The sequence below is a fragment of the Eulemur rufifrons genome, chromosome 17 (assembly GCF_041146395.1).
Source record: "Eulemur rufifrons isolate Redbay chromosome 17, OSU_ERuf_1, whole genome shotgun sequence".
Lineage (NCBI taxonomy): Eukaryota > Metazoa > Chordata > Mammalia > Primates > Lemuridae > Eulemur > Eulemur rufifrons.
Genome location: NC_090999.1, coordinates 21,873,935 through 22,018,113, shown reverse-complemented (window position 1 = coordinate 22,018,113; position 144,179 = coordinate 21,873,935). Strand labels below are relative to the sequence as shown.

At 41.5% G+C, this 144,179-nt stretch overlaps 1 protein-coding gene across 2 annotated transcripts; it reads right to left on the bottom strand.

Moving 5' to 3' along the window:
• Positions 1-63,954: 63,954 nt before the first annotated feature.
• On the bottom strand, positions 63,955-127,515 carry NPR3 (natriuretic peptide receptor 3). Of its 2 annotated transcripts, none has more exons than XM_069492355.1 (8): positions 126,628-127,515; positions 117,076-117,198; positions 105,883-106,049; positions 74,533-74,668; positions 69,072-69,166; positions 66,604-66,739; positions 65,089-65,176; positions 63,955-64,066 (listed from the first exon to the last, which is right to left on the bottom strand). In XM_069492355.1, exons 1-8 carry the CDS (start codon positions 127,385-127,387, stop codon positions 63,955-63,957), a joined length of 1,617 nt encoding a protein of 538 aa, XP_069348456.1. In that variant the 5' UTR covers positions 127,388-127,515. The 2 variants fall into 2 exon arrangements, with proteins under 2 accessions (XP_069348456.1, XP_069348457.1); XM_069492356.1 differs by having other exon boundaries at positions 65,089-65,173.
• Between the last annotated feature and the right edge of the window lie 16,664 nt (positions 127,516-144,179).

Sequence of the window (144,179 nt, the reverse complement as noted above, 5' to 3'; positions counted from 1 at the left end):
GCACAATTCACAATCACAAAGATGTGGAAACAACACAAATGCCCATCAATTCATGAATGGATTAGTAAATTGTGGTATATGTATACCATGGAGTATTACTCAGCTATAAGAAAAAATGGTGATACGACATCTCTTTGGTTCTCCTGGAGAGAGTTGGAACCCATTATATTAAATGAAGTATCCCAAGAATGGAAAAACAAGCATCACATGTACTCACCAGAAAATTGGTTTCCCTGATCATCACCTAAATGCACATTTGGGAATGATACCAATTGGATATCAGACTGAGGTGGGGGTTGGGGGAGAGGATGGGTGTATGCCTACATGATGAGTGCAATGCGCACTGTCTGAGGAATGGGCACGCTTGGAGCTCTGACTCGGAGGGATAGGCGGTACATGGGCAACGTATGTAACCTGAACTTTTGTACCCCTATAATAAGCTGAAATTAAAAAAAAAAAGGGAAAAAAAAAAGCAGACACATAGACCAATGGAACAGAATAGAGAACCTGAAATTAACCCACATATCTACAGCCAACTGATTTTTTGATACAGGTACTAAGAACACTCACTGGGGAAAGGAGAGTCTCTTCAATAAATGGTGCTGGAAAAATTAGATATCCATAGGCAGAAAAATAAAACTGGACTCCCACCTTTCACCCTATACAAAAAATCAACTCAAAATAGTTGTAGGACCTAAACGTAAGTCCTGAAACTATAAAACTACTATAAGAAAACATAGGAGAAATGCTTCAGTACATTGGTCTGGGAAAAGATGTTTTATGAATAAAACCTCAAAAGCACAAGCAATGAAAGTAAAAGTATATAAATGGGATTTTATCAGACTAACTTCTGAACAGCAAAAGAAACAATCAACAGAGTAAAAAGACAACCTACAGAATGGGAGAAAATATTTGCAGACTATTCATCCAACAGAAGATTAATGTACAAAACATACAAGGAGCTCAAACATCTCAAAAGCAAAAAAACAAACAATCCAATTTAAAAATGGGCAAATGATATGAACAGATATTTCTCAAAAGCAGACATGCATATAGCCAACAAATATATGAAAAAATGCTCAACATCACTAATTACCATGGAAATGCTAATCAAAACCACAATGAGGTATTGTCATCTCACACCAGTTAGGATGTCTATCATCTAAAAGACAAAAATAATAAATGCTAGTGAGGATGTGGAGATAAGGGAACTCTTATACATTGCTGGTGGGAATGTGAACTAATACAGCCACTATGGAGAACATTATGGAGGTTCCTCAAAAAACTACAAACAGAACTATCATATGATCCAGCAATCTTACTACTGGGCATTTATCCAAATGGAAGGAAATCAGTACATAGAAGGAACATCTGCACTCCCATGTTTATTGCAGCACTGTTCACAATAGCCAAGATATAGAATCAACCTAGATATCTAACATGGTTAAAGAAAATGTGCTATATGTAGACAATGGAATCCTATTCAGCTATAAAAAAAAAAGAATGAAATTCCATCATTCACAGCAATGTGGAAGGAACTGGAGGATATCATGTTAAGTGAAATAAGCCAGGAACAGAAAGTTAACACCACATGTTCTCACTCATATGTGGAAACTAAAAAAAGTGAATCCCATTGAAGTAAAAAAGTATAACAGAAGGTACTAGCGGCTGAGAAGAGTAGGGGAAGGGAGAGTTAGGGTGAGAGTTGTTAAAGTTTACAAAATTACAGCTAGATAGGGGAATAAGTTCTAGTGTTCTATACCAGTGGTCCCCAACCTTTCTGGCATCAGGGACCAGTTTCAAGGAAGACAATTTTTCCACAGACCAGGGGATGGGGGGATGGTTTGGGGATGATTCAAGTGCATTACATTTATTGTGCAGTGAAACCTCTCTGCTAATGGTAATCTGTATTTGCAGCTGCTCTCCAGCACTAGCATCACTGCCTCAGCTCCACCTCACATCATTAGGCATTAGAATCTCATAAGGAGCACGCACCCTAAATCCCTCACATGCGCAGTTTATGGTAGGGTTTGTGCTCCTATGAGAATCTAATGCCGTCGCTGATCTGACAGGAGGCAGAGCTTATGCAGTGATGAGAGCAATGGGGAGGGGCCAGAAATACACGTGAAGCTTCGCTCACTCCCTACTGACCTCCTGCTGTGTGGCCCGGTTCCTAACAGGCCACAGACTGGTACCAGTCTGCGGCCCAGGGGTTGGGAACCACAGTTCTAGATCACTGTAGTAAAACTATAGCTAACAATAATATATTATACCGTTTCAAATACCTAGAAGGAGGATATTGAATGTTACCAACACAAAGAAATGATGTTTGAAATGATGGATATGCTAATTACCCTAATCTGATCACTATACAGTGTATGTATCAAAATATTACCACATAGTCCATACATACGTACAGTTATTATGTGTCAATTTTTAAAACAAAATTTAAAAGTATTAAAGACAAAATTTAAAAATATTTAAAAGTAAAATAAAATAAATACAAAGGATAGAAAAAAATGTGTAAATCATATATTTGATAAGGGTATGGTATCCAGAATTCGTAAAGTATGAATTCTCTAATGAGTTTAGTTTTCCTGCATATACCATCTTCCCACTACATCTTCTATAATTCCAGTTTCAGCTTCTTTAATGTAGAAATACAAGTGTGGATTTCTTACACATTTTTATAGTCTTTTCCAATCTTTTGCAAGTTGTCTTGCCCATATTGATTTAATAGCATTTTTCTTAAAAATTCATTTTCATCTCATTTTTCTAAGTATTCCATTTAGTCATTCTCCTTTCACCCTCCTATTTAATCAATTTATAGAGTATTTAACTTGTGTAATGCCAATAATATTTACATTCAACCTAAGAAAGATGCTTGGCAGGCATCAGCTCAGCCAGTGAGAGGAGTCGCTTGCATGCTAAAGTGCAGCCATCCAGTCTTGGGCATTCTGAGCTATGGCCTCAGACAATATGCCTCCCCAAGGGAATGGGAAGAGGTGGAGGCTAATGCAGTGGGGCAGAGACATGGATGTGTTAACAGAGTTTCTACTACATATGTGTGTGTATATATATATCTTTTACTTGCTTATAAATATTTTAAGAAATGTCGAATTACCTAACTTTTTGACAAATTAAACTTTGACAAATCAAATCACAGAGGTAGCAGTGTAAACCAATGTGATTTGGCAACCTTGTGTAGGATGACTCAGAGCATCTAGGACACAAGAAGTAGTCGTGGGACTCAACAGACTTTGACAGTCATTGGGGAGATGCTAAAGTACCAACAGGATTAGATTTGGGAGATTCAGAGACAGATGTCACCTGAGAAAAGGAGACAGGTTCTATGGCTCAGGGGCAGAAGGCCATATTTAGTAGCTTAAGAGTTGCAGCAAGGATCAATTTGGTGAGTCAGACTGAGACTCGGTAGAAAACACAGGGTACTTGATGGACTTCAGAGGCTGTTTTCAAGGGTATCTGAGAAGAGGAAGTTTCTGTAGTTTAAGAAGACAAGATTCAAGACCAAGATCCCTTAGTGGCCTCAGCAGGTTCGATTTTAGAGATTCTGCATCCCAGGTTCCATACTCCTGTCAAGATTTAACTTGGCCTAAAATATTCAGGTTTCTTAGATATATCTTTCTTCAGATAGGAATTAGTAAGACTCTTCACCTTTCTTGAAAAGAGAGAGAAATACTCTCAAGCTCTCTCAAAGGGAAAACCACACAGAACGAGAAAGACTTGGCACTTGGCACTCAAAGCATTCTGCTAAGAATTTTATGGCTATGTGGATGTTACCATTTATCGGGCCTAAATAGCTGCTGGTATGACATACTTGATTTAATATTTTATTTTAAGTACTTAGCTTCTCCCACTTCTAGGAACATGTAGTAAAACAAAAATTTAGGGTTTTTATTTTGTTTTGTTTTTTGCCCCCTTCAATCATCTACTAGAGGGATAGCAAGATTCAACTCTGGTATATATGAAATCAAGATCCACTCAAGTTTTAATTGGCACGGCCTTTGAGGTCATTCTTTCTCCTTTTATGGATGAGCAAACTGAACATTGAAATGTTAAAGATCACACAATAGAATGACAGAATTGGATTTACTGCCTTTCCACCACACCATAACTTTTCTACACCCAGAGTTATTTTATGCCCAAATCAAGAAAAACATCATCAAAGTCCAATAATGCAAAAGTCTATGGTTGAGCTTTAGGGAGTCCATGAGCCTCCAAGAATTATCTGCAAAATGTAATAATATATATGTACATTTGTCTGCAAAAATATTCTCAAAGGTGTACCCCAAAAGGCTAAAACATACTGCAAACAATGTTTATTGTGGGGGAAAGGGTCTAATATGTCCAGCTGATCATTTTTCTCCTCCCCTCCACCACTTCTTGTCATCTAAATTTTTACTTGAACTATTTTCCGTTCTAGGAGCCTCCAAGAACAAAGATGTGAATTGGGCTATATATTTGACCACATTTAGCATGCAAAATTCAGACAATTTTTAATGATTTTGGGAAAATATCTTCATGCTCACATAAAACATAGGGTATCATAGATCCCAGGGAGGGAATGGGAAACTGCATCACTCTCTTGATCCCATTATATGGGGATTTTGTGTCAACAGTAATTCCCTTCCATGAGAAGTGGATACAATTCACCATATTCACTCGTGCCCAAGCTGCAACTGACCACTAAACAGCCAGAGGTTTGTCACTCATACTAAGGAGGAGAAATTTTTTAGCCATTCAGGGAGCAAGAGAAAAATCCCTAAACAATATTCAAGAAGCCGTGTGTTCTTATACAAAGACCACTAGGATTGTGTCGGGAAACCTGGTCCCAGTCTCAGCTCTGCCACTTACTGGCTGTATAACTTTAGACTTGTTATTTAACATTCCTGAGTTTCAAGATTCTCATCTGCAAAATAACCACAAAAAATACTATTTGACTTGCTAATACACAGTGTTGATTAATATGTCTGTTATAGATGAATTGTGTCCCACCCCCCCAAATTCATATGTTGAAGCTGTAATTCCCAGTACCCCAGAATGTGATTATATTTGGAAATAGGAGCTTGAACAAAGTCATTAAGTTAAAATGAGGCCATTAGGGTGGGCCTTAATCCATTCTGACTGGTGTCCTAATGAGAATTTTCTGTTGTTTAAGCCACCTAGTCTCCATTATCTTCTTGTGGTAGCCTTAGCAAACTAATACAATGTCAAAGCCCACTGTAAAAATTATTAATTACTAAAGATGTGTAAGAAATTGCTTTTGATAGCAAGGTAGATTTTTATCTACATTTGGAAAATGGTTTCAAAGTTATTTTCAGCGGTCCCCAACCTTTTTGACACCAGGGACCAGTTTCATGAAAGACAGTTTTCCCACAGACCTGAAGCAGGGGGGCAGACAGGGGAGATGGCAAGTGATGGGGAGCGGCTCTAAATAAAGATGAAACTTCGCTCACTTGCCCACTGCTCACCTCCTGCTGTGAGGCCCAGTTCCTAACAGGCCACGACCTAATACCGGTCCATGGCCTCCAGGGTTGGGGACTGCAGATTTAGATCACTCTTTTTTTTTCTGATTGATTCTTTCCAATATCCAGAAAGTAATTTGTTCATACTTTTCTGAAATTTAAACCCAGAATACAATAATTTATCAGCTAAATATCAGAACTGGAAGGTGTTTTTTAATCATTCTACTCCAACCCCTTATCTTATAGAAGAGAAATTGAATCTCCAATTCATACAATTAGCCATTTCTGTAAAATCATGGGCTGGAGGATAACCAAGTACCTTTGCCATAGGAGTATTGTGGAGAAAAACATGGGTAATGCCAGTAAAGCCCTTAGCACAATGCCTCGTAGGTAGCAAGTGCTCAGTATATTACAGCTTCCTAAGATAACATTGAGAGAGGGCAAATGCCTCGGTCTGGGTCACACTTCTAATTATTGCTAAATCTAGCTTTCCAATAATGTTTGGGGTATTGAAACTGTCAGATTTCCCCCAAATCCAAGCCCAGTAGCTTTTCCCAATAATAATAAACTCAATCTGATTTAGAATAAATTCACTGGGAGGCTGATGAGTTTTTAAATATTTGATTCAATTTGTCAACAGGAACCACAAAGAATGTGGGCAGCTGAAGGGTGCAGACCCTCTCACAAGCCTTTCACTTGGTCCTTGGACTCAGTCAAAGCCAGACTAAACTACTGAGCCTACGAGTCAACAGCCCGCTCCCCAGGCCCCTCCTCCTTTCCTTCTGGGAAGAGAGCAGAAGCATGAAGGGCGTCCAGGGAAGGTGGGCTGCCCACCAGCTCATTCCATGGGACCATCACCAGAGATAACCTGATCAGTAGCCGGGGGCCAGTGGGAACTAGTCCTCTAGGTTCACCACCCCCAGCCGGAGTCATTCCTAATTCTTAAAAAAGAAGAAAAATAGGCCCTTGATTTCCCCTTGGCCCTTGACCCTGGCTGTCTACATGGATCCTCCCCAGCTGTGTTGAATCACTCCTTTCTACCTTTCTATCTCTGTCCTCCCAGCACTGCCTTTGCTAAGTAACACAGGCGGATGCCCAGACTCGACACCTTTCCCGACTTGCAGTCTGGATCTCAGAGGAAGACTCTTTCATGTGAGGCTTTGGAGTCTATGGTAAAGATTGCATTAGGGACAGTTACCTGCCAGCTATTAACCATCGCCTCTGGTCTGACCTGAATTCACAGAGGGCATGGTCACCCGACAACTTAATCAATGAGCCCCTTTGGCTTTAGGGTAGCAGGGGCCAAGAGCTCCATCAAAGAAGCTTGTGTGCTTTCAGCAACTCAGAAGATTCCAGTTGTTTTCAGCAGGCCTGAGAGGTTAAAATAAACAAATAAGAAAATGCCAGGTTGCCCTCTCATTTCTTCTCATACCCCATGCCAGCCAGGGCCAGGGCTGGACAGGCTGCCCCCAAAAAGGCTGCGGTGGTGCCCACGGATGCCAAGCCACGCGACCAGAGCTTTCCCTGCACTAAGTGTCTGCCTTTCTCTCCCCCCTGCACTCTCCCTTTCTAAAAATGCACAAAATGCCCATTGCTGTGTAATTACCAAATGAATAAAAGGCCCTCCAACCCCTCTCTCCTGGCACAGAGTTCATCCAGGCTGAGGCCACAGTTGGCAGCCTTTGGGGACATTAACACTTTCAGCGGTGTTTGAAAACAAAGCCTGGCGCAGAAAAGCCAAGCAATCGCTTGCATTTGCAACTGTCATTGGTTGTGATTTTCCTGTCCTATGGTGGTGAGGCCTGGGACGTGAGTGAGATCTCCACGATGGCATCACAGGGTAAATACACATCCTCCCTTTTACCCTCAGCGTTTAGGCCCTTGCAGGGCTTTTTAAAAAGCTCATAAACATGTTTGGCTGCCAGACAGCTCACAGAAGAGAGGCTGCTCACTGAGCCATTGTCCAATCTGAGGGTCCTACTTCACGGCAACTTTGGCCCTGTACTTTGTGTCCTTCTTTCAGATGCATAGATCTTCTGAACTGGAATGGAACTGACATTCCAGTTATTGGTTAGTTTTGAATGCCAGCATTCAGTCTTTACACTCTGAATACGAGAGGGTTGTATGTCCTTCTTGCCTAAGATGAAAAGAAAAATTGTATAAAGCACTTGTGAATGTCTGTTGACCTTGAGCATTGATGTTGATCTTGTTGCATGTGTGCATTGAATTTGTTACATGAATGTACATGTATGTACACATGAGGGTGAAAGGTGGTCAAAGCCAGGGGCAATATTCAATTCAGCCTCTGCTGATACTGCTCTCAAAAGTCACCGGTGAGTTCCTAATTGCCAAATCCAGTGGCCACTTCTCAGTCCTCGAGCTCCTTGATGTCCTGGTAGTATACAAGACCATTGATCATCTGCCCCTCTTTCTCTTTCTCAAAGCTCTTTTCTGCAAAAGCATGTAAGACCCTGCACCATTGTGATTGTTTCCGATCTGTCTGACCACTGTTTCCCTGGTCTTCATCTTCTTTGGGCCCTGACACCTGCATTTCCCCATCAGTATGGTCATGTCCTCAGCCGTCTTCTCTTCTTTCTCCCAGTCTCTCTTGGGGCACTCTATGCCCTACCCAAAAGCAAAGGCTGCCACTATGTGAATGACTCCCGAGTAGACATCCCTGGCCCTGCCTCTACTCTAAAATCTTATTTCTTTCTCAGCTCAACCTAGATATCATACAGGTACCTCAAACTCAGCAAATGCAGACTAGAGTCTCACATGTGCACACCTCTCCCCCTCAGCCCCAGCTTCCAGACCTGCTCCTGCCCTTGCATTCCCTGTTTGTGTCTGGATCACCAGCCTCCGTCTAACCAGCCAATCTCAAAACTCCAGAATCATCTTCGATTTTTCCTTCTTCCACTTGCCCCTCACATGGAACAGTTAATCCACCTGGCGCCCTAAATATCTCAGGTAATTTTTCCTTCTCCATTCCCTCTGCCACCACACTGGTCAAGCCTCTTTTATTCTCACCAAGAGTATTACTAGAATCTCTAAGAATTTCATGGCTCCCTTCCCATCTTGCGCTCCGTCCTATGCATTACACTCAGATTAATCACCTCACAACACAGTTTTTATTATATTACTCCTCACCACAAAAATCAATGGCCCCACTGCTTGTAAAATAAAGTCCAAACTCTTTAGCCTAAAATTAAAATCACTTCAGGATCTGGCCATGGGCCATCCTGTGTTCAGCCAAATGTGACTTTCCAATATTCCCTATAAGTATTTGCCATTAACATTTATATCTTTATTCATGCTGTTCCTGCTGTCTGGAATCTCCACCCATCTCTTTGTCTTCAAATTTACAGACTTTTTGAGACTTGGCATAAAAGCCACCTTCTCCTGAAAGATTTTTCAGACATCTTCTTCCCTTAGCCCAGCACATCCCCGGGCCCAGTAATCACAGAGATGACTTACCTGGATTCTCAATGGCTTATCCATAGCTGTTTATGGCATGTTCTACCAAAGATTCAAACACACATACAAATGTAGTGTAATCTTCCTATCTACACTAAACATTGCTTTAGCGTAGGGTTCATATTTTATTCATTGTTATGGACTAAATGTTTGTGTCCTACTCCCAAATCCATATGTCAAAACCCTAACCTCCAATGTGATAGTTTTTATAATTGGGGCCTTTGGGAGATAATTGGGGTTAGACAAGATCATCAGGTTGGGGCCCTCAGAGATGGGATTAGTGCCCTGTAACAAGAGACACCAATGAGCTTCTCGCTCATGCTCACACTCTCTGTCTCTGTCTCTGTCTCATTCTCTTCCCAGCACATGCAAAGAAGATGCCATGTGAGCTCAGAGCCCTTTGCAAGCCAGGAAAAGAGCCCTCACCAGAACGAGACTATGCAGGCACCCAGAGAAGTAAATTTCTGTTGTTAAGGCAGTCTAAGCTGCCTAAGACACTCATTGTATGTTCCCATTGCTTAACACAGTGCCTGACAACATCATAAAAACTTCCAAATAAATATTTCGATAATGATTAAATATGTGTGTGGAATACGTGTCAAAAATTGTCTCTGATCAAATAAATTCAGTGAGCCCTATGATGACCAGCAGGGCCTGCCACTCTCGTTCCTCTGTATTCGGACTCCTCACCACTGCTCCAGCCACACCCCTGCCCTGGCTTCACTTCAGCCCAACCACTGCAAGCTCATCCCTCCTTCTAGCCAGAGGTGGCCAGCTGGCAGCCCAGAGGCCAGATGTTGCCTACAATCACTTGTTTGCCCAACATTATAATGTTTTTCAAATTTTGAGTTACTTGCCAGCATTTAAAAATTGGGAGATTTCACGTGAATATATGAACTGGGGCCATGGTGGACCCTCAGTAACAATAAGCTACCATTCATAGATGGGGCCTGTATTCTTCAAGACACAGCCCCAACTACTTTATGTGACTTTCGTGGCCCTTGTACAAGAGCCATGTCCTACATTTTTTCCCACTCTCTCAGCTCTGTAGCTAAATTCTATATCTCTAATTTTGCCCTTCTCATATCAGGAAGAATTCACCAGCTACCACAGCCCGAAATTGACTCCCCTCCCCTCTTTGTATTTCCATAGCTCAGCAGAGTTAGCATAAGTCTCCAGGAAATTAAAGTATACCAACATTGTACTCTTTCACTTTTCTCATTTCTTCAAGTAAAAGAGTTCAGAGTGAGGCTCCAGAAAAGTGGCCTGTGGTATTAATTCTCACAAGTGAGAACAGGTGTTCAAACCCTATGACTTCAGGTTTTGTTTTTTATCTTAATGATGAGTTCTTCCTTTACTGGTTTGTGCTGTTGTCTTCTACAATTAAATCCAACTTAATTTAGCAAATATTTAAGTACTGAAAAATGTACAGGAACTCACTCTATCCTGGATCAGTAAACATCCTCAATCTAATTATTGAAAATTGTCACTCTTTGACTGGATACCGTGCCTGTTGAGAGAGAATGGCCACTAAAGATACATTTTCTCCTTCACTTAATACTTAATGAGTATCTACTGTATTTAAGCACCATGCTAGATCCTAGGAATACAATGGTAAACAAAACCAATATCTCCTTTCCCTCATGGGGCTTAAAATATATTTTTCCTTAAATGTATGTTCTTTTTTTCTAACAAATTAAAATTCCCATAGGGCAGGACCTGAGTCTTAACTCTCTTTGAATGATACAATAGAATGAATTCAGTGGGTATTTAATTTTTGTTATTGGTGACAAATGTTCAGTTCCTTCCAGGTGGAAGCTGTGCTTGTCTCTGCCTTTTCTCCTGTGCTTCAAAGCTTCTCTCTGCCTCCTGACAGCTGGTTCTTATAGAACCATATTTCATAATCCTAAGGGCAAGAATATATCAAGCCAGTTCAGGGCATATGACCTGGACAGTCACACAGGGCCCTGTACTTGATTTAATGCTCTGCTATTACCATCCTGAAATTCTTAATTATTTCTGAACAAGGAGCCCCACCACTTTTGTAGTTGTTCTGAGAACAGAGTTGGGCATAGCAGCTGATACAATTTTAATGACAGCACTATGAGTTTATCATTAGGCTCATCTGTGGTATGTCTTTAGTCCTATTCAAATGCAGAAAAATAGTAGGGACATAGTTTGAAAGCCATCTCCATATTTGAAGTTATCTGTGGTGTATTCCATGGTGCCTCACAGAGTGCCCAGTTCTAAGACACAAAAGAAATAACGATGATGCTGAGATGACAATGTCCTGTCTGTTCACCTAGACTCCTGGCATCTCGAGGTTCAGTTTGCAGTGGTTCTTAAAGTGACAGCCCTGGGCCGGCAGCATCCACATCACCTGGGAACTTGTTAGAAACGTAAATCCCTGGTTCTTACCCCAGACTAACTGAATTAGAAACTCTAAAGGTGGGGCCCAGTTATCTGTGTTTTAACTAGCACTTCTGATGATTCTAGTATATGCTGAACATTGGCCACTGCTGGGCTATGGCACTGTCAGCCCCTTGAGAGCAGGGTCCATGTCTCCATGTCACTCTCAACCATCTAGTGTTTCTCAGCCAGGTGTGGATTATTTAATACTGACCCATTGCAGGACAGCTGGGGCATACACAGGGTTAAAAAACTTTTTTTGATGAGTTTGTATAAATAGAGGAGAAGAGAACAGAACTGGTTTTTTTCTTGGGCAACATATTTGTTTATTTTGCTCCTTTGAACTCAGAGCCAATAATGTAGAAGGCTTTGGTGGCTAAAGCTTGACATCTGAGTGAAATAGAAAAACCTCCTTTTAAATGCTCCCTTGCACTTACACATTTTGGGGATAATATCATAGAGTCCTATTGCTGAGAGTGACCTTAGATAATAAGGCTCCAGCCCCACATTTTACAAATGAGAAAAGCAAGGCCAAGAGAGATGAGCTGACTTACCTGACGTCGCCCAATCTTCCCTCGGCAGAGAAAGGTCTGTTAAGGTGAAAGTCGGAATCACTTGCTGATAGCTTTTTGCCTTTTATGACTGGGCAGCCATGAATGACATAAGTGGGAAGCAGTCACCCTATCTGAAGCTGTATCAATTGCTTCGCCATTGAGCAGTTCATTCATTTACTTGCTGTTTTCTCTTGGGTGGTTTGATTTCAGAACACATGTATTTTTAGAGACAGCCTTCACGTTCTCCTCCTCTTTCCATTGTTCGATTTTTCCTTTGCAGTTGGACATCTCGCCCCAGGAAGACAAGGTGGTGGCCAAGCTGTGTAGCTGATGGCCAACTCTCACTCCTTGGGAGGAAGATGAGTCCTGCTTCGAGGTGACCGTGCGCAGCTCCAAGCTGCTTATCTCCACACCTGGTTCTCGTTTGTAACACCAAAAGCATTTCATGCTTATTAAGTATCATCTGTTCTCAATTTTTAAACCACAAGTTTGGCTTGGTTTGTTTTTAATAAGTGGTTACAACAGAGTCCACCTTTTCAGTGTGATGATGTCTCTTAAACCCAGCTATTGGCATCTTTTAGATTTGGATTAATATGGCTATTATAGGAGGTTAAAAACATGAAAAACATAAATCCTGCAATTTCTTACTTTCTCCGGCCTAAGATACAAAACAGATTTATTTCCAAAACATGTATTTCAAGAAAAGAATGATCATGTTTAAAGGAATTGTGTAACAGTCTTTATCTTTCCATAGCAGTCTGTGTCTCCATTTTTCTTCTCCAATTATTCAAACTTAGTTTGGGGGGATAAAGTCAATAGAGCCCTTCATCATTGCTCAAGTTCTATTTCTTGGTATTTTGCAATTGGTATCGCTTGGTTTTTTGACAGCCAATAGTTCTTTCTGTGGTATTTTGTCACTGCACTTGGCCAGGAAAGTTAAGACATTCATCTTCTTTTAAGATGAGAGAGTCAGGAGTCTGTTAGTTCCAAGTTAAATATAATTGTAAAGTCAAAAGTTTTAAAAAAGATACGTAACTGATAGTTAAATTTTAACAGGATTTTCCAGGTTCCTTTATAATGCATTTTTAAATGCCTATTGCCTCGTATTAAACACACATAACCATTCATGTATTGGGCAGGGATATTTTAGTCCTGCTGCTGGGCAGGGATATTTTAATTTTAGCATATTAAATTCTTTGATGTTGGGTTAGTGTCACAGGTTTGGGCCAGCATGGCATAAGTCTGCAGCCATCTCAACTCTCTTCCTTTAAATTAAAGGCCAACCTGAATTGGTGAAAATGTTTACTTTTTCTTCTAAAATAAGTGTAATGGATGTTTCCAAGTTCTCCTACCTTCAGGAGAAACAGCCCTCCTATGAATGACCAATAACAGTCTAAACCTTCTTCCTGTGTGATTTCAAAAGCTAAGTCCTTCTCTCAAGTATTTCTAATGAGATGTCCTAGAACATGCTTGTATGTTTCACAGATATGCCCTATCATAGTCTTTAGTCTTTACTCCACCCTATTGTTCCGATTTAATTGTCTGTCCTCATTAGCTCTGAGCTACATGAGGTCAGAGCCCTTTCTACATCTTTTCCAGATGTCCTCAATACCTAGAACTGTGCCTTGCACGTAATAGATGTTGAATTAATCTCTTGAGTGTGGACTGAATGAGTGAACAGAGGACTAAATAAGTGAGTAAATACATTGGAAACATACCTATCATTATGATCCATCCTTAAAGTTCAAAACTTAGATTTTGTATAAGAATGAGAGAAAAGTAAGGAAATTACAAGAATACTAACTCAAGTCTCTATATTATTCCTACGGACTGTCTCAAAATTAATATTACTATTCAGTAATGATTAATCAAGCTTCTTAATTAGATTATACTCTCCAATTATCATTGCTGTAATTCTTATGGATTAGGGATATTTTTATTTAATGTTTATGAATTGCGATGTGATATTTTCATCACAGATGATCTAATATAGATCAAAATAGAAATTGTGTTTCTCTTTCCCAATACATGTGTGCAAATTAGTGAAAAGATATAAGAACTTTACAAATGTTTAATAGCATGTTTACATTTTTGTTCCTTTCGGAAATCTGGGTTAATGGCTAACAGAAATCACAAAGAAATTATTTTTTTATATCTGTTCATTCTTTTACATTTCAAAATTCCAAATCGGCAAATCAAAAAAAACAAAGAAAGATTATTAATATAAATGATCACACTTTGTGATAGACTGTTCTCTCAGTGCTGTCAATAAATTACCCTACAATAAGAGTCAAACTCCTGAACATTTGAATAAAATGTTTCTAGCACTCTCTCCTTTTACCTTGGGTCACTGGCATTGAACACCAAGGGTCTAGGATCATGGGAAACCTCCCTACATTCTCTCCACCACAGCCTTTATATGATATCAAATCTTTAGAATATGTTAAGGTTGTTCCCTATTTAGACTAGTAGTTAGACAATATTTTGTAAACATATCATGTGCATTTAAGATAATTTAAGATATGTAATTAAGTTAGCAATTCTATATGCAACTATCAGATCAAGTTGATGCAAATACTCTTTACCCTTACTCACCTTGTTTGTTCAGTCCTGTGAGTTTGTGAGAGGTTTTATAGCAGTGTCTACTAATTGCAAATTTACGAAGTTCTTATTGTAGTCTTTTTTCTCTTGATAAATATTTTGAAGTTATGTGGTCAGGTACATAATTTAGGATGATTATATCTTCGTGGTGGATTATTCCTTTTATCTGGAATCGCTTTCTTTTTTAATACTCTTTTAATACTCTACTTATTCTCTGGTGCCTGGTGTTAATATTACTATGCTAGATTTTTTTTAAATTCCTGAGTATAATTCAATTTTAGTTGTTTTACATCAAAGATATATTTGCATTTAATTTAAAGAACCAAATAGTTCCATAAGACTGATGGAAATTTGCAGTTCTTTCCCTAACTTTCCTGCTTTGCCCATACAATTTTACAATTCCAAGAGGCAACCACTTTTAAATACTTATTATTCGATGAATGGCATGTTCATAATGCTGTCCTTTTATTTTCCAATTTCAGTTTTAAATATGAAAATATTTCCCTGTTCACACACACACAAACACACCCCTCATCTCCACTCACTTGGATACACCCTTACTTCTTCTTTCAATATAGTTAAATCATAATATTGGTTAAATCAATATTTAATGTTTACATTATTCTGATTATGTAAATGCCACTCAAATCTGAGATTATATATTATGCTGTAATGCCCTTTCCTTATTTGTATTGCTTTTGATTTTTCCTGGAGCTAATAATTATTTTGTGTTTTCATGGTTATTTTTCCATTTACTTGTTATTTATCACCAATGTCTTCCCGAATTTGGTCAATTTCCTCTGAATACATTTATAGCCCTTTATTTGGTTTTTCTTCTTGAAAAATTCTTTCCAGAGCCTCTGACATGCTCCAGTCTGGATTTTTTGCACATTAAACCTATTGAAAGGCCATCCTCATAAAACGACTTCTTAGTGATACACCAGGATAATCCTTAAGATCGCCTTTGCTTTTCTCTCATGGAGGATTCCTATTCCCTGCATCACATTCTTCCTCTTTCTTAGTTACTCCCACATTATAGTGGAGCATGTCATCTTGTATCGTCTTACAAAAGGTGCCTAGGTAGTAAATTTTTTGAATTCTTCAGTGTCTGAAAAAGTTGAAGGGCGCAGTATAAGGCAATGTGTTAGTGAGAATGCTGGACTCAAGAGAGAAGCCTGCTCTCTGGACTGCAGTCACCATCTCTGTGATCTTGGGAAAGCCACAGCACTCTCTGAGCCTCAGTTTCTCTTTCTGAAATGCATAATATTCCAAGCTGTGCCTGCTCAGAGGTATTGCTAGGGATGTGTATGGAAAGAGGCTTTATATGGTGAAAGAATTGTGTAATGACCATGTGCTGCAGCCAACTCGTACTGGCTTGCAAGAGCCAATTGTTAAACCATTGGTAGCTTGAAGTTGGCCAGAGTGGAAGTATTTACACCACAGAAATGGGCAAATGCTACAGGGACTCTTTTTTCTTTTTTGAGGAGAGCCAGTTTATGAACATACCAATTACAAATGGAAGTGATTATTACAACTGTTGTTGTTGCTGTGCCCTCCTTGGTGTTCCCATGGCCTAATGTATAGCTCAGTTGTAGCACTGATCACATGTGATATTATTATACAATAAGTCATGAATTTCTTGAGCTGTGAGACCATGTCTTATTCATAGCGATATATCTTCCCTGCACTCTACTTCCCCCAGTACCTAGTACATTAACTGGCACTTAATTGATATTTAATTCCAAATTTGTTGAATGAATAAAAAAAATGTTGTTTATTTGTTTTTATGAGTTGAGGACAGTCATAGGGAGAGGGGAGGTGAGGGAAGGGGTTAGAAAAGGTGTGACACATGGAACACCTTTTGAGAGGGGTGTCCTGTTAGGCATATTAGAAATTACCCCAGGGATGACACATTACTCGTGGTCAAGAGGCTGAGCTATTGATTTAAAAGATTCTTAGAATATTCTGTTCAGTACCCCAGTGGGAGTTTTCTATTATGCAGGCACCATTCTAGATACTGTGCAGAAATTATCCCATATTATCCCCGTGACAACTTATGATGCAGGTGTTACTGTCCCCATTTCACAGATGAGAAAAAGATGTCAGAGTAAAGAAATGTGCCCTTCATCGCACGGGCTGAGGTTCACATCTAATGAATGCCTTTGCTTAATCATATCCCTGCACTGAAAAGTAGCAAACCACAGTATCTATGGGCAAATAGGTAAAAATAATAATAATTGAGTGAAACAGGTCCACTTAAAGTAAGAAGGAGTGAGGATCATAGCAAACTCAAGCCCAGACCCTATCTAAAGGGGATAGCTTTGTGACCCGAAGAAATGTGGTCTATTAAGCCTAGAACTTGGATTTTTTCCAAAGAACCTGGGAATCTGGAATTTTATCTCCTGAATTTCCTATGTCGGTAACTAGTTCTAATTAAAAACAAACGGTCTATCAGTTTGCAAACTTTGATATACTACGTTCCCCCAAAATAAATTTCGAGCAACTAGGGGGCAGCATAAGGGTGCGAAGTGTCCTTGGAGGAGGAGACAGATAAAACAAAAGGCAGGTTTAGTCCAGTTCACGGTTTTCCCGAGTGCAGATGCAGGGAGCACAGAGGTCCCGCTATCGCGTTGCAGAGCAAGGGCCAGCAGAGGCGGGAGGAGGACGAGATAAGCCTCCGCCGTTGGTGCACATTCCGTCTGCTCCAGGCATCCCCGGGGATGGCACATTCCTCGTGGTCAAGAGGCCGAGCTGTTGATTTAAAAGATTCTTAGAATATTCTGTTCAGTACCCCAGTGGGTTCTTCTTGCCTTGGAAACAGTATATCGAGGCCATGCCTGGGACTGTGGGACCTCCGTAAAAGTGAGTGGGGAAAATGTCATGACTCCAGGCCCCGCGGTAGAGTTTCTTGGGGCCTGGCAAGTCCCTTCAGGTCCCTTGTCCATTGATTTCTTCCTCCCCCCCAGGGAACAGTGCTGGTCACCCTGCTAAATCACAAGCTAATTGCTCATTCTTTCCCAGAAATTTTAGCTTCTGCAGAAAATTGGAAGATTGATTCATGCTATTTAATCTGCAGTTCTTTTTCATTGAAGTTTTTAAATAGTTGCAAAGTTCCTTACAATTACCTCTTGAAGATATAAATAGCTAAACTATAAACCCATTCTTCATGAAATAAAACTGACTCCCTGAGATTAATTAGGGAATTTAGATTTAGGACCTACAAGAGATGATGGGGACTCAAAGAGAAGGTTTCCACAAGTCCAGGTATAAGGTGAGGGGCATCTGATTCAGAGATGTGACGGCGAAGTGTGAAAAGGAAGTTTCAGCCCGAATGTGACGGACAGTTTATCTCAATGGGGGACCAGTTACGGAAGCCCATCCGGACAGGCATGTGTGTTTTGAAAAATTGTCTCTGCTATTTCTGATAGCCTTTCCCACCCCACCCCCTAAAAGCCCAATGAGAACCTCTGTGGTAAAAGAGAGATGAAAAAGCCACGCTGGAATAGCAGGCTGTGGATTGGCCAAGAGGGGCACAATGCAAATTCCTCCTAGGAAAGATGTGAAAAGGTCCTTACTGTTTCGCTGCAGCCTGGCTGTGACTCAGTTACGTTCTAATAGCCCCTGGGGAGTTGATAAATAGATGCAGTGCTTTCCAGAGCAAAGCTCCTATTGTTTCCCTACAGCACAAGGGTCTTCAGAGATGGTGACCAGGGCTCTAACCCTAATTTCTTTTTAACATTCACAACTCAATAGTGCTTGCAGATAAAAACCCCAGAGATATTGTGCTACTTTCTCAATAAAAAGAATTGAGGCTCTGCTGAGTTCCGCTGCTGAACCCAGCACAGCATAATACATTCCATTATGCTTTTATTCCCTCCACTGCAGGCATCTGATATGGGAATAGTGTATCCGTGCACACGCTCACCTCCCACCTTCCTGCTTTGGTGCATTCCAGAGAGTCGCCAGCCGATCCCTGCCCGTCCCTCCCCACTGGACACAGCAGCAGCGTCTCACTCATGCATTCCCCTGCTCTCTGCCTTGGCCGCATGCTCTCGCTCAATCCTCACACCAGTCTGAAGGAGGCAAAGGCTGTCCTTATTCTACAGATGAGAAGATTAAGACTGAGAAGTTTCAGTAATTTGTCCAAGATTCCAGAGCCAGATGCAAATTCAAGTCGAGTTGGACTTCAAAACAGCCCACTGGATACCCTAAAAGCCAGACTTGACTGCTACCCAATGTATGCATGTAACAAAATTGCACATGTACCCCATAAACTTGTACAAATTTAGTAAGTCCGGCTGAAGTTTGTAATAAATGCTTTAAAATAGATTAAAAAAAAAAAACAACAACAACTTTCCCATCAACTTCCCCTAGGTGACCCACACAGCCAACCTCCCCTCCTTTTCTGCATCTCTAGTTCACTGCCAAGTGCACTCTCTTTTTAACACAAGGTCACTCTTTCTCTAACTCTCTTTGCTTCTTCTTGCTCAGTTACCTGATAAATATCACTTTCCTATTTATTCTCATGGACTAGGATTTATGAGAACTGGGTCCAATTCTGTTTCAACAACATTTATGTGACCTCAGGCACCAAAATAGTTCTATAATTCAATGAATAAGATGCAGTTGCTTTCCTCACGAGGAACCCAGCACCATGGACTCGTATGTGTCCCAGCCTCTGCCCCCATAAAGCCACTTACACCTTATTCAATGTGACTAGGTGCACACACACAAAACAGAACAAGTCAATGCAAACTATAATCAAATTCTAAAAATTGTCCAGTATCTAAAACATGCTGTAGAAATTTAGAAAATGTGTGTCCCTGTGGAGTAACGTAGTTGGCAATGACAATAAAGGAAGAAAGATTCAAGGTAAGTCTAAGAGCACAGGTAGGTGTCTTAGTCAACTCAGGCTGCTGTAACCAAATACCACATACTACGTGGCTTAAACAATAGAAATTTGTTTTCTCACAATTTCGGAGGCTGGAAGACTCAGGTCAAGGTGCAGGCCAAGTTGGTTCCTGGCAAGGACTCTCTTCCTCACTCACACAGGGATCCCTTCTTGCTCTGTGTTCTTGTGGCCTTTCCTTGGTGCCTGCACATACAGAGAGAGAGGAGAGAGAGAGAGAGAGAGAGAAAGTCTTCTGGTGTCTCTTCTTAAAAGGACACTAATATTGTCAAATCGGGGCCCCATTCTTATGACTGCATTTAACCTTAATGACTTCCTTAGAAGCCCATCTCCAAATACAGTCACACTGGGGCTGCAGCCTACGAATTTTTGGGGAACACAAACATTCAGCTTGTAACAGTTGGATGTGACTAAAGAATGTGAAGAAAAGTGTTTCAGACCAAAGACAGCATGAGAGAAAATGAGGAGGTAGGAAAAGTGTATATGTGCATTTATGTGTCCCATGTGCACACACGGGAGGGCATTAATTATATCTAAACAGATATTTATTGAGCACCTACTCTGAGCCAGTCACTGTTCCAGGCACATGGACCCATCATTGAACAAAATAGACAGCCCGCACTGGTAGAGTTACCTTTCCAGCAGGCAGAGACACACATAAGCAGAATGGGTAAATCATGCAGTAAATGTCATCAGATGTGTAAAAGCGATGAGCACAGTGGAAATGACAAGAAAGTAGAGAGGGCTATGAGGGCCAGGGGTAGGGGAGGTTCAGGGCAGAGGCTGGAGGGTTTAATTAGGGTACCCAACAGGGGCCTCACAAGAAGGAGAGAACAACGGAGCAAGCCTTGAGGGAGTGGCTGAGGTGGGCAAATCAGGGAAAGCATCCCAGGCAGAGGGAAGGCATAGGACACAGGAAGACTCTTGACTTTCAAGAAAGAATAAAGAGGGCAATGTGGCCAGAGAGGAATGAGAGAGGGCAGGAGCTGCAGGAAAGGTCAGAGTGGACCTCCAAAGCCACTCTAATAAGGACGTGGCGGGTCCCCTACATGCATTGAGAGCCAGTGGGGGCAGGGGTTGAACAAAGGAGTGACCTGATCCAACCTCCGCAGGCTGGCTGTAGCTGACATGTGCATGGCAAGGAGCCAGGAGGCCAGTACGTGTTTGTTGCAATGATCCAGAGGGGACAGGATGGTGGTTCAGACCAAGGCAGTGGCGGGGGAAGCAGGGCAGGGGTGCGGGGTGCGATTCTAGATATATGTTGATGGTAGAGCCAAGAGAATTTACTGCAGACTAATAAAGGGTAGGAGGAGTCAAGAATGGCCCTGATCATCACCTGTGCACGTTACACTGACTAGGTCCTTTCACTGCAGTTAGGGCGCCTCTGTCTCCCTGCCCCAGCCCTGCTGTTGCTTAGAAGTAAGGAACGAAGGAGTCTCTCACTAAGTGGCCCAAAGTCTCTGTCTCTACGTGGCTAAAGGATTCAGAACTGAAATTGTTTCTATGTGTCATATGTAGTATAACTTCATTTTTAAGTTGGTTTAGTGCTATCTCTGCTGTTAAATCTGGGCATTCTCTGATCACTTTTTGAAAAATTGCAACCCTACTGTCCCTATTTCCCTGTCTTGGTTTATTTTTTGCCCAAGAAATTCCAATATCTAATATGATATATATTGTATTTATATATCTTGTTTATTGTCTGTATAATAATATAAGCAGCAGTTTTTCTCAGTTTGTTCACCACTGTATCTCTATTGCCTAGAAGAACGCTTGGTATGTAGTAGGTGTGCAGTAGATATGTATTAGCTGAATGTGTGAAAGAAAGGGGGAGGAAGGGAGGGAAGGGAGGGAGGAAAGGAGGAAGGGAAGGGGCTAGAGAAAAGAAAAGAGAGAAAGAGAAAGATAGATAGAAAGTTAAAACTCTCCAGTCTTTACTCCAGAAGACTTGAAATCCTGCCAATTTCCACTGAATGAGAGATAAAAGCTAAGGTAGGAGTTAGAGAAGCTATAATATACGTTTTTTTAAATGAATATTGAGCAAATAAATCTAATGACACCATTCTTTCAAATAATGTTGAACTGTATGTACCAGCAGTATTTAGTGGCTCATAACTCTGAAGCCCCTCACAGAAGAAAACGTGCTACATTTTTGTGTATAAACTGAAGAATTGAAATTTGGGGGCACAAGGTCAAGACTGAGCAAGCTGGCCTTTCCAACCCCTGGTGCCCATGAATCCAAAGGCAGTACAGCCAGCAGGCATGGAAGTGATGCCTCTTAGTGAATCGGTAACACCACTCGCTGCAGCTCTTCCCAGAATTGGAAAGCGGTTGGATTGAATGAAGACTCATCCTCAGAAATAAGGAGTGAATATTTCCAGTGTCACCATATGTAATACACATATTTCAGTTTGCAGTTTGCAATCCGTGTTTCCTGTATTTAGCGCATCCAGGGAGCTAGGTAGAGCTCCTTTCCCTGGGTAAGAGGCAGATCACTTAAATTCAAGTTTTTCATGGCCCCTGAGTTAGGTGTCTTCCATTTGCCACTCCAGATCCTTTCTCCTCTCTTCTCCTTCTCCCTGTTCTTTATCCTCCTCTGTGCCTAGGAAGCTGATTCCACTGCAGCAAGGATTCCCTGGGCTTCTGGCTTTCCACTGGGCTCATCCATGGGAGACACAGTGGAGAGTCAAGCCGGGCATTAATTTCCCCTGCTCCCTTCCTACCAGATCTCCAGGCCCCTGGGCAGGCCACAGCTCCTTTCTGGCAACACTTCTTGGTTCCAGACATGGCCCCCTTCCCTTGGCCCCTTCAGGCCTGGAGATGACAACATGTCAATGAGAGCCCCAAATATTGTACTGAACCCAGCCTTCACTTTGTACGTAGCTCCTCTATTAAACTTTCTTCAAGTCACCTGGCTTGAGTGTACCATCTGTTTCCTGCCGGAATCCAGCAATACACACATTTATAAGGGGAAGAACAGGACTCAAACCCACATCTGTTAACTCCAAGTCCAGGCCTCTTCCCCTATTTAACACTCAAGGCTATCAGATGACAACGCTATACACCTTCTAGAGGAAACCTCATTGTCCTCTTCATTTTTTTGAACAATGCCAAACACCTCTCCCACTTTGAATGCCGTATATTCAACCTCCCCACCAACATTTATTGAGAGCATACTCTGTGCTAGGCACTTTGCTGGGTGCTGAAAATACAGAGATGAATAAGTCACAGTCCCCATCTTCAAGTTGCTCAGGTCAGATGAAGGCAGATATCCCACATGGGACCTGTGGAAACTAATTCTAAGATGGACATCAGCATGCAGGAGATTTATCAAGGAGCTCTTGAAATCAGCACCCGTGGAAAGGCAGAAAGGAAGCAGGATTGGCCACAGGGAGAAGTTGAGCTGCGATGCAGTCTCAATGGACGCCTCAGCCAACCTGCAGAGCGCTCTGAAGCTCAGGTGACTTTCACACTTGAACCCACCTGGATTTAAGGGCTAACACTTTACATCTCTGTCTTGGTGAGTCATCAGATACTGACCATCCCAGAAAGGGGATGTGACTTGGCTCAGTCAGCCCTTTCAACAAAGGCAATCCCTTGAAGGGAGCTGACAGCAATAGCTCTCTCCAGTGGCACTTCCAGCATCTGCAGGAATATGTTCTTCATTCCTGAGGAGGATCAGTGTCCCTTGCAGTAGGGGAAGGAAGAAAGACAGATAATTATATAACAATGTCATTAGGTCAGCCATGGAGATAAGCACAGGGTGTTATGGGTGCCCAGAAAGGGAACCTAATCCAGTCTTGGAAGTCCTGAAAAAACATCCTGGACAAGGTGATGCTTGACTTGAATCTTAAAGGCTAAAGAAGACATTAGCCAGACTGAGAGGAGTGGCTTGCAAGGGCACTGCGGGCATTACAGACAAAGGCAGAGACTGAATATGGCATTGTGCATCCAAAAGAAGAAAGGGTGCTGGGGCATGCATGAGGTTTGAGGCTAGAAAGTAAAGAAATTAAGCCGGAAAAGTAAGTAAGACCACAGCAGGGAGACTTTGACTGCTGTGTCAAAGAACAGGGGCTTTAGACTTTAGGCAAACGGAAGCCATGGTGGAGAGAGAGAAAGCCCTCCCCCCACACGCAGCCCCCCTGCAACCCCGTGCAGGGCCATGTGTATACCGTGAGCACATGCAGCTTTTTCCCTTTTGCTTTGCTCCCTCTTCTCTGCCTTAGAGGAGATCCTCACTGAGAAGGTGTCTGCTCACTAAATCGCCCATCGCCAGAGGCAGATCTAGTTTCCACCCCGGGCAGAGGCAGGATGAGGCCCACACACGCGGAAGCTCAGAGGAATTGATCATCCTGGAGGGACCATCATTCCATTCTGTTCAGTTTCACAGGTATAAATCAGCACCCCCACCCAAGATGACTTCAGAAAGGATTCCTGATTCTCATTCTTTCTCTCCGCCACTACACTAGCCAAGCCCAACAAGTCCTACTCTTCTCTGTACCGTGCACACACCGCAGTAAGACAGTTTAATCTGCCTCTGAGGAGTCAAGGGCTGGTAGGACCCTTTAGAAGCAACTGCCAAACCAGGCGAACTGGTGTAAAAGCCCAGTCCTGTGCTATGATGAAATTAATCACAGCAGTGAAGGAGACAGCCAAACATGTCACACCTGCCACTAATTTCATTCCTCGATGTGTTCCTGTTGCATATGGTTGGCCCGGGGAAGAGCATCACTCTGGACAACCGCGTCTTCTCACAAGCAGAGAAATACTAAGACGTTTGACTATGACTTTTAGTTCTGGTTAACAGGCTTGATTATCGTTGCATTGTATAGAATTTATTTTTCAAAACATGATTTTTCCCAAGGTAGACAAAGGCTCCAAGTTCAGTTGGCTCAATTTAGATAATTAAAGTGTTAAATATATGACACTGAGAAAGAAGAGGCTGCCCAACTGGATCCTTCCACCTTCCCGAGATGAGTCTTTGGGCTCTTCACTGGCCACAGAAAGGTAGAGATAAAATTCCACGCAGAACACTCTGCTCTCTTCCAGGGAGTAAAATGAGAACACCAAGGGAAAGGAAAGCGGCTTTGGCCAGGGAGGAGCCCTGCCAGGGTCAGAGTTGAAAAAAAAAAACAAAAACAAAAAAACCCTCAATTTGTCCAAGCTGTTGCTGTAGATTTAAAATATATAGCCATGCAGTACTTTTGGCTGATTTCCCAGGGGCATATATGCTCCAAATTCCTAGCTCATCTATCAAGAGCTGTAAGTTAATGTTGCTTAAGACACTTTGGGTGTTGCCAATATATCCTTCCCTTCAGGGAGCATTTTTCCCCTTGAATGTTTTCATCTTGGCTTGTTTGAGGCAGAGGCCTTAAAAACACATCAAGCGCTTTGCTCGGGGTATCACCACACCCCGACGGCCCCTCTTCATTCTGCACCTCAGGACATATTGAAATGGGTCCTTTCACTCATTCTTTCATCCACCAAGCCTTGAAGGATTATATCTGTTCTACATATCAAGCTTAGAGGGCTTAGGCAAATGAGAGTGATCAACAAGTCAACACAAAACCATAATCCAAGCTGATTATTGCTGAGAGATTTGGAAGAAAGCGCTTTTGGAATACTTTCCAGCAATCTTGTCCTCAACAAAATTATGGGCTCATCTCAGTGATTTTGCTTTCTTCGAGTCTTCACTATACCAAATAGAAATCTCTCCTTTAGTTCAGTTCTTTTCAGAAGAGCATTACTCTTTATTCTTCCTAATGGATGGGCCCAGAAAGTCTGTTTTACATAATGCTACTAATTCTTTATTATAGTTGTATTACAGTCCCCATATCATAAATATCAGGAGGTGATTTCTCCAAAGTACCGAGCCATTCCAAATAGTAGCTAAGAGGCACCTGGGCTTTTGTGTGATGGATTCATTTGAGAGGAGGAGGACTTCCTCTTGAAGGATTTTATGCAAAACATTGGAGATGTGAACTCAGTCTTCAGTCTCCTAAACAGAGGGTTCTTGAAAAACAGGAAGGAGTGGCAGCTTAATGTTCTTTCAGTTAAATCATCTAAAAGCATAAACACAGGAATTCCACTTCCTTATCAATTTATTTATCTCTAACGCCTCTGATGGATAAAAGAGGCGATCTCACGTTGTTGATTTGGATAGGCAGCAAGGCATTATGTAGAACATGTTAGGCGAAAGAAAAGTAAGGCCAATTCTTTAGAACAATTATGGAGAAACTGCCAATAGAGCTGGCATTTCTTTATAAACAGTTGGCTTGGCACAGCCCAGAGATTAATTGACTGGAAGGAGGAATAGCCTCATCGGCTTTCACCTTGACGTCATGGAACTACCATTGCATGCTCTTCCCTCCGTCAAACAAAGCCACTCAGAGTCCTCACCTAGCCCATTTCCCTATTCCTATCACCAAAAGCCCTCACGCATTTAAATGTCAGTGCCTCTGTAAAGGGACCCCAGCCCTGCAGACCAGGAAGAGGGAGAGCAAACAGAGGCTTATCTACATGAGCAGAGGAACAAACTGCTCTGGTCTGAAGCTGAGCTGCAGCTGAGCGAGGCACCGCGAGGATACCGTCTGGCCGGAGGCCATGTGCGGCCCTCCGCGGAGGCCGGTCGCCCTGAAAGAGTTCATTCACTCCACATGGGTGAGCAATTTCCTCCCAAGTGGCTACTCACCAATGGCAGACCCAATTACAGACAAGATTGATGGGTCTGCCTGGCGTGCTGAACCTACCTTGGCTTTTTTTTCCCTTTGAATAAAATAACATTCACACACAAGAAACTCTGGTACAAATAATAGGAGGATTTCTTTAAACAGAGTTTAAAAGGAAAACAAAGAGGAAAGCCACAAGAAATATCCCAGAAAGTGACTCAGGAAGCACTGATTTCTATACCTCCCTCTCTCTCTCTCACACGCACACACACACACACCCCAAAGGGCAATAATTCTCAGGGCCAAGAGTTGAAGACACTTTCTTACTAGTGTGGGAAAAGCCATAGCTCTGCCCACGGGAACTCCATGGGCCTTGTGCATATTCTCCCCCTTCCTGCCTGGATTCCTGTGGCCAAGAGGATGACTTTGCGTTTGTCCCATTTTATCTAGAGTAACTTCTTGGTAAAGCTGTACTGGACCCCAAGGCCTCTGAATTTCACCTACTAGCATATTTCTTCCAGAGCCAACTACATAATTTATGGGGCCCAGTACAAAATAAAAATGTGGGCCCCTTGTTCACAATGGCAGGCAAAAAAAATGTTTTTTCTTCCTTCTGCGGTCTCACTTTTGGCCTGTCAAGGTGGTTTTTTATTTTCCATTTAAGGTTGCACTTTCTTGGATGCAACAGAGAACATCAAAGCAAATGGTAGAGACCCTCATGGGTGTCCAAGGCCCCACCCTGCAATGTAGGGGCACATGCACTTGGCCTCAAACCTCCCCCCACCCGTGCTCATGCCCCCAGCAGGGACGGAGGACAGCAGCAATAACTGGACCATCTCATAGGACAGAGACAGAGACAGAGACAGACACCCATCCAGTGGAGGCAGCAGAAGATATGAGCACAAGTGAATCTAGACTCCAAATGTCCCATGCACACTCCGTGGTCCCATCAGATATCACCCACAAAGCACAAATTCAAACAGAAAACTATAAAGAGTTTCAGGGCAGTAACCACAGAGCGTTAACCCCCAAGTAGGGTACCCCTTTCTGAGTATGGCACCCCATGCAATTGCACTGGGGGTTTACCCAGGAAGCCAGCCCTGTTTTCTTCTGATACAGGAAATATTATGTGGGGATAAAAATTACAAGAGTTTCCCCCCAAACATACAGATTTAGATAAACAGATAGATACGGGCAAATACATGCATTTACATTTGTACGTAACTGACTCTTCCCTTGTTTTCTTAGACTAGTTGCTCAGCTGCAGGACTACTGAGACAAAGAAATGCACATCATTGGGGCTCTTGATGGATACTGACAGATTGTTGAAGGGTGTGGTGACTTGCAGTGCCACCAACAAGTCCCAGCAGGACAGATTGACTACATCCCCTTAGGCACTAGATGGTACTATGTGCTGGCAAATAGTTTTGCTCATTTAATGTGAAAAAAGTTAATATAACAAATTTTATTTTAATTTAGGTTAAAATGTTATTTTATGTACTTTTTGTATGTTTGAAATATTTTGCAAAAATTTTTTTAAAATGTCACCTTTTGTGTTGATCTTAATGTAACAGTCTGCATCCAGCAGAAAAAGAGAGAAGAGGGAAGGAGAGGAGAAGAAAAAAAAGAAAAAGAAAGGAAAAATTAAATTTTGGTGGGAAAGTATCTTACCTTAAAGTCATTAATGTGGCAGTTGGATCTCACACTTGTCGTTATAACTGGACAGGCACATCTGGTCCCACAGCATATGTTATCAGTATTTGTCATAGGCCTTTATGATTTGCTGCACTGAACCACGGTTACTTGTCTGAATGTTTTATTCCCCATCTTTTCACCCCTACATAAATTGTAAGCCCCTTGGATTTTAGTCAGCTTTGCACATTCCACAATGTTTAGCATGGGATAGGAATAATCATCACCAGGCTTTCTGAAAGCACCAAAAAATTCAAATGGCTTATTCATGTTGAGGTCCCTCATTCTGTCCTCTAACCCTCATGTGTAGCTATTACTATATTGATGAGTTCCAGGTAGAATTATATAATAACCTTGGGTTAAAATATAAATGAATCCAGAAGAGTTTGTATTACATATATGTAGGTATAAATATAGACGATAGATTGATACAAAATGACATTGGGTTAAACTGCAATATCTGCTCTATTCAGAGTATGCGGTAGTTGTGTTTTTACTTAAATTATTTCCCAATTAATATCTAAATTCAGGAAATTTAGGGTGAATGGAGCAATACTTTCTAACTTTGCAGATATATATATTAAAAGTGTACAATACAGTATACATTAGAAGTTTACAAATATTTTGAAATAACTAACACTGAAATTGAACATATATATTTTCAAATATTTTTAAACTGAATGCAATACAGTTTCCTTTTCCATGAACCACAGTGAAACCAATAATCATAAATATAGATGACCTAATACAAAACACTCTACAAATGGAGAAACATATTTTGAAGAGATTCACCAGATAATGCAGTTACTAGATACGAGTGTGCTGGCCACTTAAATAACTCCTGACATATATTATACATATAGATAATAGGCATAGAGCATATATTTCCATAGATATAGATATATGGGGAGATATATAGACAAATAGATAATGTATAAGTCAAAGAATTGTCATCTCTGTGTTCTCTGCCATTATATAAAAAATACTAGCATAAAAATAGTTTATCAAGCATTTACCATGTGATAAATATTCTGGATTATTTTATTTCATTCTCACAACAATCCTAAGGAAATAGAGGCTGCTGTTGTCCACGATTTCACAGAGGGGATGGAGGCTCAGCCAGGTGCAGGAAGCTAGCAAGCAGTGCAACCAGAATGTGAACCCCAAGCAAGAGGGTGCAGCTTTATCCCCTACAGGGTTCTGCTTCCCACGGTGTTATTAGAGGACTCACTGTCCTTAAAGCTTGGGCCCAGCCACCAGTTGCTTCTTGCCTAGGAAGCCGACTCGTAGGGCTGCCAGATTTAGCCAGTAAAAATACAGGATGCCCAATTAAGACTGAATTTCAGATAAGCAGCGAGTCTTTTTTAGTATAAGTATGTCCCAATATTGAATGGGACATACTTATATTAAAAATTATTGTTCTATTCATCTTAAATTCAAATTTAACAGGGTGTCCTATATTTTATCTGGCAACTCTACCAGCTTACCATACCTCAGTCACTCTGAGTGACTGTCAGTTTCTGAAATGATAGTAATGTGGCTTTTTTGAGAAAGATAGAGCAGTAATTCTAGGTTGAAGCTGGCGTCAGAAACAAGGACAGACCCTGTTTCCACAGACAAAATTTCCACTTAATAGCAGCCAAAGTGAACATCCCTCTTAAGCCTGCAGGTTGAACCAAACAGCCCCATTAAACACCACCCCCCAATCCACCCCCGCCACTTTCCTAGGCTCTGTATGCCTTAATCAATATTTGCAGAATGAGCGCCCTCTGACCTTCAAGCTTCTCACCTTCTAAATAATGATAATATTTCACTGAGTTGTTTTGAAGTTCAAGTCAAGTTATGTATGTAAACATTTACTGTAAATGCTGTTTTCCATCTTGTGTTCTTAGACATACGAAATTAAGAAGTTACGTCATTTTTTTTCCCAAGAACCAAGAATAAATGTTGTTAATCCAGCCACTTTCAGTGAACATATAAATCAGGAAGTCTAATATTTAAACAGATTAAGATGAAAACTAATATATTTGAAAGCGTATTTTTTTAAAAGAACGATTTAAATTTTGAAATCAGCTGTAAAACTCACTTACCATCTTTTCAGGCAGTTATACACACGTAAAATTAGCCCTTTATGCATGTTACATGCATTCTTTACTTTCATTATGTGATGTCAGTGTTTTAAAAATGATATGAGTATATGAAAAGCAAGTAATATTATTAAAGATCATCCTTTTTTTTTAACTTAAAAGCTACCAACAACAATTAGATAGGACAAAGATTATATAAAAACAGGTAGTAGCTAAGAGTAGTATGGAAAGAGAAAAAGTAAGTATGTTATAGGCACACAGAGTGATAATGAAACATTAATTTTTGAAAGTATTTTAATTTATCAACATTTTTAAGATATTTCCTCAAGGTTTTTGGAAAAAGGAAGTCTTATTTTTGTTGTTTTTAGAAATATTCCCTGCCCCATAAATGGAAATTTCAGACTTTTCTCTGTTTAGAGGGAACCTTTTTCCTTTAAAATAAAAAAAAAAAGAAAGAAAGAAAACATCTCTAGGAAAAGTTAATTGAACAGAAATCTCAAATACTCAAGTTGAATTGATCAGCTAAAGAAATTTTTTCCCCATAATTCCTTTATAGACTTGCAGCCCTCAGACTGACCAGAGCCAGAGTACTTGAAATATAACTCTATTGCTGAAAACTTCTGAAAGCATTTGAAGAAATTCCAAGGGGTCTGAAGAGAAATGATGGAGTACAGAACAGAGAGAAATAGTTAAAGCTGGTGGAACAGAGTATAATCCTGAGGCTTCAGAAAGCAGGCAGTCAAGGAGGTGGGGGTTGTAAGGAAAAGGACATAGACTTATAAGTCAAGAAAGTCTGAATTCTTGTCCTGGCTCTACTGCCAACTTGCTGTGTGACACTGAGTAAATCACTCGACTCCTCTGAGTCTCTGTTCCTTCACCTTCAGAATGGAGATGATAATACCTCACAGGGATATTGTGAGGAGTAAATGAGATAATGTGGTCAAAATACATTTACTTAAAGTTAATAAATGGTTGTTATAAACAATATTCTTACAATATTTATAAGGGAGTAGAACCTAGGGGCTAGATGCTCAGGAAAGAGGGGAGTCAGACAGGAGATGCCATAGGCAGAACTCAAGAACTTTTTATAGTGGAGCAGGGAGAAGAAATTGGGGAGGGAAAGGTTGGTGTGGAGTCCAAAAAAAGAACTGTAGTTCCAGAAAGTTCTGATGCTAACTGGAACTAGATCTGGAAATTACTATAAAGGCTTCCACTGTCTGCGGACTCATCACACGCGTCACTGTATATGTAGCTCATCTTACAAAGTCACTCCACACAACAATAGCACCCTCGTTTGTGTTGTGCCTGAGTTTGTTGTATGGAGATGATGCAGGGTGGGAGCAATGACTCAGGAGAGTGTAAAAGAAAGGTCATGGGTTTAGAGGAGAAATCTATGATTGGATGTGACAGAGAATGGTTTCCCAAGAGTCAACCAAACCAGATAGATGTGTTCTGACTGGATGACTTCATGTTTTGCAATGGTTCCAAATTGGAAACTGTTGGCAAACAGTCAGAAGGGAAATCAAGTCAAATCAAATCAAATTATGAGTGTCATCTCACCTCTTCCCTCTGCTGCTTTGCAGGTGAGATCAGCCAGCTTGAGGAATGAATAAGGTACCAAGCATTGTACTGCCCAGGTTCCAGTGGATGCATATGAGGTCCTCTGGGAGATTTTCTTGAAGCCTGCTCCCCTACTTGGCTTAAGGTGAAAGATTAGTATTCCCTGTGACCACCCCCAGGACTGGGGTTAGCCCTACCATGCTAAAAATGTTCTTCAGATATGTGTTCCCACTGGTCTTGTCAACTTCTTCATGAATTCTTAGCATTTTCTAATATAACCTCTTCTATGAGCTAATAATACCAGACATAGTCCTGGATCACTAGCTGCAAATTCTTTGTAAATGGTCCCATAACCTCTCTAGAAAGTAGCTGCTGGCACCTATTGTTTTGTTCTTGGCTTTATGGGACTCTAGAAAAACTGAGACATCAAGAAAAATCTCAATTAATATCCCATTTCATTAGCATATTGATAGAAAAATCTGAGGGAATATATACAAAAGTATAATATATACAGTCATTTTCAAGAAAGTGGGGTGATCAAAAGGGACTTTGATTTTTCTACATGACAAAATTCTAAATTCAAATTCATATGTTTATTTCTTACTTTTGCCATCTGGAAAAACAAAATCATTAGTATGGATGTCCCCAGGATCCTAGGTTAAGGTATTTACATGGAATGTTAAATTGAATATGAAGTCCAATGAGAGAGATGACTCTGGCTTCAAGGCATGGTGACTCCATAGTTTCAAAAGATAATGTCAGCTCCCTGCTCCTCTCTCCCTCCAACACTTGGCATTGCTTTTCTCTGAGTTGGGTTTATTCCCAACCATAACGATTCCACTATGGAAGCAAATGCACCTCCTGAAATTTCAAGTTCATTTGGTTTCTTGATGTTCACAAAGTCAATAATAGGGAGAGTCTCTGCTTAATAGTTCATATTGCTCTCCTCCGCCCCTAAAGATCCTCAGTGGCCTGGCTAGGACCTCTGGAGCAATCACTGTGTCCAGGGAGTACAACCCTGTGATTGGTCAGTCTAGTTAAGTGGCTACTAAGTGGCAGATGAGGTAAGATCCACTTGAGAGTTCACGCCATCTAAAACACATGTAAAGGAGAAGAGGTAGGTGATTTAAGGCAGACAGAGGAAGGAAGGGAAGGAAGGAGGGGAGGGGAAGGAAGAAGGAAAGGAAGGAAGGAAAGAAGAAGGGAGAAGGAAGGAAGGAAGGTGGGAAAAGGAAGGAAGGAAGGGAGGCAAGGAGTTGTCTCCTACATCAGACACTCAGCATCTATAGGGAACATTTACTGATTGTCTGCTACATGCATGGTACTGAAGACCCTTAGAAATCTAGAATTTAACATTGAAAATTTTAGCTGCAAAGGACTTCATAGATCTATGACATGATGGTGTATAATAAATTCTATGGTGACAATGTGTCCTACACCAGTGGTTCCCAAACTTTAGTGTTCATTGGAATCACTTGGAGAGCTTGTTAAGGCACAGATTGCTGGCCCAGTAAGCCTGGGGTATGGCCGAAGGATGTACATTTCTTGTAAGTTCTCAAGTGTTGCTGATGCTGTGAGGACCAGAGTTTGAGAACCACTGCCCCACATCAAAAGGTTTCATGAAGACAAATTAGATAATACATGTAAAGCAGCTACTACTAATTTGAGTCTCTGGTTTAGCAAGAGTGATAAACTTCTTGGATGAACAAATCAGTTTGACTTCAGTATCTCAGTGGTGTTCTTGAGTTTAGGAGCACCCTAAAGTCTACTGATGTATTCTTCACAATTATCAAGAGTTTGGTGTCCAAAGATGTTTAACCAATGGTCCACCCTGAAGAACAAGGAGACTCAATGTCAGATGAGTTCTCTGACCAAAGCTAAAGCCTGAAGCAAATGGCCCATCCTGACCTGTCCTCAGAACTGCCCCATCCTCTGCAAAACAATGCAAGGCATGGCCAGGTCAAGGACACCACCAGAAAGAAACCAGAAAAACAGGCAGAAAAGACAGCAAGAGCTTTGAACTCAAAACGCTTTCATCTCCAAAACAACGTGTTCTTTCTCTCTGTTTCACTCGGTTTTTCTGACGGAACTGAAATTCTTCTCTGGTGTCCAAGGAAGATTTATGACTAAAAAAGAACAGATTTTATCTGGCAGTGGGTGCGTGCCGGGTTTGTCCTTCCATACTGGCCCCAATTGCTCTTTGTTTTGCAGACACTAATATTAGACCCCATTAATCATTGCATATTCCTTTTATTAGGTGAGGAGCTACATTCTTGAAACCACCCTCAATAAAACAATCCTTCACTTCCAGACCACCCTGAGTTGTAGACTTGGGGTTTCGGCAGTGGTGGAACCGTCGGACCATGTGGCAGACTTTTGGGCAGCCTGTAGACAGCTGCTCTTCAGCCTCAGCCCTTTGGAAGTGGTTCGGGAACTTCCTCTTTTCTTGTTCACTTGGCCCAAGGTTGCTCCTTCTACAAACATCATGAAGGTGTTAGCACCACCAGAATATTAAACTTTATTGCCTCTTCCCCTATGGGCAAAGCTGCCTGTGATGAGGGCAAGGCTGCCGGAATAGGATGTATTCAATAGACTCCATTTCAAGGCCCTAATTCAGACAGGTTAGAGCCATCTGAGTTCTGTCCAAAATCTGAAATACAAAGTTGTTAGACCATATTCAATGTTGTTAGTTCTAAGTGAATATGCCCTGACTCTAATAGTCTTTTCTAAGTTAATTATTGGCAAATTAGTAGCCAATTTGCCATAGAAACACTGTGGTCAGATTCTAAGCCAACCCCCAGATGCTTCCTTAACTCATCTGATGCCTGAATAGAGTATCTCACTACTGGCACCATGAAATCGTCACCACCTACAACAGTGCTTTCGGAATACAAACATCCCAACTTTCAACTTGGGACTTGAGGATGTGGTCCACAGAACTCCCAACACTGAGGTGGGGACCCAGAAAGCAGAAAGGGCTCCCAGGGGAGAGTTCTGGGGTGACGGCAGCCACAGAAGTGAACATGAACAAGCAGTAATAGCTGTCCACGTTTGACGTGGTGGTCACTGGTCCCATTCCCTGCTGAATGACAACAGTGAAGGAAACAGGGAGTGAGGAAGCAGGAGGAAAAGGTGGCCCCTCACAAGAGCGATGCCAGCAGGGAGGTAAGCCTTTGTCTTGGCCTCCAGGTCACAAGAAGAAAATAGTTAAGAGTCCTGAATGCATAAGTGGGCCATTTGGTGACCACGGTGGAACAAAAAAACGTTTCCAAGATCCCTATGGATCTGCCTCACTAAACAAATAAAGTGATTTTAATTAGCACATCAATTTGAAACCTAAATGCTCCCAATATGCTTTAAAATTATTTATTTTCTTAAGTCTTTCAGCACCTACTTTTCTGCCACCCCCAGACCCCATTATCAGAGCTCAGCCAGCAACTATATACTGAGTGCACACTCTGTGCCAAGACCAGTCTCATGTATCTACTATTAGTTTGCACAACCTGCAAAGCATGTGCTGTGTATACAGGAAATAAATGCACTTACCTGGTTCTTCCTCACATAATGCCTTCTGGGCCCCCCTTTCGCTCCTCATTTGCTCTTTCTGTTACCTTTCTAAGATCACCCCACCTGACCAGTCCCCCAAGGGGGCCCTCCAGGCACTGCTCATCCTAAAATCCCACTCCTGGTCATAACCCCAGAGCCCAGACAGACAAGACCTCCCCTGCCCCCAGAACAAGCAGACACTCCTCCTGGCCATAGCCAGGCTAGGAAGCAGGACAAGTGAAATGGCCTCTATTCCTGTCTGGGCTCTCATTGGAATTGTTTCTTTTTCTTTCTTTCCTTCCTTGCTTTCTTTTCCTTCTTTCCATTTCTTTTTATATCCTTTCCTATTCCGTCTCTTTAATTCTTCCTTCCTTCCTTCCCACATTTCTCTGCAGTGAGGAGCGTGGGGGAGACGTGACGTGTACACATGCCCGGCACACACAGATGCACACAGTAGGCTGCAAATGATGAAAACTGAAATCTAAAATTACATTTACAAAAGAATTCTACTTGGGAAGGACTCCTCACAGGCATTCATGGAAGGCTCCAGCCTCTTAAGCTTCGTTTACATTTTATAGCTTTTACTGAATTTTCTTCAACTGTCTCACCAAACATACTTCTCTGGTCCATAAACTGTTTCCAGTGAAACTTGGATCATACTTGTAGTGATTCCTGTAACTGCAAGAATCCAAGACAGGCCATTCATTTCTAGGCAAAGTGCTCTGTTGAAAGATCACGTTTGCCATTTCTCTGTCAGTGTCATCAGCAGCACCGGACTCCCTCCTGATAATCACGGTGGTCTGGGTCTTCCTGAAACAGCAGTGACTGGGACCCTGCTTGCTGCTTTTAATTTCATTGCTTCTTTATAGACCCTTATTTATTTACTGAACTATGAACAAGTCAACTCAAATTGCCCAGGGCCGAACGTGAGAGAAAGGTTGATAACATTTGGTATTCCCAGCCTTCCCCACTGACTCCTTCATAAGTAAAAATCTTTCACACCAAAATTTACATAGCAGATAAGGCTTAGACATGACTTCTTCCAGTATATCGTATTTTAGTCGGGGCTAAAGTAATGTGGACTTCCAGGGAGGGAGCATCGAGGGTTATGTTTTGAAGCTCTGGAAACATTATATTGTTAAGGTAGCCACTGACAACCAGGGGTCTGAGGGCTCCGAGAAATTAAAGGAATTGCTCACTGGCCCACTGCTTCCTGGAGTTTCACTTCTAAAATGCTCAGGATGTAATTAGAAGGCAGCAGGGCCCAGACAGACCACCTAAGGCAGGGAGCCTGACCAGCGGGAGAGGCACCAGCTCTGCCTTCACCTCCCTGAACACAGAGCACACACAAAAGCCTCTTTAAGCCACCTGGGAGAAACAGTCTTGCTTCTAGGCATCTAGCCAAGGCAAAGAACGTTTTGTTAATCATTAGCCATTATCAATTTGGCCAAAGAATTGTTGTGAGTTTTGGTGTGGTTTTGTTTTGTTTTATTTTTACATCTGGGTGGCACAGACTCTGGGCAAATTTCATCACATAAACAATCAGTTTACGATTCTGGGTGGTTTCCCTGGGGCAGAAACTCTCAAACCTGTCCTCAACTTCCACTGGGATCTAGTTCACCTTCGTCCTCTTGGCTTGGTGAGATGGAATTCTCTGTGCCTCTCTTCAGAGCGCAGGAGGCTTTTCTGGCGTACGGTGTTTCTCCGGGACTACCATTTTCATATGCTTTTGCCAGAAAATGGAATAATCAGTAACAATACTCCTGAGCATTCTTCAGTTCCCATCACCTGGTGCCTGGACTCAGGGCTCAGCTTGTCTTTGGGAACAGGATAATGCTTTGCAATACTGCTAGTGGCTCTTGCTTCTCTTCCTCAAGATAGTTCTTCAAACAGTGACCTTATTTTTTTAAATTATTTTATTTCAGAATATTACAAGGGTACAAACCCAAAGGTGACCTTATTTAATTTAAACAAACCACGTTGGTTATTCTGCCTTCAGCAATGGAAATGTCTAGCAGGAAATCCACAATTGCTATTGGGGATAGCAGATATGCATTAATTATTAATTACTCTAACCCTCATAAGTGCTTAGAAACCCTGAGTCAAGTTTTTATCTCCCATAATAGTCCCTGGGAAAAATTGTTTGCTTAGGTAGGTAGGAAACAATTGTTAGTACTTCATTTTGTTTGATTTCCTGAGAGGACTTGAAAAAACACCCTTCCACTCTTTTATATGGGACATAGAAGAAAATCAAAATATTCTCCTTAGAATCCACCACAGGGCAAGCTGGACTAGCCAAGACTCTCCAGATTCTAGGAAAAAGCCAACTCATTCAGGTCAAAATCAAATTATACTTTTTTCTAGAGGGCAAATTCAAGACAATTTTTCAAACTTTTTTTTTGAGGGGGACTACAATCCACAGCTAAAAACATACTTTACATCACGCCCCAGTGCACACTAGTGCACACACACACGGACTTACCTGAAATATGTTTCAGGAAACATAACTTACCCTTACTATATGCTATAAACTCGAAAATTTTTGTCGGTTCTATTCCATCCTATTCACTTCTATTCCATTCTACAAAAAATGCTAGTTGTGACCCACAAAATTGATTCCCTAAACCATGACCCACCATGTAAAAAACACTCTTGGGGGTGTGGGCTAGAGAAGTCAATCCTCACAAATTCTCCAAATTCTCCCTCTTCTACTGAAGATGGATGTCATTGTTTTGGTCAAAAATGCTGTCTTATTAAAATGGGAATGAACCCTGAATGGGTAACAGATTACACCTGGTCCATCATTTACATCTTTATGAAATTGAGTATATTTCATTCCACCTCACATCACGAACATCACATCACAGTAGAGGAAGGAGGCCAGCTGGATGAGAAAAGGGTTGGAAGTGAGAAGGCATGTGTCCAAGGCTCTTGCGGAAGAGGTTAGGGTGCCTCTGAGATCCTAGCCTTTGCCCCTCCCCATATATAGAGAGAACCCAGGCTGAAGGCCCCCTTGGCCCACCCAGGGTTCCCTGGCTGCCCCCTCTATTCCTGCACATAACTGGGCAGCAATAGGAAATTCAGTGTGGAAATGGAAGGGACAGAGCTATGGTACCGTGAGGCCTGCAGGAGTGCAACCAGGAGAAGGAAGTGTCACCTCTTTCCTTTTGCTGCACTCTTTCTCCCTCTGAGAATGCTCTTCCCATTCCTTTCCACCTCGTTCACCTTTTCCAGTTAAGTTCCCAGCTCTGCCAACCCTTCATGGAGTTCTGGCTGCACTTTCTGCCAATACCATCAACCTTTCAAAGCAACCTGCACCTACGGCCATCAGAGCACTGCACACAAAACACCATTGCTGGTTGATCAGCTGCCTCAGGTGTCAGATTGTCAGCTCCTTGAGTCTCCTGGTCATTTCCAGCACCCAGCACAATGACCACAGCCCCTCACTCACACATATATGCTTCATTCATATAGCAAATATTAATATAGTGCTAGTGTGTATCAGGCACTGTGCCAGGTGTAGGGAGGACCGTGATGAACTGCTCTTGTAGAGTTTGTCTGTTAATGTTGTCTATTTGTTAATGAATAAATATTTGCTGAATAATGAGGGGATTAAGAAGTGAATAAGTGAATCCTATGCTGCCATATCTGCTATCTCACTGCATCATCATACAGGCCCACCAATCTCCAGACGGCTTTAATTGTGAGAGTCCTTATATTGAATCAGAGGCTGTTGCCCTGCAGCTTCTATGTATTAGTCCATAAAGAATACAAGCAGGGGCTGACAGCTAATATGTCCCCAGGCCTCCTCTCCTGTCTAAATGTCCCTGGGTCTTTCCGGAGTTCCTCAAGATAGCAGCATCAGCAATAACATGGAATGGTTCAAATTGTCCCGCCAGTCTAGATGCTTTCCTCGCAGCACCCTCCATGTGGTCTATAATTTCCTCTAAACATGACCCTAAAAATGAAAACACAGCCCCAGGAGCACTATCTTCTGCACCCCAAACCCTTAACATCCATGGATGCAGCCTCCTCCCATATCAGCATCTCTGGAAAAAACATTCTGTCACTGGCTCAATATTAACATTGACCATGCACTTATACTTGGACTTTATGGAGTTACTTATCCAGAAACCCCTCTGATTTCTTGGAAATTTCAAACACCCCCCCTTTCTTCCTCTCTCCCCGTGAGCACATTTAAATGGCTATTTTGAGAACTGCCATGTTTGACATGATTCTCTCTCCCTGGGTACAGAAAAAAAGCCCTTACCAGGTTTCCTACCAGAATTTAACCTCAGAATTATTTTTCTGGCTGCATCTAAAACAGCCAGCCCCTCTCAAGTCCAGTAGCAAAAGTTAGAAGAGGTGAGACTTACAAACATCGAAGGGCCATAATCCTGCTCTGTGCAGGATGGTCTGCCGTGAAAGCGAATAAGACCCAGAAGAGAGAATGCCACCCAAAGAGAGGCCAGTCAAGACTGGAAATGGAGAGAGCCCCAGGGCTCCTGTGTTCCTTGCCAGTTTATCCCTAAAATCCAGCAGCCTCCCTTCCCCGCCCTTCCCTCAGTTTGGTTGTTCTTAGACTCTGCGAGCCAATAAATTCCCTTTTTGCCCTTTTGTCTAATCCCAGTTGGGTTTCCGTAAGTTGCAACCAAAAAAATTCTGACTAATACAACCCCTAATTTTTTCTTCCTAAGTGCTGCTGTGCTGTTCCTAAACCAAATATTAGCATCCTGTACTTACATGTGTTTGAACTCAAAGGCAGGATATCTTACTTTTACTGCTGTGGAATATCATCTTGTTTTATGTGATTCATAATTCTAGTGTGGCTGGTCACAAACTTGCACACACTACTGCCAGTTGTACTAAGAAAATGTGGCTTTTGTCAATATTTGGTAACAGAGTTAGTCACTCTCATAAGTCCTTGCTGGATAACAAGAAAAAAACCAAGTGTTCCAGTAACAGCATCTCATTTAAAAAAAAAAAAAAAAAAAAGACTTTAAAGCTGGAAGAAACAGACTCAGTTTCTTGGGAGTAAATTGTCAATCTTTTGAAGCATTCCAGCCCCTGTCAACTGGGTAAAAGAGGGAACCATGAGACCTTGTGACACTGGAAAGGGGGCTCCGAGTCCAGACATCCTCTGGCCCCCATGGGTCTACACCATGGAGCAACTTGTCTGGTCTCGTCCCTGAGGTGTAGCTGGCTTCATCTGAGCCTTGGGCCATTGTACTGGTGTCCTCAGCTAGAGTCAGTGGCCCTGGCCATTTGCCTCTGGTTACAAACTCACCATTTGCTGTTAGCAAATAAAAGCAAATCCGGATTTAGTAAGGAGAGACTTTATTAAAGGATTATTGCAAAAGGGGGGAAAGGACTATTGCAGTGGGGAGGTGTACTACAGTGATAGGAAGACCACTATGACCACATGCTCTGCAAGCATCTCAAGAGTCACGCAAAAAAGGGTTTTCCTTTATAGAAAGGAGCAAACAAGGCTAACATGAACAGGGAGTGGGGAAAGGGTGGTGTGATCGAATAGAAGAGCAGAGAATATTTTATCCTGGTGCCAGCCTGTTCTGAGAAAGGGCTGTCTGCTGCTTCAGGCTGTGTGCACGCTGAAGTTCAGAGACTGGGAGAAGGAGAGAATCCTAACCAGAGCGTGATTAAGAAGTACCTTGTTTTGATCAATCAGTGGGCACAGGCAGTTTGGCTAATCACTTATGAGGCAAAGGAATGGGGATTTGGAGGGTCTCTGTGTGGTGTTGTCACAGGTAATAGACGGCATCAGTGAGTCTCATCTAAGTCACAGGGGAAGAATGGTTCTTTGCAGTGAGCCCTTTGCCAGAACACCCGACGGTGAGGGGATTTCTCAACCTTTGCTTGTTTCCCAGGATCACAGGGCTCAGGTAAGTTTCAACATTGTCACTGTGAACTTTGTTTTGACTCCAAGATCTCTCAGCATGACCCTACTACCTCCCTGGGCCATGTGAGAATTTCTGGGTTCCGAACGACACAAACAGATCATAGGCAGCTGGGAGTGGCACCTGGGGTCCATCTCGCATTCCACCTCCCTGTCAGTGATACATCACGGCAGAAACTATGGCTGCCCAGCCAATGGTGAGGCCAGTCCCAGAAGTCTGCAGTTTATCTCAGGCTACACCTAAGCAAACCAGACAATTACTCCCAATATGACTGGGTTTCCATATATCTATCTAATATTTCTGCAGCCCTAGAACTTTTGACCAAAGAAGCTCCCCTAGCATCCGATCTTCGTACCCTGCTCCATCTCCTTTCTCCTCCCCACAGTCCAGTGGGATTCCAAGGGGTAAATCTTCCTTCATTCCTTAATGGCAGAGGCTTCTATGACATCATACCTAAAAATCCATCTTCCCTGTTACTTAGATTAAAACACAGTGATCAACAATGTTGAGAGCTGAAGAGGTTTAGAAATCGATTCTTTCTTTAAAGCCTATCTTTCAAAATTTTGTTAGTTTGTAAACTCCAAACTTCCATTTTGAAATGTAAAAGCTGAGCATTGCCTTTGTCTTTGCATTTCTACTGCAATCATCCTAGCTTCTTCCAAGACAAATAGATGCCTCTGGCTGAATAGAAGGTTACACACGGGGAAGTTCAAATACAAAAATCATTTTAATATATATCAAAAATATTATCCCCATTACACTAGCAGGGAAATAAAATTGGAACCTAATTGTGTCACCTGAATTATTTGCTAACACTGATTCACCTATACATTTAAAAGACTTGTCTCTTGTATCTTCATGGAGTCATTGATAATAAGGATAAAAGCCTCAGCACTTTGAGAGGCCAAAACAGGAGGATCATTTGAGGCCAGGAGTTCAAGACCAACCTGGGCAACACAGTGAGATCCCATCTCTACAAAAAGTTTACCTGGGTGTGGTGATGCATGCCTGCGGTCTCAGCTACTCAGGAGGCTGAAATAGGAGGATTGCTTGAGCCCAAGAGTTCAAGACTGCAGTGAGCTATGAACATGCCACTGCACCCCAAACTCAGTGACACAATGAGATCCTGCCTTAAAAAAAAAAAAAGGACAAAATTATTGAATGACATAGAGAATAGAGTTCTGAGAAACACCACTAGAAACATATTGGTAAATTAATAGTGACCAACGGTGAAAACAGTGCTTGACCAGAACTTATTTCTATGTTAGCCCAAGTAAATCTCTTGTTTGGGTCATGGTGGACAGACCCTAAGGTGACCACTGATGATTCTCACCTTCTGGTGTTTGTGCCTTCATATAATCTTCTCCCCTTGAGTTTGGGTGCTACTTGTGACTTGCTTCTAAGGGATAGAATGTGACAAAAGTGATGCAATGTCTCTCCCATGGTTATGTTAAGGTATACAAGACTCCATCTTGCGAGAGACTGTCTCCCTTGCTGGCTTTGAAGGAGTAAGTGGAAACATTAGGAGGTACATAAGGCAAGGAGGTGAGGATGACTTCTAGGAGATGAAGATAGCCTCTAGTCAACAGCCAGAAGGAAGCTGGGGCCCTCAGTTTTATAACCACGAGGAAATAAATTCTGCCAACAATGTGAGGGTGCTTGGAAGTGAATACTTCCCCAGGCCTCCAGATGAGAACACAGCCTGGATAGTACTTTGATTATTGCAGCATGAATCCAGAGAATATAACAGCTAAGCCTTGATCAGAGTCCTGACTCATAGAAATTGAGATAGTAAACACATGTTGTTTTAAGAGGCTAGGTGTGTGACAGTTTGTTATGTAGCACAGAAAGCTCATACAGAGTCATATAGGGAGGGGACAAACTGATCAATATGTCTTTGTTCTTATCCCTGCCTTAGATTATGTTGCCTCTTTTGGCAGGTGATGGAATCAATACTCAGTAGAGCTGGCAACTAAGGCAATTCCCTTCCCTTCTCTGTGCCTAAGTTTTCTCATCTGTAAAATGAGGACATTGTATTTGGGGGACTCTAAGGGATCTTTCAGCTAAAAGAGTTTATATCCTATGATCCAAAAAGAGGAAGGGATCCTTGAAATTCATTTGAACTTAGGTGAAGCAGAAAGGAATGAAGTTTGGAAATAATGGAACAGAAATCAGTAAGTATTAAACACTAAAAGAAAACTCGGCTCTAAGTAGACAGGAGAGCCCGTATTCTGATAGCCCCTTAGCAGCTGATGAAATGAAATGACCCAGAACAGCCACAGACATGACGCTAACAAATCCAGCCAAGTGGGCAGTGGGTCCTTTGGCACCCGCCAGCTTGTTTTTATGAATATTATTCGGAAGACATCTATTGTTTAAAAAAAATGGCTCAAGTTTTTCCAATGAAAGAGAAAAAGAACTTATCCTCAGCCTAACTCTGAGAAACAGAGCATGGAAATCCTCTTCATCCTCTCCACTCCCAGTAACAGACACTGCTCAGTTATGAGACCACTGTCTTGACTTCTGGTTACTTGGGAGAGTGGAGCCAATGTTCTTAGAAGTAAACCATAGCAACAAACTCATGTGAAATAGTTTTGTGGGTCTCCATTTTCTAATGCTACATAAAGAAAGGCTTTGAATAGTACTGGATTCTGGAAAGAACCATGTTGAGTATTTTCTAAGATTTCAAAGTCAATGGAGGATATAACTGAGAACATAAATTCTAAAACCATCATAAGCTGAATGTTGGAAAAAGAGAAGCAAGTGTTCTTTCCAGTGTGAAAAAAAAAAAAAACCCTGCTCATTAGAGCCTTAGAATGAATCTACTCTTACAAGCCTAATCCATGAATAAACTAAGAAATAGAACTTTGCTGAAAAATTCTTCATGGATTTACAAGTTGCTATAAGTCCCCAAGGAGTGGGGTTTGAGCTATAAAGTTGCCTGAGGTACACAGGTCTGTACAGTGTAGTGAAAATTTGGGAACTGACATCTTTCCACAACAAAGACACTACTGATACTAAAAACCGAACTATCTGGCTTTCTGTCCCCTGTGTTAAATAGTACTTAGTGTGGGTTTAAGAGTAACTTAATGGTTGCTGGCTTAAGAAAGAGGGAATTTTGAGGGATTTTTGGTTATGTGAAAATAGAAAAGCCAATCTAAATTTCTTAAAATCCTGGGACTTGAAATCATTTAATTTTTTTCCTAATCTTAAATTGATTATTATAGTCTAATAATGTTCAAATTCTGAATTACTTAGGGACAGATTGGTAAAACTAGAAAATATGTGCATATATATCTTTATCCCTCTTGTCAAAAGAAATAACAATGTTAAATAGCCAAGCAAATAGAAGGTTTCAATAAATGTAGGTTTTATTTTACCTTTCATTCTATGCTTTGGTCAACTGGTCCATAGGAATAGTGAAACAATTATTTGCCAACTCTTGGATTTTGTAATTAATTCAGCTGAATGTTAAATGTTATTTTGAATGCATATCAGTTAAAAAAACTAGACTATAGTAGGACCAAGCTAATAATATTGACTATCTTGAAGATTATACCAAATACCAACTTCCTATGCTAAATTCATTTTTGAAGCCTTCTTTGGCCAATTGCAACATTCCCTTCTTCAGCTGAAGGATACAATTTGGTTGTACAGATGCTCCTCGAGTTATAATGGAATTATGTCCTGATAAATCCATCATAAATTGAAAATATTAAAAGTCAAAATGCACTTAATATACCTAACGTACTGAATATCATCATAGCCTAAGTTAGCCTGCCTTAAACATGCTCAGAACACTTACATTAGCCTCCAATTGGGCAAAATCATCTAACATAAAGGCTAGTGCATAATAAAGTGTTGACTACCTCATGTAATTCATTGAACACTGTACTGAAAGTGAAAAACAGAATGGTTGTGGACTCTCCAAGAACAATTTCTACTGGATCATATCACTTTTGAAAAATCATAAGTCAAACCACCAGGCGTGGTGGTTCACACCTGTAATCCGAGTGCTTTGGGAGGCTGAGACAGGAGGATGGCTTAAAGCCAGGAATTCAAGACTATCCTGGGCAACATAGTGAGACCTTATCTCTACCAAAAAAGAATTTTTTAATTAGCTGGGCATGGTGGCATGCATCTGTAATCTTAGCTACTCAGGAGGCAGAGCCAGGAGGATTGCTTGAGCCCAAGAGTTTGAGGTTGCAGTAAGCTATGATTGCATCACTGCACTCCAGTCCAAGAAACAGAGCAAGACCCTGTCGCCAAAAAAAAAAAAAAGAAAGAAAGAAAGAAAGAAAAATTGTAAGCCGAATCACTGTAAGTCAGGGACATCTATACTACAGGAGATAAGAAAATGATCAACTTTGGGGGAATAAAAATGCCTGGTCAGAATAAGGACTATTTTATCTTTTGTATGCTCTAATCATTAGATTGAATCAGAAATGTGTAAGTCTGGCAGGGATCTTATAACCTTAGAGAGCTGGATGTTTATCAGACGGAGGATTTCAGGGTCATGTTCTGTGACCCTTAGATCTCTTCAGGGTAGGGTTTTTACTTACTTTTGAGTTCAATCAGATTTTCTAGTTCACATTCAAGAATTAACAAAATAAAATATTTATCAATTTCACTAAGTATTTTTAATTACTTGCCACTCATTCACCAAAGAATGTATTGATTTCCAACTTCATGCAAAAACACCTTGTCAATTAAGGACAGTAGTTTGGAAAGAGAAGGGAAATCAACAAGACAAATTCCTAGCCTCTAAGAACACATAATCTAGTAGGAAAAATGAGATCCACCACCACAGTACAAGGTAGAATATGCCATAAGAGGAGTATACATAATATGAGATGTGAGTTCAAAGGCAGAAGGGATTCTTTGTGATTGATAACAGTCAAGAAAAGATTCAGTGATATTTATCATCACTGTCTTAATATGGAGCAATCAGAATTACCTTAGAATCAAATATCTCAGAATTAGGAGGATTCTGAGAAATCATCAAGTCAATCCTTTATCCTATGGGTTCTAAAGTGGAAATCCATGAACTTGCTTTAGGGTGTTCAGACCCCCTACATTGTTTCCCATCCTCTGTCTCATTTGGAGATTCATCTTCTTCTATCCTGCCATTAAATAGTGAAGTTCCTCAAGGATTACTCCCAGGACCATCTATCCACATCTATGAATGACTTCAATAACTATTGATGACACATAATTTTCTCTCTCCAGCCTAGATCTCACTTCTAAATTCCAGACCCAGGTATTTCACTGACTACTTGACATCACCACTAAAAGAAACTTAAAGGCAGATTATACTCAATATGTACAAATCTACCTCATAATCTGCCTCCTCAAACCTGGCCCTCTTTTATAGGCCCCTTGTATCTATCCTTAAATCCCTACTGCCAAATCTCCACATAGTGGAGCATCTTTCTTTAATCCACATCTGACCGTGCTACACTTTTTCAAAAACACTTTAGCAGCTCTCCAGAGTTTGTCAGTTAAAGACTAAACTCTGCACATGGCTACATGGTTTTGGATGCTTTGGGCTGCAAATAACAGAGAACTCCTCATTCAACCAGCTTACATAATGATGACGTCACTTAACAAGAAGTCCTTAAAAATGGTGCCTCATCAGGATGCACAATTTTAAGAACTCCCATCCTGCTAATGTGACCAAAAAGTGTCATGATCCCACATGAACTTATTTGTAAAACACCACAGCCAATGAGCTTCAAGGTTAGAAGCATTTAGTTGTATTGGACGGAAATGTTTAATTTCAGTGTTTGGTCAATATGTTGGCACACTGATAGCCTTTGGGCTAGCTCCCAACAAAATAAAATATTCATCAATCATGAGTCATACATTCTCTCCTTGCTATGTACTTTGCTGTGGTGAATAGGTGCAGGGCTACGACTCAAGAGATAATAGGAAATAAAAGGGAATGTAAGAAGTATGATTTTTGTATTTTAGAGCCATGCATTAGAGGAGACACACACTGGGAAGTAAGGCAACACGAGATACCCAAAGGTATATCTCTCTTTCCCTCCTTGGGAATGGAATAATACTGACAGAAACACATGGCTGCCAAGCTAAATACAGCAGGTTCTGATTCAATATCAACTAAAATATGATGAATAAGGAAGTCGTTTGGGGTGAAAATGATATATTGCTTGTGGTCGTTCCTCAAAGGGAACCCAAGTGACCTTTGTGACCTCAGAGAGCAGCCAGCCACTTCAGCTTGAAGAAAGACCAAACTGAAATCAGGAGGAAGTAGACCCCTGTAGTTCTAGTGTAGTCCAAGCATATAAAAGGTGTGACACAATGACCACATGATGGGCTCCCAAGAAAAAAGCAGAAGCCATCATGAAGTGGTCTTTCCATCACCAGGAGACTACACAGAAGGTTTGCAAGGAGAGCTCTATAAGTTTTTGGAATGAAATCATGTGGAATTTGGTGGCAAATGTTTGCTGAGTGACAATTTTGGATGGAAACCAAACACGAATGTTCTGGATGTTTTCCACTCTTTGTCAGAAAACTCTTAATTTGTCAAAACTGCCTTGCATTTTGAAAATCACTTGAATCCCCATCTGCCTGTGAAAGCTGAACTGAGATACCCAAGGTTGACTGATCAAATGTTTTCAAAACAGTCATAATTCCAGGGATCTTATAGAGAAGTATAAGAAAGACATTGCCACCTCACACCCATTCGGACGGCTATGATCAAAATAATAACAATAGTAGAAACTAACAAGTGCTAGTGAGGATGTGAAGAAATTGGAACCCTTGTGCACTGTTGGTGGGATTATAAAATGTTGCAACCACTACAGAAAACAGTATGGCGGTTCCCCAAAAAATTAAAATTAGAACTATCATGACCCAGCAATCTCGCTTCTGGATATATCCAAAAGAATTGAAAGCAGGGTCTCCAAGAGGTATTTACACACCCATGTTCATAGCAGCACCATTCACAGTAGTCAAGAAGTAAAAGCAACTCAAATGTCCATCAATAGACGAACGGATAAACAAATGTAGCGTATACATACAATGGAATATTATTCAGCCTTAAAAAGGAAGGAAATCCTGTCACATGCTACAAAATGGATAAATCTTGAGGACATTATGCTAAGTGAAATAATCCAGGCACAAAAGGACAAATACCAAATGGTTCCACTCCATTTGGAGTCAAATTCATAGAAGCAGAAAGTATAATGGTGGTTACACGAGGGGCTTGAGGGTGAGAAAAAGGGGAGTTGTTTAATGGGTACAGAGTTTCAGATTTGCAAGATGAAAGAGTTCTGGAGATGTATTTCACAACAATGTGAATATACTTAACACTACTGAACTGTACACTTAAAAATGGTTAAAATGGTAAATTTTATGTTAGGTGTTTTTACCATAATAAAAAAGAGAGAGAGAAAAAAAAGAAAGACATTGCCAATGACTTTGCTGGCAATTAACTTTAGGAGAGACTGGGTGGGAGACTTCCTCACAAGCAATAGAAAAGTGGATGGGGGAAGGAATACAGAGTTTAAAGAGGTCTCTATCGTCTGTTGCTCCAAGTAACTTGAGAACAATTGGGGCTGCAGAGTATAAAGGAAGATGGAGCTAAAATAATAACCTCGGAATATAAGAGGGATTGAGTAGGTTCATGCAATATCTCCTTTCTGCTAACTTCAGGTCTCCTCAATTCTGAATGCCGTGGTAGATCCACATTTTTAGATAGCAGAGACTCACTCTCTCCTCCTCAGAAAAAACACTACCTGAACCAGGGGTGGGGACCCTGCAGCCTCAGGGCCACATGTGGCCTTCTGGATCCTTGAGTGTGGCCTTTTTAGCGAATCCAGATTTCACAGAACAAAGTCAGAGTTTTCATGTGATTTGCCCCAGTCTGTCTTGGAGAGAAGACTAAGAGAAAGTTCTACATCCCAGGAGCTAAAGCACAAGAGTAGGTTGGGCCTGGGGGGCAACCTGGCCATCAGGTGGGCCATCTAAAGATGGATGTGCATGGTTCTCCAGGCTGAAACAAGGCAATGGTTCAAAACAGTCGGGCTATGAGAAACCACATGATAACAAAGATCTGAAAACAAGGTGAGTCAGTGGGTCAGAGCCTAAGAAACAGAGACCAGTAGTGTGGAGTACAGGCCCAGGTGGGACATGTGACCGACAGAGGTTTCAGGACTTATCAGTCAGGTGGTCCAGGCAGCAGACCCAGGAGTCCTGCAGTAAAATGTTACCTGATGCCCCTGTCAAAAAGTTCCTCCCAAGAGTAATACAGACTACCCCATACAAAAACCCACCTCACTCACAGACCCTAATGAGGGACTGTGCCCATGCCTGACACTTCCTACTACCAGTAAGAAAGGGCATCCATTGTCAATCTCTTTCAGATTACACCAGATTGCAAAAGCTTCATTTCTGGCAGGATGGAGGATATGATTACCTGGAAACTGCCCACTGCAAAACAGCTAGAAATACTGGAAAAATGTAACAAACATTCTTTTAAATGTATAGTTAAACTCAACAAAAAATTAAGGGAAAGCACCAGGGATCCAAAATGCAGAAGGAACTGAATGAACACCAAGTGGTAAGAGCAGGAGCCAGAGGACCATTTCCCAGGTGCTAGGGGGATGGGAAGGTTGCCAGTGTGCAGAAATCAGTACTTGGGTTTTAATAGCCTTGCGAGAACAGAGAATGAACGTTTCAGAGAAAATTTGCCATGACTAGGTATCTTTCTTGGGTGACACCTAGCCTCCTGCTCAGATCCAGCCCCACAACTTTCTTCCATTGTCTGATCCTGAGGAAGAACACGATGAACTTAGCTCAGTGCTTCTCCTGGATACATTTAGCTCTACCAGAAAGCAGAGAACTTTGAAGCCACTTAACCACAATAACAAATCTTGGAGAATCTCAGGGTCCTCCAGCTTTGGCAGCATTTATTCACCTACAAGCCTTCAGCTACTCATCTACTCACCCAGATTCACAAAGTTTAGAATCACATTGTCTGCTCTCCCTGCCTGCCCCATACCAAGTCTTCTCGATTCTAGAATCTATAGCCCAGAAGATGCTGAGCCCAGAATCTAACTTGCCTTAAAAGGAACAGTCAAGCTTAGAAATTTCTTTCAGAAAGGTTAAATGTTCTTCCTTTTGCAAGGAAGCAGTTTGCCTTTTTAAAAAAGCCAAATATGATGTCTTTCCTTTAACAAGTCTCCGTAGTGACAGCTTCAGTCCTGGCCACCTCAAGTCTGGGCCAGCACCTAAGAGAAGAATCGGGGGTCTCAGAAACGGCACCAAACTATAAGGTCAGGGAACCAGTAGACACCTGGAAAAAAAAAAAAGGAGCACATGGTGACAGTGAAAACAGAGTTCCTTATCGGTGTTCGTTCTCCTCAAACAAGGAATTCCGTGTTTTCCTGAGAGGTAAATCTGAGAAGGTCAGTTAGCCCCGAGATGACTCACTGAAATGCACCCAGAGTAGCTGCTGTATGTTCACTGGGAGACCCCCATTGGCATCACAGGCTGTAAATAATGGTCATTCCTAAGAGGTAACAAGAGAGGTTCTGTCAGCTGTGCAATTACTTTGTTTTGGCAGGACACTTTGGAGTCAAGAAAACATTGGCTGGAATTCAAGGCCAAGATTTTGGATCAGCTGCCACCATAATTTTTCAGAAATGTGATGACTATTCCTCAAGAAATAGTTTCCTAAGTAGGCTGCAGGAATGTCTCCTGTACATGTTCACAAGGGATTTAAAGAATGAAGCCCTTGGGGGGCCTACCAGTACAGCTGAGTTACCCTGGGCTTTTCAAGCAAAGGGCGAGAAGTCCGGTCACATTAGGAACCCCCCTGACCAACTGCAGTGAAGGAATTAGAGTGGCTTTCAGTGAGAAAGGACATGCCTGAACTCTGTATCAGCTGCACAATATATGAGCACAGTAATATAAAATCTGTCTAGATTACCTAGATGGAGCTGCTTTTTTTCTGTATTGCCAGTTCCATGCTAAACTAAACAGTATGAGCTTCCTACACTGCCCAGTATCCTGTTTGGATGTAATGACAGTGAAGAGGAGAATCTTGTGAACATCTGAATGACTCCCTGGCCCTCTAGAAAGCCACGGAAGTCATGGATGTGATAAGAATCTCAGAACAAAATCCTCAAACTGGGATCCCGCCTAAAAGCCAAGTGCATTCTTGGCTTCACGCAGGAAAGGATTCAAGAGCAAGACAACAGAGTAAAGAAAAGCAAGTTTATTGAAGTAACAAAGAAACAAAAGGAAAGCTTGTTCCATAGACAGGGCAGCAGCTCTCTCTCAGAGTAGCAGAGAGTAGCACTTTGTCAGTTTCCGGGGTTCTTATTTTATACCTTGTATTTAATTTTATGTTAAGCAGAGGGAGGATTATTCATAAGATTTCTGGGAAAGGGGTAGGAGTTCTCAGAACTAAGGGTCCCTCCCTCTTTTAAACCATACAGGGTAAATCCCGGAGTTGCTATGGCATTTGTAAACTGTCATGGTGCTGGTGGAAGTTTCTTTTAGCATGCTAATACGTTATACAAGGCATACTGAGCAGTGAGAGTAACCTGAGGTCTTTTTTTTGTGGCCGTCTTTGTTCTAAGCTGGTTTTGTCCCGCTTCTCCACAGCCTCCTGTTTTATCAGAGACCTTGATTTGGGTCTTATGACTCTTTATCAAACAGGGCCTACTGGTTCCCTATCTCAGATGTACTCACTTTCTCTTTCTTGCCTATTCCTGGTCCCTTATTTGCATATCAAAAAGCATCATCCATCCTTTAAAAGTTCAGGGGATCATTGCAGTTTGAGTATCCAAGTCTATGTCCTGGCTTGGAAAACATTCTCTGCTCTTTTTAATTTAGCATAATATTCCTTCTAGACATTCTATTATTAGCTGTATAATGATAACTCTATAATATAAGTAAAAACTGTATAATAACTGTAGCTGTCAAGTGAAACATTTACAATGTACCTGAGTTCCTAAGATAGAAGCAGATGAAATTTGGGGGGTGGGAGGTTGGGTGTGAAACAGAGAGTGCACTGAGTCAAAAATGTCCTCGTGGAAGCACAGATAGGATGCCTGTGGAGACACTGAGCACACTGGCCAGCAGGGAAGGGAGAGAAATGTTAGCACTTTGAGGGTAGCAGCAGGGCCATGCAGATGACAGCCTGAAAAGATGAAACGAGCCATTCATTTATTATCAGTTATAGTCATCTTAGTAATTTTATAGAAATAAAATTAAGTATATTAAAAAACACTGCTCTATAAGAGATTTTAAAAAGATAGCAGCTGGTCTCTGAGGGCTTATATAGTTAAGACAATTTCTAAAATGGAGGCTGACGCTGAATCCTTCATTCTACTTAGGAAATTATATTCATTACTCTTGGGGAAACCTGTAAAATTTTCTTTGCTTTGATATGAATGTACTTAAATTGATTCTACATTACAAATATAATATTTAAAATGTCACAAGAGGTACTATTCTGCAGATGGATATGGACTGAAGTCTTATTTGAAAGGCTTATTGTGTCTCAGTTTTTGGAAGGCCTACTGTGTTTCCATTGTTTTGAATTAAATTTTTATTTTCTGTTTGTTTTTATTATGTTCCCAACTTTACCGTGGGTGAAGTTGCACGGGTATGTGGTGTGGGGATGGGAGCAGTAAATTTAGGAGGCAGTAAGAAGCCTGGAAGATTCAACAGCAAAGCTGCCAGTTTTCAAATTCCTAGCTATTCTCTTCCTTTTGTGTCACCCTCCCCTTCCTATCTGCCCACCAAATTGCAATGCACAACCTCACTAAAATACTGAGGGTTTCTGGTGAGACAACAATTTGGGACTATCCGCTGAGTCCATAAAAGCATTTTTGTATTTTAAGGATTTCTGTTACATGAATCAAAATCTCTGATATCTTGCTAGACCCTCAGAACGGCACTTTCTCCAGGGCCATTATGAAGCTGGGAAGTGTATCCTAAAATTCAAGGTTCTTTTTAGGGTCAGAGGTGTCCTTCATTCTCTAGCATAAAAAGAACACTACATAGGTTTTTTTAAGCCCTGGGCTCTAATTTTGGGTTTACTTAAATAAAATCTAAGAATAGCTTTGAACCAAAGCTTACTTAAATGAGAAGATATATAATCTTGGATAGGTAGAAATGAGAATAAAATGCAACAAGTATCCTTATTGATATAAAGGGATTTAGAGTCAGGGGCTTTTCTTTTTCTTTTTTTTTTTTTTTTTTCCTCTTAAGTCAAAACTGCTAAGTTTAGAAAAGGCTTACAGTAAGAAAAAAATGCTCCATGTCATAGTTTGGAAGGATCCACTACATAAAAGCCTCTAATGTGTTGTCACATTATTATCACGATCATTATTGTTATTATAATAAGCTGATCAGTAGTGATCTGTTTCACTATAGAAACTGCTTGTAAGTGTGGCTGTAAATTCAACATTGGGGCCTGGTTTTACGAAACAGCTCTGAAAACTTTTCAAGGAAAGAGCAGTGGTCTGAGATGTTTGTTTTGCCAACGGTTTTGGTTTGAGGATAGCCTGTTAATCGCTCAACTACAGTCAGAATGTGAGAGATCTTTCAAAGGAGGACAGAGATACACTATTAGGAACCTGAGCTGGGACACAGGTTTTGTGTGGACCTTAAAAAAGAATCAGACAGCAGGGATTTAGTGAACAGATTTCTGTAAGTCACTGGGATACAAAAAGAAGGGACAAGAGTGTCCTGGTTCCCAGAAGACAAGATATATTCTCATGTTACAATGAATAAACTAGCGGACATGATGTAATTCCATCAGGCAACAACAGACTAAAAGAATTTGTCTAGGCTCACGGATTTCATGAATTTCAACCATGTCAAAAAAATGTTTTAAATTTGCCAACTTTTTAAAAATTTTGTCAAGGAAAAATAGAAAAAACCCCACTATTATCACTACCGTTTTTTAACAGAAAAGGCATTTTCACAACTTATACACAAAATCATAAAGTTATGATGTCAGAAAAAAGATTTAACTATTGCCTTAAATATTGATATTTCATATCTGATATTTAAATATTGAATCAGTTTATGTTTATGAACATTTCCCTATACCATTCTAATTTTTCTTATTGCAGCACAGACTGTTAAAACTCCCTGGATTGACACCAGTCTACAGATGGGTATTTGGGAAGCCCTGAACTGCAGTGCTAAATTCTGCTGCAAAAGTGCTCTTTTCCTTATCATCATGATTGATGTATGATAGGGCAGTGGGGACAGAGGATTAAAGGTGGCAGGGCCTCTGGAGGGTCCTCCAGGCACACGTAGGGCGTGAGTGATAGCACAGTGACTGTGACGCTGCCTTCAGCAGAGCAGAGGAGCACTTGGCGCTGGAGCCAGATTTCCTGCTATCACGCCCTGGCTCTGTCGTTTCCAGACTGGGTAGAGGGCAAGTTGTTTAACCATTCTGTGTCTCAGAGTTGACAGTGCCTGCCTCATGGGGCTGTGGTGAGGAGTGTGTGAGACACAGGGCTTAGACCAGCTCATGGCAAAATCCACGCCACACACGTGGGCTCTGATCATTGCTCTGTGCCAAGAGCCTCACACCCACAACTTGGTGTATGCCTCCGAGTCCTCGTCTATGGAATGAGGTTAAGAATTAGAAAAGACTCACACCAGGGCCTCAGTTATGGGCCAGTCTTGACACCAGGAGCCCAAGAACTTGACGCACTAAGTAAGGGTTACCTCGTGAAAATATTAACAGCCACTACTGGTGCATGTCAGTCACCGCTTGAAACCTTACAAAGGAGTTCTTATCCTCTGATTGTACAAACGGGGAAACTGAGGCTCAGAATGGTCCTGTGGTTTGCAAAGACCACACAGCTAGCAAATAGAAAAGCAGGGATTTAAGCCGTACAGTCCTTCTTGTGGGAGGCCATTTAAGAAAAACACAGTTTTAAGAAAATCTGATTTCATAATGTTTCATAAAGCAGAAATGTTATGAAGTGAGTATTAGCATTACAGAAACACTACAATTTCTTTGAATAATAATTCCTCTGGTGCAGGAAATATTTTGTTTTGGAATCACTTAGTACTTGATAAAGAAGCCGAAGAGATAGAGACAGACAAATCTGTGGTGTCAGGGAATTCTTTGAAGACCAGCCACTTGGAAGTTATAATATTAAAACGATAAATAATGTGGCAATAGGAGAGATAGTACAAAACTCACCAACTAGCTGTACACACAGGGTTTGCAAAGCCCTAAAATAAATTAGTGCAGAGAGATGGGTATAAGAAGATCAGGAGTGTAAGGATTCTGGCAAATCAGAGAGCATCTGCCCCATCCAAAGGCATTCAAATTCCACTTTTTTTTCCCTAAATACTAGCTGCCCAAACAAAACTCATCTGCAGACCACCCATTCATAACCCCTGAGACACAAAATAAAGGAGAGCTCATTTGAGGTTAGCATAAACAGAGTAGCTTACTGGGGAGACAGGATTTGAACTGCAGCTGAAAGATGGACTCAATTAGAAAGCTAAGGGTTTTTCAGGCAGGAGGAACAGTGGGAATAAAAAGTTCCAGGCAGGGAAATGCAAGGAATGTTTTGGGGGTGACAAATAAATCAATGTACGTAAAATTCAGCACAATTTAACTTAATCAAAGGAATAGTGAATAATAAAGCAATACGGCAAGACTGAGGGTTAGGGATGTGGTCACCAGGTGTGGAGTATGGAATCTGACCTGTGAGGAAGGGCAGCCATTAAAGGTGTTTGAACAAGAGAGTAACATTGTCAAATCAGTGTTTTAGGAAGGCTGAGAGGGCAACTGTGTGAAAAATGAGTTAAAGAGCTCAGAAATAAGAAGGATTAGGAGGCTGCTCTTTGCTTACTTTGGGGTAACATGATGACGACCTTGTTTAGTGGCAGTGGAAATGGAAAGGGGAGAGGGGTAGGAGTCTGACTGGGCGTGGAAGGTAACGAAAAGGAAGCGAGGTCTACTCACAGAAGACTGAAAATGACGCTATGTGTCGGATTAAGCAGTTTGGCACAGCCACTTTCCACAGCCAACAGCCTGACTTTAAACCCCGGCTCTGTAGCTATGAAACTTTGGGCAAATGACTTAGCCGCGGTGCCTTGGTTTACGCATTTCTAAGGTAAAGAAGATAACCATAGTCCTTCCTCAAAAGGGCTCAGTGCAGGTTAAATCAATGCACACATTTAAGGTGCTCAGCCCCACCCTTGGCATGTGGAAAGCTCTCAGTAAATGGCTAGCATCATTAAATGCACAATGACGTGCACTCTGCCCATTCTTATTTCCCTTTTGAATAAAATGCTGACAACAGTCATAAAGTAGTATATGGTTAAGATACCAGGTGGCAAGTTCTATTGGGATTCAGTTTTTTGCTGGATGTTTGCTGAAAACATAAAATACCTTTGATACCACCCATGACGTTTTTGCTAGAAGACACAGATTTCTTCATACACAGGTAGGTGGTCCTTCTGAAGCATTCCACAGAGCCAGTTGTGAACAGAAGTTCTCTGAAAAGGAATCCGGAGAAAAGAGAGTATTTCAGTGAACAGAAATCGGAGAGAAGCAGCCGCCAGCTCAAAACGAACGGACCAAAATATATTCCAGAGAACAAGCGGAAGGCTTTGGTTTTATAGCGTAAGTTCCCACCCAGGGTTCCCAATCAGGTCTGTTTATGCAAATGAAGGATTGAAATTTGCTTAGTTCTGATTGGCCGATAGAGCTAAGCCCTGATTGGTTGAGGTAGATGAGCTCTGATTGGTTGTCTTTGTCTATGCTGGGAAATCCCCCACCCGCCAACACCGTTAAGGAGTTGCTGTTGTTGAGTCTGGGACAAAATGCCAGCATTCTCCGGGAAGCTCTGGGGCGTAGGGAAGCCAAAGAGGACACATGAGGGTCCTCCGTGTCCTGAGGGAGCAGGTACTGCTCTAACCAGTCACAGCAGCTAAGGGATGAATTCCAGGGACAGTCCTTAGGGCCCTGTCAGCTGGGGGAGAAGGCAGGAGGCGGAAGGCAGGTATGGCAGGTTTGGCCTGCTGGTCTAGCGTTGGCACCTCCACTCTGAGGAGGAAGCACAGATTTGAATGAAACTGCTCAGGCCCTCTGAAAGCTTCAGGGACAGTGTGGCCATCACTGTCCCCTTCTGAGCCCTTTGGAGGCGGAGGGGGACAGTGTACGGAAAAAGGACCTCTTGTCTCTTATCTCATCCTCCAGGAGGTCGAGGCTACTTGCCATCAAGACAAATTGAAAAGAAATTTGGTGTGCATGACTTTCAACAGTAAAGACGCCTCTTGTCTTGAAGTCCCCCAAAATTATGATTTTGTCTCCTTATCCAAGGAGACAGGAGAGTATAATAATAATTCGATTGAATGTTCCACTATGTGCCAGGCAGAATTCTAAGTGTGAAGTCCTCACAGCAGCCCAGTGAGGTTGGGACTAGTATTACCCCTATTTTCACAGAAGGATCAAAGCCAGGCTAGAAATCCCAGGAGTCTGGCTCCAGAGTGTCCTCTATGAAATGGGAATGACAGAAGTGGCACGAGGAGTGAATGGCATAACTAACGCCGAGCAAATAGCACATCATGCCCTGCTCATCCAATTGCTCCTCTTCCTCCTCTCCACTCCTCAAGAGCTTTAGCAGCTAAAGATCGTCAGGGTTACACAAGGCCTACAAAAGGAATTTTCTTTCTTGGCTCTGGTTTGATGCTAATAGCTGGTTTATTAGATTGATTTTTTAAAAGACATGTGGCCATTGGTACCTCTCACAATAGTGGTTGCTATTTAAGGCAATGCCCAAAGCCCATGATTTAGAATTAGGGAAGGGCCCTAAATCAATGGTGTTTGGAGTTACTCAGAGTTCCTTTTGGGGGACATAGCCCCAGTAGGCAGTCATGAGGCATCTGTGGCCTATCGTGGGATGCTGGGTATGCATGAAGTGAAGTTCAGAGGGGACTGGGGAGGTAGGAATGGGTGGAAAGATTCAGTGAGGCCATGGTCCCAACGGGGATATGGGAAAGTCACAATGGGAATGTCTATTTCCTGGCAGAGGTTTCTTGGCTCTACTCTTCATCCCTGCCACACCTTTCCACATCATCCTGCTGCAGAATCTCTTCAAACACGGGCACCCAGTGGAGTGGCATTTGTGGTGTTGTCCAGGGACCTCATTGGCGGTAGAAGCAGCAGCAGGACCAGGAGAACATTGCTCCAACTATGCGCTATGTGTTTCTCAGTCTTAAAATAAATCGTGAGTAACTTCCCAGATGGTGCAGAAGCTTTTTACAACCCAGAGGCAACTGGAGATGATGGAGGCTAATTAATCTGCTTAGTATGATGGAACCTGTGGAGCTGTTTAGAGTGACAAAATTGACTTAGGATCTCTTTAAAGTGAGCAAGGGACATAATAATATGACTCAAGGAGGCTGTCTGTAACCATGTAGTGCTCTTAAGCTGTAGAGACTCAAGATAACTGTTATTATTCATGAAGATTTCTTCCTTTACCTTCCAATTCAAGGTTTGCCTCTCATTTTAACAATATATTGTTTTCTTATTTCTGCAGGTCTTTCTTCACTGAGCAGAAATTTATGAGTTCTTTCAGGGGTATCATTCAAACATTACAATTCATCAGGGCTTTTGACTAATTGATCTTTTACTTAAACTCGTCACAACAGAACAGAAAGTCCTCAAAGAATATGGATATGCACAGTGTATGTTAGTTTAATTATAAACAGAAAAAAGTTTCTGTGGGATGTATTTTTTAATGAGAACACATTGTTATACTGCAAGTATGTGGCATTCTTGCTTACAAGAAACATTTACAAGAACACATACACATTTATATCCAAACACCAAATGAAGTAGATATTTTAAATGAACAGTTTGCACCAGAAATAAAATATATTATACAAAATAGGAGTTATATCCACAGTTATTAATTCTCATTTTCTACACAAAACAATAAATTAAATCACATTATATGCAGATAGTTCTACTTACATTAGAATAATAAACTGTGTGTAGCTTATGCAGCTCTCATTTTTACTTTTATACCAGACTCATGGCAAGTTTGTACTGTTTGGTAGTCCTATATTAAAATTAACAATGAATAATATGGCCCAGAAGACACGGGCCACAGAATTGATCCTCCACAGTGTCTATCCCACATCCTCTTGGTGTCAGTTATCCACCATGCTTGGGGAACAGAGCTCAGATTCCTAGGACCCAACACAAAGGTGTGCAAATTCACAGCATCTCCAGGCCGTTGAGGAGCACTTCATTGCTGTCTTGTAAGTGAAAAATTAAAATTAAAGATTTTAAGATCTTGGCATTGAATAATAAATAGGACACCCTGTTTCAAAATCTGAATTTCTCTCTTTCTTAGCCTTCTCTGCCCAATCACTATGCACTATGACAGCTTTGTTCTCCTAGCAAATACAAAATAATTTGGCAGCCTCTATTGTGCTTCACACTTGGTAAGTGGACCCTTTATTCCTTGTGCATAGAAATGTAGGTCTTTAAACATACGAATCAAAGCAATGCAACATTGTTGCTAAGTCTTGATTCCACTTGTTTAAATCTTTCCCCTAGGAATCATCTCACACCTGACACATCAAAGAGCTATATAACATATGGATTTTTACTTATGAGACTCAGCTCCCACTGAAACCCTTTCATTGTGTTTGAAGTAGCTTAAAACATGAACATTAACAGCATCAGCTGATTTAGAATACTTTGCCTTTGGTATGAATTAACATTAGTGGTTAATGAGAAATTTGAACAAACTCCAATCCAGCACCTTTTGAAAGTTATTTTAATCCTGCATTCTAGCTGTGGGGTTCATCTGTAAGAGACATTTGTGAAATCTGCATTCAGAACACAAAAGCCAGGCTTGAACTGCCCCGAGAGCATGTGTGGTCAAGTTAGAGGAAAGGTTCTGATTAAAAGCCAGCTCCATTCTTAACAACCGGCATTATTTTTGTCTTTCTTCCCTCTGAGGAAGTATGGAGGCCAACTCACAAGTTTCTACCTGCAAGGGCAAGCTGCTGCTGCATCTCTGTGCATCTCTACAGCCATGCTGGACATGCATGGTGGGGGTCAGGAGGAGGAAGGGGTAGTGAAGACAGTGGCAGCCTGCAAAGCTGCCCCCTTCTGTTTCTTTTGGAGGATCAAGCTTCTGATTCTTCTTGCTGGGCATGTCCTAAGCCTCTTGCTGAGTCTGGATGTTGAAGAGGGACTAAATTTTGGTTATTCTTCAGTTCTAAAGACCAACTGAAAAAGAAAACAGTCCCTCGAACACCACCATCTCATTCTCTCTGCTTCCACACTGCCCCTAGAACATATCCTGTATTTTTATAGAGTTGCAGTTTTCTCCACTGAACAAGAAATTCAGCTCATTACCACCTTCCCCATGAAGCCCTGAACCACAGGGTGTAACTAAACAGAACCCATGAAACACGTAGCTGGAGGGGCCTAATTTTGCTTGGCATTTGTCTTTATGTCTGCATCCACTCAGGATCTAAGTTCTTTGTGTCCCAAGAAACATAGGAATTCCACAAATAGCCAGTGTATACTCACATGCAAAAAGGTAGTGATGCCACTGGAACCTACTTTCTGAATCCTTGTCACTGTCTGTATGAGGTCTATGCAATGGCTGTAATGTCACTGTTGACTGCATATCTTATGCCCCCCAAAATCAGCCACAACCAGAAGGAAAATGTTAAGTTTGGGGCAAAGAAGGTACATGTGCCTTGAGTAAATTAATGATTCTAGAAGCCTATGAATAAGGAGAAGTGACTGCATTCCAAAGCAGCAGTCTTTGAATTTAAGGGAGAAGAAAAAAGGAGTTGTTCTCTTTCCATACGTTTCTCCTCTCCCTCCATTAAACATAGCTTTGAAATGTAAAGAACTATCTTAAGGTCTGTGGAACCATGTCTGTGGTTCATGAACAGACAAGCTGATGGCTCTTCAGAGAAATGTGATATTTACAGAGGCTTCCTTGTAGAACCTGTGGTCAGTCTGGGGGGAGGTATAGACTCCATACAGAAAGTTCTTTTCAGATAAACATTATCATCTGGGGAAAGCTTTCATTTTTGAGTTCCTCCTCCCCCACCATGCACCCCCTACCCCGCCAAAAATCTAAGAAGACAATGATGACCATAAAAAACTATACTTATTTCTAGCACCAAAAAGTATATAAGCATTTTGACCTGCATCAATGTCAGCTAATGTTTGACCAGATGAGAAAATACTGATAAAGTATCCTTTTTGAAATCTGAACACTCTGGATTTCAGGGTAAAAATTTATAGAATGATTTAAGAATTAAAGCCCTATTTATTTTACTATATGTTCTGTGGCTACTGGCAGGGTATGCATGAGTAATTGTCAAATATATTGCTTAGCAGTCAGGAACTTAAATCCCAAAATATAATCTTCAGAGGTCTTAACCCAGGGTAGCCCTAGGCCAAACACCTACACTTTTAGCCAAGCTTTTCCACCTTTTTGGAGTTCTCAAAACTTAACAGAGTTTTGGTAACTCAAAGAAGATTTCAAGGAAAAAAGAATAGATAAAAGATGTGTAAATAAGCAGTCAATCTTAAGAACACTGGAGTTGATTTCAAATTGGTATGGCATCCATATACCAGAAACCTCATGATTTGTTCTGCCATTTTTAAAAGACTAAACTCTCACTTATCTTTAAGATCATATCTAGAGATATAATATCAAGTTTATAACTATTCCTCCACCTTAAGTAGAACTAGAAGATATTTGCTATATAAATGTTAGCATTAATGAGCTGCTATGTAAATTCTAGAAAGATTAGAAATGTTTATACCCAAAGACTGCAACCAGGTAGAGTGTTTTTCCCCCTGTAATAAGCACATAGGCTTAAAATGTAAATGTTTCTTACAAGCACAAGATAATAGAAAATGAATATCTCTAAAATACATAGAAAACATCATTAAAAAATAAAAATGAGAGAGAAATAAGCTCTTCAAGTAACTAAGATGGACACAGTCCTTCCAATCTGTTTTCCTTTTGGGAGGCCCAAACTATCCAACATTTTGCTTTCCTAGATTTTACTTCTCAAACTCTCTTCCTAGGTTAGAATTTCTGGAGTTTTCCTTTTTTGCCTTCTTTGTTCCATCCTTTTTGGAATTCAGCACTTTTCCTTTGCATCCACAGCATGGAGAAATACAACATAGTTGTTTCAGTTGATCACACTTAATTCTTTTATCATGCCCTCCCAGCTGCCTGCATCCCATTTTTCAAACAGTCAAACAGTTGAGGGGAAATGAGCCTCGCACAGAAATAATCTGTTCACTTTGACTCAAGTGGGAGCAATAGAGGCCAACTCCTCCTGGGGAGCAAGCACGAGCCAGTGTCTAGGACATGTAGCTTGCACTCACCTGGTCTTCCTGTTACCTATGTGAACTATGACCTCCATCACTACCAAGAATTGCGCAAACCCCTGTGTTTTCCTCCCTATACATGGCCTTTTATAGATATTAGTATAATTTTTATTAATAAAATGGTTTTTCAAATGCTGAAAGCATTATTGAATAAAGACCCTAATAACATCATTCCAAGATGGTACACTAATCTTCCCATTCCTCCTTCACTATCTTCTGTACAAATTTTAAGTGAAAATGGCAACCTGAGTTGAAACCTATGTGGGGAGTACTGGGTGCAAAGTACGTATCCAGTAAATACTTACTCAATTTCCTTATATTCAAATTCCTTGTATCCACACTCACCCTACTGTTACATGGTTATTGGTGGGTGACTATAAAGCTCTGTGGAATTGAAAGAAAAGGAATAAATACTTAGATTCCCTCTTTTAACCAAAATCATCACTGTGAATTTTGGTAAATGTCATGTATACAATTATTTAACTTATCATGTCTGTGCTTAATATCAAGTTCTAACTCTCAATCAAGTTGTTCTTGAGGAAAAAGGGCTGCCTCCCTTTATAAAACTCTGCTTAGTTCTCATAACTTTTCACTCTTGATCTTGAAATTCATCATTTGGCCAGAATTGGAAAGGATGTTACCCTAAAAGAACTTGTATTTAAAGCAGTTAAAATTCCAAACAGTTAAAAACTCATGTATTCCTGAAGAGTTTGTAACCTGAACACATTTCCAGACCTCTGTAATTAAAGCAGCAATCAGTGTTTGGCTACGGCCAAGGGGAAGAGGGAAACAGACAGAAAAAGAGAAGCATATTTCATCATTATTGGTTTGTTGTACACTTTCCCCATGCTTTTAAAATATAAGTGAAATTTAATCTTCAAAATGAAAAAATAGACACATTTCCTAATACCAAAATATAAGATTAAGATACTTAAAAATAAAATGTGAGTGCGAAATAGGGCTTTTTTATACATCAAAAAGGAAACCTTTTAGACTTGCTTTTCTTGTGTACATCCTCCTATCTCACTAATATTTACAACTTTCCAGAGTAGCTTTTATAAGACAACTGAAAGACACAGGGAAGAAATTCTTTTTCGAGCTATGAAATTAGAACCTGAATGTAGACACCGGACAGAGCAACCCTCAACCACAAGTCTGTCCCCCAGCCCTAGAGAGAGTACTGCTGTCATTCCAACCTGGAGATTTTTCATTACATTTTCCTCTTATTGGGTGTTGAATGCTTTCCAAGAATATTCTACTTGTGAAAATGATTTTATTCTAGCTACAAAACATTTCACTGAAGAAAACCACATTTTATACCCTTGTGTGAAATGCCCCCAAAAGCCATCAAGACATGGAGACATCAGATTTTAAAAACATCAGTCTAATCATATGCCCTTGATACAGTGTGAACATTTAACAGAGTGACGTTATATCCTTATAGTTGTTTGTCATGAGATGAAAGGCCAGGAGGCAGATGATTAATTGTAGTTCCTGAGCTTCTAAAGAAATTTTAAAACGAAATGACTAACTGCTTAAAAGAATGAATTCTTCAAGAACGCCCCTTCTGTTTTCATCGATGTCTTTCATCCCATCTATCTCCTTAAAGAATCTCAGGCAGAAAAAAAAGGGCTTCCTTTAAGCCACCGAAAAATGAGATCTGATGGAATCTTCCCGTAACTCCCGATGTTTTCCAATGTTACTTTCTTCTTGCTGGTGTCGCCTCTCAATGGTTATTCTGTATTTCTTCCTGAGTAAAGGGAAAGTGAATGTAGTAAGAAAACTTGGCTCAAAAACACTATGGTTCCTCTTACAAAGAATGCCCTAAAGGGACATCTGGGTTTGGGTTGATAAATGAGAAGTGACAGAATATGAAACCCTGGTCAGAGATTAAAGAAGTGTGCCCTGAGGCATTATGCCCCTATTCAAGGGGCAAAATTGGCATGCTTTCCAAAATGCCATAGAACAAGCCTTCCCCTTCTTCCCGGGGAGCCTTGGGGGTTCGGTCTTGTCTATTCTGCCACAAAAGTTTCCCTGGCTCCCAGGATATGCCCTAGATAAAGATCAGATTAAGTGTACTGTGACCAAGGGAACAGGAATACAATGTTCCCACAGAGGGTCACATATTCCCAGAGTTACATTTCCATACAGAAAAAAGAAATCATGCTCTGATGACTTATGAATGAGCCACAAACTCAACCACCAAAGATTACAAAGGAATGGGCTGTCCTGGCAGGGTGGAACAGTCACTCAGCACCTTGAACACACGTACATTGTTACAATTTTACAAGCCTTGGGGCTTAACCACGGTGGTAACTAAACATACTCGTTCTCCAAATACTGGGCACAGATCAGCCTGAGAGCACGGGCTACTCGGAGCTCCCTCCTGCTCTTTAGGAAGGTGAACCCAGGCACCTATTTCGGAATTGGAAGAAGCCTGAGAACGGGGAGGTTGAACCTCTCCTTTGTCCTCTCTCCCAACATATGCATTTGGTGAGTGATAGACATTCTTGTCAGAATATCTGTAATCAAAGGACAGCAGTGGCTCTGTGTCCCACAGGTGGATGCAAAAGAAACCCACGCCCCCGTTACCCAGTATGCTAACTCACTGACCACCGAACCCAGGCTCACACCAAAAAGATGACTTGGGTATTTTAAGCACCATGCTCCTTGGGCAAGAGAAAGCTGTGGACAGGTCATAAAGAGGAGCATGCAAAAACAAGTGGAGAAGGCAGTGAAGGAGAGTGAACTTAACTTTATAAACATCCTCACCTGAAAAAGTAGAAGGCCATCAGCAAACCAGCTCCTAGCAAGGCCCCCACGACAATTCCCGTCACCGCTGATTCTTCTAGGCCACCTGCTTGAAAAACAAACACAGATGATCAGGGTTCATTCTGAGAAAAAGCAATGCCTCCAGTTTCATTCATTGGAAGATTCTTGATTTCCCACTTGAGGCAAATTTTCTTTTCTTTTTAAAAAATACTTTTTAGGAAATCCTGCACTTTGGTTCCCCCACCCCATGCAACAAAATTTAAGAAGCATTTGAGAAAGTGGTAGACAACCCCAGTTTCTGGTTACTGCTAAGAGAGTGAGCGCCACAGGAATAAAGGCTGATTGAAGAAGAATTTGAGGAAAACAGGAAACTGAAGATTTTGGATATAGCCACATTGGTTTGAGTCTACAGTCAGAGGAGACAGCCAGATGGACCATGACACTGACCCAGCACTTGTTATTTTCACAGAGGAATGGTGACACTTCAAAGTGCTGGAAGATTTGGTGAAAAATTCATTGGGTCAATGTTCTGTTTTTAGGTGTTCTCTCACCAAAGCCAGAATTTCACGTCAAAATGTCCTATATAGCTTTGTGAAAATGTGAACAACAATTTGAAACCATCCACTTCAGTAGTGTCCCAGTTATATAAAAATGACAAATGGTAGCTTGTATATAAAGAGTTTAGAATATGGCCTTCAATGCGCTCATGTAATCCTCACAACAGCCCTAAGAATTGGGTCTATTTCTTTAATTTTACAAGGGTGGGATTTCAAATCCATAACTCCAGAGACTGGGTTCTTAACACACTTCCTCCTTAATTCCTTCCCATAATGATTGCATAGACAGAAACAGCTCACGGTTTGGAAGACAGTCCCCAAAGCATATATATATTAGTCTAAAATGACCAACTGGCCTGAAAGATCGATCTTCACTTTATTCTCCCTCAGTAGCTTATAAAAGGGTCTCTCTAAAGCTATGATTTCTAACAGTTTTCCTATTTGTGAGCTACTTATAAGAACATCCATTTGCTTCTCTATTTATGGATGAGGCTGTTCATAAAAACAAATCTACACTTATTTGCCAATTTGTAAATTTTCAGGTGTTTAAAGGGATGTTATCTGTTTGGTTCTGAGGAGCTGGAAGATGACTACAAACTTGGAAAATCAGAATGAGACTTGCTATGAGGGATGACTATATTAATGAAATTTTGTAATTGATATTTCAATTTTTCCTAAAAGTGGAAACCTCGAACAACTAAGGGATTATAGTAAGAGATGTAAAAATAGGGACAAGCCTTCTACCATTTGGGGAGAGAAGAGTGAAAGAGAATAACCTAGAAGCCTCTAATACAGGCAGGATGCCAGTTTGTGAATTGTTCCATGTGTTTTACCACATCAGAAAAAAAAATGTGAACTTTGAGAACAGGAACTCCTGGAGAACACGTGTGTTTTAAACTTGCATTACACCAAGACTAGAGATGATGACATAAGTAACAAATTAAGTCTCTAGACTTACATGATTTGCAAGGAGAGCTGTTAGTGTGCTCCACAATTCTGGTTTCATCTATTCTCAGTTTTAAAGGTCCCCAAGGATATTTGACATTCGGTCGCATTTCAAAACGACCTTCTTTTCCAAAGTAATCACCAATAACCTGGATAAAAGCAAAAAAACAAATATATAAACTGAAAAGTCCAAGAAGGCACAAAGCTCATAGCCTTGCACAGGTACTCCCAAAAATGCACAGCCTCATCTAAAATGGGCTGCCTCTGGGCACTCATCAAATCGCCTCCTCCAGGGCGGGAAGAGCACGTGGCCTGGGACGGCTCCCCTGCTGTGCGCACTGACTGCCCTGGGGTGTGCTCAGGATTTCGTAAGACAGGATTTGAAGTTGCTTTTGGTGCTCTCACTGTAGCTCCGCATGGCAGAGCAAGTGGTCACGCAGGACCAGAAGGATGTGGGAAGGGTGCACCTGGGGCCTCCCCCACTGAAGGCTCAGTCCTGCCAGCGTCGCCCCCGGGCAGTCTTCAGTCACTGCTACCTAGTGGAAAGGGAGGATTTTTCCCCTGTGAAAGCAACAGTCTCAGAATTCAAGGCTTTTCCCTTGCTCATCGTACAGGGCACTGCCCCAGGGCGGGTCACCCGCTCAGCCATTTGTAAGGCCCAAGTTACTTTCAGAGACATGTGAGGGACAGCCGGTGTCCACTGTACACCCAGGTAAAGCATATCACAGGTACGTGGCCTCACACCACCCAATTAGCTTGGTATATAATTCCAGAATTAAAGAGTATCTTTTAGGAACTTCCTGTTTCACTCTCTTCCGATTATCAGACTGTTCCTTCAAGGGTCACACTCTCCTCTCTGATTGATTCCCCATATTTGCACCCCCACTCCAGGCTGAACTCTCTATTTCAACTGGCTCCTTGGGCTCCTGGAAAATCATTATTCCTTTAGGATTCAGTTCCAGGGTCGCCCCTCAGTTTCTGGTTATATTGACTCTGATCAGCTCCCCCAAACCTGATCTAGAAGGACCCTCCCACCCAGGTTCTCGGGACTCTTTTTTCTTTTATATGGGCACAAGCACAGGACTTCTGAGTGGCTCATGACATCTCCTCCCCTCTCTCCTGGCCGAGGTCCAGCAGGCTCTCACAGACTATGTCAGGTCACAGTAGAAAGAATCCCAGATCACCACCGAAATATAGCGATGGCTGGTGGGTACTTGACCCACCTGGGCACATTCCCACACCTCACAAACTATTACTACGCACCTTTTCCAGAGGGGGCGCCTGGAATTACAGATGAGACCCAGACCACTCAGTGAGCAAAAAATCATTCAGTAAACATGGCAGGGGTGACTCCTGCTGCCTTGCCCACACACAAGGGCCAGGCATCGAGGTACAGAGAGGAAAACACATGCCAGGCCGCATGAAGGGCTGCCGAAGCAATGGCCCTGGGTGAAGGTGATCAAGGAAACACTGAGGAAGTGGAATTCTTTGCTGAAACACTGGATATTTGTATAATTTATATTTATTTATTTATTTATTTATTTTTGAGACAAATTCTCACTTTGTTGCCCAGGCTAGAGTGAGTGCCGTGGCGTCAGCCTAGCTCACAGCAACCCCCAACTCCTGAGCTCCTCCTGTCTCAGCCTCCCGAGTAGTTGGGACTACAGGCATGCACCACCATGCCCGGCTAATTTTTTCTATATATATTTTTAGCTGTCCATATAATTTCTTTCTATTTTTAGTAGAGATGGGGTCTCGCTCTTGCTCAGGCTGGTCTCGAACTCCTGAGCTCAAACGATCCGCCCACCTTGGCCTCCCAGAGTGCTAGGATTACAGGCGTGAGCCATCGCACCTGGCCAAATTTTTATATATATATTTATAATTTAAAATTTATATAGTACTTTTCTAGGTTTCATTTTATCTGGTCTTCATTAATCATCATGTGAGAGTGGCAAGGAAGATAGTACAATTTCCATGTTACAATGTTACAGCTCAGGAAACTGAGGCAAAGAGCTCACACTCTCGGTAAGCATAGGAGACTATCTTTCCGTCCAGGGCACTCTTTACTCTTTATGATATTATCCTGAAACTACATCATCTTTTGAAATATTAACATGTGCTGAGTTTGTAACCACCCACAAAAGAAGAAAAGCTCAAATATTAAGGGAGGAAATACAGTTCCACTTTACCGCTTTTATCTGATAACCCTCTTGCACAGGACTATGATCTGATTCTTGGCCACATGAAAGGTAGGATTTTTCTACTTGGAAAAAACATGGAACCATTTCCTGAAGTCTTCCCTAATACCCCTAATCAAACGTGAGCTCTTCCTACTTGGAGACACCCAGGCTTTCAACTCATTCTTATTTAGAGGATTTGAAGGCTGCTTTGGGGACAGCTCTTTGGCCACCAGGACAAATACATTCCTCAGAGTTCCACCTAGAAGAAGGAGCAACAGGTGCAGAAGTCTCGTGTGCTCACCTCCTGGGTGCCCGCTTCGGTGTCCGTCATGGCGATCACAGAGAAATCCCCGTAGCGGTCTCCGTTGGCATCTATGGACACCTGTCCAGCAATACCTACAGGACGAGAGGTGAAGAACCCAACGTTGGTTACTTACAACACCTCTGTCAGCCAACAAAAACAAGAAAATGAATTGATAGGATTTTTTAAACAAACTCATGCCACAGGGAATCTCATCAGACTCTGAGCATTTTTGTTGGCATTTGGAAAGACATTGTAATTTCATCTGTGTCTGCATTCCTAAATTCTTAACATTTCTCCATTTAAAAATGAAAAGAAAAAGAAATAAATGATCTTCTTTGGGGAATATGTTTGAAAAAAGATTAAGGCTAATCCTGAAAGCAGCATGCTTATCCCAGCCAGAGTTTCGTATTAATGTTTTCTTAAGTTGCAGAGTGAGAAGCGGAGGTGCAGTACACTCATAGACTTGTCATGGGCTCGCATTATCATTGGATAAACACTATAAAAGAAAAATAATTCCATGTGCTTTACTGCAGGCTGCTTTAATACACAGGAGAGCAGAGGGCCTGCCTCGTGGGTCACTGGAGCCGATAGCTGGAAAATAGCTATTCTTCTGTAACCCGGCTGGGTTCTTCATTCATTGTTTATCCACATGTTCTCTGGATGGTTACAAGGAGCTGAATTCGTGCTGCAGCTGAGGCAAAGATGAATCGGACACATTGTCTGCTCAAGAGAGGAGGGGCAGCCTAGACTGGGATTGGGCTTCTTCACAGCGCAATCCAACTGCTTGCATTTAAACCCCACTTTTTACATCGACATAGCTCTGTGACCTTGTACCTAGCCCTCTGAGCCTCAGTCTCCACAACTATAGAATGGGCATAATAGTACCTCCCTAGCAAGAGGCAGTGGGAAAGATTAAATGAGATAAAACAAGCATTGCACTTTCAATACATGTTAAAGAGAAGTTAGTTGTTTTTCTCCATTGTTAATACTATCACTATTACTATTTATTTTATAATTATTCTTATTACTACGATGCTTGAAATCTGAGAGGGAGCACCTGACTATGCCACAGCACTCACAGAAGGAGCTAGCACATCAAGTTGTAGAATCAGGGAGGACTCCACGAAAGAGTACTTTATAGGGCTGTTGGAGGAAGTCTATGATTTAGACAAGAAGCAATCAAGAAGTGGGAGTACTCTAGGCAGAAAGGCTGGCCTGATTGTGTTTACCAATCCATACCAAGGCATGGAGGCCCAAAGGAACCGGAGGAGTTGTGAGGTTACTGGGGAGATGGCCCCTGTGTATGGGGGGTAGGGGGGACAGTGACATGAAAGGCCGGAATGGGGTGGCCAGAGAGTAGAGGGCCTTGGCTGGCCACTTGCTTTGGCCAGCAATGGTAGCTTAGAGCAGCTAATCAATAAAGGCAAACACACATCAATGGCTGATATTAAATATGTCTATATCATAATTTTCATTCACTAAATAAGAGAACGCATCCATCAGCCACATTCTAATTAACGAAAGCTATTTCCTTCCTTTTAAACCAGGAGAGTTCAGTGTAATTCTTAATTGGTGTTTCTATTGATTTGGTTCTCTCTGGAAGTACTGACTCCTCTAGTAAAATGAATGTCTGGGAAAAAGGATCCCAAGGGAAAGTTCCATCCTCTAGTGTGGTTTGGAGAGAGCAGGTATTTGGGTTTACTGTCCTTTGGGTTGTGGTTTGAAGGCCCACTGATTTTTCCAGACTTCGGTCTACTTTGCCGGAAACAGAGTGGAGCTACCATTCATTTTGATTTTTTTGTCTTCTTAATATAGACTGGTTACAAAGGATATACCTTTCTTTAACTTGTGTATCCTTGACAGCCTATAAAACTTTTAAGTGATAGATAATGATTTTTTAAAAATATATATTTATCCAAATATACTGGCTTTGCAAAGCCATCTGTCATTCCATCGAGAGGTGATTGTGATGGTGTGTCCTGCTAAATGTTTCGCAGAGTATTTTATAAGATGAGGTGGCCCTAGTAACTCAAGACCTCATTACACCTTTAAGCTATTACTAGTCTGCCAAGAAATGGGGTGAGAATCCCCGGGGTGGCCGATTAGCAAAGTGAGATTTCACCCGAGAGTATCGTACATAAGGTGAGATTGTCAGGCTTACAGCAGAATTTTCCTGTACATAAGTAATGAGACCTTCCACCCTCATTTCTATTTGCCTGTAGGGGAGCTCAAGGTTTAAGCCACAGTCCTATTTACCTTGTCACTCCGACCTCTCACACAGAGGAAATTCGGCTTCTTCCCAGGCCATTTATTGAAAGCCTTGAGAGTTGATCACAGGTTTCAAGGCAATAAAATCCAAATTTGTCAAATCACATCCAGGGTATTTTTCCCCTGACAATTTAATGGTCACTTACAGTGACCACTCAAATTAAAATTGTTTTTAATTTTAGGAAGGTTAGCGTTTTCCTTCATACAGATACCTTGGAGTTCTTTGCAGGCCTACCCTCAAATGGACCGTTGTTTAGCAAATAAATTGGGCTCTCCAAACAACTCAAGCCCAAAACTTACCTTAGCTTCAATTATCTTTACATTTGGACAAATGAGATTTTAATTTTGGACTGAAATATACAATTGATTGTTTTAGGGCTCGTTTCATATTGCCTGTGTAAACCTGGCCCTGGAATGGAAACAGCAAGACAGCCTATGGGGAAACTGAGCCCATGCCCTGGCTCTGCACAAAGCTGTATTCTGCCATCGTGGGCACCTGCCCTCCCCTTAGTAACCTCCTTCACTGGTGCCCTCCAGCACCCCCCGACTCTGGCTTCTATCCTTCTGTCAGAAAACCAAGAACAAATGACCACACCATGTAGTGAGTAATAGCTAAGAATGGGCTGTGGCCGACCAAGGTTGTGTCCACACACGCCAGTTTCTCAGTGTATTGTGCAAAACTTCTGGGAAAGTTGACTCTGTCCTAATTTAACCCCCTGAATTATCCTGTTTGGTTCCAGCTCCTCAGCTGAAGCGGTCAGAGGTAAAGCAAGATAATCTCGGAGGCCTCCATGCCCATGTCCTGCAATCTGTCTGAAGTTAAAGATGTCACTCTGATTTTGAGTAAGACATGGCATCCACGAAAACCCCCAGGGAGAAATGAAATCCACCAGTTGCCACCATAGCTACTGCCCAGACAACTCAAGCTAGAGCGTGACCCCTCCCTACTATCCCACCCTTGCTAACAACTGGGGACGAGCTGAGGAGTGGAGTGGCCAGAAGTCCCAACTGAGAAAAACATGTGCCCAAAATCTAGAGTTGGCAGTACTTGTTCCCATCATTGAAAAATGTCACTAGTTGGGTTACAAATTAATATAGGCATACCCCAATGCATTCAAGGGCTCAAAGGAGGAGTTAGCACCATGCAGACCTGAAAGGGCCCTTGTCCTCCTCGCACAGGGGGAGAAGGGGAAGCTCGGAGGACGGGGTTACTAGTTCGTGGCTAGGATGCAGGTTTCCTCGCCCCCAGTCCGGCCATCTGTATCCTATGTTAGTGGTTCTCAAATGATGCCTGTCAGCACATATAGTTTACTTTCCACATTGCAGCTATAAGGACCCCTTTTAAAGACACAAGGCAGATCATGTCACTTGAAATCCTCAGGTGACTTTCTCACTGAGGTGGAGCCTAAAGTCCTCAGCAAGCCTTCTAGGTTGGCATGATCTGGCCCCAAGACCTCTTTGGCTTAGACTCCCATCACACTGCCGCCCACACCTTTCTTGCTCCCCTGGGAACACTCTGCACTCTCCCACCAGGTGCACTCACAGTTTCTCCCGCTCTCTGTGTTTGCTGCACCCTCTGGAATGCTCTCCCCAAAACCTCTACATACCTTTTCCTACTTCCCTCAGGTCTCTATTCAACTGCCTCTCTCCGCAAGACCTTCCCTGACCACCCTAAACTAGCAGTCCCACTCCTCCCCTCCCACCACCTCTATCTCCCTACCCTGCTCTATTTTATAGCCCCTGAAATGGTACGTTTATTTGTTTATAGCTATTCCCTCAACTAGTATGGAAGCTCAATTGATTGCAAGAAACATCTTCTGTTCACTGCGGAATCCTCAGCACCTTGAACAGCACCTGGCACATAATAGGTGCTCAATGAATATTTGTTGAATGAATGAATGAAAGTTGTTATCTGCAAGGCTCCAGCAAATAGATCATTTCCATACTGAGTTTCGTGTTAGTGTTCTTTGAGTGTTGGTGAAGTGAGAAGAAACCAACACTCTTATATACCCTGTTGGCAAGAAGAGATTAGGAGACCTTTCCAGAAGCTATTTGGCAATAGCTAGTGCATTTTTTAAAACACCAACATACTTTTGGATCCAGAAATCCCACAACTCGGAATGTTCTCTGTTGGAAGTACTCATAAAAATTCATCACAATGTGCAAGAAGCTTGCAACAGCATATTGCATAATAGCAAAAATTGTAGGCAACCGAAGTGTCCAGTAGGAGATTGGTTAAAGAAATCCTTGTACAGCCATACAGTGGAATAATATGTAGCCATCACTTTAAAATGCATTGGAACTATGAGTTCTCATATAGAAAATTCTTCTACCTGACATGCAAGTTAAAAATCCTAAGATGAAAAATGACATTCATAGTATGATAGCTTTTGTGTAAAATTTTTAGATAAGATATACAAATGTAGCATATGTGCATCAAATATATTTAGATAGAATCATAGAAAATTGTTAATAGTGATTTACATTTGGGAGAGGGGACCAGGGTGGGAAGGAAAGCTTTCACTTTTCATTTTGTATATTCTTGTACTGTTTAGATTTTCTAGCCAAGAATAGTCTCATTCTTGTACAATTTTTAAATGTCAACAGAAGTTGCTTGAGTGGTAAGATTATGAGCCATTTTTCTGTTGTTTTCTTATACTTCTCTGTTCTTAAGAAAGTGACAACTAATAGCCACTATTTTTAAAGTTAAATAAAAGCAGAGGGCTCAACTGAACCTGCTAATCATCTCGAACCACCAGGTTTAACTGTGACAGCTAATATTTTCTGTGTCACAAAAACCAACATGGTCTGAACAAATGAATGTACCTCTGAGATTAATACTTGTTTTAAAACTAATCACAGACCCCTTCACACACTAGTGGTTCTGTTCTGAGTTAGGCTTGTGTTAAATGTAATTTCAAGACACAGAGAGTTGTTACTTTAAAAATCAGAAAGAGACAAGGCATTTCCTATTTCAGTGGGACTTTTTCAAAGCACGTTCATATGCATTATCTCACTTAATTTTCACAACAAGCCTGTGAGGTGAGATGATCTTGGGTTTTTTTAATCTTTACAGCTTAGAAAAGCAAGACACTGGAAAAGCCTCACAGCTGCAACAGAGAAAAACAGACCCAGAGAAGCAGCAACTCAATCGGCTGCAGTGCCGTCGCCATATAGACTGAATCCACACCTTCAAATGTTCTGTTCCAAGTCTGCTGGATAATCTTCCCTCCATCCTTCTTGCTGTAACCAGCTCTGAGTACTTCGTGTAGAGCCAGGACGTAGAGGAGGATGGCATCGTGGAATCCTTCAACAAACATGTTCACCTGTAAAGGAAACCCCAGTTGGGTGAGCCCAAATGCCACATGACTCACGTTCAGGAATAACACAAGCAATCGAAAGGGCTAACAAGTTGGACTTGAGGTCTGTGAGCAATGGCAGAGGTGGGTGGAAGAGTTGCTAACAAGAATCATACTGTGGTTTTCCTGGCACCGGCCTAGTGGGGAAACCCCCTCCCCAGTTTGGGAATTTGGAGAGCAGACAAGATATTATAGAAGTCAAGAAAACTGTTGTCTGTTGACCACGTCTGGTATTGCAGGTGCACCCACCTTTGTGGACAGACCCTTCTGCACAGGTGCCCTCCTTCTGCCCCGCATCTGCCCTCTACCACTAGCCTGCAGAGTCCAACCTCCCTGCTGAGGTCTTCCCCACCCTCAATAGCCCCACGAGCTCTCCGTGCTCTGAATGTGGAGCACGACTAACACATAGGGACCCTAACAGCAGGGATCTGCTCACCACAGTCAACCATGGTTGGATGCCTCCAGCAGTGCCGGTGCCAAGGGTACAAAGAGGAGGGGACACTGAGACTTGTGCCCATCCAGCATGTGTGTCCTCTCTTCTACTAGCAATAACATCTCAGTCTCTCCTTATAGTTTTTGTTTTGAGTGGTTTGAGCACATCTGACCACTCCCTACCCCACTCCCTGCCAAGATCCAAGGACAGGAAGAGAAAACAGGCTTGGACTGGTTGAGTCGTGGCTGAAGCAAGATAGCCCTTGCCCTCAAGACACTTACAGTTTCATAAACATAAACAAACACTGGCCATGTGAATTCAGGGAAGTTGCTTTGTCTCTTTGAGCTTTGTTGCTTTCGTCTGTACATTGGCCATGAGACTAGTACATGCTTTGAGAGGTAGCAAGAATTACATGACATAAGCAGCATAAAGTGCTTAGTGTTATAAACAAGTTGTCAGTAAATATAAGCCAATACTATCATGACTGCTTGGTGGGCTCTGAAGTGTTAGAGTCCCTGTTGTGTCTGTAGTCTGTTCAGGATACAATATGAACCAGAAAAAGGGAGTGGCCAGGATTATGGGCTGGGGAGGGGCGCGCAAGAGAGGCTTAACAGCAGTGGCAAAAGTTGAATTGAGTTTTGAAAATGAAGAGATGTTTCACAGGGTGGGAGGTTGAGGGAAATACTTCAGGAAGAGAGGTGTGGGCAAAGGCAGGCACCGTCGTGGCATATCCTGACAGGCTGGTGTATTTTAGGAACTGCAAATGTCCTGTTAGGCTGGGGCAGGAGGGACACCACCATGCCGAGAGACAGGGACAGAGAGGTAAGGAAAGTCAGTGCATCGAGACCCTGGAGGCCATACTGAGGAACTCGGACTGTCGTCAGCAGGCATTTAATCATGTTAGTTTAGTTTGCCCCTTAGCTGGAGTATAAGCACCCTTTGGTAAGTTCTAATACCACATTTAAACCCATTATAACATTCATTGGACACAAAGTGAGCAAATACAATGTTGAAACACTGAGAGGCTTACAAACTCTTTAAAAAAGTACAAAATACCCAAGCCTTCTTATTTCGGGCAAAAGTGTCAATGATGGAACGCCAAGGAGGCAGAATGAATGGGGCATTCTGCACACGACCACCATGAGGCCTGCCCCATCTCTGAAAGGAAACCCCATGGGAAGAGACCTTCTGCAGCACCCGGTTCAGATGCACAAACAGTCACGAAAGGCACAACCCAGCATCTGCTCTACTTGGCCTGTCCTGCCCCTTAGAATGGGGAGTCCTGCTGGCATCACAGAAGCAAATATTCAGGTTTGCCAAAGCTTCGTGCTGAGAAACAGGTTAGAATAATGGTGAAAAAGCCTGGGCCCCCTTCCAGCTCTGCCACTTCCCAGCCGTGTTTCTGGTTCCCTCGTCCAGAAATTGAGGAGAATAATAGTACCTGTCTAACAGGGATGCTATTAGCTTAAGTTAATCAATGTAAAAGACTTCGTTCAAACAGTGTCTGACACAGTCAGCACTCACCATTAGCTTTGTTGTTCTGATTGTCTAGCACACTGACCACCACACTAGACAAAAAAATGTTTTTTCCTTGGGGCCAAGGTGTTTTATTATGAAAATAGAACAAAAACTTCGAAAACAAAATGATCCTTTCTAATTTAATGAAAACTTTGTTATTTTTATTGTTTTCTGTGTGTGAGTTATATGCAACATGCAAAATAATTCTCTCGGCTCCCAAGGTGAAGAGACATGTGAGTTACATACGATTAATGAGGTCCTGGGCTCCAAACTAGCATGAGTTAAATACAACTCACATGGCACTTAATGTGTTAGAGATGGAAAACTGTGGACCTAGGGATCCTACTTAGCTTTGAATTCCTAATAGCAGTGTTCAGAAAATATGTGGTTTCCTCACAGATATCACCTCTTATTGACCTATTTTATCCTTAGGGGGAGCGAAGGCTCCCATCGGGCTTTGGTACCCCAGGCGGTTCTCTTCCACAAAGCCATGCCCTTAATTCTGCCCAAGTGTGACAGGTGCAGCCGGAGTGGTCATCCTGCTGACCCTCTGAGAGAGGTGGAGGGCGGGAAAGGATGTGTCCACAGGGAAGCTATGAGTTAGCTGGCTGGACCCACCATCAGTCCCAGCCCTGCCGTATCACTTAATCTCACTAATCCTCAATTTCCTCATCTCTTAAGTGGGGGTTTAGTACCAACTCAGCTCATAGAGCTCTTCTGGGGAGTAAGTGAACTAGTGCTTGTAAAACACCTAGATCAGTTCCTGGAACCCTGGAGGCAACTGCTAGATGCTGGAGCTTGTTCTTAGCTGTTAAGCTTAAGTCCCAGCATGATTATTTTCTTAGGCAAAGAAGAATGGTGTAGAAACAACATCTACTAGTCAAAGATAATTTTCTGCTCATTTGGCTATGCCAGTTGGATTTTCCAAAGGAATATGAAATTTTCACTTAGGCCATGAAGTTATCGTGGCTTGAGAAATATGCACACTGATGAATTTTAATAAGTGGACTTCAGCTGTGTCATTTCATTCTCAGGTCACAATAAAAGCAAATATTTTTTTCAAAAGGTCTATCTTCTCTTTGATAACCACAGAAGCCACCCTGCTACAGAGGGAAGTCACAGAAGCACAGAGTCGTGGACTAGAGGAGATGGCAGGTGCCTTAGCAAGGCTGTGATCTGATCTCCTCCTCACTTAGAGGACCCAAAGAGCTTCACTCTCCTCCATCTTCCCACATTCTGTACTTGAGTGTTGCACCCTGTAAGCTCTTTGTTCCTGGGGTGCCTCGGACAGCCCCTGCCTAAGTTGTGAAGTACCAGCTGCTGGGTATCACCCATCCATCCCCATCCTGCTCCTCTGTCCCCTTCTCACACTGACACTGGCCATGGGCCCCAGCACCACTCCTTGTCTGGCCCTTCCCCTTTCTTCCTTCTTGATATGTCCTCTGAGCCACCCCCCTCTATAATCCAAGATGGGACAACGATTATCTGGTGGCAAACCATGAACTTGGATTACTTTTGTCCTAACAGATCTGGTGGTAGAAGGGAATAGACAGGCTCTGAGCACACGCTCAGGTCTGAAAACGCATTTTATCTTGATTTGCAAGTGGATCGCAAAGTTTACCTTCTTTTCTCTGCACGTGGCTGAGTGTTTCCCTCTCCTGCCAAAATCAGCAGGAGAGCTGCTGACCCCGCCTGCTGCGGGGGAGGTTTCATGACACCTACCTCATAGGACCTCGAGCCAGAAGCAAAACCCTGGAGACCGGCTTTTCTCGAGGAGAACATTCTCACATCTACACGTGTTTTTTAATGGGAGGAAAGCCCGTTAGCACATTGTAGACACTGAAAATTAGAAGTGTAAATTAAGAAAAAAAAAAATGAGGGAGGAAAAAAACCCAGAGTATGAAGTTGGCTCAGGAATACTTTCTACTGAACCTCCAGGCTGAAAGGAACAAGGTCATCTGGTGTGTCCCCCTGCCTTCCAAGAGAACAACGCTTGAACTTCAAGGTCCTGACTGACACAGATCATGCTGTTGTGACCTATGACAGAAAATGGGATTCCCCCCCTGAACAACCTGTCCTAGTATCGAGCATCCTTTCTTGCCAGAAATACCTTTCTTACCATCATTAACCATTAAGTCTTCATTAAATTCCTAAATCAGCGATTCCCCTGTTACATGCTGAACTGAGTCAAGAGAACATTACAGTTTATAATCTCCACCAAACAGCACTGCAGCTCGGTACAAACTGTAGGTAGGCTCTACGAACACAAGTTGTGCAGTGGGCCACCATGAAGGCCAAGCTCCAGGGTAATCATTATTTGGGTGATGCATCAAATAAAAGGTGTGGCACTCAAACAAGATGAAAAGCATTCACCATCTTCCACTCACTCTGGGAAGTTTGACAGAACAAGGTAGCATGATAAGAGAGCATTAACTCTTATCATTTCTTCTCAGTTCTCTCGCAGCTGGCCAGCAGCAGCTATGCCAAATGGAAGAACACCATTTTTGCCACTGGCCTTCCTCTCTGATAGCACTTGCCAGCTACATCTATTTCTTAGGGGCTTTTTCTAAGCCTCTAGCATGGAGAGAGCTGAATAGAAATCTTGTTATGTTTTATTTTTTTAACAGCATAAAGAGTTGCTGCTCATGGTGGGGCTCCTGTCTATGACAGGGAGTCATCTCTCTCTGTCTCATTTCTCTCTGGGGAGGCAAAGTCATATTTAGATGCATTCCTCAATGCTTGTGTTCCAAACAAGCAGGCGAAGAACGCTGCAGGCCTCAGCTGTTCTGTAAAGTGAGAGTGATCTAGCTCGTGGCAGTGCCTGGATATCTGAGAAAGCCTGTGACGCTCCCAGACAGAGGCTGCTGGACGAGAGCGACCGAGGCTCGATGCAAGGCTGGGCCGTGCCAGGGTTGTGCTCGTGTGTTCACGTGAACTCAAGTGTAGCACACGGGGGTTCTGTCTTCCTTACCACAAACCAGTGGTTCCCAGTGCAAATGAGGAAGCATTTCTCAAGAGTCCTCTGGAAAAGACATGCCTTTTAACCTCCCATTTGGTTGAAGGGATGGTGGGGAAAGGGGAATTGATGGAGGGGAAGGTAAGAGAAGAAATGGGCTCCTGACCTGCCTTCCCCCATCATAGCTAGCAATGCAGCATCCCCTTCTCTGACAACTAACAAATAAGACCCTGAAATGAGCCTTGTCCACCTCGCCTAGACCCCTGGAAATGGAAAACAGCAGAGAGAGGTGGCCTGGGAGTGCTGCTCGCATAGCCCAAAGGTTAAACAATATTCTGCATTTGATGAACAGTGTACAAGGGACCTCTGTGCTTCAAAAACATAGTATCTGTTCTTCTTCAATTTCCTTTTAAATTATAAAATTAAAAGTGTACAATCTAGGGTAACAGCATCAACTGCCATAACCCAAGTAACATCACAACCTCCTCAACACCACATGGGGTTGGGGGGTGTCTCATGCTCACTGATAGACACCCCGATGTCTGCGCTCCATACTGGGCCTCCTCCATGGAGTTCACACTTGGTCACCTGCTGACTTATCTTAGCCTTGGGGAAAGTTAAGCTGAAGCTCTGCACCCCTATCCTAGTTGAACTCAGGAAACACAAAGGCCGAGAGGCTTCCTGACAGCCAGCAGCACAGCAGGGCAAGAGCCAGGGTCTACCCCCACAGCATCACTGCACCCCCCGGCAGACCTCTTCCTCCCCAAACTGAAGTTATGACTTACGTGGGGCAGGGGTTTGCCCTAAGTTCCCTAAACAACTGTCCCCTTCTTGGGCTCAGTTCTGTCCCTACAGCAAGACCTTGGACTGGCAAATCAACTTGGACCTTACAGCCTGCAGCGTGGCCGCCGGCAGACAGAAGCAGACTTTTATCTCTCTTCCCCTAGAACAGAATGAATCACTAAACACAGCAGCCTCAAGAAAGTCATTACATAATGACCCTCCTTCGCCTTGTCTAATGACTAGGACAGCAGTAGGGGCTGAACACAGGGCTCACAGAGGTGGCACATGGCATCCATTGACGTGAACAAACCTCCACAAGGAAAGCCACTGGGCCCTACTCGTGGGGAGCAACAAGGAGGTGTCCGTGGGCTTCGATTTTGGAATTGGTGGGTATGAAGCACAAGTAAATGATAACAACTTTTGAAAATTCTCCCAAGGCTCACACAGGGAATTCAATCATCCGATACATGTGCCCTTTGAATGTGTCACACACACGTCACATAAGATGCTTCCCGTTAACTGCCCCCTCCAAGGCCTAGTTGAGAAATGCACATACATAATGACATAATTGTCCCTGGCTGGCAGATGAACAAGTGAGTGATGTCTGTCCTTGGCCTTGACGTCTCACCAGTGCCAACCAGATATGTCTCTGGAGAGCTGGTGACCCAGCCCCACAAGATTACTCAGGACACGTGCCAGCCTCTCTTCCCAGGGGTCTGTGTTGCTGTCGAGGCACCATGTGCAGGAGGGTAAAGGCATAACCAAAACCCAACAGGAGAAGGGCAGGAGCCGGCGGCAGGCACCCTGCACCCCTGCAGCTCTGCCGGGTGGTGATGCAGAAAGACAGAAAGAGGGGGTGACCGGGCCCGAAGGAGCTAGAGATGGGGAAGGGAAGGGGGCCAATCTCTGACCTCATTCTGAAAGGCCAAAACCAGAAGGGGCATTAATTCTAACTTTTCAGACTCGATGGCAGCCTCTTAAACTAGTCCTGAGAACTTCCGACAGCTGCCCCTGAATTTCTGGAGTCACCTGGAGGTATGATTACAAAGAAGAAATGAACAGAAATCCAGGTTTGGGATAAGGATGACTTTTTTCCTTCTCTGTTTGGTATCCTAAAATGGTATCTACTCCCTGTTTTTATTTAAGCCAATTCAAGGTGAGGACTAAGTAAGATCCAGAACCCCAAATCCAACAGTTCAGTTTTGTCCAATTCTTAATTCAGAGTTTCCCAAGCCATAGAACAAAAGCATTCCCTGAAATGTTAGTGAATGGTTCTATGAATAGCAATACTACAGTTAAGCAAGTTTACAAAATGCTAAATCAAACAAAGTCAAGCAGCTCTTTTCACTGCTGGGCAATAATTATAATAGCCAACTTTTATTGAACATCTACTATATGCTAGGAGTTATATAAATGCAGGTTGAGTTCTATTGCATTTAGTCCTTACAAAACTTTCATAGATGGGTACTGCTATTATCCCTTGAGAGAGACTCTGGCTAACATCCTAACAGAGAGAAGAGATCTTGGTCAGAGAATGGTGTCGAAGCTGGAGAAAACATTGGGTATCCAAGCTCTTCAGCAGGGGTCCAAACCTGGTTTGTCTAGTTGTATAACATTTACCTTACTGACACATTAGTTCAGCCAGCAAATATGGGAAAAACAGCTTTGTGCTCTAGTTTGTGTTTTCAGCTGGCAGATACTTGGGTGGCTTTATGATTTGAACATGTAGGCTGGAAAGACAAATGAAAGAAAACTAAAGACTGACAATGTTCTTCAGTGGCTGTGAAAGGGTTAACCTCCAACTCATCCTCAGGGTGAGGAGGGACAGAACCCACATATGGAGAGGGAATGAGAGGGCAGAAGGTGGAAGAAGAAAGGAAACAGAACATGAGGCAAGAAGACAGTCCCTCGTCTCAACCACAGCTTTAAACTGGCAGCTAGTAAAGCATGACTCAGTCGGATGAAGAGAATCAAAATTTCTGGTAAGTCAGGGACCCAGCCAAAGCTGACCTTGTCCCTGCTTTGAATGAAAAGGCCTATTTTGCCAAAGGAGCCTCTTAACAAACTGGACATGAAGGATGAATGTCCTACCTAAGGGACCAGCCTGCTCCAAACACATCAGCAACCCAACCAGTTAGGAAAAAATGTTTGATTCAATGTTTTCTAACTAGCACTCAGTATGAAATATAATGACTTTGGTTTGGGAGGGTCTTTATTCTATAGGCCCTTAAGTCTTGATAATTATAGTAGCCTTGATAAATAATAATAATATTAATAATAGCAAGGCTTCATGTATCCACCCTTATCAGAGAAAAAAGGTGTTTCATATAAGCAAATTTTCCAGGTTCCTAAATGTTATTTCTCTAAGTATCAAAAGTCTTTAAATCATCTAAACACCTTTGATGGAAATGCCCCTAAAGTGAAGCACGTGCACTCCAGCCATGGTAGCAGAAATATGCTGCATGAGGTATGGAAGGCCATGAAAACAATGGAGCCCAACAGCCTCATCATGATTGATGTGTGCTCTGTGCTGTGCACACAACGCTGACGCCACACTTGTGTTTTCGAAGGTACTCTCTCTTCTTCCACAGGACAAGAGCTGGGGACCTGCACCCCTGCCCGACACACCTCCTTCCCTCAGCTGCCAGCTCCTGCTTCTCATCCGGCCCTTCCTGCTGGGGATTAGAGTTCTCACCAGCTCAGAATTAAGCCTAAATGTTCCAGATGGTGAGGGTCACTCTCCATTGCTAGCCACCCCTAGAAGAACTCCAAGCACCACTCCTTTCAAAACCACTTGGATTCTCTGAGAATGCCTTGAGGTACTTTACACATTCACCCCTGGGCTCAGACTGCCCTTCCTGTGGGCCTTGTGTCATCTAAAGCAAAGTCCTACTCAGCTGTGCTGGACGTTCGCAGGTTACCCCTCCAACCCACCTCCCAGCCTCTCCAGCTCTGGGCCCTGGGAGGCAGACATATGTGCACAGCACCAACTGGGTCTCCTGTCCTCCAGCTTCTGGGTGGATTCAGCAGGAGACGAGAGGGCAGAGGAGAGAAGGTTGAGGATGTCAAGGGCTATTCTCCCCCACCAGATGCCACAGGTGGCTGTCCCCAGCTGCCACAGGGCTTGCAGATCTGGTAACCTCCTTCCTCTTGCCCCCTCTGGTCTACAGGTGGTAACAGCTTCCCACTTTTGCAGGCCCTGAGATCTCAGCCATCCTTTGTAGGTTTTCCTTAACCCCACACATACCTTTGTAAACAGTACCTTTATTAGGTTCTCTTTCATTTCCTATAAATGTGTCTTCTATTTCCTCCCAAGACCTTCATGAATAGATACATCAACCTTCTGTGAGCCACTCAAACCGGTTCTCGCTGAAACCTTCTCTGAACCATCGAATTCCTGATTTCCTCCATAAGTGCACTTAGTGCACATTTGTATTATTTCGCTCACCAGTCTACTTTGCACTTTTCACATGTGTGCAACCTGATACTGCATAAGCTGTTTGATGCACACAAGCCATATCTGAAGTATCTTTGTTTCCCTAGGACCTGGCCCCGTGACGGATAGAGACTGTGCCCACTTGAACTGACTCCACTGTCACTGTGCCTGCTCTAGCATGCCATCCTCCTCTCTCTCACTTGCTTCTACTAATGCTCTATAAGCTGGGGGAAGAAATTGCAAGGCTTGTTAAAGCTATATTTAAAATCGAGGTAAATAGGTTCAGAGTGAGGATTTGAAAGATTCCCCTATGATAAAACTAACAGATTATATGTCTTTTTTTAGCTGCTCAAAGGCCCTTTACGTACTTCTTTGCTCTTGACTGGGTCCTGCATAGTTGATATTACCATGAAACTGGCTCAGCAGCTATTGCTAAGGGAAAGACTTCCAGGTTTTAACACCAAGACAGGGATGCTCATACAACCACTAACAATATATTTCTCAGCTAGTGAACAAGTAAACTCATTTTTTTTAGAAATCTTTTCCATCAAGTTTGCTACCAAGAAAAGTATAAAAACTAGCCAAGCATGGTGGCGCACACCTGTAGTCCCAGCTACTCAGGAGGCTGAGTCAGGAGAATTGCTTGAGCCCAAGAGTTTGAGTTTGCAGTGAGCTATGATGATACCACTGCACTCTAGCCCAGGTAACAAAGGGAGACTCTGTTTCAAAAAAAAAAAAAAAAAAAAAAAAAAAAAAAAGACGTGCAGAGGACCTCCACACAGAAAACTACAAACATTGCTGAGAGAAATTTAAAATAAATGGAGAATGTTCATGGATTAGAAGACTCAATATATTCAAGATGTCAATTTTCCCCCAATACAGACCGATACAATCCCAATCAAAAATCCAGGAAGTTGTTTTGTAGAAACCGACAAATTGATTCAAAAATTTATATAGAAAAAGGAAAGAGAACAATCAAAATGTTTTTTCAAAGAAAAGGACAAAGTAGAGGACTCAGATTTCCAGATTTCAATATTGACTATGAAGCTACAGTATTTAAGACAGTATGGAACTGGTGTAAGGATAGACAAATAGATAAATGGAACAGAATAAAGAATCTAAAACCACACTGATACAGTCATTCGAGGTTTGACCAAGACACCTAAGCAATTCAATGGGATGAACAAAGTCTTTTCAACCATGGTGGTAGAACAACAACAACAAAAAAAAAAAGATGGGAAAAAACTAAAACTTGATTCCTAACTCAAAACATACACAAAAACTCATTTGTGATAGGTCACAGACCTAAACATAACAGCCAAGAATTTAATGAAGCTCTAGAAGAAAACAGGAGAGTATCTTTGTGACTTTGGGGTTGGCAAATTTTTATTAAAGAGGTTATAAAAAAGCGTTGAACATTAAAAAAAAAAAATCAACTTCAATCCCAGCCTAGATGACTCTGCCTTTTTAGGAAAAAAAAATTTTTTTACTTCATCGGAGTAAAAAAACCCGCTCATCAAGAAGCACCATTAAAAATATTGAAAAGCACATGAAAGATTAGGAGAAAATATTCATTATACATATATCTGACTTAAATCCAGAATATCAGAAAAAGAACTCTTCAAATCAATAATCAAAAGACAAATAACCCAATTTTTAAATGGACAAAATACTTAGTAGACAGGTCACAAAAGTGAAATAGCCAACACGCACATATGAAAAGAGGCTCAAAACCGCTAGTCATCAGAGAAATAAAATTTAAAGCAACAATGAGATACCATTTTACATTCATCAGAAGAGGTAAAATTAAAAAGCTGACAACACCAAATGTAGATGAGGTTGTGGAACTATTGAAACTCCCATACGTTGCTGGTAGGAATGTAAAATGATACCACCTTTGGCAGTTCCTTATAAAGTTAAACATGCATCTATGCTATGACCCAGCAATTCCATTCCTATTTACGCAATAGAAATGAAAACATATGTCCACAAAAAGATTTATACAAGAATACTCATTGCAGCTCTGCTCATAATAGTTCCAAACTGGGGAAAAATACTCAAAAGTCCATCAACAGGAGAATAAATAAATGGTGGTATATTTACACAACAGCATAGTACTCAGCAATTTTAAAAAAGAAGAGGAAAGAACTACTAATATATGCATCACCATGTGAAATCTCAAAAGCAGTATATTGGGGAAAGAAGCCAGATACAAGTATATATTTCACATGATTCCATTCAGACAGTATGCACTGTGTGAATCCAAGAACAGACAAAACTAATGGATGGTAATAGAAATAAGAATGGTTGCTTCTAGGGAGGAGAATTGGTAGGGAAGGGACTGCATGGGATCATGCAAATGTCCCATATTTTGATTGGAGTGATGGTTACATGGAGATATATATTTATCTAACTATACAATTAAGATTTTAGGCCAGGCATGGTGGCTTATGCCTATAATCCTACCACTTTGAGAGGCCAAGGCAGGAGGATTGCTTGATACCAGGAGTTCGAGACCAGCCTGGGCAACATAACAAGACTCCATCTCTAGAATATATAAAAATTAGCCAGGCATGGTGGCACATGCCTGTAGTCCCAGCTACTCAGAAGGCTAAGACAGGAGGATCGCTTGAACCCAGGAGTTTGAAGTTGCAGTGAGTTATGATGACACTGCTGCACTCTAGCCTGGGTGACAGAGCAAGACCAAGACCCTGTCTCAAAAAAAAAAAAAAAATCTATATAATTTTCATTTTAACAAAATAATAGAGAGCCTTATCTTTTAGATACACAATAAAATATTTACAGACAAAATGATGTCTTGGATTGCTTCACAATTATCAGGGTGTGAGAGTAAGGAAAAGGTTATAAATAAAATTTGACCAAGTTGATAATCATGAGATCTGAGTAATGGGGACATAATTTCACTATATTTGGCTTTCTATCTTAATCTTTCCCATTTTAAAAAGTTTTTGTCTATTAATCAATTCCCGAAATGAGCAGCCTAAGCCTGGAAAATTGTGGAAGTTTTTCCACAGTCAATGCATTTAGAGCATATGAAAATCCATAATAATAAGGTCAACATTTATGTTTTGTCTAGTCTAGTGCTGTTCTCTTATCACTGAACCAAAATAATTCCAAAAAAAAAAAAAAGACATTTGTAGACTGCAAATATCAGCCTGAAAGAATAGGGCAACATACCAAACGACAACACTCCCTCAATCCCATTTGGGATCCATCGTAATGAACTGATCTCAATCATTCTGGAACCCACTTTCAAACAGTTTTTGGAAACTATGCAAAAAAAAGTTTCACATGCTTGCTAACTATCAGCAAAATAGTAATTCCTTGTAATTATCCTGAAAGTATCCCTTCAGGTCTACAATTTGAGAATTCAGTTAAGTCTTCAAATTTCAAGAAATGCCCCATGGTCTTCACAAGGTTTGATCATACTATATCTTATTATATATTTTGAAGAAACTGATCTTTTTTGCCTATTTCATAAGTAAATTGTTTCACTCCCTTGGGCAACTGAAAGGTTCTCTATTTCTTTTTTAAAACCTTTAGGGCCAACATTTTCTATTAAAGTGAAGAGACTTGTTTCTCTTAAGAAAGATACCAAAACTGTGCAGATTATTCTGGATGCAGATGTATCCTGATTTGGAATCATGAAGATATTCCCAATATTTTGAAAGGTGGAGTGACCTGAGCCCAATGAATACCTGGGCCACAATACAAGGCAGACTCCTGGACATATGTCTTAGGGAGATGCATCATCTCATTCTTAGTAGCCTAAAAGAATTATAGAAACACAAAATTTTACTACTTGAAAGGAATTTACTGGGGGATGGACACACTTGAAGCTCTGACTCAGTGGGGCAAAGGCTATATTTGTAACCTAAACATTTGTACCCCCATAATATGCTGAAATAAAAAAAAAGGACTTTAGAGCTCATATAGTCCAACCAGGATATCGTATAAATGGGAAACTGAAGCCTACAACAGTTGCTTGATTCATCCACTGTTATTCAAAGAGGACAGAGCTGCAATGAGAACTCAAGTCTCCTGACTCCAAACAAGCACCTTCATCATCGGTGTTCCTTTGTTAATCAAGCCAGGTACCTCCCTAACCACCTAACTCACACCCAGGGAAACAGCACCAAGTAGACAAGCCTCTTTCTTAGAAGACTTAATATGACTTCTCTAGCAAGTATAAAGAGTTCCAAGATGTTATGCACATATCAGAAGGGATTAAAAAAAAAAAAAAAGGAGAAGGAAGTTTGCCCTAGCAAACACAATTTTTAATTAACAAGGAAAATAGGATCAAAGAGGGAAAAAGGTAATATTGGATACCAGATTGTTAAAGTCAGCTTTAGGGCTGTTGAAAAAATTGTAAATTGACATAAAGCCAGAAAAAGTGCTTAATCTCTTTAAATCCACTGCTGATAAAGTCAATTCATCATTATTTAAGGGCCCACTATAATTTTTTAAGAGCTGAGATGCAGAATTTAAAGGGGGAAAAAAATCCTAACCAGGGGCTGTTCTCAAAGAACTGAGACACCAAAAATCTTATATGTCAAATATCATGTCATCTGATGCAGGGGCCCTCCCTCATTCTCAGGGCATAATGGATGCATTAAGGAGGTTGGCAGTGCTCACATTCTTCCTCTCTACCCATATTACTGTATTCATAGTGGGCCATTTCGATGCCCCTGTGCATTGTCCATTCATTCAATGCCATAACCTCTAGGTTCCTTGACCGCCATTATGATGAATTTCATCACCACTCAATTTCATCAACTCACTCTCATGCACACACTCTCAACCAATGTTTTTCAGAATTTAACATGCATACGATGCACCTGGAGATTTTGTTCAAATGCAGATTCTGACTCATAGGTCTGAGAGATGAGGGACTTAGAGTCTTCATTTCTATAATCTCCTATGTGATGCCAGTGTCACTAGCAAAACCCTAGACCTTATTATCAAAACTGCTCTGTTTTCAAAATCCTTAGAAATTCTGGTTTTATACTTTGATCCCCTAGCTGCCTTACACTCTTCTGTGTACAGAACAAGCTCTTTGAACTTAGTCTTCCATCCCCTTGATTCCCCCTCTGGGCTTAGGTGCAGAGCCCTGAATGGAGCTGTCCCCAATAAGGGGATGAGGTAGGTAGACATGGCGCTATTCAGGCAGAGGTGACAGTGGGAAACTGAAAGTGGGGGCTGCTACTCAGGAGAGAAGTTGGAGTCAGAGATACAAATTCGAGTGTTACCCACATAGAGGTGAATATCCCACCCAGGCAAGTAGGTGTGCTGCCCAGAAAGTGTTTAGGGAAGACCCTTGGGAAACACCAATATTTGGGGAGCAAATAGAAATGAGTCATCATCAAAGAAGCAAAGAAGGATACAGCAATGTAGGTACAGAACTTGGAGATGGTTGTGTGTTGGCAGCCAAGGGAGAAACAAATGTCAAAAAAAAAAAAAAAAAAAAAGAGAGAGAGAGAGAGACAGAGAGAGATCCTTCCAAACTACTTCTCTAAGAAAACCCTCCATTCAAGCTGGGTTATTTCACTATTCCCTAAATGTACCCAATGCATCTCTACTAAGCTTGGATTCCCTGCATTTGCCTCACTTAGGAGGCTCATCTGTACTCATCTCTCTTTACCCATCAGGGGCCACCTACACAGGTGCTGAATTCTCCTCACAGCACCTAACACAATACTCTACCTAAAGAAGGAGCTCAGAAAGTGCTGGATGGAGTGCCTACAGGTTGGCTCATCAACCCTCTTCAGGCTCAACTATATGCCTGGTGATAGATAGGGTCAAGTGGTAAGAAAAAACATGTGCACTGACAGCGCAAATAAGCCATCTGAAATCTGTTCTATCCAAGGAATTCTTGGACATATGGTTACCATGAATATGTCACCACCGACCACAGAAAAGGGAAAATGACCTAACATTGAAATGAATGTAATTTATGTAACAACAGTGGGCAAACTGGTATACCAATCTAACACAGAACTATTTACTAATAAAGAAATTAAACCTCTTTAAGATTAAGATAGAAACACAGATTTACAACTTATCCCACATAGAGACAACTGGGTGAAAGAAATAATTAATAAAGATCTCCAAATTTAGGCCAACAGCAAAATTATTTATTACACACACAAAAAAAAAACCAGCCTCTGCTCACCTCCTCTCTACCTCCAAATCTCAGTCCATGGGGGCAAGACTTTTAGATCTTTATAAAAGAAGCAAGTTCACTCTAGGGGAAAAAGAAATCAGAAGATAAAGACTAATCCAAAATAATTTCCTACAGCTTGAGCCACTTTCAAATTTTATAACCAGCTAGAGGGGTGAATCCCCAGCAATATATTATTCTAGTTCCTCTCTTTTAACAATTGGCTGGACCCCAGAAGGGCTGTCACTTAAAACTGCTACCACACGCTGCTTGCAGGGCCATAGGGATGTTCTGCTCTCAGCTTCTAGGACTGTTTTCTTTGGACACTATCACTCAAAGTGCTTAAGCTTAAAAAAAAAACCCTTTACAATCATTTTTCATAACTTCCAAGAGCAACTCAGTGTGGTTTTCTCCATTTAACAGATTAAAGTCTCTGGCACACAAGGCGGCATGCCCTGGGGTCATCGATTGTTTTAATGCCCATCAATTAATATTTATTGAACCACTACGTTGGGTTCCTCCACCACATCTACCCACACGGGGAGCAGCATCAATGGCCAGGCCTCATGAACCAGAACTCTTTCCTAAGACTTTACAAACCTGTGGCTGCTGTCAGCATCAAACACCAGAGTCCTCAGTCAGTGCAGTGGCCAAGGAAGCTGGCAGAGGCCTGTCAGCCTCCCTTCTTCCAAGCTGGAAGGCTGAATACCTGGGCATGCCCTTCTAGCTCCTGTCAAATTATTTGAAATGCAGAATTATTTTACTGCTGCTCTATTAGTGCGATGCAAAGCTTCATGTAGGGAAGTTTAAGTTCTGAGAGTACCATGATGATCTAGCCATTGGGTGCTCTCACTAAAAGACATGTTTCATGAACAGGACTCTCTTATGGGAGCAAATCCTGGCATTTGAGGGCACTTTTATCTCCTTACCTGACAGCAAAATAACACCTTTAGGTTTGTTTACTTTAGGCCTTCTTTTTCCAGGTTTCTCCTTTAATGAAATATCCTGGTAAAGTTAATCTACTGAATGTCTAACATTTTTGTGCAAACAAGTTCTTCACCAAGTGAAGAAAGGGATGCTGAGACCCTGAGGTGCTCAGAGGCACTGGAAGGGGTGAGAAAGGCCAAAAAAAAGGCAATCTGAGCTTCTGTCCTCTGCAATTTTGCCCCAGGCTCCTTCACTTTCACTGGTGGGTATAATTGTTAGAGCTGATGCATGTTCTTTCTGCAAGCTGAATTAGTAATCTGTCTACAGTCCCTATTTTAAATGATCTGACTATTCTAAAAAGAATTTAAGATGTGTTTCAATTGTGAAGAAGTTGGCCAAATGAGCTGCGATGCAGGAAAAAAAAAGAAAACAGCTTAGCCTTTCAATTGTGAAATGTATTTCCACCCTGCATCGTTATTTTAGTCATGCATATTTGAGTATATTGTCACCATTATTGCAAAATATCTTTCTAACTGAAATTAATTACATCAGCACACATAATAGAAAAAAACCACTGACTGTCTTTCAAAAGGACAAAATGAAGCTTATAGCTTGGAAAAGTCCCTTTGCATAGGTTCTGTGGGTCTTCCTTGAACACTTTCAGTTGCACCAATTCAGCAGCATTTTTGACAACTGCCAATATGTGGCAATCACAAGCAAATGGATACTCATTTACATTCAAATAAAAAAACCACTTTAATCAGGAGATTTCCAAGTTCTTCAAATACTCTAACACAACTAAAGCTACTTAGAAGTTGCAGGAATAAACAATTTAAAGCACTTTTCCCCTTTATTTCAAGACAATGAAAGTGAGGCATATTTTTTAGATTTCAATGCATCTTTATTTAAATGCATCCTGAAAGCCACCTGATGGTTCTTTAGCAAGAGAAAATGAATGGCTTTTAATCAGCCATTCCTCTTGCAGTGCCTCGGTCTGCCTGAGTACATTTTCCTAATAAAACTAATCTTATTAATACATTGGCATGCGAACTCATTATTTTTCTGTCGTTACAAGCCAACTTTCGGTTTGCTTTTATTCTCTCAAATACAATTAGCAAAGCTTTCCAATGCCTTGAAGGGGCCTTTCTATTTGGACAAATCATTCCCTGGCTGACTTTAAAGAAAAGGAGTGTGGACGAAGGATGGAAGGGGGAATTCTCCTTCTATTCTGATGCAGTTTGAACAGAAAGGCCAGGCTGTGCACAGTCTTGCTGGAAGCAGGGCAAATATGGCTTGCATCAGCAGCATTCTATTTCTCCCATTAGCTTGACTGAATAGCTAACTTCTAAAAATTTTAGTAGGAGTATACAATTCCAATTAAATGATATTATATAAGACAAGAGGGAGTGAAGTGTCTGGCCAAGAATTTATTGATGATCTGATGACTTTTCTGCTAATGTCACCTCCCACGTGGCTTCTGCGCAAAACTAGCATCAAAATCCAAGTTGGTTTAAATGGCTTTACTCCTGGGCCTTCCCCCTCATTTAGAAATTACAGCATTGTTTTTCAACATTTTGTACTTTCCAAAATGTAATGTGTGGCTTATTTAACAATTACTTATTAAACTCTGTTTCTGTTCAAATCCCTTGGTTAGATAAACCACCCATTCCCCAGGCTCCCGTTTCATTTCTGAGTGTGAGAGGGAGACCCAGGAGGGAGGGAATGCCCAAATAGACATCCCACCTCCCCAACAATGCTGCTGTGCATGGGACACTGCCTGGGTATTTGTTTAATTAGTTAAATTTTCAACTTTTAAATAAGGAGGAAAAACAAGCTACGGGTGGCCGGCCAACCTCAAACGAGCAAATATCCAAGGTTATAAAATCACCCCCTGCTCAGAATACTGGGTTAGAAATAAAAACAGCATTTACCAAATTCTACCCCAAGACAAGAACAGAGGTCGCATTAAGAAGTATGAAACTGAATTTGAAAGCCAAAGGACTAAGGATGCAGCATTATTTTATTAAAAATGTATTCTACACATTCTTTATAACTAAAATATCTTTCTTTAACAAAACAAAACCCCTCAAAGAAGCCATCTCTGAAATTAATTGGAGAAATTCAGATCCACTCTTAAAAACTAGGCTCTAATTTTATGTTTGCAAAACTACACTTACAGCTGTATCTTTGCAAACACAAATTGGACACAGAACATTGCAATTACTTAATTTGTGTATACAACGGTGGCTTTTGCATGTACAAACAGTTACATGCCATAGAATGGTGACCAGTTTGGAGCTGAAGAAAAGCTGGTCCTTTGTATTTTAAAGCTCTGGAGTAATGAAAATTTCCAAGAGACCTTTCTGATGTAATGCTACAAGCAGTAAAATACTTTATTGTAACAAAATATTCCTAAAATTGGAGTAGGGAGGGGTGGTTGTGATGATCATGACACTGTGATTTTTTCCGTAAAGGATAAGTAAATTCCATGCCCAGATAATGACAATGAAACTCAGCCTCTAAACTAAGACTAAAGTTAGAAAAACACTTTTAGCACATATAATAACAGAATCCTGGGAATGGGAAGGCTCCCTGAGGTGGTGGTTGTACAACCAAGGAAGCCCTAAGAAGCCAAGGGACCTGGCCAAGGGCTTACTCTGCCCAAGTGCACTGTGCCAGTCCATGCTCTGGCCTCTGCCTTCCCTCCCTTGTCACTAGATTGATGCTGTCTGCAACACTGGAGATTACTAGAGGGGGGACCCATCTCAGGGTAGATGGTCTCCGCTCTCTAAGGTTACATTGGAAGGTTACTGAGCCCATATTGGGGCCCTCTTGACAAGTTTATGTCCTCAAATGTCTTTCAACTTTTTTCTATTTTATTTCACAATAAAAGAGTACTAGCAGATTCTAGGAAGGGTGTAAAATTGCTACAATTGCATTGTGATAAATTACATATAACCTGCCAGGACACGAACATCTCTAATTATTTGTATGTACATATCCCATCTTTCAACTTTAAAATCAAGTCAACTTGTCTTTTTAAAAATCTACTTTAAAACCTAAAATTCTACTTACACTGGTAATAGGATTCCTAGATAATGTTCCTAGGTATGTACAAAAGAATTGTTTTTAAAATGAAGCCACCAAAGAGCTACATTAGAGGAAACAGTTTAGCCCTGAACATAAAGTAAAATAAACAGTCTTCATATATCTGTATGAAAAACCCTTTTGTAAAGAACAACCTTTTTTTTCTAGTATGCATTATTTTAATGTATATTGTTTGCATACAATTGCTTTTAAAGAACCACAGAAGTCAGGTATGTCTGTGAGGGTAAGAAAGAAAGCATCAAGCTAGTAAATCAAGAAAAAGCAGCCATTATACTTTGGGAGGCCAAGGTGGGAGGATCGATTGAGCTCAAGAGTTCGAGACCAGCCTGAGCAAGAGTGAGACCCTGTCTCTACTAAAAATAGAAAAAAATTAGCCGGGTGTGGTGGTGCCTGCCTGTAGTCTCAACTACTTGGGAGGCTGAGGCAGGAGGATAGCGTGAGCCCAGGAGTTTGAGGTTGCTGTGAGCTAGGCTGATGTCACAGTACTCTAGCCTGAGCAACAGAGCAAGACTCTGTCTGAAAACAAAAAAAAAGAAAAGTAAAAGAAGCCCACTCCCTCCTCACACACACATTATCTCTCTTTCCCTTGCTTTATATATAACAAGATTAATATAACAAGATTATTCCCCTTCCCCCCCAAAACCAATGAAAAAAAAGATGGCACCATCATTTTTTAACACTTGCATGGTATTGAGATCCAACAAGCCAGAAGAGACTTCTGATAAATCACGGCCATTTAAACACACATTCCCTCCAAAATCCCCACTGAAATGACAGTAAGTGATTTTTTTAAGGCATAAATCTACAAATCTGAAGAGTACAGGAAGGAAATAGTAGATGAGAAACATCACCAAAATTTGGGAAGATGGAAAGGGAAAACTGACTCAATAGACCTGAGAAACTAAAACCAAAGTGTGCACAGGAGGGTGGCAGGGAACTCTAACAAGAAGCAAAGCCACTCCAGTTCAGGGGCACAAGAACTGGAGACACTAATTACCTCTGGAGGGGGAGACGCAATGTGACTGAAAATAGTGAGATTAGTTGAAAGTCTGTATAACGAACATTTGTCATTATTTTTATGTAAATTTTCCATTTTTTTAACCTTAAAATTGAGTCAGATCTCCTCCCCAACCTTACACAGAGAGGAAACTGCCCCTTCTCATCCAGGCAGAAGACAGAAGTTTTATTGTCTAAAGATGTTGAAGCAAAGATGATCTGAACAGGAGGGTACCAGACCCAGATGGAGACTGGGCAAAGCGTAAAACTGAAAATTAGGTTTAAGTAATAAGTGTGCAGTCCTGAAGGTAAGACTCCCTCTCTCTGGGAGAGGCAACTTTGCTTTAGGTGCCCTTAGAAAGAAAAAATTCTACTTATTGAATTATGACAGCTACCAATTATAAAATAAATCTCTACTTTAGATAAAATACGAAGTAAAGTGTACTCTGTAACTGATGAACGGGTAAACTCAGAAAGATAAAATATCACACTCAGGAAACAAGGTCAAGGTGCTATTTTTGAAAAGAGGGGCACCAGAGAACAAGAGAGAGCTCTTGGAAATTGCAAGCAGAAATCAAAAATGATAGCAGAAATTAAAAATTCAGTAGACAAGTTGGAAGGTAAATCTGAGGAGGCAATCTTCAGAAAGAAAAATAAAAAAGTAGAGTTGTAAAATAGGAGAGAAAATTAAAGGATCAACTGAGGAGGGCCAACATATAATTTTTAAAGTTCCAGAAAAAGCAAACAAAAAGTTCTCAGCACAAAGACATAAAAACACCCACACTGAGACACATCATTGTGAAATCTCAGAACACCAATGAGCCTAATTGTCTGCCTATTTCATTTTGAATTCATTCCCCTCATTTCATCTGCTTTGCTCTGCTCTACATCACAGGAGGATGACTCCTCCAGGTGTATTTCCCTGTCAGCTGACTTCTGGTTGGTTCAGCCAACAAGAAGTGCTGGTGGGAGAGTAGAGCCAGAAGTAAGGTGAAAGCCAGGGCATTTCTCACTCTCTCTCTTTGTCCTGGCTAGCATCTCTAGAAGAGACTGCATTTACTCTATGCTTCTAGCTTTCATAGGCAGCCCTAACTTTTGAGTCCTGGGAAAGCTACCTCTTCCCTGGTCCTTCCAGCTGTAGGGGTGGTAATGGCTTCTTGCTGTTGTTAATCTCTGGCTTTCCTTACTCTTCCATTCTACCCTTTAAAGTCAATCCTCCTATTAAATTCCTGTTGAAGTACCTGGCATAGGCTCTATTTTCCTGACTAAATCCTGACATATACAATCAATAATACAGAGAAAAAGCATGAAAAAGATGAAGAATCAGAATGGCAATAGCAAAAGCTACAGAACAATACAGCAATGGCATCAAAATTTTGAGGGAAAATAATATTCAAATTAACATTTTATACCCAGCTAAATTGTCAATTAAATCTAAGAATAAAACAACATGTTTTCTGATACTCAAAGTATCAAAATATTTTACTCTCATGTCCTCTTTTTTCTTCAAAACTAAGGTGAAATTTAAGAAAGAAGGAGATCTGATATCAAATCAAAGGGATACAATATAAGACAGAACTGAAGGACATTTCCAGTTTGATACTGATGGAAGAAATTACTCTAGATCGGAGCAGGATGACAAAGGTTCAAAAAAATTAGCATCATTATCTAAAATGTTCGACTGAGGAAATTAAAATGAAATAGAACTACATGGAAGCAAATAAAAAACCAAGGCAAGGTCAGACACAGTAACTCAAACCTGTAATTGTAGCACTCAAAGAGGCCAAGTCAGGAGGATTGCTTGAGTCAGGAGTTCAAGACCATCTAAGCAAGAGCAAGACCCCATCTCTATAAAAAATGGAAAAAAATTAGCTGGGCATGGTGGTGCACGCCTGTAGTCCCAGCTACTCATGAGGCTGAGGCAGGAGGATCACTCAAGCCCAGGAGTTTGAGGTTGCAGTGAGCTATGATCACGCCACTGCACTCTAGTCTGGGTGACAGAGTAAGACCCTGTCTCAAAAAAAAAAAAAACACCAAGGCAATTATTAACACCAGAGAAAACAAAAAGCTACACAGGAAAGATATGTAATCATAGAATACCATATATGATTCTACCATAAATAATTATATGGTCATAACAATAAAAGCTCTGAATATATTTTTAGCTTTTCTTCAAATTTCATTTTGTGAATGTATTTTTAAACAGAAACTATGCTACAAAATATTGAGAGGGTGGGAGGAAAAGGAAGTATTGCCAGAGGAAAAAAGAGCTAAATCTTTTTCCATTTTAGGAAATTAAGAGATCGCATCAAAAATAGCAATATACATAATCTATTTTAGAAATATGGAGGGGAACAGCAGAAAAGCAGATAAAACATTAATGATGATTGTGTCTAAGGAATGGGAGTCAGGAGTAGACAAGATCAGAACAGGGGATTCATGTCTGTCTATAAATCTTTAGTACTATGAATTTGTTTTTAACTCAGTGTGGGTTTTTTTTTCACTCGTTGTTTTGGACGCTTTCAATCTAAAAAGTCATGTATCATTTTTATTTCAACAATAAAAATATCAGGGAAAGAAGGTGAGCTTCACCCCAAGGCTGAACCAACTGTTAAAGGACAGCCAGTGAATAGGTCTCAAAAGTGCTAAATACAATAGGGAAATGGGTCAAGGCCAAGTGTGGGATTCACAGGACAGAGAAGCCAGAGAGGCTGCCAGAAGGGGAAAAGTGTCTCTAAGGTTGGCTCAGTCTAACATGAGAAACCGTAGCAAGGAAAAATTTAAGTCTACCTTTTAAAGGCATAATGCAAAGACACTGAGAATTGGAAACACTGAATTATCTCCCTAGTCCAGAATAAATGAATGAACAAATGAATAAATATCTCTTTCATCTCAGAAATAAAACTAATGGTTTTTGAATGTAAGATTAGGTAGTATTTGAGCATTTGGGCATTTCTTTATTTTCTTCCAGGGGAGTGATTTTTCAATGCAACCCTGCATGTGCATGCTGTAGTATCCTATCCATGTGATAAACAGGGCTCAGGACAACAACTGAGCAAATGGTACGCTGACCAACCATGGTCTAGCTCAGTCACTCTTAGCTTTTTACTACACTGACCTCATTAAGAATCAGATGGTAATTACTGACCCCTCTCTCCAAAAGTACACAAATACGTACTTACAAAATCTTGTACATAAAGAGTTAATGCACTCTACGTCAAGAAACCCTCATCCGCGTAAAGAGATCACGAAAACATGGATGACTTTGAAAGAAACATCCTACTAAAGGAGAATTTTTGATCTCATTTCTCTAGAAACAGATATTTTCACATATGTACCACACTTGGTCCACTACAAGATGAATTGTCCAGACTTCAGTGATCACCATTAGTATGTCAGAGTGCTTTACAAAAAGGTGCATGGTGTTTCACGTGCATGCTCTAGTGAGCTCTAGTGAGCTCTCGTGGGCCCCCAGAGCTCATGGACGTGGATATTTATATACCTGTTTAAGTATTTTGAGGGAGTGAGCATCGCATCCCAGCTGGGACCACTCACTGTCCAGGATCACGCTCACAGCCATGCTCCCGGAGACACTCACTAGGCAGCATCTGATGATCAGGGCAATGACAGTTTACACTTCAGGAAAAAAACAGGAAAAACGGGTCGCTGTGGTTGGAGGAGACTAAGTCCTAGCCAGACTTTGTCAGGTGTGTGAGAGAGTAATGAGAATCTGATATCTCCAAAGTGTGTATTTGGGTAGGTGAGGGGCAGAGCAGGGAAGGAAATACTCCAGCCCGAGCTGCCTGCCAGGCTCACTTGCAGCGCCTGAGACACGTAATCCTCGGGTCATGGGTCTGACCCTCATGGGGCGCATGGCTGTTATGATACAAAGGTCAGACTGATGTAGTGGAAAAAGAAAGTCACTGACCCAGGAGTCAGAAGATGCAACTAATCTCGGCTTGGCTATCGCACAGTGCATTCTAAAACCAAATACCAGCGCTCTGCAATTGGAACCGCTTGCGTGGCAGAAGCCAAGCACCTCCATTAAGACGCCCTTGAGTGAGAACCACTGCACATGTGGGTGACCCAATAAAAACCACCAGGGAAGGCCAGACAGGCACTTGGCAGCAACTTGCCTAAGCCATGCCTGCAGCTCCACTGACACTTGAGGGCCTCTCCGGTGGGGCTTTACTTCTAACTTTGGTCGTCTTCAGTACCCTCACTGCAAAGCCCCACTACTCTCCCCCAGTACCATCTCCCACAGTATCACCCCACCTCCCTGAGCCTGTTTCCACCACTGTACAGGGAGCAGGGTGCAGTCAGTGTCCTTTTGATTCAATAATAACAAAAATAATAAGCATAATAATAGGTACTTTTATGTGCCACAAACACAGAGAATGCAAGAGTGAGCAGAAACAAGCATGGTTCGTGCTCTTGCCAGCATTCAAAGTCTGGTGAAAGAGACCAAAGTTAATTAGGAAGTCCCACAGGTGCCTGTGCAATTACACTGAGAGGTGTGCTATGGTGGAAGGGAGCAGGGTGCTAGGAGGTAGTCTGGGGTGCCGGGAAAGACCATCCTGAGGAGGTAGCATGTGAGTTACATCTGAAGACGAGTAGGAGTACTAGAGGCATTAGGTACACAGGAGCGTCACACACATTAGCCTGGAGTAGGAGAAACAAAAGAAAGAGAAATGATGGCTACCATACACTGACTGCATACGAGGTGTCTGGCATGTGTTGAACTTCATTTATATATAATTCCTGAGTTCTTTCAGCAACTTTGTCAGTTAAAAATTATTATCCATATCTTATGGTCAGTAAACCAAGGCATCAACTTTCAGAAATGTGCCCAAGATAAGAATGGTAGGATAAGACTAGTAAGAGGCAGAGCTGGGTCTGTGAAATCCTAAATCTGCATATTTAATTCCCTGCTATGCTAATGGTGGCCATTGAGCCCCACTAAAACATAATGTATCAGAAGGGGATAGATTTCCACTAGGTTCGCTAGTAAGAAAACAAATGTACTTTTACATAGTTTAGAGACAGCAATGATATTTTTTAGTAAAATTAATATTCTATATTTTTAATTTACCAAATTTTGATAAGTTAATGCAGTTTTGTTTCTTTCTCTTTTTTTGTTTTTTTAGAGAGGTGGTCTCACTCTGTCACCCTGGCTGGAGTGCAGAGGCACGATCATAGCTCACTGTAACTTTGTACTCCTGGGCTCAAGCCATGCTCCTGCCTCAGGTTCCCAAATAGCTGAAACTATAGGCATGTGTCACCACATCCAGCTAATTTTTTTTTTTTTTTTTTGTAGAGACCAGTTTTCACTATGTTGCCCAGGCTGGTCTCGAACTCCTAGCCTCAAGTGATCCTCCTGCCTCAGTCTCCCATTATCTGGGATTACAGGTATGAGCCACCATGCCCAGCCAAATGTACTTTTTTTTCTTTTTTTAAATTTCAAATTAAAAAGCTTCTGCACAGCCAAATGTACTTTTAAAAACACTTTTATACTACCCATGGGAAGGGTGGAGACACTGTCATAAGATACGTATACTAATAACTAGACAATTATAGAACATGCAATACCCACAGCCCCAGTGATAGACCAGCCCTAAACAATCCTATTCTATCACACCACACACATGCACCATCTAGCCACCCACCCGAGTGCAGTGAAACAGGAGTGGACACTTCACCCAGAGAAGCTAACTTACATACAGACTGCCGATAGCCTTTGAGACAACCTAGCCTGCAAAGTTCCACCCAGGTGTGCATGTATAGCTTTCACCATAACTATATTCTCCAAAACATGAACTGGGGAACAGAGAAGCTCAAAGCCTTGAGGTAAGAGAAAGACTTCTAGGAGTGCAGAGATGGTTAAAATTAGAAAAATCTAGTAATGAAGCTGTATACCAAAATCCTAAGCCCCCAACCCCTTAACAGACCCCCTCGTGGCCAAGGAGACCCCAGGGAAACCCTAAAAACTGAGTTCCTGGCCATGATGGGGTGAGGGTGCAGACGTGCCTCCTTTTAGACACAACTGACCAGCATTAATGTTCAAATAGAGATCATAAGACTGATATAATGGACTCTTTGTGGCAGTATGATACCAAATCATAAATAGGACCGAAGGCCATGGCAGGCAAGGGTTAAGTCATGTGCCCCTACACTTAAAGAATAAACTGTGTTCGAATTGCCACAGGATTTTTTTTCCTTTTTCTCCAGCAGCTAAACAAGCACTGGCCTTGAGATAAGCAATGGCAGCTCACCAACCACCAGACACTGACTAACGGAACCCTGTTCCACAAGCCATAAATGCAGCTTTGACGGGACGAGAGACTGATTTTTGTAACTTTCTCCTGATAAGAGACCACTGACCATGGACTGGTTCTGGCCGGTTTTACACAGGCTGCACACCTTAGTTTGTGCCCTGCAAAGACCTTTTGACACATAGGGCCTAATTATAATGCACTTAAATGTTAAGTCTCCATCCCACGGTGAACATGGGACACATGTAACATGCATGTTTGTTTATTATGCATGTGTGTGACCCCCCTTTCATGAATATTCATGACCCCTCCTACATCCTGTTAATTATGTATACTTGGCCAACCTGTTCAGCATAAACTCCCATCTTACTCCTCCCTCCCTCACAGTGCTTGCTTTTGGTTTTTTCAGCTGGAGACTGGACTTCCCACCTGCAGGTTGTAATCCCCTTCTTAAGAAATAAAGCTCTCCTTTCTAAATTTATAAATTGTGTGATTTTTAAGTTAACACAACTCACCACATTATAACTTTATAACAGGATAAAGAAAAATTATCTGATTATCACGACAGATATAGAAAAGATATTTCATAAAAGTCAAACACCCAAATCTACACAGGTGATAAAACTGCATAAAACTTACACACATGAGTATAAGTAAAATTGGGGAAATCTGAGTATGTTCAGTACATTATATTAATGTATTAATGTCAATATCAATTAGTGATTGAGATCTCATACATAATTTCCCCAAATGTTTCCATTGGAGAAAACTGGACAATGTATACATGGGATCTCTCTGTATTGCACCTTAAAACTGCATGTATACCTGCAATTGTCTCAATTAAAAAGTTAATTTAAAAAAGAGAAAGAGCCAGGTGTGGTGGCGCACACCTGTAATCTCAACTACTCAGAAGGCTGAGGTGGAAAGATTGCTTGAGCCTAGGAATTTGAGGCTGCTGTGAGCCACTGCATGCCACTGCACTCCAGCCTGAGGTTGAGCAAGATCCCCTCTCTAAAAAGCAAAAAAGAGAGAGGACAAAAGATGGAGAGAGAGAGAGAGAGAAGAGATCAATTTTACAGAAACAAAATTGCATTAATACATCAAAATTTGGTAAATTAAAAATTTTAGTATTAATTTTACTAAAAAAAATCATTGCTACTCCATCCTCCCAATGCTTCGGTATAGCCCGCAAAAATTTTAAAGTTTTAAATTCTTGCATTTTGAGAAGATCATAACCTTTCCAAGGATGCTGACAACATGGTAATATGATGAATGTGATATATGAAATAGAATCAGTGATAGCGTACAATGTAGAACACCTAAAATAAAAACCTATCTCTAAAGCCTATCTTTAACCTACATCATACAAACCTTGATGCTTGTTGTGCTGTTTGTTTGAATTATCCTAATAGAAGGTGTGATTTCGCCAGAATAAATAAATAAAAGTTCACTAACAAGGAATTAAAGGGAATTTCCACAACCTAATGAAGACTCTCCCAAAACCCCACAGCAAACATCATGCTTAAGTAGTGATATGAACAGATATGAAATGTTATATGCTCTTCATTTTAAAGTTAAGATGCCCACTATCACTGCTTATATTTAATGCTATATTGGGATCCTAGTCAGGGCCATTAAAAGTTGTAATTTAATAAGTTACACTTAATCTTAATTCAATACACTTAATACTTAAATTTAATTAAGTATGCATATGTAAGTACACTTTTTAAAACTATTTTATATATATATTTATTTATTTATGTAGAGATGAGGTCTCATTATGTGGCCCAGGCTGGATCTGAACTCCTGGGCTAAAGCGATCCTCCTGCCTCAGCCCTGAGTAGCTGGGACTACAGGCACGTACCACCACACCCAGTTCCTTTAATCAAGCATACTTTAAAAGTAGAATTAAAAAGAAGCAAAATTGTCACTATTCCCAGGTCGTGTGGTTGTTTAGAAAATGCACAGTAAATTTTAGAATGAATAAGACGGTCCACCAAGATTGCTGAATTCAAGGTGAATAGCAGAGGTTGATGAGCATCATGAAGGAAGTTCTAAGTAATCAGACAAGACAACTCATTAGCACAAGTAAGAGAAGCAAAAAGAAAAGAGCTGAGCCCAGAGTGAAGACCTCAGGCTCTTTTGAAGCATCTCCTGCCACACTAGATCAAGGTCTAGTACTCCAAGGTCCAGCCACACCAGGCTCCTGCTCTTTGGCTACCATAGGTCTCTCCCACAATACTCACTATGAACACCTACGTGTCTAAACTGACCTCTTAACATCTGCAACTGGCACTCAAAAGGGCCCAGCTAAAACTCACATACATATGAGAGACAGACACATCTCCAGAACTGGAATAAGTTACTATAATGAGTTCTAGTTTACACTTAAAATTATAATTTGTATTTATTTATATTTATCTATAAAGTCAGTTTTAATAGTCCCATCATCAGAGAGAAGCAGTATTATAATCTACAGTCACAAATAATCTCTAAAGTGCTAGTATTTGGTTTGGAATGTGTTATGAATCTTTGCAGTAGGTATATCTTCCCAATGAGATTTTGCTTAGACTACTATTAAAATAAGATTTAATATTCTGAACACAGAGGAACGGATGACCAAGAAGAATTGCCCAGTAGTGTGTTGGGATGCTGACTTTTGCCCAATGAGCATCATTACATTGGACAACATATGCTTAAATAGTTAAACTTCAACAACCTCAGGGAAGAAGCCAGACAAAATAGCACCATTATTGAGTTTTTTAAACCACACAATTAATGTAAGCCTAATAAAGTAAAATAACATACAGTGGCATATGTAAAAAAGCTCAATGTTTTCAATATTGGCACAGGTCACCTTTGACATCACTACTGAACGAAGTTCAATACCCTTTGTATTCTTTTATATTCCTGAGGCAAAGGACTCGGATAATTCGAGACTATCATACATTTCCTCAAACTTGGGCTGTGTTGCAGAAACCCTACTTCTTTCATAATTCAGAGCACACTGTCCAATATGGTAGCCACTAGTCACACATGGCTACTAAGTACCTAAACAAAGGCTCAAATGCTGTAAGTATAAAATTACACTGGATTTCAAAGACTTTGTACAATAAAAAGAATATAAAAATCTCATAAATAATTTTTACATTCATTAAATGTTGAAATAATATTTTTTATATTTGAGTTAAATAAAATATACTGTCAAAATTAATCTCACCTGGGTTATTTTTTACTTTCTTAAATGTGTCTAATAGGAAATTTTAAATTACATATTTGGTTCACAATTGACTCACATTATACATCTACTGGACAGCACTGATTTAGAAAGTCAAAAGGAATTTTAAATGCTGTGTGTATGATACACACACAGCATTTAAAACATGAATAATTATAAGACCATTTGCATGTCATTTGATAGGAAATTCCTATAAAGACAGGTATAATCTCGTAACAATAGAACAAAAGCGGTACTATTTGAACTTTTTGACAAGGATAGTGTTAAATGCTTCAGGTAAATTATCTGTAATCCTCCCAATAGGAAGGAGCACTTTGGATCAGGGAGATTGAGCAATTTGTTCAAGATCACACAGTTAGATCCAGGCTCTGAATGCAGGTCTGTCTGAGGCCAACGCCAGGACTCAGTGGTACTTCAAGTGAAGAAACTAGGAGAACTGTTCGGAAGTGACTGTCTCTTATGAAGCTGATCATTATCCAACTCAGGCAGGGACCATCCAGCCATATGCCTGTCATTAAGAAGGTGCTCCCTTTCTGTTTTGGACACTGCAGAGTGAACAGTTTTGAAAACCAGCACACCTACCCACCTGGCCCAAGGGGCCCACAGTTCACTCTGACCTGAGAAACGACTTGCAGGAGTGACACAATGGCCACATGGCAAAGCGTGCCAGAGGCAGCCGAAATGATGGCACCAAATGAAGTGCCTCAGCAGTCGCCTCTTAGATGTGTCCCTCCGCTTAATCCTTAGCCTGGTCTAAGCTTTCGACTCTAGTCCACTCTTAGAAAATGCACTAGCCACAACAGCACTAAGGGAGTGGGAAGCCCTGGAACACTTGAGTAGAAGCAGCTTACTGCACAAGAGGGCAACAACCCCATCCGCAAGAGAGAAGCAGACTGGCCAGAAAGCTAAGACAGATTGCCAAAAGAAAGACCTTCCTAAAACCCCAAATATCTTCTACCACCAAGCTTTGGAAAAATTAGGCATGCAAAACTTTGGCACTACTTCATTCACCTTCTCCCCCAAAACCCTCCTAGCCAAATACGTGATGGAAGTCTACAGACATCCTGCTCAGCATTACCACAAGTGCCCACAAAAAATGATTTTCCTTCCTGTAGCAGTTGAGAAAGTGTAAGCGAAGGGGGGGGGGGGTGACGGGGGTATGGTGGGGGAGGGAGGGAGGAAAACTGGCCAGAGAAAAAAAACACACAGAAGGCAGCAGTGACATTCAGACCTGAACCTAGGAATTTTTGAATGGCTCAGAATGGGACACTCTGTCACCTCTGATTTAAGTAGAAGACTGTTTGCAGGTCTAGGCTCATAATCAAGGACTTACGTAATCCTCCTCATTGAGTCCTTGTTTCTCAACAGAACTTTTCACTTCCATGGAAAACTTCTCAAACTCAGGTTTCACTGTCCTCAGTAGGGTGACTGTTTGAAGGGACGAGTACGCCTGCTTAGCTTCAAAGTCGTGTTTGTCTCCTCTCTTCCACGAGCCATCTCCTACAGAAGAAATAAAAATATTTATAATTCCAAGCCAGTCACCATAAAGAGGCCATTCTCCCTTTACAACCGCGATGTGTCCCTACGTGTTACTGTTGGCAGCCGGGGCAAGAGGTATTGTCATAGTTTTGCACTTGGGGATAAGGTGACAATGTCAAGACCGTTAAAGGAGAAGAAGGCTCTTTGGACATGTGTTCCTTTGAAATGTGAGAAAGAAAGAAAAGTACAGTTGAGGTAATTGCCTTAGAATAACCATGGAACTTCAATTTTCAGCCTCCCAGGCATGTGGCGCTGCGGAAATAAGAAGTAAGTTTTTATTCCTTCCCATTCACACTTATTTTTTAATACCTACAATCAACTGTGGAGGCAAAATAAATAATATTATACCAGTGTGGCATAATAAACCTGATGTTATGTGGGTGTGGGTCAGCAGGTCACAGCGATGCACGAGCCGGACATGCACAAGCATGACAGAGTTGGCACTGGTAAAAGAAAAAAGTTGGACATTGTTGATATTTCTTGAATCTCTTCAGAGTGAAAAGCAGCTTAGGTGAACCTGAGGGTTTATAACTCTCTAATGCCAGCAACATCATAAAAATTATTTATGGGAAAATGTCCACCAGAGCATCCATGGTAATAGAATAAAATTGCTAACATTTATTAAGCACATATTAATAATAATAAAAGCTCTATTTGTTGAGCACTTGATATGTATAAATACATTTAATCCTCACAAGACCCCATAATGTGGGTACTATCTTCCTCTCTATTTTACAGATGACGAAACTGAGGCAAAGAGAAGCCTCCTGCTTCACTGATCTCCCTGCACAAAAGCAAAGGCAAATTATATGCATAAGAGTCATTATTCTTCTCTTTATTATTTCATTTTTGAGAAACTATGTGGCCTGCAGGGGCCCCAAAGGCAAGGAGGACCTCTAACTTTTGACAATAAGCTGTTTTTTCTATGAATTATGATTATGATTCCTACAGAGCTCTGAAAATAACACAAGGAATTCAAACTGCTGGAGTCCGGCACCAAAGTCACTTGTTTGCCCCAAGCTCCCCATCCACCGCAGAGGCCTCGAGCTCAATAGCTAAGCAGTGAGGATCTCCCTGGGGTGTGTGGCCAGGGCTCTGCAATACACGCTCTCCTCTTCCAAAAGTTCGACAAAGACTTGGTGGCTTTGGAATTTCTATCACAGTTTGAATCAGAGAAACACGTATAAACTATGTATTCTACACAAGGTTCTGAGATAGCTATGTTGGGCATTATAAATGTCTGGGCAGTTTCTACCACATTCCAGAGAGATATTGAGAGTCAGACATGTAAACAACTGAGGTTATTCCAGGGTAGGACTGACAGCTTACGATGGGGGGAGGAGGACAAAGAAACAATGCAGAATATAGAGGAAGAAGCAATGCACTCCAGCCTGGGGAAGGTTTCGGGTGAGAAGGAGGCATTGGCCTGGTCCCCCGCATGTGCATAGGATTTTACTAGGAGGACAGGAGGATGGAAAGGCGTGCCTGGCAGAGCACGCAGCACGGGCAAGGGTGTGAATGTGCACAACATCCAGTAGGCAGCTGGCAGTCTCAGCCTGGAACCCGAGAAAAGACAGAGACAAAGAATGTTGTTTGTGGAGGCATCTGGACAATCATAATCCTAAGAATAGCAAGCATTTATTAATTGCTTACTATCTGCCAGGGAGCTGGTGAAAGATAAATAAGACACAGCTGAGGACAGAATTCATTAGGGACTAGATCCGAGCTCAGTGAGCACAAGATTAAATTTCAGATCACCAAGCAAAACTTAACAAAGTCCTCCTGCTCTCCCATGAAACCTCCCAGACACAGAGGAGGCCACAGCACGAGCAGAGCCAGAGAGCCGGGCGTCACTGCCACCAGGCAGGTGAACCCAGCTGGGTGCTCAGTTACCAAGACACAGAGGACATGGCCTTTGTTAAGGGCCAACTCCACTGCCCGGAGGACCCCAGATTCTGAGAATGCCCAGGACCTCTTCATCCCATAGAGGAACCCCTTGCTTATAGGCAGGCAATCGATATTTATTGATTCATTTTTAATTGCTTGAGGTATCAAGATTCAGCAGTGGTGATGTCTCTTAGGCAAAGAGGGTCAGAGTTTTCTCAGCTCTGAGAAAGAGATCTCTCCAGGAGTGTAAGAAGGGAAATACTTAACCCTCTAGGCTTTATGCTGTGCAATTAGAAAACACACACAGAACTAGAAACAGCAACTATCTCAGTAGCTGAAAGGAGCAAAACATTTTTTTTTAATTTGGAAAGAAGTAAAATTCAGTACAGTAAGTCTGACTACCACAGTTTAAAAGGTAATAACTTTGGAGTTGTGTTTTCTAGAGGAAAAGAATGGGGCCAGTCGCAGTGGCTCACGCCTGTAATCCTAGCACTCTGAGAGGCCGAGGCAGGAGGATTATTTGAGGCCAGGAGTTCGAGACCAGCCTGAGCAAGAGTGAGACCCTGTCTCTACTGAAAAAAATAGGAAAAAAAAGAAGAATGAAAACAATAATTCTTAATAAATGTAAGCCAAGCTAAATAAATATCTATTCACAACCATAACTGATACTATGACTTCCTGCTTTTGTGGGCATTTCTTATTGAGATACGTCAGTAATATCTCCCATATTGGGGCTGTTGAACACTAGGAAGGCAGAGATCGGCTTGACATGATGTCCCATCAGTGGGGACAAATTTAATTCAGTAGACAACTGGGTGCCTCCGGAGATTTATGAGCGGAACAGAAGAGTGACATGATGAAAATCTGGCCTTGGGAAACAGCAATGGATTAGGGTGGGGAGACGCTGAGTGTTCATAGCCGCGGTAATCCAGGCAAGAGATTACAAGAGGTTATATGTGGGAAGTCACGCACCAAAAAAATTAACAAAGGTTCTCTAGGTGGTTAGAATTAGGAGAAAGTTCTCTCTCTCTCTCTCTCTCTCTCCCCGCCCCCCCCACCTTTTTTTGCATTTTTCTGAACATAGTAAATTTTCAATAAAAAGTATTTACTACTTTTAGAATTGTTCACAGAGGATTATGCAGGAAGGATCTCAAGACTGTACAACAACAGTTAGGGAGAGAGGGACAACGGAGAGGGGACATGTCACAGAGGACACAAAGGGGAAAGGGAAAATGTTACCATTGGAGGAAATCTCGGAGCCAGATGGAGGAGGAGGGATTTAGGTGGACGTGGGAGTAATTTCAGTTAGGGATGGTCAATCCAAGGCAACTGCAGAAGGTCCAAGTGACAATACCAAGCTGGAGCTGGAAATAGTGTCTGAAGCCAGAAAGAGGTGTGAGGGCTAGAGACATCTCGCAGTCAGAACCCAGGGACTCCTGGCTGGATAGGGAAGAGAGTGCAGAAAGAACAGGGAGAAGGTAGAGCACAGACACTTTGGGGATGCTATTTTTAGTGGGCAGGAGGAGGAAGAAGAGACACAGTAGAGCTAACAGAGAACCAGAAGAATGCTGTGTCACCAAAGCTAAGAGCGTAGGGTTACCAGAAAGAGATGGATGAAAACATGATTTAGTGATCTAGAGCTATGCTGTCTCATAAAGGAACTACTGGCCATGTGTGTGACTATTTAAGTTTGCATTAGTTAAAATTTAAAATTCAGTTCTTCAGTCACACTTGCCACATTTCAAGTGCTCAACGGCCACATTGGCTAGTGGCTACCATACTGGGCAGCACAGAATAGAACACAACCATCATCACAGAGAATTCCACTGGGCAGCACTGCTTTGAAGGCATGGAGGCACCGTCCCAGGTAAGCTAATGGTTTGGAAATGAGAAGGTCACTGGTAACTTCAAGGAAAGAACTTTCAGAGGAGTGGTGGGTACTAATGTCATATTAAACACCCAGGCTTGCGTTGAGTGTGAGAAGGATACAGAATATTTGTGAAAGAGGAAGAAGTCCACTTAGCACCACGCCCTGTGCTCAGTGTTTCTGCTGGCCGGGGAGCTGGTGCCAGTGAGGGGTGCTCACGTTGGGGTAACTGCCATTCCGTGGCTCCCAATGCTTACCAAGGACCTAGCACATAAGAGCCTTCGTATATGTGATCTGAATGAGTAACGGAGACATCATAGAATCTGCCCAAGGAATGAACACCTGCCATTCACCTGGGCTGGCCCCATGGCTATGGCTCTTCAGCTCTGGTGGCCATTTAAGTGAGAGAAAAGCATTGCCCTCCTGGGCTCACCTGCCCTCTCCCAACGACCTGGTGTTACATGCTTGCCATGGTGAGATTGGTCCGGTGACACCCATCATTAATAACAGCACACTTTACTGGGTGACACCATTGCAAACAGTTCTGCAGAGCTGCTTTGCTTGCATCACTTCATTCTTTAATTCTCATAAGAACTCTGAAAGAGATTAAGTGCACTCCCTATCACACAGATGAGGAAACTGAGGCTCAAGGAGATCAAAGTGCCCAACTTGATCTAACTTGTCAGTTAGCTAACAAGCAATAAGAGAAGGATTCAAGTGCAAGCCAGACCCCAGATGCTGGTGCCTTACCCAACCTGTGTTCACCTCCTCAGAGTTCAAGGTGTTCCAAGATTTAAAATTGCATATGCACCTAATGGGTGCAATGAACACTATTCAGGTGAAGGGCACATTTATAGCCCTGACTCAAGCCATGTAACAAAAACATTTGTACCCCCTTAGTATTTTGAAATGAAAAAAAAAAAAACTGCATATGCAGTGGATGACAAAAATGTCAAAAACGAAAGTAGGAGAGGGAAAAATATGGGAAGGGGAAGTACCAAAATGCTGTTTAGCAACTGTCACAACCGAAGGATTATGTGAGAATTCTTTTTCTTTTCTCTGTGTTCCAAATTGACTTTAATGTGCATATGTCACTTTTATAACAAAATATAATAAATCCAACCCCTCCACAGTTTTTCTGTTATTTTTCCATTTTTAGCCAATCAAATAATTTAATTTGTGCACATCACCAATCTCTACTATACTTCTATCCTTGCCTTAATTAGTGCCCTTTAAGTTCTCAGGAAGGCAGGAAGGCTCTACAATAATCTTAACAGTCCCAGACAGGATTGGCCAAATATTCATAACTTACTACCTGACCTACATTCTAAGAAAGTAACACCAATGGACAAAAATGCCAATAGGTCCTATTAAAAACTCTACAGGGCAATATATATTATCTCTCTAGATGTTTTTAAATGTATCTTTTAAATGTTATTTTCAATCAGATGATTCCCCCATAATACACCGCCAATTGAACTCCTGTAATCATATAATTTAGGCAAACCTGAGAATTTTTGTGAGTGCTCACCAAGACCAAACAATCTAGCAATCAGTAAAAATGGACACAGCATCCAGTACATCAGGTAAATAGTGATTAAAATAGAGGCCTTTTTCTAGAACAGGTATAGTGTTTGATGTGAGGAGGCCCAGCAAGAGGCGGATGTTGAAGAACTTTTTGTTAATATATATCTGATTTTTAGGGCATAAAATTTACTTGCATAGCCTTGTTTGATGCATACCAGAACCCTGGTCTGGTCACTCTGCCCACCAGACGATTCAGTTTACTGCTTCTATTCCAAGGAGGAAGGTGCTTCAGGGTCTGTGACAGACAAGGACAATTGCCTCTCTACATCCATTCTCCCTTTTTCCCTTAGTAAAAGATTCCTGAATTGATTTAGGGTAGCAGTGAGTCTAGTTAAAAACACACATTTCCTGACCTCCCTTGCAACTAGGGATAGCCAATATACATAAGCAGAAGTTAATGAGTCTAGCTTCCAGGAAATCATTTCCAAATGAACCATGTCAACTGGGAAGGTCTCTTTTTGCCTATTGTCTTTTCCCTTTGTCTTGTCTAGAATTAAGACATGATCCCTGGAGCTCTAGCCATCATCTTTGATCTTGAAAATGCACCCCATGCAGTAAAACCGAGAGAACAGGAAAAGAAAAGAAGCTCAATTCCCTGATGACATTATGGGACCACCATCCCTGCCGTGGACTTTTTTCAGGTAGGAAAATAAACCTCTACATTTGTTTAAATCACTATAATTGGGTGTCTTGGTTATGTACATGAAGATGCAATTCCTAATGCACACAGGTCCTTAGGATGTATTAAATTAACATTGGTTAATTTGGTAACTGAATGCATGACCCTAAATCTATCTATAAAACTACCACCACAGAAAAATGTACAAACTTAACTTACAACTTTTTAAGTACTATGTGCAGTGGTCAAAGTAAACCAAGACTAAGAATAAATGTAGCTAATACTTATTAAATAGTTATTACATTCCAAGAAGTTTGCTAGGTATTTTACATAAATCACCTCATTTGTTCCTCAGCTTCATGCCATACGGTAAGTGCTGTTATTATCATTAGAAGGAACTGAAGGAGAAGAGGGAAGGTTAAGTCACTTTGCTAGTACATGGCCCAGCCTCTCAGGCAGGCCAACACCAGACCCCAAAATCTGAGCAAACATTGTATAAAAGGTAAAATACAGGGAATCTAATCAAAATATCAAGTATACTTTATAAGAGCACTCTGTATGACTATGTGCAATTAAATTGTCAAGAAGCAGAAAAACTGAACTCATGGGAAAGTAAGTTTTTAAAAGTTGTCCAAACATCATCAGCAATAAATCATATAGATGTGACCTCTTATTTTATTTATTTTTATTTATTTATTTGTTGAGACAGAGTCTCACTCTGTTGCCCTGGCTGGAGTGCAGTGACATCATCATAGCTCACTGCAACCTCGAACTCCTGAACTCGAGTGATCCTCCTGCCTCAGCCTCCCAAATAGCTGGGACTACAGGTATGTGCCACCATACCCAGCTAATTTGCTATTTTTTGTAGAGATAGGGTCTTTCTTAGGCTGGTCTCAAACTCCTGACCTCAAGCAATCCTCCCAACTCAGTCTCCAAAGTGCTAGGATTACAGGCATGAGTCACTGCACCTGGCCACATAGATATGACTTGTTATGCACTAGTATTATGCTCTGAGGACACAATATCATGTTTTCAGTATTCTTGCCAAATTGTATAAACTCAATGTTATCGTGGGAAAATACCAAATAAATCCAAATTGAAAAACATTCTACAAAATAATAGATTCATCAAAAGTGTCAAAGTCATGAAAGACAAGGAAAGGTTAAAGAGCTATCATGGATTGGAGTAGATTAAGGAGACACAACAAATATATGTAGTGTGGGATCCTGGATTGTATCTTGGAACAGAAAAAGAACACTGGGAGGAAAAGTGGTAAATTTCAAACAAGGCCTGTAGTTTAGTTAGTAGTAATGTACCAACTTAATTTTCTTGTTTTGATAATTTTACTATGGTTATGTAAGTTGTTAACATTAGAGAAAGCTTGGTAAAACACATACAGTCATGCACTGCATAACAATCTTTCAGTCAACAATGAACCACACATATGGCAGTGGTCTCATAAGATTATAATACTGTATTTTCACTGTACCTTTTATATGTTTGGATATGTTTAGATACTCAAATACATGACATTGTGTTACAATTGCCTACAGCATTCAGTACAGTAACATGTTGTGCAGATTTGTAGCCTAGGAGCAATAGGCCGTACCATATAGCCTAGGTAGGTAGTAGACTGTACCATCTAGGTTTGTGTGAGTACACTCTATGGTGTTTGCAGAATGATAAAATCTCCTGATGACTCATTTCTCCAAATGTATCCCCACCATTAAGTGATGCATGACTATACATGACGTCTCTATACAGTCTGAGCATCCCTAATCCAAAAATCAGAAACCTAAGATATTCTAAAATCTGACATTTTTTGAGTGCCAACATGACACCACAGTGAAAAATTACACACCTCACCTCATGTGATGGGTCAAAATGCAAGTGTACAACACACGGATTATTCAGCATCCCCAAGGGAAAAATAAAATTATCTCCAGGCTATATGTATAAGGTGTATAAGAAACATAAATGAATTTCTTGTTTAAACTTCAGTCCCATTCCCAAGGTATCTCATTATGTGTATGTAAATATTCCAAAATCCAAAAAAGATCTGAAATTCAAGACACTTCAGCCCCAAGAATTTTAGATAAGGGATACTTAACCTATATTATTTTTGTAAGTTTTCTATAAGTCTAAAATTATTTCAAAATAAAAAGATTTTTTAAGTTGTCCAAAAATTACCTCTAAAAAGAAATTAGTTGCAAATACAAAATTGAATTGTTTCCATACTTCAAAGAATACTTCCATTGTATATAAACTGTTACAGAGCATAAAAAAAGTATCCCAATTAAATCTATAAAGCTCATGTGAACCTGATATTAAAATCTGGCAATAACATCTCAAGGCAAGAAAACTATTCTCAAATCTCACTCATGAATATGGATTCAAAATCCTAAATAAAACGATAAAAACCTAAATTCAGCAATATATCTTTAAAAAACATCATAACAAAATATGCTCAATTGTGAGAATGCTATGGTGGCCCAATATTAGGAAATTTATTATAAGAATAGGTCAAATGCAATTGATAAAATTCTGTTATCAATTTCTGATTTTTAAAATCACACTTGATAAAACTAGGAATAAAAGGACTTTAACATCTACTTCAAGACAAGAAGTCAAATACTAAAATACCACCAGAATAATATTATTCTGAAAGCTCTTGCCAATGCAATAAGAAAAGAATAAGAAATATTAATAAGATATGCATCTATCAAAATGGATGAAAAATTGTCATTGTTATTTCAAAATAATAGAAAAACTATTAGAGCACAGGATTTAGTATGTGGAATTCTTGCAGAATAAATAAACAAAAACTCTTAGCTTTTCTGTATAACTACTGTTTTGTTACAAAATGTAACAGGAAAATTTCATGATCATCATAACAACAAAAAACATGACCTCGTGGCACAATGGTAGCACGTCTGACTCCAAAAAACATAGAATACCTAAGAATAAACTCAACAAGAATGGTACAGAATGTAAATGAAGAAAACTACAAAACTTTGCTTATGAACATAAAAAGAAATTCAAACAACATAATGTACAAGTTAGATTATGCAGGGCTGACAAGGATAGAGGAAGACACAATGTCATACATTGCTGCAAAAGTGAAAACTGGTAAACCTTTCTACAGGGCAAATTGACACTATCTATCAAAACTTAAATGCACATAACCCTTGAGCCAACAATTCTACTTCTAGAAATTTATTTTACAGGTAACATATATGTATAAATATGTAAGGCTACTTAACATAGCATCGTTCTTAATAGCAAAAAGCTGGAGACAACCTAATATTGAAAAATAAGAGACTGATTAAAGATAACATTATCAACATTATAAAATACTACGTGACCATACTGGAAATAGTATCATTTTTTTGAAAAGTATTTTTGTAAAATATATATATTCGTATAAAATAGGATGTACATACTTCTAAAAATTATCAATATACTTTTATCTGAGTGGCATAAGTATGGTAACTTATTTTCTTCCCTGTGCCTTTCTATGTTTTCCAAATTGTCTACAGTACTCACGTATTATAATTCATAAGGAAAAATAAAACAAGCTTTAACTGTAGATGAAACTAATTCTAGTAGCTAACATTTGTATGAAGTACTAGATGCACAATGTGCATTCACATGCGTTGTCTCTAAGTTCTATGTTTGCAATTGGCAACGTGCAAAACTCAGAATACATCTTTTTCATTTTCACCAGTTTCTACCGCTATCTCAATGAACTCAATACTGCAGCCAATAATATTTAATATAATTCCATTCTGATCTTGGGTTGAGAAGTGAAAATTCCACTCTACCATGTAAAGAAAAGAGAAAAAAAAAATTTGCCCACAAGGAGAGTAAAATAGTGTGTTTGTCTTGCAAGTTTCAAATCTCTGATTTTATCCACTGCGGGAAGCAGTGGCTACTTTTGTCTCATCAACTTTTCTTGATCCCCATGAGAAGTGTGTTTTATTATCTGTATATACACAATGATCTACTGCTTAAGTAAGCCAGGATATCAGGGCAGGAAACCGGGGAGTATGTTTTAAGGTTTAGATCCTGTCCAACTATATCCCGTCAGCAAGAACTGGGAAGTGGAGCTCAGTATAAACATGCCATTTGTGACATGCGCACTTACGCTTCCCCATAACTGCTCAGCTTCAAGCAGCCAGCGAGCAGCGCTTGAGAAAATGTTCTGTAGCCCTACAGTGTCTACTTCAGAAAGAGCCCTAATCACATTTGGGGGGAAATGTTTTCTACCTGTGATTGTGATGACCTCCTTAAAAACCCTCCATCACGGGAACCCTGGGAACTTCCTCAGGCCCATTATAAGGAATTAAATGCTTTCAGTCTGCCAGTAGGTGGTTCCTGAACTTGCATATAGAAGTATAAGGCGCAATAATCTGGAAGGAAGGAGGGGGCTGGGAGCAATAGCTTCCAAATGTTTTTATCTCAATGTATATTAATAGTTTTTGATTTCACACTGTGACCCATTACAAACATATGTGTAACATACATACATATGTACATATAAACATACAATTATATTACTAAAAGTTTTATAAAACAATACACATGTTAAGTGTGACATACCTTGTCCTATTCTAGTGCATCGCATTATGTCCTAGTCTATTCCATGCTACTAAAAATTCTGCCCAAATCTCACTAAAATTATTCCAACAGTCCATCATGATGACAGCAACCTACAGTTGGAAAAGCACTGGGGAAGGGGGCTTTAGGGCCTGGATTATGATCATTTGGAGCGTGGGAGTGGGCTACACTCACCCCAGACAAGTGCCTTGCTATCACAGGTACATGGTATCCATTTGCTCTAACTGAGTTGTCGGAGAAGAAAAGCTGGAAAAATTATGAGAAGTTGTGGGAGTATTCAAAATCGCAATTTCCAAAATCATATTTACAGAAATCACATCTACAGACTTAATTCAAATTTTTTGAATCTTCCTCACAACTTCTCTTGGACACCTCAGCAGAGGAGGGGAAACCGGAAGCAGAGTTACCGTAGGAAGAACTGTTGAAGAGCTCGATGTTGAAGAAGGCGTAGTCTCCGCTGGTCATGCCGTGCCTGTGCGCTGCCAACATGATGCTCCGGATGGTGTCGCTGCTCGCACACATGATCACCACTGGGGGAGGAACAGACAGCACGCGTGAGACACCCCTTCACAAGGACATCGAGCGTGCCTGCACTACTGGGGGACATCCAACCAGGAACGGGGCACTTACATGGTCCTGATGTACCTCCTGGCAAAGTACTTGCTAATTACAAAGGGGAAAATAGTAACCTTACAGTGCAGAAACGTAGGGGACACTGCCATAGCCAAGAGATGGAAGCCAACATCGCCAACCATGGGAACACAGAGTCATGAGCCTCCTGAGGTAACACTGCAAGGACCAAAAATGTGCAAATAGGCAACCTGCACATAATCAGAGGGAAGCAGCCCCCAGCTTGGGAGACAGTCTGTAGAATAAAATGGTCAATTTCATGAAAAGCAAAGGCAGGCTTGGGAAACGTTCTAGACTGAAGGAGACTTAGAACAGAAAAGCAAATGCCATGTGTGATGCTGGACTGCATTCTGGACCTTAAAAAAATAAATAAATAAAAGTCTTGTTACAAACAACCTTATGGAGACAATTGGTGAAATGTGAATAAAGTCTGTACCTTAGATAATAGAATTGTGTTTGCATTAAAGGTTTTGCTTTTCATAATTATACTGTGGTGATGTAAGAGAATGTCCTTATTCTTAGGAAACACACACTTAAATGCTTAGGGGTAAAGAAGCATGATTCTGCACTTACTCTCAAATGGTCCATAAAAAGATAGTATTATCTGCGTGTCTGTGTATGTGTAGATGGGTGGATAAATGGATGGCTGGATAGATAGGTAGGATAGGAGAGGAGAAGGAAAGGGAGAGATTTGAAATCATAAAGTAAATGTGGGTGGCAAAATATTAACAATTGGTGAAAATCTGAGTGAAGGCTATACAGAGAGGTTATTTAATACTTTCTTACATCTTTTTTAAAAGTGTAAAATTATTTCAAAATAAAGTTCTTTTAAAAAAAAAATACACCAAATAAATCACCAGATTTTCCCAGTAGAAGACAGGGAAGAGTGTCAACTGCTTTTTAGATTTAATAGCATGGTAAATGCATTTTCCTGAAAAAGCAAACTCACTGGTTTTAGAGAGAAGATTCTTTTGGCAAATCAGTGGATTCATTGAGCGCTCTGGGCTTTCTGCTGTCTGAATTTTAAAGCATTATTCTCAGGTTGTCCCAATATACATAGGAAGTAGTTAACAAGATTTCAGGTCCCTCTCCTGCGTTCTCTCAGTGTATAACCACATGGTTGGGTTTGAGAAGTTTTAAGCAACTCCAGACTATTGTTGCCTACCACATAGAGCCACATAGGCTGGAGTGAAGTGGGGACTTTACCACTACCCAGTCAGTTTGATCCCTGTCGATGGCCCCTCTGCTCTGAGACTGGGATAACTATGTTTTGCTGTATACACACTGTGCAGAGGAGAGACCTGGAGAGACCTGGGTGCTGTAAACCGCATTATCACGATGCATGCCAGCCCTCCAAGATGTGTATGTTCTTTGTAAAAGCATGGGTGCTGAAAGACATAAAACAAACTTCAGGCTATGCCAAAGCGGCCTTGGCAACCTGCATGGAGAGTTAAGCTCTTGTTGATATTTAGTTTACTGTACACGTTAATTCAGAGTGTTAGATCATAACTCTGACATTTCATACTACAAAAGGGCTTGGTGTATAGGATGAAAGCTCTAGAGATTCAATTTCTAAAAGAAGACTCCTAAAGATCCATAACTATGGGAGTAGGTGTTGTTTGTGCCTGGAGTATAGTTATATATTTAGGATAAATAATCAAATTCCAAGATGCCTCAGTAAGAAAGCTTTCAAAGAAATTCCTAATTATTTATTATGACTTAGACGCTTGTTTTAGCTCTTATTTGATTCTATCCCCGTAAATGAACAAAGAGCCACAGTGTCCCACAAAACAGCCAACAACAGCCTGAGGCTGGACAAGTTTGAAGAGTGTGGATTCCAAGGGCAAGTGTCTCCAGGAAACTCTGGTTGACTGGCCACCAAGCAGCCCTCATCATTTCTCGATCAGCTGATCAAAGTCCAGGGTCTGGTTCTCAACCCCCTGATGCAGAACCTGATTCTGTCAGCACATAGAGCGTAGTGTCGTTGTTTAGGGGCAGATTTCCAATAACCCAACTCCCATATTTACAGATTAACTGAAATGCAGATTACTTAAATTCAATGAGGACCAGAATGGTTATGAATACATTTGTATCAGCGTGCCCTGTACCTGGGCATGCTAACTGGAGAGACAAATTATAAGCATTAGGATGCTAGTGAGGATGAAATCGGGATCAGGGAGGTCAGCTGGAGGATTCAGGTGTCAAAGGCACCAGGCCTTGATAACCCTAAGCAACCATCTAAGAGATATACCTGGTCCAGGACAAAACAGGCTGTGTCCTAGGGCCAGACCACAAGCTTCTCTAAGTATTGCCCAACACTGGCTTCTGTGATACCTTTTTTTCTATTTCTACATTTCTGGCCCATCTCCTTCTCTTTCTCCCCCCCAACATTTCATGTGTTGGAAACTTAATCCTCAAATCCATATGCTCATGGTATTTGGAGGTGGGGCCTTTAAGAGATAATTAGGATTAGATAAGGCCATCAGGGTGGGGCCCACATGAAGGAATTGGTGGCTTTATAAGAAGAAGAGACCTGAGCTGGCACACACTTGCCCTCTCACTATGTGATGCCCTCAACCATGTTATGATACGGCAAGAAGACCTTCACTAGATGCTGGCACGAGGGTCTTGGACTTCCCAGCATCTAGAACCACGAGCTAAATAAATTTCTTTTCTTTATAAATTACCTTTCTTTATAAATCCAGTCTGTGGTATTCTGTTAGAGCAACAGAAAATAAATAAAACACTTCCCATCACCACCACCATCAAACCCTTCCAAGGGATATATTCTTCTTTTAAATGTTAATACCCACTTAGATTGAGCAACAGTGATGCCGAGTGGCACTGTGCCTATCTAAACAGAGTTTGATTATTTTAGATCTTATCCATTTTGTGTTGACCATGCAGTTTAACTCTCAAAAGGAAACCCTACTTCCCAAGTTCATGGGTGGAGCATTGTCTTTCTTGAATAAACCAAACGCATAATGCAAATTATCATCCAGTTTTAGTTCAAGTTGCAGCAAGCACCTGATGACACTGGCAAAGCAGTCAGTGCAGAATCCTAGATTTTCATCATATTCCCCAATCTCTTAGGGATGTCTCATTTGTGCCTAATCGAGTATTTTTTAGCATCTTGCCTTTATACACTCTATCAAATTGTTTAAAATATTTTTCATTAAAGTAGCTTTCTCTTCCTATTCATGTTTCATCAGTTTACATAATAACTAATTTAATTACATACTTGTGATAATAAGCACAACTGGCATAAACAGAGTTGGGGACAACTCTTGGGAAGTATATGGAGAAGTATGAGAAGTGTGTGGCATACTCAGGAGAACTATACTAGCTGCCAGCACCTACCAACACATGATAAAATTTACACAGGAACAGAGAGTATCAGCTAATCCTGCAACCTGCATAAGTGGAGGTCAGTTAAGGCAATTTCTGTTGCATCTAAGCATATTTAAATATATAAATATTAATTTTTTTGGTCAAATTGTTAAACTTCTAAAAGAGGGCATGACGATGTGGCTCTAACTTTCTGGGTAGACTTTTCTTCATCTTGTTCTATTTTCTCCTTCTTGCCAAAGAATCTGCAATGTTCCATGCCATCTTCCACCATCTGGTTCCTGCAGTAACTTCTGTAAATGGCTTCTCACTAATGCAGCACATTCTTGCAATCACTCTAAGAACAACAGAGATAAATGCAAAGGGGTGGCTATAGAAGTCAATTCAGAGAACCAGAAACATTCCAGATGGTATATCTAAGATGGAGTGGATATCCTTTCCCCAGTTTTCCATATGGAGCAACCTCTAAAGGGTTAATATTCCTCATCTCTCAATGTGCCTTTGTTTACCCTCTCTGCACCCTCAACAAGGGGAAAAGAAGTGAACTGTCTGATTGTTGAACCTAAAACTGGGCATGCTAGGTTCAGTTCTTTCTTCCTTCCTCTTTGGGATGTGTCTGCCTGCAGAGGGCACCCTTTATGGGCTACTTTTGTCATCAGGTAAACAGTTCAATCCTAGAGGGCGATTTACTGCATGTCCCTGCTAACTCTAAGAGGAAGTAATACCAAGCAGGCTATTTTGGCAACAGATCTAAATCGATGTTCTCCAATTGGTTTTATCAATAATAAAAAGGATTTTTTCATATTCTCCATCTGACTCCTAACCCATCTTCCATGTAATCCTAAACTTAGAAGGGAAAGATGAATGTTACTCCATGGAAGAAAAGTTAGGTGTACCATCTCCTGCAAACTGAAAATATGATAACAGAATTGGAAAACTCAATAGGAATGTTAGAAGTAGTCAAAGAAATACCTAAGCAAGAGGAATTTTTTTTTTAAAAAAAAGGCAGGTGGTAAATAGGAGAAAGATAAGAAAAATAGAGAATCAATCTGAGAGATCTAACATCCAAATAAGAAAAAAAAATCTAGAAACAGAAAACCGAAAAAAAGGAGATAACATTATCGAAGAAATATTTTAAGAAATTTTCCCAGAATTTAAAAAAACATGAGGTTCTGGATAGATAGGTCCTATCAAGCACGAAAGGCAAAATACTGGCATCAAAGTATATTATAATGAAATGTTAAAACACTAGGAGCAAAGAGAAGATTCTAAAATTTCCACGAAAAACAAAATAATAAACAATAAGTCCAGAATCCGAATCAATTCAAGCTTCCTAATAACAACACTGGAATTTAGAAGACAATGGAGCAATACTGTCAAATTTTGAGAGAAAATCATTTGCACAGAATTCTATAATTATGTATAAGGGTAGGATGGAAAATTTTTCAGTCACAAAAGGTCTCAAAATTTAGGTCTCATCCATCTTTCCTCAGAAAGCTTCTGGAGGATGTGCTCCACCAAAACAAGAGTATAATCAAGAAAGAGGAACATACAGGGATCAGCTCAACAGAGATGTGATGGGAGTCCCAGGCAGGTATAAAAGAAAGAACAAAGTGGCCACTGTGCAGCGTGCCTGGAAAATAAACTGAAACAGCTCAGGAGGCTTAATATAGAGAATTAGAAGATGATTTAATTACAAATCCATAGGAAACTAAGCAAATAAACAAAAACAGCAGTTTTCTTAATCCCAAGGAAAACAAGTAGAGCAAGAAAGGAAATGCCAGAACAGTTGTCCATACAGCTCAACTGCAAATATCATTTAGAAGGTAATAATAATATCAATACCGAATACTGAGCTAACTAAAAAAAAAATTTAAGGAATGGGGTCCCACCATGTTGTCCAGACTGGAGTGCAGTGGCTATTCACAGGTGCAACCCACAACCTCAAACTCCTGAATTCAAGTGATCCTCCTGCCTCACCCTCCCCAGAAAAGTCTTAACACAACCATATTGGAAGGATGACTGGGAGGAAAACTTGCATGTGTGATTAACGGGCAGTAGAAAAGAACTAATCGTCATCTTCCACTGGGATACCAAGAGATAAGACCTAAAACTAAAAAAAAAAAAAAAAAAAATCAAAATTATTATAGTAAGTTATTCAGAGATATAAAGGCAATACCAACAGGAACACCTACAAGAGTTGAAAATGGTTGCCTCTGGAAAGTAAGAAATAGGCAGTGGGAAACAGGAACCTTTTTTTCCTACTAAGATGTGTAATTTTCTGATTTTAAACCATGTTATTGTATAACTGACTTTGGTAAAAATAAAATCTAATTTTTTTCTAAAAGGGTTTCTCTCTGTCGTTTCTACATTACACAGCAATGGATATCATTTGCAAAATAGAAACTGCACCTTTATTTTTATTGTTCACAAAGGTCTATCTACTCCAAAGGCCTTCGAAATTTCTACACTACAGCCTACAAGGCTTCTTTCCCCCCTGCTGTGTGTTAGTTATTTCACACTTATCATGTACTCTTTGCTTAAAAATTCTTTTTGAATACTCAGTCATTTACCCCAGACTAATTCTAAAAATAAATGACTCTTGTATTGATTAGATGCTGTTGTCTTTACAGTCATGATGCAGGCCCGGATTAATGACATGTATAACTAAAAGGATAAAACTACAGTTCTTACAAAAACATTTGTGTGTGGAATACTTCTAGGTCTGCATTGTATAGGGTGTATAGAGAAAATAGTTACTGGCTTTCATTGCTTGAAAAATTATTTCCTGCTAATCCTGTCTTTTTAAAAATGAATTTACTGTGAAATGTGGAATATTAAGGGCAGTGGTAGGCTGTATAAGTGAATCCATTTTAAATAAAGATCATTATTTAAAAAATAATAATATACACTCAGGTGTGTGTATTTCAGTGATATTAGCTAAAGATATGACAGAAAAAAATGTTTTTAAATTATTGACTTAGATGGGAAATCCCTAAAATGAAAGAACAGTGAATGTCTCTTAGTTTTTCTTTCTGCAGTACAGCACATAGCCAAATGAAATTTTAGTCATATTATTATTTGAGATGGTGGAATTGCCAGTTTTTACCTGTTGAGAAATTCAAACGTTTGCAATCTGGTTTTAAAGAGAAATTTAACCTGAAAAGAAGTGCTAGAAATATTCTCACCAAAAGAATGGGGGCTCTTTCTACTTTAGTACATGATGGTTACTATGGAATTTTTGAAGGCAAAAATACTGTCAGTTGCATTTTTACACTTGGGTGAGTGCAAATCAGGACCACCAGCTATCAGTTTGGAGAGGCCCGATGCCCACTTTACTCGTTTCCCAGAGAAGAAAACATAGATGCTGAGTGGAGATGCCAAATCCAGAAGCATCTGCTTCTCAGCCCAGGGTTCTTCCCCATGGCATGGCCTCACCTTCTGGGTAAAGGTGATTATCATCACATATATGAAATAATTATAACAACTACAATAAAGCAGCACATTTATCGAGCACTTAGCATACACCCAGCACTGTTTCAGTGCATTCCTGGGTTAGCTCTTTTAACTCTCCCAGCTTCCCAAAGATGTGGGGGCTCGACTAGCCCACTTTACCTGAGAAGCCCAAAGTGTGGAGATTTAATAGCAGTCCAAGAGCCCCCAGCCAGTGAGTGGCTGAGCCACAAATTCCACTGAAACCATATACTAAACCCCTATTTACATTAACTGCTTATAGTGAAGTAGCAGCACTCAATGTGTTTGTAAAAGATTCCCTCAGAAAGCTTTGTTATCAAGCAACTCTCTCTCCTGAGAGTAAGGAATTTCTGAAGGGAGAGGGGGAGGGACAGCTTAGAGGAGAAACTATTTTGTTTCATATTTCTGAATATCTGCCAAGTCGCTGTTGGAAATACGTTTTAGAGTAAGAATCATAAAATAGTAAACCTATCATCTGTAAAATACACAGGTCAGCCGAGCAAACTTTCACCACTAAATTCAAACTTGGAAATAAAAAAAAAAAAAAAAAAGCGCAAAGAGAAGTGGGAACATCTACGAGGGTTTTGGAATCAAAGTAATAACCAGCATCAGGAGACTGCAGCCCAAGTCATCTGAAGGCTCAGGAGCAACACTTCCCCAAGTCCCTCTAGAGCACTGCCGCCCTTCCTGCCCCCACGCCTCAGCCACCAGTGTGAGGCTTAGGGCCCCCGATTCCCCACCCCGTGCGCCGGGTCTCATCTGAGTTGACAGATGCCCTGGGCCTGGTATCCCAGGCCACGTGCACTGTGGCCACCGCCAACACTGGGACCTACAAGGCTGTGGCAGCACAGAAGTGTTAGCAAATTGCGGATCTCGCCCGTAGGGGGACACACCCCCATACCCCAGCCGGCCCTGGGCAGTCTCCGACTTCTAGCTCCCTGCCCTCAAAAGCCGAGAGCTGAAGAAAAATGTTTCAGGGGCAAGAGCAGCCCGAGGTCTGCAGGAGGCTGCGCTAGCATGGGAACAGGCAGTGGGGAGAAAAGTAGATGTGGGTTCCTCCACCAGGCAGGTCAGCAGCCGTTGGACACAAAATGCCCTTTTTCATAATCAGCAAAGCCGGCGCCCCGCCTGCTTGGCTGGCAGGGATTCGGTGCAGACAGCCCGGAGTTCGAGCGCTCAAAACTTGGTCATGCATCCCCACTGTCAACAGCTCCTGCCTCTTCGCTCTAAAGGGTGCGCTCACTAGAGTCCGAAGTGGCCAAGCTGGGAATGGGGGTGGCTGCAGCGCCACCCTCGATGGCTCCTCTGCCCATTCTCACCTGTTCCTGAGGCCCCTGGCCTCAGTTTGCGCTGCCCCTCACGGCCGGCGCCCGGTGCCCGGCCATGCCAAGTTGTGGACGAGCCCCGCTCCCCTTCGGCCTCACCCACTTGGCCCTGGGGTTGCGTTCCAGGTGCGTGCGCTCCGAGGGGGAGCAGAGGCGGGATTCCCTGAGCGCTGTGCACCTCAAGAGCGACGCGAGGGAGAACGTATCTGCGCTGTGCCGGAAACTCAACCCGCCACCCCGCAGTTTCCCCTGCCGCACTGGGGGGTTTTGCGACTACGTATCCGCGACCACCCGCTCCCGTAGCCATAGCAACCACCCTCAGCCTTGCGCTCTTTGTCCAGTTTGGGTATTATTTCAAACTCCCAGAGACCCGTGGAGAAAACTTGGGGATGGGCGGGGGCGGGGGCGGGGGGTTGGAGGAGACAGGTGAAAAGGAGATTCATTGCCCATGTCTCCAGAACGCGCTCCCGTAAAGCCTAGCTCTGGGCGCTTTAGAGACTGCGATGCCCAGAGCGACAAGGAAGTGAGTGTCGCCTGTGTCCACATACAGAGAGCTATATCGGATGGAAACCACAGAAGCTCGTTTATAAGGGGCTGGAGGGGCCATGGAAGGAATGAGAAGAGTGGTACAATGAGCCTTTAAAAGAAACCTGGGGTCTGTGGAAAGAGCAGTCAGGGAAACCCGGAGACCTGGTGAGCCAAGTGGCGGCGCGCTGCTGCAGAGCATCCGCGGACGCTACCGCACTAAGAGGGGGACGCAGGCCAGCAAAGGACTCGGTGACAAGTTCTTTGGGCCTCGACATGCTTCAGACCCTGGGTGGAGCAGGGCCCTGGCAGTGCGCCCCCTAATCACCGTCAGGTGCCCACTAAGTGGGAAGGAGAAAGAAAAATCCCAGGTGGTTTTACAGCACCTGTAGGACCTGGGCACGCAGGAACGGCGAACTCAGATTCCCCCTAGACCCCTCCACCTCTCCGGGACCCTCTACGTACAGCCCTCGACCGAGATGGGCGATCATCAAAGGTCGTCGCAGCTAGACAATGCACAGGTGAACGAGCGCGCCTTCCAGGATCCTCGGCGCCCCAGCAGGCAGTGGGGTCCACAGAGGCGTGGGTGGGTGTGTAGGGAGAGCCGTGGAGAGCGGTTGGGTTAGGGCCTGGGGCCCGGGACACGCTCCTGCTCACCTCGTTCACTGGCCTGGATATAGCGCACGATGTCGTCCAGGTCCAAGTCTTTGGTCTCGTCGAAATTGTAGGCGGACGTGTGTAAACCCTCCTCCTGGAAGACCTCGTGGACCCCCTCGAGGGTGAAGTAGCAGTTCCGCTCCAGCTTGTCGTCGCTGTAGACCAGCGCGGCACGGCTCCAGTGGTGGTGGCGGAACAGGGCAAGCATCATTTCGCCCATCTTGGCGTAGGCGGGCGCCACGCGCGTGAGATGCGAGTACTCAGTGTCCTTCTGCTGGAAGCCCGCGGCCAGTGCCCCGGCCGACAGCATGGGCAGGTCCCAGTGCGACGCAAGTCGGGCCACAGGCGCTGCTGCGTACTCGCACACCGGTCCCAGGATGAGGTCCGGCTTGGCGCCCCGCGCCGCAGCCACGCGGTCCACCAAGTTGAAGAGCGCACGATTGCCGCAGTCCGAGTCCTCGTAGGCCACCTGGAAGTGAGTGCCGGGCGGCAGAAGCCGCCTCCCTGTCCCGTTGCCCTCCACGCTGCGTAGAGCGTACTCGATGGCCGGCCGCACCCGGGCCAGAGAGAACAAGTACGAGTCATCCCGGGGCAACAGCACCAGCACCTCGATCTTCTGCGGCGGCAGCGCCTCTCTTTCCCAGCGCCCGCCGCCTGGGCCCGCGCCACCGCCACTGCCACCGCCACCCGTGCTGCCGGCCAGCAACGCCCAGCCGAGCAGGACGCACGCGGAGAAAGTGAGCACCAGCAGGGACTGCATTGTGCCTCAAGAAAGCTCTTTTCCTCGCCGCCGACTCACCCTCTGCCCCCCACCCACCCTTCCTCTTTCCTCCCCACTCTTCTCTCCGAGGTCCCTGCGCCCCCTTGGGCGCTTTAAGAAAATAGAATACCCCCTTCACTAACGCGCCAAAAGATAGGAAGAGTCCTTCTCTGCAATGTCACTAGTTTAAAAAAAAAAAAAAAAAGAAAAGAAAAGAAAAAGTTCACTGGGTGTAAACCTGTGCGTCTGTAATATGCATATATATACCTATTATAAATATATATACTTGCCCTCCCTTTATAGATACACTATTTTGCTTAAAGGTGGCTTCTCATTTGGGCGTTGCTAAGGTTGCTTTTGAAAGCGTATTTGCAAAAGAAAAAAAAAGTTAGACTTGTCCAAGTGCTTGTAATTGACGGTGCATCTCCCTCGCGTTTGATCTCATTGATTCGCTCCAGTTCCTGGATCCATAGCCCGCGTTTAAATAGCGTGGCAGCGGCGGAGCGAGTTACCACACAAGGCGCGCCGAGGCCGGGCTTGTATTTCCAGCGGGTGGGGTGGGTGGGGGTGGGGAGAGGTGGGGGCTGGGCTGGGGGAGCCTCTCATTAACATTCTTACATCAGGGCTCCTCCCCGCACCCCTTATATGCCCACCTCTCCCCTGTCCCTAATCCCCACTCCCCGCGAGCCCTCTGCCTTTTCCTTAAAGCCGCAACCGCCCATGTCTGCTCCGGCGGGAGCCCCCACCGAGCCGCGCGCTTCTGCGATCCCCGCCTGTCCCTGGCCACGCTCTCTCCAGCTCTGGGCTTTAAAAAAAGGAAATGTATTTGAAAGTAAAGAAATGTGTGTGCGCGCGCGCACACACACACATGCACGCACGCACACACACACCATGCAAAAAACAACAGGATTGGGAGAAGGGGTTGGTTCTAGAAATTGTCGTTTCGATGCAAAAATCCGTAGATCCCGCTCGTTCTCACCTCTTTCTCGTTCTTGGCCACATTCCCTTCTGACGCGCCGACTCGCCACCAGCACCTGACCTTTCCGGTCCCCCGGCGCAAGGTCAGGTAACAGGGACCAAAGTCCCAATGCAGATGGCTCGTTTCATCGCGGACCTGGTATGCCCAGCTGGCCGGGGCGTTACCCACACCCCTCCTTCCTCCGCCCCGCGCTGGCTCCCTCCCTCTGGGACACGCGGGTTCGCGCTGGAGTAGCAGTGGTGCCGGGGTCACCCTGTCCCCGCGCACACACCCTCCGCTCGCGCACTGAGAGCAGGAAAGCGAAACTTGTTGCTCCCAAGGGCGAGTGAACGGTTCAGCTTCTGGAGGTGTCACAAAGCTTGGAAAGCATCCCTAAGGTGTCCTCGGGGCTTTGTTTGCTAAACCAGGTAACTAAATAAATGGATTATCTCCCCAAAACGTTCCCGGGAGGGTCTGCTGTGTACTGACGTGCGCGCCTCCAGCCCGAGCGCTCGCGTCTCCTCCCGAGTGCTTGAGGCACTGTGCTCGGAGTTCTGGCACGCGGTGAAAGGTCCTGCCTCGGAGACCCCATCCTACTACGGGTCACAGGCACAACAGCGATGGAGACAGATGGAAACGGCCGTGAAGAGGTCCCTGGCCACAGGAGTATCACCGGAGTGTCACCCCGCGCGGCGGGGTTAGGTCAGCTTGGAACTGGACCCTCTGTATGTAATATCACACCGAAACCATTTATAATGTGAACGTGCTACGTTGGATGGGAGAATTCTGACACTTAAGTCCCGCAAATTTAAATAAATTGAAAATGTTTTTGTTTTTTTTTTTTTTTTTGCAAGTTGAAAAACTTCTGCAATTTTATTTTATTTTTATTTTTTTATTTTTTTATTATATATATATTTTTTTTCAATTTAGTTTTACAGAATCAAAGAGTCTAACAGTATATCTTGTTAGATACAGTATGTCCTCATAATGTATACATTATTTCTTGTACAATGATATGAAATAATATGGGAAATATTCATGATAAATTATTAAGTGAACAGTGCAAGTTAAAAACAATAGTTTCATAATGTTTTAACATGGTCTTTCATTTGACAGGGCGTCCGTGTCCACAAATTTCTATCAGTCTTAGACCAACGCCCTCTTTCGGCAGAAACTTGCACCGGACTCTGAACCCGGGCGCCGCAGCCCCAGGCGCTGCATTTTTCACTCCGAGGCCCTAAAGCGCTCCCGCTCTCATTTGTGACAGTGAAAAGGCAAACTGAGGATTGGATGTGGCAACTTCAGGCACCCGCGCTCGCCGCCGTTAACAGCACTCTCCTTACCGCTCTTTCTGGCACAGCACAGCAGATGTAATTATAGGTGACGTTCCGTGCTGTTTCAGGCTTGGGGTCATTTAGATTTCAAATTATGCACTGTGATCCCTAAATCTTCACTGTAAGTAAGAGGTCCTAACTCCTGCAAGAACTTTCATTTATTTAATTAGAGCTACTAACCAGTAGCAAAAGAGGCATCCATATAAAATTTAATTCCACAAACAGGATAATCCACTCACACTGGAAATTGAGATTTAGCGCTTCAGGGCAATTAAATCCTTCCCGAACTCCTTGGAGGTGGGTAGGCATTTAGGGGATCATAGATTTAAAAATAATAATAATAATACAGCAACAAAACAACAGCTAAATCCCAAATTCCATGGTCTTATTAGATTTCAAAACTGGCTGCCAGGAGACATGAAGGAACCCGGGTTTCCTATTACTCCGTGGTGTGCTCTGTGTCTGGGAACACCGGCCAGTGGCGATGTGATTCTGCAGTGTGTGGCGTGGGCTTATTCGGAAAGCCTGGGGTTTCAGTGGCCCCGGGGCGTGAACGCCTCTCCCTTCCCAGCACTGCTCAGCCTGGCGTGGGGGTGGGGGCGGTCAGCAGCACAGCAGTGCCTTCACGCTAGAGTGAGCACGGATTGGTAGCCTCTCCACCGCCTTTGGGTAGGAGCTTTGAACTTCCAGCTTGTCACTAAAGAGCAGTGACAAGAGGAAGCTGCAGAAGGGAAGAGTGCCAAACTATAGACAGCAGAAGGAGAAAAGCCAGTTTTAATGCCATTGATGCTGCTCAAAACACCCTTGAAAATGCCAACGAGCAAAAATTAGGATTTTAAAGAAAGTTTTTCAAATGAAAACAGGCACAAGATTATAAGAAAACCCATCAAGTAATATAAGTATATGGATTTTAATATTACTTTAAGTCGATTTTTTTAAAACCAGCTGAAAGTTGGTCTAAATATCATGGAATTCTATATCTTAGGGCCAGAAAAGACTTAAGTAGTCAACCATCCTGACACCCCTAACTCTGTAAATGAATTAAGGCCTCCAAACTGTAAATGACATACTTAAATACCTTTTCATTCCCTGAGAATATTTTTAAATGGGATTGGATTAGAAATAAACCATGTACTACCTATGACACCATCTTCTTTGAAGATGTTCTTAGACAAAACAACAATTAGAAATACTTCTGAAAAATGTACAGCTGGTCTGTGATTTTACCTGGGTACTGACTGGCATGAGATTTGCAAGCTAACTCCCACTTAAAGTAATAACATTCAATATATTCAATTCAATTCAAAATAATATCAAAATTTTATTTTATATATAGCTAAGTTTTGAGGCTATTACAGCACAGTAAATCTGAAAGTAACATCAGATGTATTTTATAATAGAACTTTGGCAGCACTTTAATCATAAAAATAAACCAAAAGAAAAAGAAGTCAGAAAGTAAAAACAATTCATCTCTTTGACTTAATTTTTAAATATTAGTCCTTTCAATTCTGTAAAACATTGAAATGGAGAAAAAAGGAAGCACTCTTTTAACATTCAAAACAATGCTAACCTTTTTCCTGAGCGCATCCTTTCTGGCTTCAATTGTTGAATTAAAACAAAGGAAAGTTATGGGGAAATGCTGAAAAATAAAATAAAATTAGCCAATTGAAGGAAAGACAAAGTTTTCTCTAAACGTGGTATTACTGAAACTAATAAGCTTTTTATAGGATTAATGTTTTCATCAATATCCACAAACCATATGGTTTTTTTAACATTAAGCTACTAAAATAAGATGGCAAGTTTTTTATAAAGTATTCAACCATTTGGTTTCTAGCTCTATGAAGTGAAACTAGTGTCCATACGTTATTTCTCTACTACCAGGAAAGACAGAGCTACATCAGGAACCCAACATGTGCTTCCTTGAAATGCTATCAGAAAGAAGTTTTCTCCAATGATTTGAACAGTCCCTATAACCCTTCTCCCTTGGAATTTTGGCTGCAACCTCTAAAGTAAAAGGAGCCCATCCAGATTTTCAAAGGGCCTCTTCTCCCTTGGAGAGCCAGCCCGTGGCCCACAATAAAATACCTTCTGAGGATAGAATTGTTGAATACACACTCCCACCTAGAGGCAGAAAAGATGAAAACATTACACATAATTCAGGAACACTTCTGTAATTTCATGAGTGTTGGAATTTCATTTTTAACATATAGTTGATGTTTAGAGGAAACCAAGATGTGAAAGAAAAATCAATGGATGTCAAAAAATTAAATTAAAACTTTGCTTCTGGATTTTAACTTTTCTTAGCAAGGACTCTATTCATTGACATCTTTTCTTCTATTATACACAAATCTACAATTTTGTTTTTGCCAGCACTATAAATAATAGTAACTACATATTTTTTCTGTTTAAATTTATGGTTCTATTTCATCAGAAACTGCAGTTAAATGTGACCTTGAGGGATTCTTTTGAAAACATAGTTGTTTCTGTAGTACTGTCCTCTCAGGTTTCCATCAACTACAATCTTTTTTCATTTCTTTGAAGACGTCCCGAGACAAAGAAATATTAGAAAGACTTCTGAAAAATGTATTGCTGGACTGTTATTTAATCTGGGTACTGGCATGAGATTTGCAAGCTACCTGAAGAATTCTCATATCATTAATTTGCAGACAAGCTACATAATGTAGATTATGACATTCGTAAAAATAAGTGTATGTGCTTCAACTTCATGAATATCAATATTGACTATATCTAATTGGTTTCTTTAGTTGTATAGCCTGTTCTTCTAAAAAGGATTTCAGAAGGCACATAAATCTATAAAATGGAATTTTAGAAAACATTCCTTAGGGCAACATACACAACCATTGAGTCTTACTCTCTTATGCTCTGTCTTCTTCCTTAAGCCTTTAGTTATAGCCCAAGCCTCAGAAACATTCTCCTCTCCCATCTGAATTTCCGTAACATTTCTCGGGTTCCTAATCACACTAAATTTTATTTCCGTTTACAGGGAAGTGTGTCTATATTGGGACCTAGTCTCTCCGGGGTGGTAGACTGTGGAAGCCTCACAAACATGTCCGTAGGTTATCACCTAATCTAGTCGACCTTCAGCTTCCTCAATTTTATCACTTCTAAAATGGAGATATTATCCTGGTGTTATAGAAGTAAGGTTGAAAAAAAGTAGATGTGAAGTGCTTAGTATACAGTAGGAAATTAATAAATGGCAGCTCTCATTATCACATTCCCTTCAATGCCTGGTAAAGTGTTCAATAAATGCTTATGGAATGGATGAAATGAATGCATTCAAAACTCTAAGCAATATGGTTTCTGTGTAAGCAGTTTGGAACTATCTACTGCCTAATCACAGCAGACCTTATTGTGTAATGTTTGTTAGCAGTGGCTTCCCTGGGGGAACCCTTTTGGCAGTCACCCTGATATTGGCCCTGGAGTTTTAATCTCAGATATTTCCGTAAGCTTGAGACAAGAGCTTGTTCAATATTCTTTCTCCTACTAATACATAATGGGGCAAAGAGAGCAGGGAGCTTACGTTTGCCACCCTAGACCTGCACTTAACGGCTATGAGGCTCCTCCAGAAACTCGGGCTGCCTCCAGATGGAGAGAACTAAAGGGAACAAGGGAAGACAGAGAGCAGTCAGGGGCAGTATAAGAGAGGGGGAAAACAGAAGTGACTCTGCAGGGGGCAGGACTTTGAGGATGAGGGGGAGCAGGACACAGACTGTATGAAAGCACAAAGAGGACTGTATTGGGAGGAATGTACTTAATTTACAGATCATGGATGTTATAAATAATGAAAGAAGAGTAGAAGGTATCAATGTAATCAATATCCACGTTATAAAAATGTCAGGCCCAGGGCTTAATGTACTTGTTCAATTCAACAAACCTTTTAGGCCGGGCGCGGTGGCTCACGCCTGTAATCCTAGCACTCTGGGAGGCCGAGGCGGGTGGATTGCTCGAGGTCAGGAGTTTGAGACCAGCCTGAGCAAGAGCGAGACCCCGTCTCTACTAAAAATGGAAAGAAATTATATGGACAACTAAAAATCTATATTCCAAAAATTAGCCGGGCATAGTGGCGCATGCCTGTAGTCCCAGCTACTCGGGAGGCTGAGGCAGTAGGATCGCTTAAGCCGAGGAGTCTGAGGTTGCTGTGAGCTAAGCTGACGCCACGGCACTCACTCTAGCCTGGGCAACAAAGTGAGACTCTGTCTCAACAAAAAAAAAAAAAAAAAAAAAAAAAACAAACAAAAAAAACAAACCTTTTAAAACATCTACAATTTAAAGGACTATGTCAAGTGTCAATGACTATGATGCTCTATAGCTAGAACCTATTGTAGCAGACGTTTATTTCTTTAGGGGTAGCATGTGACCCAAGCTATATTTAAATCTTTGTGATAGCCAGTTATGTTACAACAGTCCAATATGACATATTCAAGACTAACATTATCAGGACAAAAATATACCAAATTTCAAAAACATCTTATAAAAATAATTTTTCTGGTCTTATTACATCATAATGTTGAACATTTTATAATCTAATCAACATTAAACTCTTAAAATGTAAATTCCATGAGGGCTGGGATTTTTTTCTTTAATCCTTCATGCCTTTCTTCATGAACAATATGTGATTCTGATTTGATTATTACACATTGTATGCAGGTATTTAAATATCACATGTACCACCAAAATTTGTACAACTAATATATATATATATCAATAAAAAAATTTTAAAGAACAATATATGGGCCCTTAAAATTTTACTGTAGCAATGATAAATCCAAAGAATGCAAAAATTTCTATGAAACAGAATTTAGAAGAGAAATAATGAAGCAATAAAAGGAAAAAAGAGATAATTTAAAGAGAAATTAGTTCATATGTATAAATTTATATGTATATACTTCTAAAATCCTAATTTCAGAACATTCAGATATGACCATGTTGGATTTCTGATCAGGCAAGCAATATAAAAGGCCAAAGATTCTAAATACCACTTTAAGAAGTCTTAGCATATTGATTTACCAGCACCTCATCATTCATACTTCATTCTTGATTATTTCCTTGCTAATGAGAAAAATTCAGTATCCTAAAAATAAATCAGTGCATTATCTTTTATCACGCTATGAACAGAAATTAAAAATGATGAGGAAAATTTCTGTTACCTCCATATGCAAGGTTGTGAGATACAGTTTTGCATTTCTTTCCAGCAAGTACATTCCACTTGGTATTACATCTTGGATAGCTGATGCATGAGACTGAAATAGAATAGAATGCCATGAGGAAAACATCAGGAAAATTCTTGACATTTGCCCTCTCATATTTTTGGTAGTCGTGTTGTGACATCAAATTTTGCTCTCATATTAATGGAGAAGATTGTTTCATTAAGCTGCTATTGTTCCTATTCAATTGTTGGTAGCTCCTTTGACATTAAATGTTCTTCTTTGCTTTTCATCTATCCTACAAAAATATTCTCTTTTCAGCCTTTTTGAACTTTTTCCCTTTACCTCCTACCTGGAGAAATAGTGAGGATTATTTTAACTGTATCCTGTTGCTTTGCAGGCTCTTAATTTGTTTTGAGGTATGACATGGAAATGACTTTATACTTAAGCATTTTCTCATGTTCAAGTATATCTCAATTGCAAAGCATTCATTTTCTAGCAAATCACTTTGGGTTCTTTTTTAACTGCAGGTACAAATACTTTAACTAACCATACCCTCAATTCTTGATACATTCTCATTATCAGTCTACAATGTTCTTACTGATTTTAATTTCTCCCTTCATTGCTCTGTTCACATTCCTCTCACTCCATAGGATCCTTTTTAATGTGTTTAATATGTGCTGCAGACTGATCCATATTTCTGAAAAAGAATGTTTCTTGTGTATGCATGTTTTATTCCAATATGGAAATTGTATTGTATTATTTCTTATTTTTGCAGAGAGTAACATGGACAGATCTTAACAATATTAAGTGTAAAAATCTACATCATGACTTTTGCATGCCACATAATATTCTAGCATTTTTACTTATTCATTCGCCCAGTTTTTGACATATGTGTTAATTCCCTACTACCAGAAGCCACTCTGAGAAGATCCTCACCTGTGTCCCCTTAGGATTTATGTGAGCATTTCCCTGGGGTATATGTTTCTGGCTCAAGGGTATATGTGTTTATATTTTTTTAATTTTTTTAATTTTTTTATACATTATTGTAGCAATTTACCTGTGCATGTTTGTGTTCATAGAAATTGAACTAGAATTTTATTTTTTTATGTCAATTAGGGGTTACAAGTGGTTTTTTGATGTATGGATGAATTATACAGTGGTGAAGTCAGGGCCTTTAGTGTACCTGTCACCTAAATAGAATACATTATACCAGATAGGTAATTTTTGACCCTCTAGCCCGCTCCCACCCTCCCCCTCTGCAAATCTCCATGTGTACCCATCATTTGGCTCCCACTTAGAAGTGAGAACATGTGGTATTTGTTCATTTCTGAGACACTTCACTTAGGATAATGGCTTTCAGTTCCATCCAAGTTGCTTCAGTAGACATTACTTCAGCCTTTTTATGGCTAGGTAATATTCCATGGTGTCTATACCAACATATATATTAATATATGCCATATATTTTTCCTCACAAATTGATGTGGATAGCCTGCCACTGCAGGGTTCATCTTCAGTGCCATCTTGTCCCTTCTAAAAATGAGTTATCCATTTGTAAACTGCTAATTTCTTTGGGGAATTGTCCCCACAAGTTTTCTGTAAAGCATCAATGATTTCACCATTCTTCCACCCAAGCTTCACCATAAATTTGATGCTTGTTCTTGCTTCAATTTTAGCAAGAATTCATGTTGCTCTTATAGGGGCTCTTTTCAAACTGATGTCTTATCCTTCTTAGCGCCTCAGACTAGATCCTGTTCAGACATGTCATAACAAGTTAGTATGAGTTTATTTCGGTGCAAAAAAATTTTGAAATTCATGCAAATTTTTTTCACAGTACTCATTTTCCACAAACTCTTTGAAGACCCCTGGTACATCAGGAGGTTGCAATTAGTTTGGAACACGATTCATATAAATTGTCTCTCTAAATGAACAAAATTTATTTTTTAATAAAATTTCCTTATTTTAGAGTAGTTATAGATTTGAAACAAGGTTGCAAGAATATTACACAGAGTTCTTGAGGAGCTCACACCCCATCTCCTCTGTTAACATCTTACATTGGCATTAGACATTTGTTATAATTAATGAACCAATATTAATACATTATTATTAACCAAAGCCCATAATTTATTCAGATTTCCCTAGTTTTTGCCTAATGCCCTTTTCTTGTTCTAAGAACCCATCCAGGTTGCCATATCATATATAGTCCTCATGTCTCCTCAGGCTCCTCCTGGCTGTGACAGTTTCCCAGACATTCCTTGCTTTTGATAACCTGCCAGTTTTGAGAAGTACCAATCAGGTATTTTGCAGAATGTCCTTCAATTTAGGGCTTTTTGATGCTCTTGTCTTAACTAGACTAGGGTTATGGGTTTGGGGGAGAAAGGCCTCAGAAGTGCAGTGCCCGTCTTATCACATCCTACTAAGGGCACATCACTGATAATGTTATCCTTGACCATCTGGCTAAGAGAGTGTTTGTCAGATTCCTTCATGGTAAACTTGTTATATTTTCTGTGCTCTGAAAGCATTTGACAGATGTGATTAAAGTCCCTAATCAGTTGACTTTAAGTTAATCAGAAAGTAGGTTATCCTGAGTGGGTCTGATTAACAACCAGAGGTAGAATTATCTATGTGACTCATGAAATCACCTTCTGCGCTGCCAGAGAGGAGATACCTGCTTTGGTGAAGGTTGTATTGAATGACTTTTGGATTTCCTTCCAAGTCAGAAAAGCTACAATCCTAAAATTTCCTGAAAAACGCACATGACAAGTCAAGAGAGCTTCACTGAAATCAACCACTGTCTAAGGGATGTTGGAAACACATGACTAAGGAGACCTTAGGAGTTTCTGGTCTAGATAAGGTTTGAGGTGAGAAAGTTCCATTGCTGAAAAAGTCTCCTGTCTCATGAGACTGCCTAAAAACAAAAACTCTCTAACTTCTCCTTTGAAAATAAAACTCTCCCTGGTAGAATAACATATTCATTCTTTGTTAACCCCTAATTGCAAATTAGCTCATGACTTGGCTTTCTTCCATGACATAAGCAGCTAAGGAAATCTTGCTGAGGAAATGGAAATTTTCCTGAGTGTTTAAAAGATAGATTTGGAGTTGGGTCAACATCTCTGGTGGGGATAAGTCTAACATTTGGGGGATTGGGGGTTCCTTGAACAGTCAGAGAGGCCTGGCTTTTTTCAGTATAAAGTCTGGAGGAGACAGGCTTTCCTCTTTGCAGAGCCAATCTTTGCTGCAGAATATCTGCTGAATCCAATGGAATTGGCTTTGGTTACTTACCCAATGCCTCAAGCCAGACAATTCTTTTCTCAGGCTTGCATGTGCTGGACCTAAAGAGCTGGTCTAGAATGACAGAGAGAGCCCACTCTGCTCAAAAGATATGTTGAGATGCCACAAAGCATACCTACAGCAACTCCTCTGGCTGCAATCTGTGTTTATGAGAAGATTTGGGAGATTTGAAAAGGGAGAATGATGGCTAAATGCCAGTCCTTACTCCTTTAGATGAAGGTGTCTGCAAGTAAGAGCCTTCTGTCTTCTCCTCTTTTCCATTTGATAGCAGAAAAAGCCCAGCAGGAGGGATCCATGGCTAAACCCCAGTTCTCAAAAAATATGAAATAGTAATAAAACTAGCATCTCTCTTAAGCAAGCTCTCCAAGTGTTTTTTCCATCCCATCCAAGTAATATTTAGAAATAAGATCATTTTCATTTTTAAACAATGCTTCGAAAAGTTCTCTCAGCTCTTTTTTTGAGATACTGGTCCGTGGATACCGAGACCAAACTTTTAAAGCAATGTTAAACTCTTTTACACTCTTTTTAGACCATACTAGCCTAAAACTCAATTTTGTATCAGTAGATGCTTGCCCAGACAGCACTGTTTTTCCTATTGCCAATGTCAGAATGTCTTGATAATTCTGACTTAAGCTACACCTCTCTCTTTGTAGGCTGAAAGATTTGGTTATTTTGTACATAAAGTACAAGGAACCCCCACAAGTGAAATAGATGCCTACAAAGGCAAGGAGGCAAAGAGATGATCCTGACAAGAATGACAAGCTTGGAAAAAATTTGACAGGAACCGTAGAGCAGGAAGATTTGTAAACTTTCTTGGAAGTGGTGTCTTAGGGATTAAATGAGACCAAAAGCTTAGCAATGGTTAGTCCTGCAATAATGCATGGGGTTCTCCCAATTTGGGGTCTGAGAAGATTATTTTTCTGTAATGAACATCGATTCTGCCCCCCACCAAAAAATTGGCTCCCCATGGGCGCTGAATACAATGAGGTGAACATCTCTTGACAAACACATTTCCTATGATGATGTAAAGGTGGTTATCAGAGCACATTAACCTTCTGTTTATAGGAACGTGCTTTGGCTACACAGATTCTAAATACAGTAAATGTTAACCAAAATGATCATTTCTTCATTAAAAATTTGCTGGTTCTTCATTTGTTCAAAAATATTTGACCACCCAGGATCTTTGGGGCACTTTTTCTATGTTTTGATAATTTCACATCTTTTAAGTCAGCACATCCCAAAATGGAAGTCAGGAACTAACTCTCTCAACCTCCCTGAACCTAGGGTATAAGCATGTGACCAAAGCTCCACCAACAGGTCACACGGATGTGAGACTTTCCTTTTGGAGGCAAATGTGCAGAACCTGCTCTGGTGAGGGTGGCCATGGGGACATCCAGCTTCTAGAAAGATCAATGGCAGGGGTTCTGACTTCTAGTGCCTAGTGTCAGCAGGACAAGCTGCAGTAGCACTACCCAGCAGCCATGGGTTTTAAAATGTAGCATATTAATTAAAAAATCGAGGTATAGCAAGGCCAACAGATCAAGAGACAATTGTCGTGAGAAAGAGTTTGTGACTCACAGCTCCTGGGAGGAGGAGATGTGTCATTCGGGGAGGAGGGGGCCACCAGGGGGAGTGGGATGGGCCAAGAGACAAAGAGAAAGGGGCCAACCTCTAGACAAGAACTGCTACTGAGGCCGGGCATGGTGGCTCACACCTGTAATCCTAGCACTCTGGGAGGCTGAGGCGGGCAGATTGTTTGAGCTCAGGAGTTGGAGAACAGCCTGAGCAAGGGCAAGACCCCATCTCTACTAAAAATAGAAAGAAATTATATGGACAACTAAAAATATATATGGAAAAAATTAGCCGGCATGGTGGCGCATGTCTGTAGTCCCAGCTACTTGGGAGACTGAGGCAGGAAGATCGCTTGAGCCCAGGAGTTTGAGGTTGGTGTGAGGTAGGCTGATGCCACGGCACTCTAGCCCAGTCAACAGAGTGAGACTCTGTCTCAAAAAAAAAAAAAAAAAAAAAAAAGATTTCCACTGGAAGGAACAGGCCAGGCAGGGTAAACAGGCTTCGGATTGGCTAGTTGGAATAATTTCAGTGGGCTCTGGGGCGTAGCGGCTGTCTCCGGTTGTCTGGTAACTTGGGTGATTAGGACAGGTGGAAAGCGGCCAGGGTATGAGAGCTAGGTAAGGAAGATATTTGTGGGTGTGGACTCTGAATTGGTTGGTTTATATTTGAAAAGCATTCCCCTGCGGAAGCTGATTACTATCTTGAGGCATTGACTTACCCCAAGAGGGGCAGTCCTCCCAAGATCAGCAAGGCACAGATATCAAAGCATCAGAATATAGAAAATAAAAGGCCTGATTAATATACCTAATATACCATGACAGTAGGGCCTGCCTGGGAGTAGTTTTCCTCCGTCATTCGGGCATTGCTCTTAGCTGCATTGCTACCAAACCTAATTCACTTCCCTTTTGGAGATTCTATGAACTAACTGGTAGCCTTAACAAATTCCATTTCTGCTTAATATAAGAAAAGTGATTTTGATTTTTGTAATCAAGAACCTTGACTTACGCAATATGAAGAATCCTCCACACGGGAAATGTTATAGAGTAAATATACAATAAATAGCAGTTATCATTATTATCATAAGCTCTTTGCATCCTACTGCAGAAAAGGACGGTAACGTCCTCCGGGGCTCATGCCATACACTAGGAAACTGAGGACCAGAGAAGGAAGTGACTTTTCCAGGTGACACATGGTGAGTAGCAGAACAGGGACTGCAGTCCTGATCTCCAGGTTGTTCAGTGCTCTTTCCACTACACTGCAGATGCCAGACTTTTGGTTTCAAGGGCCAGTAAAACTTGGAAGGGAGGGAAAGAGAGATAAAGAAATAGAGAGAAAAAAATTGACAACCACTCACCTGCTTTCTACTCACTCCTACTAAGAAAAGGCATTAAAAGAACGCCAATTCTTATTTTCTATCACCATCATTTTTCTAAAAGAAAGGACAATACCAAAAAGTAGGAAGGGTCATGTCATGTCGCAGAAAAATCCTTTGATATTAAACTCTACTCTGCTCTTCAAAATGGTCTGAATTGTTTCCTACCATTCAGGCGGCAGCAATAGTTTTCTGGTGTAAATAGAGCTGATACCAAGAGAACAGAGTCATGTTCTTGACTTTTGAGCATCTAAATAAGTATTTGTAGACCGGCAGCAGATTTTTTTATACAACCCTTATTTTTCTTAAAGTTCACTTGTATACATTCTTTTGGTATAAAACTTCTACTTATTACTTCTACCTGTATTTATTTGTTCTGTGCTCATGTATTGAGCCCCTGTTTTGCATTAGACATTGTGCCAGGAGTTGGAATGTATTTCCACTCCAGAAAATTCTAACAGAGGAGGAGGGATGCCAAGTTTCCAGGGTTGGTGTTGTAGCACTGCTAGAGAACACACTTAATTTTAGTTACATTAATATTTCCTAGTCTGCTTTTTTAGGTATCTTATCTGAAAGTTGAGGCACTGATCAGCCAAGAGTGGCACTCTGAGAGTAGGAATGGGGATATATGAGCGTAGCAGAGCCCTGGGAGCCCCGCAAACTCTCCACCCCACTGAGCCTTCCCTGCTCCCAGGCCCTTTCTTCCTATATTTAGAGCCAGATCCTGATTTCCCAAAAGGCTCAATTAAAACTCCAAATTTTAAACAACACAAGTGCCCATCAATACATGAGTGGATTAATAAAATGTGGTCCAGGTATACCATGGAGCCATAAAAAAAAAAAAAAATGTTGAAGTACCTCTTACATAATATCATCCTAGATGGAGCTGGAGCCCATTCTTCCAAGTAAAGTATCACAAGAATGGAAATACAAATACCACATGTACTCGCCATTAAATTGGTACTAATGGATCAACACTAATGTGCACATATGGAAAGTAACATTCACTGGGTGTGGGGCAGGTGGTGGGGGGAGGAGGGGATGGGTAAATTCACACCTAACAGATGCAGTGCATGCTGTCTGGGGGATGGGCACGCTTGTAGCTCTGACCCAGGTGGTGCAAAGGTAATTTATGTAGCCAAAGTGTTTGTACCCCCATAATACTCTGAAATTAAAAAAAAAAAAGTAAATTAAAAAATAAAAATCCAAATTTTGAAGAGGATGATGTAAACACAAAAGAATTATAGTACTCATTTACATTAGCAAAAATCTGGAGAACATTATTGAGAATACATTCTAAGGATTTTCAATCAAGTAAGAAAAGCATTTAGATTTCATTTATAAGTGCGAATGAATTTGATGGTGTAGGCTCTGTGATGGTCAGTGGTATGTGTCTGCTCGGCTGGCCCATAGTCCCCAGTTATACAACCAAATACTAATCTAAGTGCGACCATGAAGGTATTTTGTGATGTGATTAAAGTCCACAATCAGTTGATGTTAAGTAAGGGAGATTATCCTAGATAATCTAGATAAGCCTAGATAATCTGAGTGGGCTTTATTAAGGCAGTTGAAAGGCCTTAAAAGCAGAACAGAGGCTTTCCTGAGGAAGAAGAAATTCTGCCTGTGGATAGCAACGAAGGCTCTTACCCAAGATTTCCAGGCTGCCATTCCTGACGATCGGCCCTACCAGCCTCCACAATTGTGTAAGCTAATGCCATGCAGTAAATCTCTTAACATATATCTGCTACTGATTCTGCTTCCCTGGCCAAACCCTGATGGATATAGGTAGCTTCACCCAAGAGTCTGGATTCGATGCACCAGCTCCAGCAGCTCCAAGTGGCTCCAATAATTTGCTCCACTATTAAACTAGGGTGACCAACATTAGACAAAGTTCAGGTGACAGAAGCCCATTGATATAATACAGAGGAGTGCATTCTGAGTGGATTCATCTTGTCCCTCTTCTTTAGATCATACCCACAGGTGTGTGAGGCACGGTCCCTATAACCAGGTAATGGAGGCATGCAAGGCTGGAAATAGGCTGTGCTATTGACTATTTGGGGATGGCCCTGAAACACAACAGTTTTCACTTTAGGTAAAGCAGCACTTTGGACCTTTCACCTGGTCATCCACTTTATGTGGAAAGAGAAGTGGCTCAGGGTAAGAACATACACTGTTATCCATCTCCAGTAAATAGGAACTGTTTCTGATCCTCCTTTCTGACAGGAGCAGGAAAGACACATTCATCAGGTCAATGGCTATGATCCACATACTTAAGGCCTTGCTCATTTGCACTAGCAAAGATCCCATATCTCTGGCACAGCAACTGCTTTAGGAGATACTACCTGGGTGAGTTTTGGTAATCTGCAATCCTCCAGGTGATCGTGTTTTTGTGGTGGCCGAATCAGGAAATTAAATGGAGATATTATGGGGACCACTACCCCTGCATCCTATAAGATGCCAATCTGTGCTATTTCCCATGACGATGTGATATTTTTTAGTCTGGGGCAGTGGGCAAGGGACAAGGAGTTCCAGGGACTTCCCCACTATAGCATTTTCATCCCTCAGGCCAAGGAGCCAATGTGGAGGTTCTGCCATATGCCAATTTAGGGGCCAGGGAAATGATCGTTGGTGGTTCTATAGACCCAGCAGACCGACTGTGAAATGGACCTGGATCAGGACTTCATTTATTATCTCCCATTTGCCCCCACTATAACCATGATCCACAAAAATGCTTTGGGTCCCCAGATACCAATGTCAACTTGTACCTTATGTGCAACGGTCCCTAATGTTTGAGTATTCCCTTTTCCCTGGTGACTGGTTATCTTAGTAAATGTCCACAGGTCTCTCTGCGGAAGGGCTGGGGGAATTGTTACCATAAATACTTGCCATGGGATTGCAAGGTTCTGCTTGATTTGAATAAGAAAACACCAAGTCCTAAGAATAGCCTAAGACTAGCAATACACTTTGCCCAATTTCCAGTCCTGAATTCACTCACAGACTCAGTGAAGGTTTAGTGAAGAAAATCTGGGCTCCACTGAGCAGAGAATGAACCTGAAGTACTATCACACGTGGGTACTGTGACTGTCCTTCCCATTTTCTC

Bases quoted from the DNA above. Each gene is read 5' to 3' on its own strand.
- NPR3 (XM_069492355.1), bottom strand. From the start codon at position 127,387: ATGCAGTCCCTGCTGGTGCTCACTTTCTCCGCGTGCGTCCTGCTCGGC. The intron at 106,050-117,075 runs GTAACTCTGCTT...TTTCTTCTGTAG, and splicing joins CTTCAACAGTTCTTCCTACG to GAGATGGCTCGTGGAAGAGA. The intron at 69,167-74,532 runs GTGTGGATTCAG...CTCGTCCTGTAG, and splicing joins TTGGAACAGAACATTTGAAG to GTATTGCTGGACAGGTGTCC.